The sequence below is a fragment of the Equus caballus genome, chromosome 20 (genome assembly GCF_041296265.1).
Source record: "Equus caballus isolate H_3958 breed thoroughbred chromosome 20, TB-T2T, whole genome shotgun sequence".
NCBI lineage: Eukaryota > Metazoa > Chordata > Mammalia > Perissodactyla > Equidae > Equus > Equus caballus.
The window spans coordinates 40,151,709-40,276,772 of NC_091703.1; the positions used below are offsets into that span (position 1 = coordinate 40,151,709).

The 125,064-nt window shown below is 50.0% G+C and overlaps 4 protein-coding genes across 16 annotated transcripts; 3 read left to right on the forward strand and 1 right to left on the reverse strand.

Annotated features, from left to right (window-relative positions):
• Positions 1-226: 226 nt before the first annotated feature.
• On the forward strand, positions 227-36,138 carry C20H6orf89 (chromosome 20 C6orf89 homolog). Of its 4 annotated transcripts, none has more exons than XM_005603856.4 (9): positions 323-507; positions 6,692-6,801; positions 9,999-10,206; positions 10,649-10,862; positions 23,462-23,616; positions 23,739-23,878; positions 25,015-25,144; positions 27,982-28,105; positions 30,837-36,138. In XM_005603856.4, the coding sequence occupies exons 3-9, from the start codon at positions 10,018-10,020 to the stop codon at positions 30,929-30,931; spliced, it is 1,047 nt and encodes a 348-aa protein (XP_005603913.1). In that variant the 5' UTR covers positions 323-507; positions 6,692-6,801; positions 9,999-10,017; the 3' UTR covers positions 30,932-36,138.
• Positions 36,139-52,534: 16,396 nt separating this feature from the next.
• On the forward strand, positions 52,535-61,719 carry PI16 (peptidase inhibitor 16). 3 transcript variants are annotated; one of them, XM_005603857.4, is made up of 7 exons: positions 52,535-52,963; positions 57,127-57,348; positions 58,872-58,981; positions 59,278-59,366; positions 60,004-60,489; positions 60,705-60,844; positions 61,275-61,719. In XM_005603857.4, the coding sequence occupies exons 1-6, from the start codon at positions 52,628-52,630 to the stop codon at positions 60,824-60,826; spliced, it is 1,365 nt and encodes a 454-aa protein (XP_005603914.1). In that variant the 5' UTR covers positions 52,535-52,627; the 3' UTR covers positions 60,827-60,844; positions 61,275-61,719. The 3 variants fall into 3 exon arrangements, with proteins under 3 accessions (XP_005603914.1, XP_005603915.1, XP_070100592.1); XM_005603858.4 differs by having other exon boundaries at positions 61,324-61,719; XM_070244491.1 differs by having other exon boundaries at positions 60,705-61,719.
• Positions 61,720-66,932: 5,213 nt separating this feature from the next.
• Positions 66,933-85,084, reverse strand: MTCH1 (mitochondrial carrier 1). 2 transcript variants are annotated; one of them, XM_023624859.2, is made up of 12 exons: positions 84,733-85,084; positions 80,762-80,846; positions 77,193-77,299; positions 76,713-76,790; positions 76,271-76,328; positions 75,866-75,917; positions 74,175-74,234; positions 71,548-71,692; positions 69,397-69,444; positions 69,148-69,215; positions 68,838-68,913; positions 66,933-67,762 (listed from the first exon to the last, which is right to left on the reverse strand). In XM_023624859.2, the coding sequence occupies exons 1-12, from the start codon at positions 85,051-85,053 to the stop codon at positions 67,691-67,693; spliced, it is 1,170 nt and encodes a 389-aa protein (XP_023480627.1). In that variant the 5' UTR covers positions 85,054-85,084; the 3' UTR covers positions 66,933-67,690. The 2 variants fall into 2 exon arrangements, with proteins under 2 accessions (XP_023480627.1, XP_023480628.1); XM_023624860.2 differs by having other exon boundaries at positions 71,599-71,692; positions 84,733-85,068.
• A 15,303-nt stretch (positions 85,085-100,387) lies between these two features.
• Positions 100,388-122,486, forward strand: FGD2 (FYVE, RhoGEF and PH domain containing 2). Of its 7 annotated transcripts, XR_011429705.1 has the most exons (17): positions 100,406-100,646; positions 103,674-103,905; positions 105,481-105,561; positions 106,259-106,407; positions 107,629-107,785; positions 108,001-108,139; positions 108,680-108,738; positions 108,961-109,107; positions 109,830-109,922; positions 115,804-115,883; positions 115,977-116,007; positions 116,450-116,542; positions 117,122-117,253; positions 120,078-120,224; positions 120,543-120,674; positions 121,388-121,534; positions 121,897-122,486. XR_011429705.1 is itself a non-coding variant. In XM_070244488.1 (16 exons), the coding sequence occupies exons 1-16, from the start codon at positions 100,579-100,581 to the stop codon at positions 122,110-122,112; spliced, it is 1,920 nt and encodes a 639-aa protein (XP_070100589.1). In that variant the 5' UTR covers positions 100,388-100,578; the 3' UTR covers positions 122,113-122,486. The 7 variants fall into 7 exon arrangements, 6 of the variants coding, with proteins under 6 accessions (XP_070100589.1, XP_023480623.1, XP_001495203.2 ...); XM_070244488.1 differs by lacking the exon at positions 120,543-120,674 and having other exon boundaries at positions 100,388-100,646; positions 121,439-121,534; XM_023624855.2 differs by lacking the exon at positions 120,543-120,674 and having other exon boundaries at positions 100,394-100,646; positions 109,830-109,889.
• Positions 122,487-125,064: the final 2,578 nt, after the last annotated feature.

Sequence of the window (125,064 nt, forward strand, 5' to 3'; positions counted from 1 at the left end):
ATGGGCCGTGTATAAATTGGAGCGACTTGTTTGTCTTTCTCTTTCAGACTAGGAACTCCCAAAGGTAAGGGCCTGCCCTCCACATACGTATCCCTCCCACACCCACCCCTCAATGCCTAACACGCTGCCTGGCTCGTGGTAGGGGGCTCAGTAAGTGCTTGTTGAATGAATCAGCTCAGCTACGCAGTCTGTTTGCGCAGAAACAGGACAGCCCCTGACCATCACTGAAAAGGACTAAGGACTAAGAACCCGACGCCGGGGGAACGAAAAGCGGCGCGCTCCATATCGCGCGAGACTTCCCCCACGCGCCGCGTCGCCGCGCGGTCTGTTTTTGGCGGAAGTGCGGGGCGGGGAAGAAGGAGCTGCCCTACGGCGCGCTGCGTCGCCTGGGGGCGGGAGTTGCTTCCGGGTACACCCCCGGAAGCAGGAAGTTGTCGGCTCATCCTCCTCGCTCGGCGGCTGCTGTCCCCGAGGCGGGAGGAGCCCGAGGGGGCGCGGGCCCCGCATGTGAGTGATTGGGGCCCGAGGCCGGGAGGGGGGAGGCCGGTCTGTGACAGCCTCGCCGCCGCGCCCGTCTATGACATCCTCGCGCAGCCCCTCCCTCGCCACCGCTGCCATCTCTTGCCCCTGCGCTGACCGCTTTTCTGAGCCTCTGGCGTTTTGCAGACTGACAGCATCCTCTGGCAACTCCCCCGGGTCGACTCCTTGAGACACCTCCATTTCTTTCCTCGGCTTTGCCTGGGAGAGCAAAGCGAGGCCGACCCTGCTTGGAGTTGTTTTGCAGGCGTCACAGCAGTGTCCGAAACAGGAGCGATGCTAGCCAAGTCCAGATTCACTGCCCTCTTGACAGATTAGAAGTTTTTTTTGTATATTGAGAGTAGATTTCCCTCCCCGCTCCGAAACATCTTTTTCTAATCATTGTTAAAGAGGGGAATATTTTTTTTTCTAAGTGTGTATTTGATATGTGGTAAACATGGCATCTCGGATTTCAGAAAGGAATATGACTTGGTTTATTGACCTGAGTAAATGAGTTGTTTGTAATCGCCTTTTAGTACAGGGAAATTCGCCTGCCTTGTGTTTTATGCTATTTTGAGACCATTAACCCTTCTGGCTACACTTTTTCTCCTCTCAGAGGGCACATAGCCTTGATATTTGCAATATATTTCTTTTAAAGCACTTAGCATAACCTTATAATAGAAACTATTCCCAGATACTTATTATTTTGAGTTTTTCTGGTTGCTTACTTGGTTGTTCCCATGGTGCAATCTTCTCTGGGCATCTCTCCCTTAATAAGTTTGTTTGAGTTCTGTTTCCTTGTAAGGAACAACCTGCCTTAACCTAAATTCAACTTAGTTACATTGAAGATTTGGCTGAAGTTTACATCGCCCAATTTGCATCCTAGGAGGAGGCCCTGTAGGCCCTGCCTTGGACCAAAACAATTTTCAAGACCGGGTTTGAATCCCTGTTCCTCCACAGCTACCCTACAATACCACAGAAAATGTCCATGAGTGAGGTTCCTAAGCTGCTCATCTAAATACTCATTAGGCTGATGTATTTAAAAAAAAAAAAAAAAAAAAAAACAGAATAAAAAGTAAAATGAATGGACCATTAATTACATTAGATTAGTTTGGGAACAGAATGATCACTTTAGGTCCTTTCTATAAATTTGTTCAACAGACGCTGATCAGGTTCCATGTCTCTGAGGTGAATTTCCATGTCTGTTCTTAGTTTCTTGTGTTATTTTCTGCACTTTTCTCTGCTTTCGAGAAACAATTTAGTGTGAGAGGGAGAGAAGGGAATGTAATACTAAGTGATAAAGAGTTGTGTTTAAGGTTTAGAGGACAAAAATCAAGGTTGGAATAGAGGTCACTCACTGGAGAAAGCACTGGGGGCTGGGCTTTGTAGGGAGAGGAAATTATGTGTACAAAAGCAAAAAGGTATGAAACGGTTTGGCAGTGAAGAATGTAAGGAAGGAAGAAATGAGACTGAACAGGAGGGCAATGACCAGATCATAAAGGGCCATGCTAAGTAATTTGGACTTGGTCTTCTAACAGTTATTGAGTATTTGGGTATTGAGACAAATGTTTTACATACTCATCTTATAATCCCTTAATAACAGTGTTGGAAAGACACAATTATCCCCATTTTGTAAATGAAAACTGAGGCTTAGAGAGGTTAAGTAGTGTCTCGTGGGCACACAGGAGATGGAGAATCTAGTATTTGCGTCCAGCTTTTTCCAGCTCTAGTGCCTGTGTTCTTAACCACCATGCTGAATTGTTCCCCAGTAGGGCATGGGAGTCAAGGAAGGCGCTTTAAATAGATGAGTAATTTGAGCCGATATGTGTTTCAGAGAAATAACTTGTGAAGAGGGTAGAGGATGAATCAGAGAGGAGAAGGAAGACTGAAAGTATAGAGATTAAATATATCTTTATGCTGGTCCATGAGAAATGTGGACAGCCTTGACTGCCATTAATGTGGAGCTAAAGAGGAAGTGATGACTGAGAACTCTACAGGAGGAAGGAGGAGGAGAGGTTTTACATTTGGAGAGTCCATTAATTAAGAAAGGGAATGTAGTAGGAAAAATGGGTTGTAGGGGGAAATAATGTCAGGGACATTACATATAGGGGACTAGAGGAAATTTGAGCCACGGCATCTGGTTGGTAATTGGACAGATGGGTCTTGAGTTCTGGAGAGGCGGTTTGGGAATCCCTAATAGCTGGTGGTTAAAGCTGTGAAGGGAATAAGAAAGTCAAGGACCACTGTGATGCATACCAACACGCAGGGACATAGACTCTGAGAAGAGAACAAGAGAATTATACCAAGGTTTGAGAGCACTTGAGGGAGGTAATGGGTAGCAACGGCAGCTGCTGCCGAGAGGTTGGATAAGGTGATAGATAACTGAGAAAACATCCTTTGGACCTGGCATGTAGAAAGCCATTGGCGACCTTAGTGACAGCAGTATCAGTGAGTAAGGGGGACAGAAATATGATTTCAACAGGTTAATAAATGAATGGACACCTGAGAAACAAGAAGGTGAAGTGCTGGCCCATCCCTTTTTTTTTTTCTTCTAAAGAGCTTGTCTCTGAAGGGAGGGAGAGCACAAGCCCTGGAAATCTAGAGGAAGAATTCTTTTTTTAATAGTAGAACCTGGAAAAGGTGAGGATAGGAGCAGGTAGAGATAAGTTTAAAAATTTGGGGGCTCCTGCTTCAAATATGTCAATGTCATAAAAGACAAAAGAAAAAAAAAAAAGCTAAGATCTGTTCTAGATTTAAGTAGACCAGAGAGACGTGACAGCTAACTGCGCTGTTTGATCATTGGTTGGATCTTGGATTTCTAAAAACCTATATGGCCTTTTTTTGGACAGTTAGATTTGACAGGGACTGGATATTAGGTACTGTTAAAGAATTATTAACTTTAGTAGGTATGATAATGATGCTTGTGGTTATATAGAATAATGTCCTTATTCTTAGGAGATAGATGCTGAAACATTTCGAAGTGATTTCGTGATGTGTAGCGACTAACTTTCAAATGGTTCTGGTAAAAACAGACAGAAAGCATTCATTTCAGTTTTTCTGAAATTTTTCAAAATAGAAAGTTGGGAAAAAAATGGAAGAGGCATATTTTCAGAGAGCAAAGAAACTACCAGACTCATGTCTCACTGGGGTAGAGATGTCCAGAAAGAGGACTGTTAGATTCAAGTGATGATAAAAGTGCAAAAAAGTAGCATTCTCTCAATTGTAAATTTTAAGCCCTTATAGTTTTAAACTGCTCTTTTAAATCATAGTGTTTTAATGTTTTATCAGTTTTTTTCCTTTAAATATGATTTGTTTTTTGTAGTGATTTTAATTACAATCCCCAAACCATATTTTTTTCCCTTTACTTGGACTTATCTTCAGTTAATGGAAATCATTGGATAAAATAGAATGAATATATTCATAACACTAAAGAATGGATTATGATACTGCATAGCTAGTGTAATACTAAAAACATAGTAGGGGAATAAGAAAATTCAGTATTACTCTGAACATTACTCCCGCTATTGAAGATTGGAACGTGTTTAGATGGACTTTAACAGCTTTCTTTCTTAACTGTAGTGTTCCTCGTTTTGTGTTTTAACTAGATGGATCAGTATTACAGCTTAGAGTTGCCAAGCGGACATAGCTATTTAGTTTGGAAAACTGAGAACCTCCAGGGTGATGTCACATCGGTGTTTAGGACATATTTATATCAATAGAGGAATCAATTCTATATTAAACAGGGCAAAGGAGAGGTTTACATTTAGTCTGACCTTTTAACCTGTTTTCTGCTTTATGTAAACACTTTTATTAAGTTCTGTCGGAGTCCTTCTATCAGCTATGCTGCTGTCCTGTTTTCTTCTAGGCCGAGACAGAAGGAACTGTGGAGGACACCTCCTCAGAGCTGCCTGTTGCTTCCTCCTATTCTTGAAGGGCTCCTTCAGGAGTGAACAGCCACTGGCTTACCTCCCCCAGGCCTCTCTTGAAAGCAGGAGTTCTTAATCTCTGCACTCTTAACATTTTCAGTGAGATGGTTCTTTGTTGTGCGGGGCTGTCCTGTGCATTGTAGAACCTTTAGTCTTTACCCACTAGATGCCAGTAGTACCTCTCCACTTTTGACAATCAGAAATGTCTCCAGGGGCCAGCCCTGTGGCCGAGTGGTTAAGTTTGTGCACTCTGCTTCAGTGGCCCAGGGTTTTACCGTTTCAGATCCTGGGCACCAACATGGCACCGCTCATCAAGCCATGCTGAGGTGGTGTCCCGCATGCCACAACTAGAAGGACTCACAACTAAAATATACAACTATGTACTGGGGGGCTTTGGGAAGAAGAAGGAAAAACAAAAAAAAAAATCTTAAAAAAAGAAAAAATGTCTCCAGACATCATGAAATGTCCCCTGGGGAGCAGAGTCACCCCTAGTTGAGAACTCCTTTTCTAAAGCATTGTCTCCTAATTGGGGGTGTGCCCCTACTTAGTAGGGAAGAGGTTTGAAAACTTCTGCACCTGGGGCTCACTCCCAGAGGTTCTGGCAATTCAATATGTCCAGGGTGGTGCATGATACTTTGATTTTTGTAACTCTGTTAGTGATCCTGCCTGTGCTCTTGCAGGTAAAAGCCACTGTTAAGAGTCAAGCTCACTCTTTGAAACTTTCTTCTGTGGCAAAGCTCCTTACTGCCGGAGTTGTACCTTCTTTCTGGAGGTAAAGGGGGGGTTGTTGTCAAGCCACAGCTGATTTCACTCAGTCCCCTCATACTTAGCGCTTAGCCATGACTTGTGTTTGATTTTTTTTTTAAGGGACAAGGTTTTTTTTTTAATACAAACCCTTGTGTTGAGGGCTGACTTTCATTAGATCACAGCGAGGGAGCTCTGCTAGTTTGAAACCTCGACCTAAGGGGACAAAATTTTTTTGTTATTGTTTAATTAACGTCATATCCACTAGATACCAGTAGTACCCCTCAAGTGTGACAATCAGAAATGTCTCCAGACTTTCCGAATGTTCATGGGGGGCAGAATTGCCCCCAGTTGAGAGCCACTGATCTAACCAAAAGCAAAAGGAAGACTTATTATCAAGATTCCCATGTACTCTTAGAAACTTCACTGAATTATTAGTAACTACTCTCCTGATAACTTGAGAAATATGTCAGAATCTCAGGGAAAAAGCAGATACAGCTTGTAAAAATGTATTCAATATTGTAAGATCATTGTATACTTGAATTACAAAAAAAATGTTTTGCAATACAAACTGGGAGTTTGAGTTTTTTTTTCTTTTTTCCTAAGAAAGATTCACCCTGAGCTAATATCTGTGCCAGTCTTCCTCTGTTTTGTATGTGGGTTGCCGCCACAGCATGGCTGCCAAAAGTGGTGTAAGTCCACTCCCGGGAATTGAACCTGGACCACCAAAGAGGAATGCACCAAACTTAACCACTAGGCCACCGGGCCAGCCCCTAATGAGTTGTTTTTGGTTTTTGGGTTTTTTTGGTGATGAAGATTGGCCCTGAGCTAACATCTGTTGCCAACCTTCCTCTTTTTGCTTGAGGAAGATTGTCCCTGAGCTAACACCTTACCAGTCTTCCTCTATTTCATGTGGGATGCTGCCACAGCATGGCTTGACAGGCAGTACTAGGTCCATCCTCAGGATCCAAAACTGCGAAAGCCTGGGCCACTGAAGCGGAGCATGCAAACTCAACTACTGTGCCACCAGGCCATCCTGAGCCTAATGACATTTTTATGTGTATCAAAAGTGGGCAGAAATTACAAAGGTTACAAAGACTGTGAAACAGTCATCAAAGATGATGATAGGTGGTCCTCCTTTTGTCTTCGCCTGCACTTCTGTCCTGTTCATGGTTCTCCTAAGGGCACACTAATGGGACCTTCTCTTCTGCCTGAGGGATACCTACATGTGCCCCACCTCCCAGCACTTTAAAAGTTTTTACTGGGATTTTTTTCTAGAATTCCCACTGCTCTCCTTTCTGGTCCTCTGCTGAGTTTTAATGGATTTCAACTGGGTATTGTTGGATAATTTGTTGCAGTTTGCTTAAACGAACATCTCTGCTTGCTTGCTTGCTTAGAATGTCTTTGTTAATTTAAATAGGAAAATGCTGTCTGCGGAATCACTAGTCACAAAAACCAAGATGTAAAAAATATTGTAATAAGTTATCACTTTATTCTTTTTCCAGGAATCATTGTAGTCGATCACTTTCCAGTTCTCAGCCTCTCAGTTGTGATACTCGAGGGACACGGTGTTGTGGTTTCGGAAAACTGCCAGCTCAGAATAGAAAAATACTTGGTAAGGGAGGCAGCATGCTTAAAGTTGAAAGCACCAGCCCTAAAGTCAGGCACACTTGGGTTCACATCCTGGCAGGTTATGAAACCTTTCTGAGCCCCCGTTTCACCATCTGTGAAAGGAGATTAATTACCTGTCTTATGGGATCGCTGTGATGATGCACTGAGATAATGTTTCCAGAGTGCTTAGCACAGTGCCTGGCCTGTAGGAAGGCATAACAGGAAATGATAATATAGGAATGCAGTTGGACGGAAGTCTTTAGTTTCAAATGAATTGAATTTTTTATACTTCTTGAAGTGTTCATTCTCTTAAAATTTTAGAGCTAGAGGGGGCTTTAAAGACCTTCTGGTTCAATCCTCTTACTTTTGGATGAAGAAATAGACCAAGTGACTTAACCAAAATCATAACAGTGTAGTGTAATAAATGCCATAATAGGGGTAAGTTCAAATTTTGTAAAATACATTTTAAAAACATCTTTACTGAGATGTAGTTTATATACCATGAAATTCATCCATTTAAAATGTACAGTTCAACGGTTTTCTGTATATTCACAAAGTTGTGCAACGATCACCACAATTTAAGTTTAGAACATTCTTGTCACTCCAGAAAGAAACCCCGTATCTATTAACAGTCACTTCTCTTCCCTCCCACCCCCTCCCTTAGATAACCACTGATTAATCTACTTTCTGTCTCTACAGATTTGCCTATTCTTGACTTTTCATATAAATAGAGTCATATAGTATGTGGTCTTTTGTGACTTTTTTCACTTAGCGTAGTGTTTTCAAGGTTCACCTGCATTGTAGCATGCATCAGTACTTCATTCCTGTTTATTGTCCAGTAATATTCCATTTTGTGGATATATCACATTTCATCCATCCATTTAGCAGTTCCTGCTCAGTTGGATTGCTTCTATTTTTTGAGCTGTTATAAATAATGCTGCGTGAACATTCGTGTATAAGTTTTTGTATGGATATGTGTTTTAAATTCTCTTCGCTTCATACTTACAAGTGAAATTGCTGGGTCACATGGTAACTCTATGTTTAAATTTTTGAGGAACTGCCAAACTGTTTTCCAAAGCAGCTACACCATTTCACATTCCCATTGGCAGTGTACGAGGGTTCCCATTGCTCAACATCTTTGCTGACACTTGTTATTATCTGCCTTTTTGATTATAGCCATCCCAGTGGGTATGAAGTGGTATCTCATGATTTGTATTTCCCTAATGGCTAACAATATTGAACATCTTTTCATGAGTTTATGTGCCATTGGTATATCTTCTTTGGAGAAATGTCAATTGAAATCCTTTGTCCATTTTCTAATTGGGTTGTCTTTTTATTATTGAGTTGTAAGAATCCCTTATGCACTCTGAAACCAGTCCCTTATCAGATATATGATTTACAAATATTTTCCCCCATTCTGTGGGTTGTCATTTCACTTTCTTGATGGGATCATTTGCAGCACAAAAATAGCTAATTTTTAATGTCCAATTTATTTTTTATTTAGCTACTCATGCTTTTGGTGCCATATCTAGGAAACCATTGCCTAATCCAGTGTCATGGAGATTTTTCCCTTTGTATTTTTGTAAGAAAAGAAGTGATTTTATAGTTTCAGCTCTTAAGTTTAGGTCTTTGATCCATTTTTAGTTGATTTTTGTAAATGATCGAAGAAAGGGTCCAACTTCATTCTTTTGCATGTGGATATCCAGTTGTACCAGCACCATTTGTTGAAAATACACATTTTTAAAGAGTTTACACCCTTCTTGCATCTGAACCTTAAAATGAAGGCCTGTATGGCCTTTAAAAAAAACCCTTTGAGGAAGACCAGAGTTTGAGGAAAGAATGTATCCCCTTTAGCATGTGAGATTCCTCCCTCCCTTGCCCAATTCCTCAAAGTCTGGATTCCCTTTCTGGTAATCCACCATTAGAAGTCTGATTCTGGTTTAATGGGTCTGGGTTGGAGCCCTAGTATGAGCATTCTTTAAAAGCTCTCTAGGTGACTCTCATGTGTCGGCACACTTAACAACTAGTGAAGTAAAAGGTTAACAGTCCTAAAGAGGACCAAACAGAAGGAGTCATTTGGAGGCGCTGCTGGAAAAGGAGATATGCTGTGGTATGTGCTGGCGTGTGGCATCTCAGGCCTCCCTTTTCTCTGTGGGAGCTCCATGACTGTTGTCCTCTGCTCTACAGGTGGCAGCATCTCCCTACTGAAATAGAGCTGTGCCGTGCCAGTGCTTTTTGAGGTTAGAAGCCTGTGGAGATGAACTATGTGAAATAAAAGGACCTTCTGCCTTAAAAACCCAATATAAGAGGAAAACATAAATCCCAAGCACTGTTGTTCCTCCTGTAAAGGAAGAAAAATATTATTGTTCCGTAACACAAGCACTTTTTAAAAAATGATAGAATTTCATTTTACAAATAATACAGAGAGAATTCTACTTTGCCACTTTAGTTTTTACCTTTTATTCTGTGAAACAATTTGGCTTTAAAATAACTATGAGAAAAAATTGAATTTTGAAATTAGTTATAGATTTTAGGTCTTTTAAGTATATAAAATACAAATAAAATGCCCTTTATTGCCTATAATTGAATTTGTGAAAAAGCATAAGGACTGCGACCCGCAAGGTGTGAAGAGCTCCCACGTCGTGGTTTTGTGTTGCCTGAAATCCGTGCCCTGCCAGGAGCAAAGCGTGTCAGCACGTTCCTCACGGCACCTCTTGCCTTCAGTGATCAGTTCCTCCTCTTGTGTTGCTAAAAGGCCTAATGTAAATGGAAAGAAAGACTTGATCGACAACACTCTCTGTGTTTCCTTTCTTTTTATTTTAGTAAATTACCAGTAAGCAGATCTCCGGTGGTTGGTTTCACACGTCATTTTGGCTGGCCACTAGTGTTTCAGAGTCCCATTAAGGATTTATTATATTCTAGACCAGTGCTTCTTAAAGTGTTTGGGAACCAGTCCTGGTCTGTAAACTGTTACTAGCCCACAATTAAGTAACATTTAAAAAACTTGCGTAGCAACTTGACCTTGTCTAGCCGTATTCATTGTGTTTTACAAAAGTATCGGCCTGCAGTGGACTGGGAAAAACATGAAACTGGTACTTCCCCGCAGATGGTCAAGAAGCGCTGTTCTAAAGGAAGTAGCTTTGAGGAGGAAGTGCTTTAAAGAAACCATCATTCTTTTTACGTTTATTTTCTCTCTCTCAGGGATTTTGTGTTGGAAGACATGGATCTTGCTGCCAATGAGCTCAGCATTTATGACAAACTTTCAGAGACTGTGGATTTGGTGAGACAGACAGGCCATCAATGTGGCATGTCAGAGAAGGCAATTGAAAAATTTATCAGACAGCTGCTGGAAAAGAGTGAACCTCAGCGGGGGCCACCCCAGTATCCTCTCCTCATAGCTGCGTATAAGGTAAAAATGTGTTCTGACTTGGAAATAGCTTAGATGGAGCACAGATTCGTCAGTTTTCTCCCCAAGTACTGCTGTTGACCAAGTCTACCATTGAACCTTGGTTTTTCTATGAATAAATTGGCCTTTGCTCTTGTTACCAGGAAATTTGTCTGTTTTGTTAAATGTTCTAGATGAAAATGTGTATTTATAATTAAACTATATTTGTAATTTTTAATGGTGGGCATAACCCCTGGTCACATGACAGAAGCTTGGTGAGCCTTGTAACCCTCATAGTTTTTAAAGTGTAAATGCTTTCAAAAGTGATTGTAAGTGGCTTGTTTATGAAAATGGATTAGTTCTCAAGGTACATTGGACATAGTAGAAGAGGCCTGTTTTTTTCTTGGCATTAAAGTATCTTGTTTGATGGGAAAATTATTAATTCTTTTCCTGTCTTTCCTTGTAGGTCCTCGTAACCCTGGGATTAATCTTGCTCACTGCCTACTTTGTGATTCAACCTTTCAGCCCATTACCACCTGAACCGGTACTTTCTGGAGCTCACACCTGGCGCTCACTCATCCATCACATCCGGCTGATGTCCTTGCCCATTACCAAGAAGTATATGCCAGAAAATAAGGGAGTTCCTCTGCATGGGGCTGATGAAGACAGACCCTTTCCAGGTAGAATGCTGCCTTTACTCCTTATGAGATACAGCTTTCTCAACAATGTATAATGGGAAAGGCAATAACGTTTATTAACATCTGATGAGAGACTCTTTCCCTACACTTTCTCATTTAATTCAGTCCCCACTAAAACTCTTATGGGATGGGTTTTATTATCCCCATTTTGCAGATTGAGAAACTGAGACTCAGAGAGATTAAGAAACATGCCAGAGAAACATGTAGTGGAGCCAAATTCAAACCCCTGATTCCAAAACACAAATGGTAGGAGTGAGTGTTTTTGTTTACAGGAAGGATTGGAATGTATCCTGTTCTGCCCTCTTCTCTCCTGTGATCCCTATCCGTAAAAGATATTTTGATAAGTAGCTGTTGATTTATTAAAAGCATCTGAGTCTCGCTTACTTTTAACCAGATCCTCTAGTAGTCCTTAGCCTATTGGGCTAGGTTTTTGTCTGGGTTTATCCCACCCTTCTATTTAGTCTTTTCTCTCTGTCTCACAGTGCGTTTATTTAGTGCTCCTAAGTGTATAATTTTGCCAGTAAGTTAAATTTAAGAAACATTTAAATTTGGTAACAGTGCATCAGTGGCAGTTTAGGAATTCCTAGTCTGACAGACCATTTGAGAAGTTTCCTTTTGAGAATAGTGTAACATGTCATAAGACTTGAAATTTACTTTTTTATGAAGAAATATGTAAATTAATGTCACAAATGGATTGTAGAACGTTTTGTATAACCGTGTTCTGAAACCATTAGGATCCAGCATAGTTGTCTAGGAAGTTTGTTTTCTCTTCAGTGTTGTTTTCAGAAAAAATTTACTTGTTGAAGCTAAGCTTTATAATCACAATGTCATTCTTTAAGTCAAGACCTAATCAGTTATAAAAATCACCACTTGGATTGGGTCTCCTTTGAAAACTATTTTTGTACACTTGAGGAAATCATGGAAAGGTTTCCAAAATTATATCAAAATCAAAGGAAGGGAACATTGTAAAACAAAAACTTAGCTTTGTGAGTTTTTTTAAAAATTAGTTCATGCATTTGGAGTTTTTAGTTCCACATATAACTTCCTTGTATTCATTGGGAAGCTTGTTTTTGAATTGTCATCAGCAAAGCTCAAAAAAATGGTTTCCACCTCCTATCAGGAAGGTCCAGAGCATGTGGGGGAAAGTGTCAGTCAGGCCAGCCAGTGCTGCTTCCTCAGATGCATTGGTCTCCTTTCCGGTCCTCCCCTCACTGCCTCCCTAACGGCATCTTCTGCTCTTTGGCACATGAGATGAAGTCAGCAGTTTTTAGGACCAGGTTGATGGCAGTTACTTTGTTTCTCCCCATCCTATAAAGTAAATCTCCATAAACTATTGAGTTAAGAAATGATAGTCAATGGACAATGATTGCTCATTCTCTAAATCAGAGTTTAAAAATTCAAGAAATGTTAGCATCTTGTCAACAAGCCAGGCTGTTTGGTCCACTCCAAGTGAATATTTTGCCTTGCAGATAGAAATAAAATGAGTCCTTGGAGCTCAGTTGTAAAGAGAGAGCATTGGAAGGGTGTGGTTTTAACTTTTTAATGTTGTTTATTCTATTAAAGTGCTGCTCTAACTTATAAAAGTGGATATGGATGCACTATATTTTCCTACGTGTGATAATGCTGGGAAACTGTAAATGTAAAAGTAACAATGTTTTGCATAGCATTTGGAAGGAAATTTGAGAATGCATAATGATATGGGGGGTAAATAGAAACATATTGGGGGGAGTAGGTACAAGAAGTGGGAACTGCTGGGCTTACAAGAGGCCCAGAAAAGTAAAAAAAAAAAAACGTTATCATTCCTAATGTTGTGGTACCAAAAATAACTGCCTTTCAGTTAGGGTTACTTAACAATACCTTTAAAGTAAATGTAGAGGGAGAGCGATGTGGCACATTCAGCTCCTGAAAGGAAAGCCCTGGAGCCTATTGTTTCCTTAAGGGCTGGCCTGTCTAACGTTCCCTGGGCTCCTCTGACACTCCTTGTGGTGGTGCCTTGGGAGTGATGGAGGGAACAGGAGCAGTGGTGATGCACCAGAGGCACCATCGCCCTTGCTGGTAAGTTTCCTCCTGACCACTGGTAGTTTTTCCTCTTGACTCCACCCAGGGAACAGAAGGCAACAGAAGTGGGGTTCTTTTTCCAGGTTTCAGCCTTGGGTAGGAAATCCGGCCCCTAAATCCTCTTGATGAGGAGAATGAAGTGACTCTGTAGTGAGTCATGTAAACATCCCACTCTGCAACAGAAGAGAAAAAGAAGATAAAACTTAGCAGATGCCAGGCCCTGTTCAAAGGGCTTTCCATATATTGGTTCATTTAATCTTTACAATATCCCTATGAGGTAGGTTCTGGTCTTATGCCTATTTTACAGATGAAGACACTGAGGTACAGTGAGATTAGGTCATTTGCCCAAGGTCACATGGCTAGTCAGTCACAGAGCCATGATCTGACCCCAGGCAGCCCATCTTCAGAGTCTGAGTTCTTCACCTCTGCTGTGAATAGTTTGTAGGCATGCAGTATACCTGAAGAGGCCAGCTCTAAGCTTGATTTTGGAGTTCTACATTCTCTCTCTCAGGTCACCAGGTGCTTTCTCTCTCAGCTCCCTAGACCTTAGGGAAACAAGGTTCTTTCCCCTGGTACTGCACATCCAAAGATAACGGCCCTCCAAGCTATTGGTCCTTTAGAATTTTCCTGAACTAGTCTTTTCCTAGGCATTCAGCCCAGCTCATCCTCCCACTCTGCACCCTTATAGATAATGTTTGACCTATTGTTTGACTTAATCTTTTCTCTTATTAAACCACAGTTTTCCCTTCACATTCACATTCTTAGTTCTTCCCCCTGCCCCTGCCTAGTATCTTTATATTCACTTTGACCCTGCCAATCACCCTCTTGGCTTTCATCCTTCCACGGAATCATTGAGTCTTAGAGCTAAAAGGGAACTTTAGAGTTGATCTAGTACATACCCCCATTTTAGAAAGAGGAAATTGAGGTCGGAAGAGGTGAAGTAATTTGCTTACCCAGCTAGAAGTGGGAAACTTGCACTTGAACCGTGGTTTCTTAACTCTAGTCTGTGTTCTTTCCATCACGCCACACTCACTGCCTGCTGTCTCTGCCCTCAGCCAAGCCGGGTTCCAACATGTTAGGCTCAATTACTTTGTTTGCTTTGGGCATTTATAATTTTTGATTATCACGCCCATTTACACTGAGGAGGCCTGGGTAGTTCTCACAGACTGTGAGAAGGTGCATCTCTGTATCTGCACTGCATAGCTGCGACTTCTTGTGCCCATCAACTGTCAAGGGAAGGTTGAAGTGGATCTAGCAACATCAAGGAGTTTGGGAACAGCAGATGGTTCCTTGACTTAGAACTGAGGACCTAGTCAAACCTAGAGTCTGTGCCAGTGCCCAATGATGAAAGGCTCAGATCTCAGGGAATGCCTTACTCTTTTATTTGCAAATAAAAGGTGATAATGGTAGCTCTCTCAAGCACTTACTGTATACCAGCCACTGTGCCATGTGTTTTCTCAGCCTTCACGGCAATCACATAAGGTCGTTACTGTTTTTATCTCCATTTGAAAGATGAGGAAACCGATGTGCAAGGGGATTGACTAACTTACCTAAGGTCTCACACTTAGAGACAAATTTTTATACAAGGAGAACTCAAAAATAGCTGGACTCTGTGGTTTAGAATGGTTCGAATGCGTTGCTTACTAAAGACCAGGCTATTGGTGAAATAATTTCTTGGGTTCCTTCCCTCCCTGTGGAGTATGAAAATGGCTCTGGGCATGCTGCCACCCCTGCGAGGGACCTGGCCAAGGGCGCCTTCACCCTCAAGACTTCACCCCTGCCTCAGGCCCAGGATACTAGAAGAGGTGCTAAACAAAATGAGCTACTGGAGAGTGACCTGATTAAGTACTGAGCATGCCCCAATGCAAGTCGCAGAGACTGTCGTGGGCTTTGCAGGCTTTTTGTGGGTGTATTTCTAATAGAAGAAATCTAATATAAGAAACTGTGAGGTTGTATTTATTTAATCTTTATTTTGAGGTTTCTCCAAATTCAGACTGCTGGTTTGATTTTTCTCCCCATGGACTTAATCCTGTTGTTAAAGTTTCTGAAACGTCAAAGTTTCATTCATTTCATTCAGTGAATGTGTGCTGAGACCCTACTGTATGCCAGGCACTGTCCTCAACAGAACAGTGAACAAAACAGTCCCCTGCTCTTGTGGAGTGATGCTTGGCTTTGTGCCTTTCTTCGGCCCTATCATTTTTACCCAGGGGAGTCTTGTCCTGGAAAGAAATGTTTTTTTTTTTTTTTTTTTGCCTTTTGCCAGGTTAATAATCTGCATAAAAGGACTCTCTCCCCTCAGAATTCAGGGCGTGTTACGGTTGTCCACAGGGAGTGAGCCTAAGTGCATTCTTTTGGTAAACAACTCTCAGACACAGGAAGCCTCCTGACAGGCCTTGGCCTCTGCTCTTCTGCAGAGTGCCCAACTTGCAGAGAAGGCTGGGAGGTTATAGTTTCTGCCTTTCTTAACTTCAAGGCCATGCTTTATCTGAGAGACTGTGTTTGACATCTCAAACAGCGAAATGAATCCGTATCATGGTGAGAATTTGGAATACAGGTCATGAGTTTTACTGAACTCTTATATGTGGAATTTTACTTCTGTCACACTTTTTTTGGTATATGTAAAATAGCTAGCATGAGGACGATATCTGGAGTAAAGAAGCCTTGGAAATTAAAAGAAAGTTGGGAAGTTGCTATCCAACTTCCACTGGCCTTTTCTGTCTGGTGCTGTAGAAAGAGTGGACAGAAACAGAGGAGGCCTGGAAAGAAGTGAGATGCAGCGAGTGAGGTAGCTGAAGAAAAGCTCTGGACTGGCTGGCATGGGAGGGTCTACTGTGTGCCATTGGCTATTTTCCAGAGTGGGATTTGCTCACTCTGTGCTGTGATGGCTCCAGCCAGTTGTACAGAGAGCACATCAGGTAAAACCTTTTCAGATAGATGGAGGCCAGGTTGGAGTCTGGACACTTGTCCTTCTGTTGTTGGGGATTCTGTGGGAAGGAGAGGAAGAGCCCCAACTGTACACCACCCCTACACCCAGACACTTCACTGCCTGGCTGTTTCTCGTGCCTTCCCACCAAATACAAGCACATTCTTTATCCACTGTGGTGATCTCAAGGCTGCAGGGAAGTCAAAAGTCGTTCTTCCTCTTGGATGTGGGCTCGCCTAATTCAGATGGATGGCCTGAGCTACCCCATTCCAGTGATTCTCCTTCCTTGTCACGTCCCCCCTTCCTTTGCTGGCTGCCAGTCTGTCCACAGTACCTCTGCTCCTGTCAGGCCCCTCTCTAGGGACTTGCTCTCTGAGATGACTGAACTCCACATTTCAAAGTTGATATTCTCAGCTTAAGTTTTCATGTTCTCCAAAGACATTTTTATTTGGTAAATACATAAAGCACTTACATACAAAGACAATAAAGAAGTGTAAGATTTTGATTTTTAAAAATATGCTTTTATTATTTTCTCTGAGGAAGACTTGCCCTGAGCTAACACTGTTGCCAGTCTTCCTCTATTTTGTATATGGGCCACAACCATAGCATGGCCACTGACAGGTGGTGTGGGTCCACGCCCAGGAACCAAACCCAGGCCACTGATATGGATTATGCTGAACTCTGCCACTAGGCCACTGGGGCTGGCCCCCCCAAAAGTATATACTTTTAATAAAGTAAAATTTCTTACCTCTGTCTCTCTATCTCCGCCACCCAAAACAATCACTGGTAATAATTTGCTACACATCATTCTGAATTTTTCCATGACTATACAGATAGATATATACTTGTATATGTAAACATAAAATGCTTTTCAGTTCACACACAGAAGAAAGGGCTTGTGTACATATTTTTGACTAGTCATATTGTATTAGTTTCTGAGGCTGCTGTAACAAAGTACCACAGGCTGAGTGGCTTAAAACAACAGAAATTCATTCTCTCACAGTTCTGGAGACTAGAAATCCAAAATCAAGGTGTCTGTAGGGCTGTATTCTCTCTTGAAGGCTCCAGGGAACAATCCTTCTTTGCCTCTTCCAGCTTCTGGTGGTTGCCAGCAATCCTTGGCATTCCTTAGCTGTGGTAGCATAGCTCCAATCCCTGCCTCCATCTTTACATGGCTGTCTTCCCTATGTGTGTCCTGGTGTGTCCTCTCCTCTTCTTATAGGGACACCGTTTAGATTGGATTTAGGGCCTATTCTACTTCAGTATGACCTCATCTTAATTACCTAGTTCCTAATATGGTTACATTCTGAGGTTCCAGAAGGACTTGAATTTGGCAAGGACGCTGTTCAACCCAATATATTAGGTTGAACATATATATATATATTGAGTATGTACATATACCTGAGTTGAGTGTGTGTGTATATGTATATAACTCACTGGGTATATATAAATAACCCAGTACATTTTTCAAGATTTTATATTATCCCATAATTTGACAGTTTCTGGTTTTTTTGCTATTACAAAAAATGCACCTGGGATATTCATATATACATACATATACTATTCTTTCTGTAAGATAGATTCTCGGAAGCAGAATAGCTGGGTCAAAGGCCATAGGCATATTAAATTTTAGTAAGTACTACCAAATTGTCTTCATAAACTTAACTCCAATGTATACTTTCATTAACAGCACATATTGATCATCAAAACTGGATATTGTTGTTGTTTTGCCAGTTAAAAAACTAAAGAGTGATATCTCATTTTAAGTTGCATTTCTTTGATTATTAGCAGAGTTGGATGTCTTTTCATATGTTTTGGAGGCCATTTATGTTTATTTTTCTGTGAATTACTTTTTCATATTCTTTGCCCATTTGAAATTTTTTATCTAAGAGGAGTTCATTATTATATATTAGATTGATTCTTTGCATCTTATATGCAAATATTGGATTAATCTGTCCATTTTTTCTTTGTGGCATCTTGCTTAGGAAGACTTTCTTGCTCCCACAATTATAAAAATCATCTCATATTGTCCTCTAGTTATTTTTTAAATTTTGTTTTATCCATTTATATGTTTAATTTATCTAGAATTAATTTCAGCATATAGTGAAAGGGATCAGACTTCATTTTCTTCCCAAATAGATGGCCACTTGTCTTAATATCATTTACCAAGTCCGTCCTTTCTTCCCTGAGTTAACACTGACCTTTATCACAAATTAAATATTCTCATATGTATATACTGGATTTGTTGCCACATTCTTTATTCTGTTTTATTGAGCTTTCTGTCGGTTCCTTTATGAGTACATGCCATCGAGTCTCGTTATGTGTTGTAGCTAAGTTCCACGAAGTCCCTGCAAACACTGAATTAGCGAATGCTGACCCATTGCTCCTGGGGGAATACCGAGTTAGGTTCCCAGGAGCTTCTGCCACATTTTCATCAACTGATCAATGCATGACCTTGTTTTATGTGTGTTTCTGTTTAAAGACACCTTATTTAATATATATTGTTGATTCATTAACGTTGAGCTCACGGTCAACAGCACTGTCACCCATGCCTGAACAAAGTTGATCTAACACACGTGTTTTCTCTGTAAGGCACGTCACAGCCTTCTTGCACTTAGGAACACTAGATAGGACTTTAACACTATGCTTGGGGGCCTTTTTTTTAAGTTAATAAACTATTTTTAGCACAGTTCTAGGTTCACAGCAAAATTGAGCAGAAAGTACAAAGTTCCCATATACCCCCTGTCCCCACAAACGTACAGCCTTCCTTGGGGGCCAGTTTAAACAGCAAAATTACCAACAAAAAATGTAGCACTAATTAGCAAAAAGGACACTGGTTTACAGTCTGAGAGGTGAAACAGAAAGGCAGACTCGCCTTGTTCCCCGTTAGCTGGGGTTTGCTGCTCTGCAGTCTGTGGATGACTGCCAAAGCACTGCAAATACTGATTTGGGGGTTACAAGTAAATTTCAGGGAGTAGGCGAATTCATAGATAGGAATCTGTGAACAAGAGGATTGACTGTACTATCTTAATTATAGTAGCTTTATAAAATGCTACTATGTTTTTACACCTGGTAAGTCAGTCCCTCGTTATTTTTTCTTTTTGAAGAATTTATTTTCTACAACTCATACAATTCAAGAATAGAAAGACAAATAACCCAATTAAAAATGGGCAAAAGCGGGGCCGGCCCGGTGGCGCAACGGTTAAGTGCGCACGTTCCGCTTTGGCGGCCCGGGGTTTGCCAGTTCGGATCCCTAGTGCAGACATGGCACTGCTTGGCAAGCCATGCTGTGGTGGGCATCCCACATGTAAAATACAGGAAGATGGGCACGGATGTTAGCTCAGGGCCAGTCTTCCTCAGTGAAAGCAGGAGGATTGGCAGCAGTTAGCTCAGGGCTAATCTTCCTCAAAACAAAAAAAGGGCAAAAGATTTGAATAGACATTTTTCCAAAAAAAAATACAGATAACCAATATGCACATGAAAAGATGCTCAGCATCATTAGCCATGAAGGAAATGCAAATCAGAAGCACAGTGAGAAGCCACTTCATATCCACGAGGATGGCTGTAATAAAAAAGATAGACAATAAGAAGCACTGGCAAGGATGTGGGGAAATTGCCACCTTCATCCATTGCTGATGGCAATGTAAAATAGTGCAGCTGCTTTGGGAAACAGTTTGGCACTTCCTGAAAAATTGTAAACAGAGTTACCAAATGACCTAGTGATTTCACTCCTAGGTATGTATACAAGAAAACTGAGAACGTATGCCCACACAAAAGTTTACATGCAGATGGTTGTGGGAGCATTATTCATAATAGCCCCAAAGTGGAAACAACCCAAATGTCCAACAACTTATGAATGAGTAAACAAAATGTGGTATATCCACATAGTGGAATATTACTTGGCAAGAGAGGGGAATGAGGAACTGATAGTGGTGTAATATGGATGAACCTTGAAAACTATGCTGTTAAAGAAGCCAGACACAAAAGACCATGTGTTGTATGATTCCATTTATATGAAACATCAGAATAGGCAAATCCGTAGAGACTGAAAGATGAGTGATTGCATAGGGCTAGTGGGAACAGGGTTGAAATGGGAAGTGACTGCTAAGTGACTGGTATGGAGTTTCTTTTAGGGTGATGAAACGTTTTAAAATTAGATAATGGTAATGGTTACACAAGTCTGTGAATATACTAAAAAACACTGAATTGTATACTTAAATGGATGAATTTTATGGTATGTGAATTAAATAAAGCTTTAAAAAAATGTATTATCTACACAGAGAAAGCAAAATAATGCCCTTTCTCTCCGGTCCTGCCCTCCTCGTGCCCAGCGTGGAGAGAGGCCCACGCCCTCCCGTGACCCATAAGCAGTCAGAGGTGAGGGTCCTCAGGTCTACCATCTGCCAAGTGTCCATCACATAAGCCTCTTAATATGTCCTCTAATTGTATCCGTGCCTGAGGGGAGTGTCCTCCATAGATTTTAAGCAGTGACCGTACTTCATAATTCATTTGTATTACCCAGGATGCCTTCTGGCTCTTAAATATTTCCAGAGTTAATTTGGGCAGTGGGTGGGTTATTGCCTGTTGCTGTTCTCACACGTTTAGTGTTCTAGTTGAACTTTAGTATGCAGTTGTCACAGCCCCACACCCCTCCCGCCATCATCAGTAAGCAGCTCTGATGGGATTCTATCCATGTTGTATTAAATTTATGTATGTTTTTTTGGGTAGACTTGACACCTTTATGATATTTGGTCTTCCCATCCAGGATCATGGTATGATATGTTTATTTATTCAGGTCTTATTTTATATCCTTCAGTAAAATTTTAAAGTTTTACCTTTCTTGTTAAATTTATTGCTAGTTATGAATAAGGTCATTTTACATTTCAGTTTTTAAATGATTATGATTAGTAAAGTAAGAACACTATTGATGTTTATATGTCTAGATATCTTTATCTTGTATTCTGCCACTGTATTAAATTCTCTTTTTAGTACTCTATTCTTGCTTTCTTTTTCTTTCTTGATTTCCCTTCACTGGATATTTTTCCTCCACCTGTTTTTCAAGGCGTCTCTATCTGGAAATCCCAAGAATATCTAAATTCTTTATAAAGCTCAGAATAAAACTTAAATACGTTACAGTTAAAATAATTTCTCCTTTCTCTCAGGTTCAGAACGCTTGCTGCCAGCCCATGAAGCACCTTTGTATAAATAAGGTGCCTCTTTCTCCTGACACTTTACTCTTATCTCCTGGGAAGATTGTCCTAACTAACTGGTTCAATTGGAATATGACACCTCACTGCACAGAGATATCATAATAAACTCAGGTCTCCGATGTCTCCTGTGTTGGTGCTCCCTTAGAGGAGGGGCTCTTGGGTGGTCTCAGCCTGCACCAACGTTCTTGAAGTGTTGCTGAGCTCTGTGGATTGTGTCACCACTGCCTCTGAAATCACTGTTTTCTTCCCAAGCCCACCACCTCAGTTTAGACTCTCATTATGTTTCATCTCTCATCGCAGGACACCTCCCTGCCCCAAAAAACAAAAACAAAGTACTCCCGGCTCTTCCTCTTCCCGGCCTCTCTCTTCTTGGACACCCTGGTCACCACCCAGAGTAACCGTCCTCAAGCACCAGGAAACCCCTGCTCAGAGGCCTTTGACCGTTCCTTGTTTTGCTCCCAGTACAATCACAAGTGCTTCAAGCCCTCGTCGCCGTCTTCCTCGGCAGCCACTATTCTATGCCACCCCCCCCCACCACTTGTCTCTTCCCACCGCACTCTGGTGCCCTGGTCCTTCCTGCTGCTTCTCACTCTGTTTGCTCATCTGTGAAATGAGAATAGCAGTGCCTCCTCAATAATTACCTGGTGACAAGGGAACGATACAGCTTGCAGAGATGACTAGCACACAGCCTGGCACCGAGCACGTTAGTCTCCTTCTGCCTTCCTTCCCTCTTCCTCACGAGTACTTTGGAAACTGAAATGCTGTGTAACTGTAACGTGTTGTTATGATTCGTTATGCCTCATTGTATGTCCCTCACCCAGAGTGCTTGTATTTTGGCAAGAATTCATCATATTTGACCTTTAATAAGAAACATTTGGAAATATTCCAGAAGAAGAAAAAAATGTAACTTCGCAGCCTCAGTGTGCCACTGAAACAGGTGCCCCTGAAGGGTTTTAGCTGCCCCTGGAGGCTCATGGTGAGCATTGTGGAAGGAGAGCCCCGCTCTCAGGGTAGGGGTGCAGCCGGAGTCCTCTGGGGGAAAGTCTGTCCGCGGGCCCAGACAGGTGAGAAGGGCAGGTGGCAGCTGCCTCAAGGAAACACGGGTTCTATGTGCACAAGATAGAGGGTGTTTGGAGGGTGCCCAGGAGCCGTGCTGAGAACAAACACAGCTGTCCCCTGATGAGGCTTTCCTATGCTGCACTACTGCTGCCTTAAAAAACAAGGAGAAGGTGCTTCCTGCCGACCACAGAGAGTGTGTTGTGGTTAAGAGTCAGTTTCCAAGTGTGTTTACTGGTTAAAGAACTGACTTCAGTGCAGCCACATTCGGTTGTCTGTTGTCTTTTGTTCTAGACTAACTCTCCCGATTTGGTTTCCATTGGGTTTTAATCAGAAGCCATCTGGGGAAGCATTTTGGATTCAAATTAGAGTTCATCACAAATACATATCTCAGAGAACACAGATGAGCCCAGAATGGAGCAGAGAGCAAACAAGAAATAATGCAATAATGTCTTAAACAGGATAGTGTTAGAGAAACTGAGAAAGGCTGTGTAGAAACAGAGCTCACCCCTCAGAGAAGGACCACCCAGGGAAAGGTTGTACTAAAGGTTGATAGTATGTAAAGGTTATACTAAAATTGGAAGGACACAGAGAGGATTAGCATCCAGCTGGGTGGGACGTTCCATTTCTGACCAACCTGCAGTCCTTGGGGGTGGAAACTGTGGTTAGTAGCCCCTGCGTCTTTGTGAGCTGGGACAGAGTGCTGTCTAATGAGCAGATGCAATTCCCTTTATTCCAAAGATGGGCCCCTGAAAAGTCCCGTCTCTCCTCTCCAACCCTTCTCTCTGCACCCTTTCCTCACTTCCTCCCCAGAGTTAGCCTGGCCTCCTCCTGTACTTGTGAACTAGGGTCTAGGCACACATCCAGGTGTTGGAGAAGACCCACAGTGGCCCGTCACTGATGGTGGGACCTCCCTTTTTGCCTGCCCCTCCCCACTGTGCTGTAGCCATTCTGCCATTTGAGACGTGGGGTCCCAGGTTAGAAAACAGTGGAAGAACTACATCTCCACACCCACGTCGCTGAACATCTTCTCCAATGTTCAATTTGATTTGTTGATTTGACTTAGGAGATACATCTACATGTTAAAAAATATTTTCCATAAAGTACAGAGAGAGAAAAGGACCTCTCCTCCTACCCCTGTCCCCTAGGGCCTCTGCTCCCTCCTCAGAGCTTGCTTATTTCATGTGTACCTTTTCGGAGGGCGCCAGTGCTTGTTGTTGTTTGCTTTTAAAAGGTCTTATACTGTCTTTCCTTTCACTTTCATGCTGGGGCTCCGGGCTTTACCCGCCGTGTTCCTCCTGCACCTGTTCTCTCCGTATCCCTTCCTCTCGCAGACTTTGACCTCTGGGGAACAAACGACTGTGAGCAGAACGAGTCGGACCCCATCCCTGCCAACTGCACTGGCTGTGCCCAGAAATTACCCCTCAAGGTCATGCTCCTGGAAGATACCCCGAAGAAGTTTGAGAGACTCCATCCTCTGGTGATTAAGGTAAGCAAGGAGCCTGATTCCTCACTGAGGGATTACTTGTGTAATGGCTGGAAAACATCGAGCTCTGACGTTTCTGCTAAGTAACTGTGTTTTGCTTTGCTTTTGTTTTCTGCCGTATGAAGACGGAACAACCCCTGTTGTCTGAGGAGCTTCAGCATTTTCTGTGCCAGTATCCTGAGGCGACAGAAGGCTTCACCGAAGGCTTTTTCGCCAAGTGGTGGCGCTGCTTTCCTGAGCGATGGTTCCCATTTCCTTACCCGTGGTGAGTGTGAAAAGGGGTGTTTAGCCTGTGTGTAGAAAGTGGGCCGACCAAATGTCAAAACAGTAGGAGCACTGCTGAGACCCTACCGTGAGCCTGGCACCATGCGAGCACTTTTCGGTACACGCTTCCAGTCAGATGATTCTCAGGAGCTCACTGTTGAAAACCAGTGAGGAGAGAAAGGGGGTGAGTGGGAGAGGTGTGTCAAAAGGAACGCCACCAGGAGCGGACACCAACATTACCTAAGAAAATCATAATCTATTTCTAAGTGTGGGTTTGTATTTGTGTTTATGCAGAATGAGTCGTTAGCACTGAGGGCTAAAGAGAGCATGAAGAATAGAAAGGAAACTTCATTTCTCTTGATCCCTTGGTGCTTAGTGTCTGTTGTTCGTTGCTGATGCTTGTAATAGCTCTGGGAGGTAGGAATTATCATTGTCATTTTTCAGATCAGAAAAGTGGGAATCAGAGAGATTAAGTACCTTGCTTCAGGTCACCCAGGCAGGACTGAAACCCAGGTCTGTCTCCCTGTCCTTCCTTTATATTATAGAAGACTTGGTCCATTTCTTGAGGTGAAGGTTGCTCTCTAGAAAGAAAAGGAAAGCCAGTTTCCATCTAGAACCATTCCAAAAGAGAAAGTTGGTTTTGATGGATAATTTCTTGATGCTTCCACCTTTCTTTAAATTTGCCGTTCACTTGCATGGTTGAATACTCAGTTTAACAAGCTGGTCAGGCTTCGTACCGCATGCTGCTCCACCTCAGAGGAAAGTTCACGGTTTTTGCCCCCCCCCCCCCCCCTTCTTCCCGTCTCCTGCCTGGCCTGCTATTATTTCAGCCTCTTTTCCAAGATAGAATGAATGGATTGTTTCTTTCCTTCTTCTGTGTTGTTTTAGCTGGATTTTATAAACATCCCACCCACGTGTACAAATCATGGCTGTAGAGTGTGTGTGTGTGTGCGTACATGATACATTAACTGATTTGTCATGTGTTCTTTATGGACCGCAGACTTAAGGCATTGTCCTGATATTTCTCCCTCTCCACCCCCGCCCACAGTTTTCCCCCCCTGCTCAGCTCTCTGGTAGTGGTGGAGGTAGGCTGGCTTGCCCAGTTTAATTACTTTTTTCTCTTTCGTATTTTTACAGGAGAAGACCTCTGAACAGATCCCACATTTTACGTGAGCTTTTTCCTGTTTTCACCTCCCTGCCATTTCCAAAAGATGCCTCCTTGAAAAAGTGCTTTCTTCTTCAACCAGAACCTATCATGGGGAGTAAGGTAGGGAATTTTGAGAGGACTTGGGTCTCGAATTTTGAGACCTCATTTGGGTCCTGGGCTGATGTCGTATCAAGGCCTTCCCTGCATGTCAACTTAGAGGGTGAATTGAGGGAACACCCATGTAATCTAAAATCTCCCCTCCTGTAGCCAGCCGGGAGACCTGCAGTGGCCTGCCCTTCTATGAAGGCATGCTTCCAGAAAGTCTAGTTACCTTGCAGATCTGTTTCCTGCTGATAACACCTGGGGGCAAGCTACTTTTCTCCATTAAAGGAAGTAGAATCCTGAAATTTGAAGGGAGGTGAGCCTGCAGTTCACCTGACTTTCCTCCCTCAGAGTAGAAAGAATGCAGTTTAAACGAATAGTATGTAAAGGAGTAGTCTGGTTCACTCATTTTGTAGATAAGGAACCTGAGCCCCAGAGAGGTTAAATGATTTGCCCACAGGCACAGCAGGTTAATAGGGCTCTCTCCACACCCTCCTCCCAGATTGGCTTTCCCCAGAAATAAACAAATGAGAGACTTCAGGTAAAGAACTGGAAATGCAAAAAGCTTGGCAGCCTGGAGAGGATTTGGGACAAAAAGGTTGATATGCATGTGCCAAAGGCAGGCAGCTCAGTTTGGACGGAAACCCTTCTACCACCGACTTCTGACCTCGGTCCATAGCCACGTCCCCAGAGCCTGCGTTTACTTCTGTTTATGTCTGTTTACTTTTCTCTGAATTGCTCTTTTGTTGAGCCTCATTCCTGAGGAAGGTTTTTAAGCCTGGATTGGTTTGGAGGAATTAAAAGGATGAATTTTCCTTTGTAAAAAAATTAAATTTCCCAAACAGTGATCCCTACCAACTCTGGGCTTTGTCTTCAACCTCCTGATACTATTGTTTGGCTCCAAATTTGCTGAATTGTGTTAAAGGAATTTCAAAGCCTATAAAAACAATAATTTTGTCTAGGAGTAAGAACTTCTGTCTGCCAGCAGTAGGGTGGAGGTGCTGGGCTCTTGCCTCAGATTTTAAACACGTTTATCCTGCTGTCGCTGGCTAAAACTCGGGGCCCTCATGTGATTTCATCTTCATAATTGTGATATAATTCTGGGTGAAGGCCATTATCTTTATTTTGGTTTTTGCACTTGAATCTGAAGTTAATTTCACCAGCCTGTTTAGCAGGGACACCAAGGAGCACAGCCAAAGGGTAAACACAAAGTTACTCAGACACCGATCAAAGTCATCTTGTGGTTCTCGAGGATGTTTTGGAAAGGGGAGTGGTGCAAATAGGCAAAAATCCTGAGAGTCTGGTTTCTTGGAGCATCTGTTCCCCACCCTGGCCCAAGCTCTCCTTTCTTCACAGCCTTGTTACTCCACCCTGTTGTCCACATCCCTAGGCCCTAGACCCTGGTACAGTCACAAATCTCTGGGCCCAGAATCCAAGAGGCAGCCCTGGGATAGAAGATAAGAAGTGGGGATCTGATTGTTAAGAGGCCCTGGGGGAAGAGGTGAGGGGCTCCAGGCCCACTTCACCCCCTCCACAGTATTGCCAGCTGTAGCTGGCCCGCTCCATCCTGTTGTCTGTTTCTTCCCATCCTGGGTGTAGAGGAACATGGTCCTGCCCCCTTTCAGACCTATATGAAAGAGAGAGACGTTGTTTTTGGTATTCTGGGTTTCTTTTCAAGACTGCAGGTGTCAGTGCCAATGTTAGTACCAGTCCATTGCATGCCAGCTTAAGACACCAGTCCTCCTCCTGTTACTACAGCAGCAGTTGAAATGGCTCTGGTGTTGCTGTGGAAACAGAGTCATGGCCAAGGCCTATGGGAACAACAGAGAGACCACGGTTTGGGACAGGAGACAATGGGGCCAAAACCCAAGGCTCTGGAGGCCCTGAGTAGTGAAGAGAAAACCAGGACGTGGCCCAGGGTATCAGACTTCTGACCCCTGCTTTATATGGGCATATAAAGCATTTCTCTCAAGGGCAGGGGCTGGGAGAAGAGAGGAGGGGAGGCCCTAGGGCCTTCTCTTACCATGTAGGTGGGAAGAGAAACCTGAGCAAGACCAGCTTCTCCCTTTATCCCACCCCAACCCCAGGGTTTACAGCTCTGCCTGGCACAAAGGATGTTGCACTTAATGCCTGGTGGTGGCAGTAGTGTGCCCTCTGAAGTGCACTAGTTACCCGTGCGGTGCATATCCTGGTTGTCTCTAGTTTTCAAAATCAGAGGCCACTCTTACTGTCATTAGTTTAGTCAGTAGCATGACATATCTGCTTACCTGGGTCCTGCCATAAAGTGTAAACTTGAACTTGCTGCTGTTCAATTCTTATCAAAATCCTGATAGTAAGAAATCATATTCCATAGAACATTTCCCAAAGCATATGCAAGCCATCTATTTCTCTAAAATGTCTGGATCTAATCAGACCCTCAGAAGATTGCACACTTAGACCACCATGTGTTGGCCTCTGCTAGGCTTTTGTTAAGTTGCAGCTAGATATTTTGCCTTCGGCCTACTTTGAAGCTGTAGCTAGAAATAGTTGTGAATTATGACGCTCATGCCATATGTGTGATAGGGCTGTTGTTGAGGCTGTTGCCCACTAAATCACACAGTGTCTCTTTAGGGGGACCCATAGAAGAGATTTTACCCTGATCTCAGTACTGGGAGATGTCATGCTTGGGAGAGACTAGTTTGTTTTTTTCTTTTGGACATAATTGTGAATGGTGTTATTGGTCCCATTTTCCTCTTTGCTTAGGCTGCTGGGAAACTCAGAGCCATATGTGTATAGACTTTTTTGTACTCCTCTCCCCCCTGAGTCTTACTTTGTTTTCTTTTCCTTCCTTTCTTCTCACTCGCTTTCTCCTCCAGATGCATAGGATGCATGACCTGTTTACCATCGGCAGTGGCGAGGCCATGCTGCAGCTCATCCCTCCCTTCCAATGCCGAAGACACTGCCAGTCTGTGGCGATGCCACTAGAGCCAGGGGATGTTGGTAAGTGGGGCCACTGGGGGGCAAGGTCAGCCACAGGATCTTTTTAGTTTTTAACTCAAAAAATATTCTAAGAATTGAATATTGCCTTCACAAAGTTTCAATTAAGGAGAGTCAAAAATAGCATTATTTTATTAGCAGAATCAATGTTCATGCTTAGATGGAACACTAATTGAGAAAATGTGGCAGAGAGAAATGTCTTGTTGTATATAAATTTAGAATACATCTGTCCATTGGTCTTAGAAATTTCAAGTTAGAAGGATTCTGGAAAATATTTAGCGCAATCCCTTATCTTCCAGATGAGGAGATTGAGACCCAGAGAGGAGAGGTGACCATCCCAAGGCCCCACCATCAGTTAGGCAGAGCATCCAGTCTTAAGCATCTCCTTTAACAGAGTCAAGTCAGGGGAGGTACAATTCCTGATTCGAGGAAACCCTTTCTGTGCCCATTTTGCTATTAAAACAGTGCAAGCAGTATGTAAGAGCACCAGCCACATAAGGAAATATAACCTTCCGTGTGGGTCCCACAGCGAAGTCACAGCCGCACGGTCCTGACTCACCCTTGGCTCAGTGATTTCCCAGCTGTGACTTGTTTTGTGCCGTATATTCTAAAAGTCCATTCCAGAGAAACAAATTTGAATCAATTGCTGTCACTAGCAATCAGTTTCATAGTAGAGTTTTCATGACAGAAGCAAATAAATCAGCAAGTGTCACCATCGTCCTCCTTGTTTTTCCTGCCTCACGAAACCTAGGGGAGGCCTGGAGTCTCTGGCCGAGCCTAGATTGGTTGTCCAATTGATTTCTTTTAATTTTACCCATTTGGAAGACCTTAGTCCCTAGAAACCTCTCACCTCATCTGGATGTATCGTGCAGACTGTAAACTACGCCAAGCTTTAATCCAAGTTACATAACTTTTATTTCATTTTAAAAATGGAAAAATAAAAGTCACGCTCAAAGGAAATATTAACTGATAATGGAGCACAGCTGGCCTGGCGTTTGGGGATTACTGAGAAAAAGAGGTTCTTGAGTAGATATTGTTCTGAACCTGTGTTCCTGTAGTAGTGTGAGCCTTCCATCAAGGCTGACTACTGCGCAAGTCTCTGTGGCATTTTGGATCGGCACTGTGCAGTTGTGCTTGAAAAAGTTTCTGTTTATGTTCGACAAATGCCTGACAATTCAAACAACTGCAGAAACACCTTAGTTATCTAGATTCCAGGTTTACAGCTCCTACAAGCATCCAGAATGCCAATTAGAGAATAAGAGAAAAAGGAAAAAATGAGTGACCGTCAGTGATCAAGGAAGCTTTGAGCATCAGAAGCTGGTGGGGATAGTCCAGAATCACCTAAAATCCAGATCATGATACGTGCCATGCTGTGACTGTCCAGTTTGCTGACCAGAAGGAAAGGAGCCCTGTGGTTGTTAGTGTCCGTGGAAGGCCAGCCACATGACAGGAATGTGGGGAAGGGCTGGGAGACTGGATGGAAGAGGAGGAGGGCAGGTCAGGGGGAAGAACCGGGGTGGGGAGGACGGTGAGCGCCTGGAGCAGAGGCAGAATAGGAGCAACGGCTGCAGCCACAACAGTTAAAGTGAGGACAGGAAAGCAGACCCTGACAGTGGAGGAGAATAATGCAGTGGTCGTAGGACAAACAGCAGCTCCAGCACCTCAGGGACCCTTAAGAATGGCCCTGTGACAAGTAAGTTCTATGGTTTTTGACAAAATAAGCATTGTCCTATGAAGGTTGAGGGAAAGAGGACAGGGTTACAGATCACCAGAAATCCAGTCATGGGAGGTGTTTTCACGAAATGATGTCGGGGTCAGGCATCAGAGGCTGACGCTGGTGAGCCCACACACCTGCTCACAGTGACCTTTCCTGAGTTGCCAGGTAGAGGTTAAATTCAATTCAGTGCTCTTGGTTTAAAGATGGGTAGGGTACATCATACTCTAGAACATTTTCCGTCAGGAGATTATTGAAGTGTTAGAGTTTTTAAGTTTACCTTCCTGCTCACTCATATCATATAGGCCAATGTTCCCTAAACAATGCTTCATGACCCCAGGGGTGGGAACAGGAGCCCCTTGGAAAGGGCCCTTGGCAGATAGGGCTCCTTGGGTCACTTGACTTTGGGAAATGCTTGTCTTGTCGACACATAGTGCACATTCGTGTACAAAGGCTCCAAAAAGCCTTGGAGCAACCTCATGTTTCTCTAACTTACTTGACCATGGAACCCATTTTCCTTGAAATGTCTTATGGGATGATACCGTTTGCAGAATACAGTTAGGAAATGCTGGTTTCAGTTAATCTGGATGTTCTGTGATGAGACCATGTTATAGATAACCTCAGGAGAATTAGATAGGCAGTCCTGCTCCCCTCAGAACTCATTCTGTCTTCTTGCTGATAAAGATGAGATAGCTCTGAGAATTGATGCCCAACGCCAGCCTTATCCAGAGCAGCCTGCCTTGGTAAACCTGCTGAATTGTGATTCAGTTACCCAGATGAGGGGTGGACATGAAGTGCCCCGGTTCAGAGTGGCTCCCGTTGGATGTCAGGTTACAGAGAGGAGTGATAATAACTGCGAGTATTTATGCCAGGAGAGCTAAAAGACCCTCAGAGCAAGATTTGCCTCTGACTCTGTGGGTGTGCCCTGAGTACAGCTCCGCCCGACCTCCCTTGCTCGTGCCCAAAAGTATGCCCAGTACCTGACATTCATGTGCTTTCCTGTTGCTGTTTCCCTTCAAGGCTATGCCGGTGCCACCCACTGGAAGGTCTACATTGTGGCCAGAGGGGCCCAGCCTTTGGTCATCTGCGATGGAACCACTCTGTCAGAACTATAGGAAACAGAACTATATAGAGGAACAGCTTTGAGAGCTGAAGACTACTTGAAAGGGGGGAAATAAAAACAAAAACGATGAAACCACTTTCCAGGGGTTGGTTACTTAGTCACCTGCCCGTGCATGTGTGTGAGCCAGAGGCAGTGGCCAGAGCCCAGCCCTCCCGACTCTTCGAGCCCAACTGCGTGGCCAGGGCTTGGCCAATACCCATCTATAAGACACCAAGCTCTTCCAGGCCTTTTGGCGCCTCAGCCTTGAGGCTGCCCTTCAGGCAGGGAGCAAGGTTGGTGCCTGCCCTCACTTGCATGACATGATCCCCTCTGCTGGCCCCTTTGCCACGGAGAGGGCAGTCATCAGGTCCTGACTTCAGAGCCATCCTTTACGAGGTCAGCCTGCTTGTCCTGTCTTCCTGGCCACACTATGCTATAATTTTTGGAAAGTAATGGCTGATTAAAGAAGTCTTTGCAGTTTCCCAAGCAGGACAGAATCTAGAACCCGTAAAAAGAGATCAAATAACCTCAAATTGCACTCAAGAAGTGCACTTCTTTCCCAGAGTCCAGGCTTTTGGAGTCTCAGCGATGCCAGACTGGAGTCTGATTAGAACTGAAATCGTGATTCCAGAGGTCACTCTGCTCCATTTGATCAGATTCTTATGCCTCCCTGACTCCCTTTCCCTTCTCCCTGGCCTGTCTGGATGGTTTCTCAGAAGTCGGGCTCCTGCCCGCTCCCTTGGCTGGGCCAGAGCCCTTTCCTGCTGAGGCAGCACTGCTCCTGTCAACTGTGTTGCTTTTCCCAAGTGTCCTCAGAGGGGATGAGTTAGAGTGCTGGCTGGGCAGAGGGTGCCTCCCTGGGTTTGATCTTTAGGCTCCGACTTTGTGCAGGAAAGATGTTTTACAGATGTGTCAAGCTGATGTAATGTGGTTGTGGAAGGAATTCCAGCCCTGAAGTGTTTGCCAGCTGGGTGTGCGGCTATGTGATCCTCTGTCTTAGAATGAGTTCTCTCTTCTCTCTTTGTACCGGGAAACAAGGTGAGGTATTTTTATTGTTTGTAATAATATAAAACTATGTTGTTTTGATTGGATGATTCAGTATGTTCATTGTTTTCCCCAAGTGCTTCTAGTATGTATTAATCAAAAGGTGTAAATATGGACACTCTTTTCTTGTTCCCTTTTTTTCCTTTATTACTCTTTTATCGACACTGTTAAATATCTGGCCCCTGGTCATGCCATCGCCAAGATGAAGAAAAAACAAATGCCGCTGTGGTTCTGAACTGTGGAAATCAAATGGATACAGGAAGTGTCTGTGTCAGAGTTACGGCCCAGAGGCAGACGGTGGTGAGGGAGGGGTGCAACTCCTCTGGGGTCCTCTTCATCCCTGAGGCGCCCCTGCACCTTGTCCCAGGCCCCTTCTCTCCACATCGCGTGAGCAGCAGTGGGGTCCTCGGGCGCTTGAACTGCCTGTTTGTGGGCTCGTAAAAGCCGGGGCGGGTTCACAGAGCTCTGGGCAGAAACAGCCTCCTCCGCCGGCTCGAGTGAAGCTGAGATGAACTGTACCTGAGGGAATTTCTCCTTGAAAGAATCAGCGCCTTGTGTGGATGAATACAGAAAAAACAAAACTTTTTGTACATATAAAAGTCAGGCTTGCTAAGCAGTTAGGATTTAAGAGCTTTTAAATCAGAGGGATCATTTCAAGGCCAGCTTTGTGCAAGCTTTTAGAGCCCTTGCAGTGTCCTTATGGGCGCTGCACACGCGGAAGGATTCTGTGTAAACAAGTTCTTGAGAGGCTTCTCGAAGTTTTCTCCAGTGAGGCCCTTTGGGTGAAGAAGAGAGAGAGTTCCTTAGAAGCAAAGTGACTGTTTTGCTGATTGAGATTTCTGTTTTGTTTTTGTGAATTACTTTGTGTTCTTTACCCATTTCGCTCCTGCCCTTCACACCTTAAATGTTCATAAATACCCATTTCACCTCAAAAACTCGCCGACTAAGAACCCCTTGCACGCAGTGGTGTTCTGAGGCATCCCCTAGGACGTCCTTTACGCCCCCGAGCTGTCTGCAGTTCAACAAAGAATGGTACGGCAGCAGACAAGCAGAGCCTGCTGTGCCATGCTGCTTATTTTATTTACAGTCTCTCCAGTTCACAACTGAGTGCAGATCTATGCCGAGGGGGAAATTCTCCACAGGGCTTTGTGCTCTTAGTTGTTGGTTACTTAGAAGTAATTTGCCTTCTTCTCAAGGTAATTCTGATGAGCAGAGTCTACCACTGCCCAGCCCCACAGGAATGGCTTGGGGCTGCCAGCCAGTCCCCTTCTAGGCACCCAAGGCTTTGTGTGCGGGTGCTGCTCCCTTACCTCTCGGCTCCTCCGTGGAAGCAGCAGAAGTCCCTCCGTATGACCCAGTGAGGAAAAGAGTCATCAAGATGAGGGAGCAGGGCTGGGGCGCATGCAGGGACCACCTAACCAACTCCCAACCTCCACCACCGCGATAAGAACAAAACCACAGGGCTCTAAGAAGGGAATTTGCTCGTAAATTTGCTAAGAGGTGACATGGCAGTGACTTCCGCACATGGGTTAGGTTCACTTTCTTGCAGGTTCCCAGAGCAGAGACGCCTTTCTCCAGAAATCGTCTCTCAGGGGAGAAAGGATGCTTTGCACCAGTTTGAAGCGTTTATGTCCAGATGTCCTGAGGTCTCCAGGAGTCAAGTGTTGAACAGACACCACCCCTGTTCTGGCTTGTAAAAAGAGGCAGAGCCTATCCTCTCCCACTCTCAATCTTTTTAGGGAGGGGAGGGAATAAAATAACAGTGGCTTATGAAAACAAAATCTACCCATTTGATGAAATACAAAACAATTTATGAAATGGGCAGATTTGGGCTCATTTTCTGAGAGAAAGGAAGAATGACATTTGTCCAGTCCATCCCAACTTAGAGTGCCTCAATATACATGATCTCCTTTAATCCTTACTCAGTCCTGTAAAGGAGGTATTGGATCCTTATTTTAAAGTAAGGACACTTGGGCTCGCAACAGTTAACTGTTGCTAGGTTGATAGTGGGTTCCGCAGCATATACTTTCCTGCTGCTGCACAGGCTGCTGCCTAAGAGTGAAGATGTGGGTTTAAGTGACTCGAGTCACCTCCATGGCGTAGGAGAACCGAGGGACAGAATGCTTCAGGTTTGTTTTCAAAACTGTCTTGGACAGAAGTGAAGGAGGGATCTAACCAGATGATTTTTATAAAAATCCTTTCACTTTTTCCCTCTGCATTTGAAAACTGTTTAAGAGTGAGTGTGGCTGGAATACAGCTGTGTCCAGCCATTTTCCTGTCACCACATGTTTCCAGCTGTGTGACCAAAAGAGGTACTTTGCCCAATTCCAGTTGTGGGTCCCCTTGGAGTTTACATCACTTGTTTTTCAGTTCTCAGTTTTCTGTTCCCTTCTTCCAAAATTCAGCCTAGACCTCTGAGTAGGAACAGTTATTTTAAAATAAAATCTCAAGTTTCTTAGCTGGAAGCGATGGCCTCAGTCATTTTCGTGTAGTCTAGAATGAGAGTTTGGTTATGAACCAGTGGCTTCCATGGTGAACATTCAGAACCTCAAAGCAGATGTTCGCTGCTTATCTTCTCCTTGCCCAGCAGGCGAGGCCAAGTTGAGGGAAAGACAGCGAAAGCGCATGTCTCGTTGCTTGGAGAGAGGTGATCTTGGCTACCTTTTACAGGGTTTTTTAGGCTTTTGAGCTCTCCTAGCGATGGAAGAGAAACTCTCCTGTGTTCACAAGGCCTATACTCATTGACTTCCAGTGGTGACCCAGCACCCTCAATTGAAATCGGTTGAAGGAAGGGAGTTCCAGAGATGTGCTTAAAGTAGTACTTTAGGTTGATACTCTCTGTGTATTTGGACCTGCGCACATTGTATACAGAGCCGATGCACGTCAGGGCCAGGAGGCTAGAAGGTGCAGGTGCTTGTAGCAAGATAAAGCTAACTTCTCACAGGGAGGTAGCCCTGTAGCCGATGAAAAGCGGGAGGCTCTGGGAATGTGCTGCATCACCATCAGCGTGCATACCCCTGGCCTCCTCACCCCCAGCCTCCCGATATCCAGCAGCTTCTTCCACAGAAGCATCTCAGAGGAGATGGACAGGTGTTCTCCCTCTCATGCGCCACATCTGAGTCCACCCCCCTGGACAAAGGATGACTTTAAGTGCTGGCCTTGGTGAGAAACTCTCCAGCCAGTTTGTCTGTTGTCCAGGTCCCTTAGTGTCTGGTTTCCCAGCCCTGCATAATTTAAGCATTAGAGCTAAATACATCAGTCATTTTTTCTCCCTAGAGACCATGACATGTCTACAGCTTTTCAGAATAGTGGAGAGAAGAAACGTTATGTAACTCCAGGTGGAGACCTGGAACTGTCCAGACGTGGTAGGGCTGGCCCAGAGACCATTCCTCCTGCGCTTAGTGTGTCTGTCAGTCAGCTGGCGTCCATCCAAGAGTGAGCCACAGCTGCAAACACCCGAGCAGAGGAGGGAAGCCAGTGTAGTTTTGAGCTTCAAACAGAAACTAGGGAGTCGGGACATCTGCTTTGTGCCAGCCTCAGTTTACCTCGTGACTCCTCACGACAGCTCTGTGGGGTAGGGGAAGTCATCTTGTGAAGCCACCTTCACTCACAGATCAGCAGCGTCCCAGCCTTCGGACTTCAGGCCCTCAGAGCACTTTCAGCCCTTTCAGGAACAAACTGTCACTTATCTATGAGAATTGGTGACAGGAGCGGACAGACACGTGGCATGCCCGGAGAATTTCCAGTCTCATCATGGGCAACTTGCTCTCCAAGCTTCTTTCCATAGTTTCACCCTCAGAAAAATGCCAGCTGTGGTCTCTTGCCCCTCCCTCCCTCCTGTGGAAAGGTCATTAATGCCTGGGTTGGGGGAGAAGATGGAGAGGCAGAGGTAAGCCAGGAACTCAGTGCTGGGCCTCTTCCCTGCTCCCGGGACAGCTGCAGGTCGTCTTCAGGGAACCAGGTGTGACGGGCCTGTGGCAACACCTGTCCCAACCACGCATGCTCCGAATGGGCTAAGCTGTTAAAATGTGTTCCGTGTCGAGTGCTGACGGTCACTTCATGTGCTGCAAACTTGTAAAAACTTCCACCATGTAAAGAATGTATGTAAATTAAAGTTTTATGTAATGAAAGTTTTTACTTTTTGCAATTAAAAGTGTGTATGTTGGTTGATAAGAACTTTTCTATGCTTGGTGTCATTCTTTAATTTCCAGTTTTCATACCTCAGGAGACTTCTAACCACATCCTACTCATGAGGCAGGCCTATGGGGCTCTTCTGTGTTCCTCATGGTCACCTGTCCCTGCCTGGGCTTGGTCATCTCGAACGTTCTTACCCAGCTTTGTGCTCGCTTGTGCTCAGGCTCTTTTATCTGCATTCCAGCCCTTTGCCCACAATGGCTTCTGATCTCCTGTTCCCATGAATTCTCAAGTCTCAGGCCTCTTGTTAATACCCTCCCCAGTCCCTGTACTTTGTGCAGAGTTCAAACGAGACCCTGGACGTCTTTTTCCTTCTCACTGGCTGCACATGATCCAGATACCCTCTGTGTTGCCTCACCTGTGAATGTCCTCAGTTCTCACAGGAGGACAGCCAGGCCCCCTTGTTGGCTCACCCCAGCTGCCAACAGGGCCACTCTCGGCACTCAACTCAATGCAGATTTGATTTAAGTCATTTTTATGTGTTCATATTTTTTGTGTAATTTCTTTTTTATATACACAGTTTTATACAGTGTGTTCTCTCTTCTGTTCCATTGACCTATTTGTCACTTCTTTCGCCAACACCACGCTGTCTTGTTTGCTGTAGCTTTATAGTCAGTCTTGAAGTCGAGTAGCGTCAGTCCTGTGACTTAGTTCTTCTTCAGCATTGAGTTGGCTGTTCCGGGTCCTTTCTCTTTCCATATATACTTTGGAGTCGTTGTCGATAGCCACAACATAACTGGCTGGAATTTTGAATGGGACTGTGTTGAATCTATAGCCCAAGTGGCGTCCAGGTTGTTTTTAATTAGAAGTTAGACCTCCTGTCCCATGATGATATTTTTGAACTTCAGTCTGTCCTTTTTTGCTCAGTTTGAATTCCAGTTTATTACTGCACATTCCTCCAAAATGACACATATCCTTTAAGCTTTCTTAGTAAGTCAAACTGACGGGCCTCCAGACACCAGGTTGAAGACAGATATTTCACCAATCTTATTTCTTCAGAATAATGACTTTATTATTTTTGTAAAAATGATACTTTCTTCTTATAAAGAATTGAAGACAGTTTGGATAATCTCAGGAAAAGCTCCACCCAGAGTAACTACTAACATTAGGTGAACAGCATTCTAGGTGTCTCAAGGGTATTTCTAGCTAGAAGGCTGGACAGAAATGCTTTTATTAAAAATGGGACCAGTCATGCTATTTAAAAAATCAAAGTACTAAATCAATTTTCTGTGAATCTACAGAAGAAAAAGAAACTGAAGTAGACATTTGTTCTCCACAAAAGTTCCTAAAAGATCTCCCTGAAGTTAATTTTATGAGAAACATTAAGAAACTAGAATTGTTCCTAATAAAGTTTCCTTTTCAGATGATATGGTTCAAGGCTCTGAAGATGAGGAAGTGGCTCGCTCTTTCTCCCACCTCATCTCTCCCTCTTCCCAATTTCTATTAATTATACCTCTATTGATATTGTCAAAGTCTGTGCATTTCTTTCTGCTCTGAAACCATAATTCTCACAGTTATGCAGCCTTCATTTTATATGTAATCTAATTTGTGACTCAACTACCAGTACTTTTACCATCACTTCTTCGTTCCTGAGTTGTTTTTAAACTCTTGATTGGCTGAATTTCATCATTTTTTCAAGGATGGCTAATGAATGCTGTATTTTCTGTGTTTAAGAATGTTTCTCTGGTCTTAATATACTTGAATACAACTTGGCTGAGTAAAATATTCTTGCACTACACTTTCTTTTACTCAGAACTCTGGAGATATTTCTCCATTGTCATTTGGCAGCATTGACTATTGGTAAGAACAAAACTGAGGCCAGTCTAAGAATCCCTTTTAAAATGAACGTGACCTTCTTTCTTTCTGTTTTTGTGAGGAAGATTGGCCCTGAGCTAACACCTGTTGCCAATCTTCATCTTTTTGCTTGAGGAAGATTGCCGCTGAGCTGACATCTGTGCCAGTCTTCCTCTGTTTTGTATGTGGGATGCCACCACAGCATGGCTTGATGAGCAGTGTGTAGGTCCGTGCTCAGGATCCAAACCTGTGAACCCCAGGCTGCCGAAGCAGAGTGCGCGAACTTAACTGCTAAGCCAGTGGGCCAGCCCCTTCTTCCTCTTTTTTATTTTTTTAATCTGTATGCCTGAAGAATTCTATCTTTCTTGTTCTTTATCAGTTTTTCCTGGAACAGAGTGTGCTCTTTTGAGGTGCAAGTCCGTTCTTCACTCCAGGGAAAATGTCTTGTATTTTCTTCCTGACTACTTTCTTTTCCATTTGTTAGGTTCTGTTTCAGATTCTATATTTATTTGTTTCATTGTCTTGATGTTTTGTAAATTTTCTCTCTTTTTAGTACTTGTCTTTCTTACCATGATTCTCTCAAGCCTTCTTTCTAAATCAAAGTACTTTTTAGCTCTATCTATTCAGTTTCTTGTTATTTCTGATGTGTTAGATTTATAAAAGTGCTCTCAGTTCCCTTTTGATCTCATTCTGTCATTTCATCTTTTCTTACTTTCTTGATTTCATGTTGTTATTAAATTTTTCTATAGCTCAAAATGCTAAGGGAATTTTTTTTTAGTTCCTTGGATTAAATTTTCTTCTAGACTAGTTTCCATCCATCATATGTTCCTTTCTTTTATCATTCGTTTTTCCGTGTATCTGTGTAGCTATCGTGCTATTTCTTTTCAGTGTCTCATGCTTAATGTGGCAGCTCTGACCAGACCTTTGCTTCTGTATAATCTGGGTAGATTCTCAATTCTAACAGTATCCGTACCCACCACTAGGATCTAACAAAGGTTAACATTCTACCATATTAACAAACTATTGATTCACACAATCCGGTTAGTGCTTGCCACAAAAGCCCCATTCTTGCTCTTTCGTAACTGAGGGTCTCCTCCCCAGGTGGACAGCTGAGACTCTCTCCTTCCCTTCCTGACCTTGAGTCGACTTTCTCCTTCTTCACTCTGTCCTCATCGGGAAGTCACATTTTCTTAACTGTCAACCATATTCCATCTTCTCTTGTCTAAAAAAAATCCTTATTTTCCACCCCTACCAAGAGAAAGTACTGAAAACTAAGTTAACGAAAACCTGGTAAATGTAAGAAAATACAGCATTAATGGAAAAACCAGTAGACTAACAGCCCTTCTTTTCCAACTGCTCGGGCACACACCCGCACACAGGGCCCCCTGCCCCTCAGGAGCCATCCGGCGGTGGAAGGGCTGGGGAGTTGGAGCCGGAGGCCTAGGAGTGGCGGGAAGCCCAGTCCTGGCTCCCAGGGAGGTCCACTCACCTCTCTGGTTTTGGTTTTCCTAATCGCTAAATGCAGCCAATCCTGTCTTCAGAGGTCAGTATGAAGAGGCACCCCTGAGACCGTGTGTGTGAAGGACCAGCTCTCCCTGCGCAGCAGGTACTCTACGCGCACTCTCCATTTTCCTCCCGTCCTCAGCCTGTTTCCTCTCTGCCCTCCACTGTGGACATCCTCGAAGTCACCAAGGCCAGAGCTGGACCAGACCCAAAGGATTCTCAGACTGCCCCGCTCCTTTTTTATGAGTAGGTGACGAAGCTGAGGCCCGTAGTTGGTGGCTGAATTGGGAGGAGAGAACCCATCCAGTGCTCCTGACCACCAGTCCTCTTAAGTTGCTGGGAATACTGTCTATTTCTCCTCCCCGCCCCCCTCCGTAGTTCTCTCCCTGGCTCCCCTTAGCCCAGTTCCATCCTGAACCTTCTGTAAAAACCTCCTGAAGGGTATCACCTCTCAGCCCGCACTGGACTCTACCTTCATCCCCTTTGCTCACTCCCAGCATTTAATGCTTTCCTTCACCCTCTCTGGCCTGGGTTCGCAGGACAGTTTTCAATTGAGCCCATCCCCTGCTCTTCTAGAGGCCACACCCCTCAATATTCTGCGGTCGCCCTCTACTCTCTCCTGCCCTCTGCTTCCCTAAGGTGGCTCGGATGGACAGAGGCACCCACCTTCTCCTTCCCCCCGCACAGATCCCTTCCTCGCTGAAGAGCAAACTCTACACAGGTGTGCAGCCCGACTGCATACTCAGGAGGCCTCGGAGAGAACTGTCCTGTCCCAGAAGATTCTCTTGGCCCCCAGGCACCCCCACCCCTGCCTGGACCCTCAGTGCCAGGCAGCTCTGGCCCTGCCAGTCTCCAGGCATCTCCGGTCCGGAGCTGGACAAAGCACCGAGGGCTGCCTGTGTTAGGCTTCCTCCAGATGTCCAGCTTTGGGCCCTGGGGGTTACAGAAAAGAATATGGGCCTGGCCCCTTGAGGGTTTATGATCTTGTTAGGAGGCACAGGGAATAAAGGTAAGGTGCTTTTTAAGAATTAAACATTGGGAAGTTAGATGCTGTCTGAGAATTAAACCATAAATCAATACAAAATCAGAACAGAAACGTAAAGTCATCTGAAGAAATGGTTCCCAGACTTGACTGAAATCAGAAGGGAGATACAACACAGAGAAACATTAATGTCAAGATTGTGCCCATCAGACAGGGAGAGTGGCCATTAATGGAAGCCCAGAGAAAGGAGAGCCTTAGAGGCAGATGCTGTATGGCCTGACTGGGGAGACAGAGCCCCCCAGGTGGTTGGCATAAGCGTCCTGGCCCCTGTCAGGCCTACCCCTGTTGCATCAATGGTGCTCCAGGCCACTGATGCCTGATTCCTGTCAACAAGCCTCAGATTCTATAGCAAGCATCTCTTTTCTCTGCCTGCCTGCTCACCGAGCAACCTTCTAATAAATTGGCTTCCCATGTGGTGTACCTCCAGGAGAGAAGTGTAATTCTATGAATGGACATTCCTGTCTATGTGTGTCAGTCTCTTGTGAGGTGTTCAGATGAGCACGTACTCCGGGGCCTCTAGGGCGGTGATCTTGTGAGATGAGGGCCAGACCTGCACTGAGGTTGGTCCTCCCACCTCCAGGTCCCCTTTCCAGGCCTCCAGGAAGCCAGCCACACCTGCCCCCTCACTCCTGGTGAACCCCAACCTTGCCTGCACCTCTCTTGATTCCAGAGCTCCATCCATACTGAGCTGCAAGAGGAAGGCAGAGAGCTGGAAAGTGGGGTAGATGAAGTCGCCAGCGAAAGCCAGGCTGTGAGCTCCAGGAGGGCAGTTCTTCGTGAGTGTTTCCTGAATGGATGAAACACTAGCCCCCCAAAAATGAGGCCTGAGCTGGACCCTCCAATATATTAGTGGACTAAGCATGGAGGGGCAGGGAGACAGACATGCCAGAATGAGACGATGCTTGCTTTACATGGAAAATGAGGCACAGAGGTGAGAACAGCATGATGATGCAGAAGACTGCAAGGAGGTTGGCAAACACAGGGAGTCATGGGGCAGGCCAGGTTGTGGGGGCCTGGGTCCAAGCAGAGGAGTTGAGATCAGATGCGACAGGCAATGAGAGCCATCAGGTTCCTGAGAAGGAAACACCCAGGTGAAAGTGGTGTTGGAGAACATGAGCCTGGCTGGGTGGGCTGACGGATGCCAGGAGAAGAATGAGTGTGCTCAGGGGCAGAGACCAGGCGGGGCAGGCAGCCAGGAGGCAACGGAATAACCTGGGCTCAGGGTCATGGGACTGTCCACCGCTGAAACTGAAGGAGTCAGGGAAGACATACAGACATTGTACAAAGAGGATACTGCAGCATCGTGTGTATTAGAAGACAAAAAGGAAAACAGCCCAAAGGTCCATCAGTAGGAAAATGGGTCAATTGACGGCTGTGTATTTACACAATAGACTATTATACGGCAGGGAAAATGAGCAGGGTACCTCTACGTGCCTCGACTTCAAGAAATCTCGAAAAAGAGAGAAAAAGAAAGAGAAAAATTTTAGAAGGATCTATCCAACACAGTAGCCACTAGCCACATGTGGCTATTTAAACTTAAATTTATTAAAGTAACAAATACAGTTCCTTAATCACTAGTCACATTTCAGCTGCTTGATAACCACATGCAGTTAGTGGCTACAGTGTTGGACAGTGTGGATAAAGAACATTTCCACCCTCACAGAGAGTTCCTTTGGACAGCACTGATGTTTTACAACATACAAAATAATATTTACATATCGGGTGTGGATAGAGACTGTATAGTTGAAATACAATGGAAATCATGCAAATGTCAAACAGATTCAGACAGAGGTTACCATCTGGGAAGGCAAGAGTGTTCAGGGTCAGAGAAGGGATGCTGGGGGCCTCTACGTTCTAGCTCTGAAGCCAGGTGGTAGCTGTGTGGGTGCTTGTGATATTATCATCTATATAGAGATTTTTTTTTTGAGGAAGATTAGCCCTGAGCTAACATCTGCCAATCCTCTTCTTTTTGCTGAGGAAGACTGGCCCTGAGCTAACATCCGTGCCCATCTTCCTCTACTTTATATGTAGGATGCCTGCCACAGCACGGCTTGATGAGCGGTACATAGGTCCACGCCCTGGATCTGAACGGGCAAACCCAGGGCCACTGAAGTGGAACATGCAAACTTAACCACTGCACCACCGGGCCGACCCCTTATTATCTATATTTTTATCTGCCTGAAGCATTCCGTAGGAAAAGCATTTTTAAAGAAGATGGACTGGATGAGGGACGCTGTGATGGAGACGGAGTACAAGACGGGCAGGAAACCAAAACGGCTTGAATTTCTTGTCTGGGAAACTGAGGGAAGGGGACTGGCTGTGGGACATCTGGCCTTCCTCATCCTGGTATCCACACCGTCCCACGTGTGCCATTCTGATCTCTTGCTGCTACCACCATCCTACGTCCTCATAGACACTCTTCTCTAGTTCTCATTGCCGTGGTTTCCTGGCCTCCAGACAGCTGTGACGGGGTCAAGCACAAACATCCGCACAGACTGGCCTCCTGCTGGTGGCACACACCTCTTGGGTGTCCCTCCTGCTTGCCTAGCCACAGCCCCCAGCATTCTGACCCCTTCCCACAGGCTCCTGACTCCAGCTTCAGAGCCAAGCTGGCCCCACACGCCTAAAGAGGGCTGCTTTTGTCCCATGAGAGTCCCAGCGAGGCCTGGGACAGCTGTGCTCTGTCAGGAATTTGTCTGCTCCAGGAAGCCAGTGGCCCAGGGGAGGTCTGGGCCAGGTGCCCAGCCCTGCTGAGGCCAAGGGCTCCCAGCCACAGGCTTTGGGCATTGGCTGAGCTTGGCATTTTAGCGGGGAGAGGGAGCCTCCATCCCCACTGGGCGATGAAGAGCCAGGGCCTGGTTAAAATTTGGAGTCGGCTGGGCAGCCAGGCCCTCCTCTTTGGGGCGATACGTTACAGTCCCTGCTGTGAGGATGATGTCCTCTTCTCAGAGGCCCTCAGGCCCTATTGGAACCATGAGACCCCAGACCAGGAGATTAGCAGATCCCATTCAGCCCCGGCCGAGGCGGAGCCTTCTGCTCTTTCCACCTATTTGAAACAGCTAAGTGTTTGACCTTCATTTCACTGAATCACCCCAGTGAATCTCTGAGGCAGGTGTTATCATCCATCTTACATATGAACAAAGTGAGCTGTGAGGGTGTAGATCATTTGTCCAGCTAGCGAATGAGTCAGGATTAGAGCCTAGAAGGGTCTGATCTGCTTCCGCCCCTCAGCTCTCTTGGCCTTTTTCTCTCCCTTCCTCTGGTGCTCGTCCAGCCTCCCTGTCCTTCTGTCTGTCTCTGCGCCATTCTGTGTGACTGTCCTCTGCTCCCCTCTCCTGGCCCCATCTCCCACCTCCTCTTCCCCCCTCCTTCCCCGTCACGGAGAAAAGGAAGGATTATTTTTAACAGACTAGTCTCATCTATTGAGTCAAGTTTGAAGCCCACCATTCTTATTTTTAAATGTGTTCAATCATTCAAATTTCTTTTTTTTTTAATTAAAAAATACCTAAACCAAATCAGATTGCCTCTCCTTGCCTGTTCAGAAAAGGGTTCTCACGCCAGGTTTATATCCTGGCCCATCTTAGCTGGGCTTCGAGAGTCCAAGGAGGACAAAGACCTGGCCCTGTCCCGGAAGCTTTCCTTCTCTCTGGGAGGACAGGACCCAGAAACACAAAGACAATTCACCATACAGAGAAGGTGGGCTTCCCAGAGCGTCCCTGAGGGGCAGACACTGTGGGTTCCAGGCAAGTAAGGCACGTGCCCTCAGGAACTCAGGCCTACCTGGCTCACAGGAGCCAGGTGCCCCCTCCATGTGGGCTCCCTTCCCCGGGGACACCCCCAACACCCCACCATCTTAGGGGGAAGACTGTGTGGAGAGGAGTCCTTGAAATTGCTCCAGGGAGAAAGAATTCAGAAGGGGTTTACAGGGTTTCCATGAACAGGTGTCACCTTCAGTTTGATGCAGGAGTGACAAGAAGGAGGTGTTGGGGGTGAGGGTAAGGGGGTGCAAAGGCAAGGAGCAGCTCCATAAACCGGGAAAGCGTGAGGCACTGAGGGGAACGAGAGACACTTCTAGTCTCCTGAGACCCCCCACATATAAGCCCCATAAAGCCAGCAATGACGAGCTTTTGGGTGGGACCATTCCCATATCAGTCCCCTCATCTTTCCTGCCCAGCCACGCCAGACAGAAGGAGGCCTGGCGAGGTTCAGACCTCCCCAGGTGGTCCACGACAAGCTGCAGCTCTTGCATCTCTTGCTTAGGGCTGAAGGGAGTGCGAGGGATGAGGTAAACCAGATGAGGGGCAAAACTTTGATTCAGAAGGAGAAAGGGGAAAAGGAAAGGAGACTGTGGTTGCCCCTGCCTGAAATGCGGTTCTGAAAAAGCAGGAGGGCAGTTTCCAGGTGAGGGGGCGGAGCAAGAGGCGTGAATCCAATGGGTGAGAGGAAAGGAGGCCTGGCATTTTCTTCTCTATGACCCCCTGATTCAGAACCGTCTATTTTCAGCATTTTGAATAGACTGGTCCTCTGATGCTATCTGAGGCACTTGTCTGTCCTTTAAAATGATCTCCCCGTTTTTCTCACTGCCTGCTACCCCTGGTTTGCAGTTCACCGGGGTGGATCTAAAGTAAAATTTCAGAGCAGCTCCACTATCATTGTACCATCAAGGGGCTGGGACTGCGAAAGCCAGGCTTCTGGGCGGTTTGGATTCAGTGCTGGTGACCTTTTGTTTCCATGAGAACATAGAACATGGCAACCAGCAATCTGGCCTGAGCCTGACGTTTAAATTCTAATAAAGGAGCAAGCTGAGATACAGCGGTGAGAATGGAAACAAAGAAAATAACATCCACATTATAAGAAAAAGCCTTGTGGCCCAAAGGCGAGTGACTCAGAGTTATTTATAAGACCCCACAAAGGTCGATCACCTGATGTCTAACCTTGGGAATTGGCTGAGTCAATGTCAGCACAGCTACTCTAGGGAATATCTTGCAAACATTGAAAGTGGTAGTTATAAAGATACAAAGGAAGTTGGAGAAGTTATTTATGATAAGTTATCTGGGGAAAAATCAGGACCCAACGTTTTACATGTGCTGTTGTTTCATCAAGGGAAGAAAAAGAAAAGATCCTAGGTCTGTGCTTCTCAAACCATCTGTGGTGAAGGACCAGTTTATTTTCGTAAAATTTCCAGTCCATCACAAACCAATAGTTTTATAAAACACCATATAAATAAATGACAAACACATATCCATCAAAGGACTATATCTAAAATATATACTAAAAAAACTCTTAAAGCTCAACAGGAAAAAAACAAACAAAGCAATCCAATTAGAAACAGACAGATGAACAGACACTGCATCAAAGAGGATGGCAAATCAGCACATGAAAAGACGTTCACGTCATTATCCGCTAAGAAATGCAAATTAAACCCACAGTGAGATCTCCCTACACTCCTATTAGAATGGTGAGTCAGTTTCCTAGGGCTGCACAACAAATTACCACAAACCGCGTGGCTTAAAACAGCAGAAATTTATTCTCTCACAGTTCCGGAGGCCAGAAGTCTGAAGTCAAGGTGTCCTCAGGCCCATGCCCCCTCCAAAAGCTCTAGCAAAGAATTCTTCCTGGCCTCTTTCAGCTTTGAGGCTGCTGGCAATCCTTGTGTTCCTCGGCTTGTAGCTGCATCGCTCCAATCTCTGCCTCCATCATCCTATGGCCTTCTTATAAGGTCGCCAGTCATCAGATTTAGGGCCCAGTATGAATCCAGTACGACTTCACTTTAACTGGATTATGTCTGTAAAGACGCTATTTCCAAATAAGGTCGTATTCCTCGGTACTGGGGGTTAGAACTTGAAGATATCTTTTAGGGGGACATAATTCAACCCATGATAACAGCTAAAATAGAAAACAGAGATAACCACAAGCGTTGACAAGGATGTGGAGGAACTAGACCTCTCATCCAGTGCAGCTGGAAAACATCTTGGCAGTTTTTATAAAACTAAATATGTATTTACCATATGACCTAGTGATTGTCTTCTTGGACATTTATCTCAAAGAAATGAAAACACATGTTTACTCAAAACTCTGCACACAATGTTCACAGCAGCTTTATTCATAATAACCAAAAAACTGGAAACAACCCAAATGTCTTTCAACCAGTGAATGGTTAAACAAACTGTGGTACATCTATACCATAGAATACTACTCAGCCATGTAAAGGAAAGAGCTATTGATACATACAACACCCTGCATGGATCTCAAAGGCATTTATGCTTAGTGAAAAGCCAATCTCAAAAGATTGTACACTATATGATTCCATTTATATAATACTCTTGAAATGACCAAACTATAGCTATGGAGAACAAAGTAGTGGTTGTCAGGGGACAGGGTTAGGGGTGGGGGTGAGACTATGAAGGGTTAGCAGGAGGGAGTTGTTTTCAGTTCTGTATCTTGGCTGCATCAGGATGCCTACATGAATCTGAGATCAAATTGCATGGAACCACACACACCTACACGTATATGCACGCACACGTACATGGGTGAGTGAAATATGAACAAGGTCTGTGATTCAGTCAACAGTATTGTACCAATGTCAATTTCCTTGTTTTAATATCGTACCACAGTTATCTAAGATAGCACCATTGAGGGAAGTTAGGTAATGAGTTCATGGGACTCTCTGTGTTATTTTTGTGGCTTTCCGTGAGTCTATAATTATTTCAAAATAAAAAGTTAAAAAAATTAATTAGAAAAACAAAGTGAAAAGCAGATATATAAAATATAAGCCCCATTTGCTTCAACCACAGATTCAGTAGACATAAAACAACTGTGTCAAATTGCTGTGAGACTTTCTCAATGCCCACTCTAGTTTTCTGCACCTGTTGTGCTGAGGAACAGTAATGAACATCTGGCAGAAGGGCGCCAGGCCATGGACCACACTTGGAGTAGCACCTGCTCAAGGACTAGAAGCCAATACTAGAGGCGGAATTTTTCTCCCTCTTCGGATTAATTTTTTGGGGTGGAGTTATACTGCTATTCAAAATGAAACGATTTAAAATACGTATAGATAATAATGCAAAAGAAAATATACATTTCCTCTCAGTCCTGGTTTACAGATAAAAACGCAGTCCGTGGAAACCACAGCCAATCCTCCATGTATCTGATTCTGTCATTTCTCCCTCCCTCTCCCTCTCGCCTCACTTCACCTCCTGTCCTCCACTCCTCTCTCTCCCCATCTGCTTCCCTCAACCTCCCTCTCTCCCTAGCGGCAGGTCCAGGCTCTTGTCCCAGCCCCACCGCCCCCCAACATTGGGGAAATCACTTTATCTCTCTGGGCATCAGTTTCCTTGTGTGCGGTGATTCTGAGACCCACCTCAGAGCGGTCATATGAGAAGTAAATGAGGTCACCCACATGGCGAGGGCTCTGAGAGCTGCGTGGGACGGTGCACGCGCAGAGCAGGGCTCTCTGGCTGCATGCCCCTGGTCCCCAAACCCTCTGGCTGGCTCCAGTCAGCCTCCCAGTCTCCGTTCCCATCTCACTCTCCCCTCTCAGGCTCCCCAGTCTGTACCCCCTGCACTACTCACACCAGCGACCCTGCCCCTCAGAGGTGTGTGTGTCCTCCCCTTACAGCTGCGAGCTCACCCAGGCCACGGGTGCTCCTCTCCCAGAGGAAAAGCCAGGCTAGGCTGCTGTATTTTTTCTCTGTTACAACTTGAGGCCCTGTAAGTTCTCCCATCTGTAATAATAATACTAATAATGACGAACGCATTCACAATGGCTAACTTGATGAGCACAGGACTACCCCAAGTCCTATCCATGTACTAACTCATTTAATGCTCACAGCCATCCTATGAGGGAGGTTCTGTTCTAAACCCAATTTACAGATGAGGAAGCTGAGGCCAGCAAGCAGGGAAATAGCCTGCCCAAGGCCACCCAGCTGGCAAGCCCCACACTCTCATCCTCAATGCTATACGTTCTTTCTGGTGGGCCTCCTGCTTCATGACGGTGGGGACCAGCTCTGTCTTATTCATCCGGCTCAGAGCCTGGCACAATGGAGAAGCTCTGTAAAATTTTTGTTGAATGAATGAACGAATGAGTGAATGCTGTCCATTGTGCTGAGCCTACATAGCTATTTTTCCCTGCTGTAGAGGAGCCAGGCAGAGGCCATGGAGGCAAGCACACCAGGGCAGCCTGTAGGACCCGTGCCTGCTTCTGCCCAGGAGGCGTCTGAGAACTGTGTCCTCCCCAGTCCTGAGCCCAGCATCTCCCAGGCCAGGTCTGCAGCACTTTGACTCCCTGGGAAGTCTCTGTTTTCTTCTAAGTCTCCTTATTTCTGTCTCAAGCCCAAGCCGTCGGGCATTCGCCAAGTTCTCCTGTCCACAGAGGAAAGACACCTGTCTCACAGCTTCGTCAGCTAAACATGCTGGGAGAGCTGCCCGGGGGCTGGGCTGTAGGTCTGATCTGGTCTCCCTGTCTTCTCTCCTCCACTCTGATTTTCCCCCAATAGTCTCTCCGCCCGGCCCACAGACTAGCCCATTTTCCTGGACTCCCTAATTCTCTCCCGCACCATGCTCTACTCCGCCGCCTGTCTTTCTTCTTCCTTTTTCAGCTACCCACTTATTTCCTTAGTTATTTTAAATACAGTTATTTGAAAATCTTCCAGATTGTTCTATCATCTCAATTTTGGGGGAAAGAAATCCTCCCGTTTGTGTTGTATGCCGCTGCTCACGGTAGCTCAGTTCCACACGTGTTTCATAACTTTTGATTGTGAGAGAAGCTGGGCATTCTTTTCCCCCTCATGGACGGCCCAAGTGGCCTGGGTTGTGAGAGCTCCCTCCAGACCCGATTTTACCTTTGTGTCTGCCCCCCACCACTACTCAGCTCACCTCACTCTGGACCAATTTAAGAATTCCCAAGGTTTTAAAAAATATGTTATTATTGTGGTAAAATATACATAACAAATTTTACTATCTTAACTGTTTCTGTGTGTACAGGTCAGTGGCATTAAGCAGATTCACATTGTTGTGCGACCATCACCACCATCCATTTCCAGGACTTCTTCATCTTCCCAAACTGAAACTCTGTACTCATTAAAAAAAAATAGCTCCTCATTTCCATCTTCTCCAGTCCCTGGAAACTACCATTTTACCTTCTGTCTCCATGAGTTTGACTACTCTAGATCCCTCACATCAGTGGAATCATGCAGTATTTGTGCTTTTGTATCTGACTTATTTCACTTGGCATAATGTCTTCAAGGTTCATCCATGTGGTAGCATGCATCAGAATTTCGTACCTTTTTAAGGCTGAATAATATCCCATTGTATGTATAGAACACATTTTGTTTATCCGTTCATTAATTGATAGGTGTTTGAGTTGTTTCCACCTTTTGGCTATATGAACATTGGTAGACAAATATCTATTCGAATCTCTGCTTTAAAGTCTTTTGGACATATACGCAGAAGTGGAATTGCTGGATCATAAGGTAATTCTGTTTCATTTTTTGAGGAACCACCGCACTGCCTTCCACAGTGGCTGCACCATTTTTACATTCCCAGCAGCAATGCACAAGGGTTCCAATTTCAGTACATCCTTGCCAACCCTGACTATTTTCTGGGGTTTGTTTCCTGTTTTTTATAATAGTCATCCTAACAGGTGTGAAGTGCTATCTCATCGTGGTTTTGATTTGCATTTCCCTAATGACTAGTGACATTGAGCATCTTTTCATGTGCTTTTTAGCCCCTTGTGTATCTTATTTAGAGAAAAGTCTATTCAAGTCCTTTGCCCATTTTTTAATCAGGTTGTTTGGGATTTTTTGTTGCTGAATTGCAGGAGTTGTTCATACATTCTAGAGACGAATGCCTTATCAGATATATGATTTGAAAATCTTTTCTCCCATTCTCTGAGTTACCTTTTCACTCTGTTGATTATGTCTTTTGAGACAAAATTTTTAAATTTTAAATCCAATTTATCTATGTTTTCTTTTGTTGCCTATGCTTTTGGTATCATACTCAAGAAATCCTTGCCAAATCCAGGGTCATAAAGTTTTTCCCCTATGTTTTCTTCTAAGAGTTTTGTCGTTCTGGCTCTTATGTAGGTTTTTGATCCATTTTGAGTTCATTTTTATATATGGTATAAAGTAAGGGTCAACTTCATTCTTTTGCATGTGCATATCCGGTTTTCCCAACACAATTTGTTAAGAAGACTGTCCTTTCTCCACTAAATAGTCTTGGCACCCTTGTCAAAAGTCATTTGATCATATGCACGAGGGTTTATTTCTGGGCTCTCTAGTCTATTCCATTGGTCTATAGGTCTGTCTTTATGCCAATACCACACTGTTTTGATTACTGTAGCTTTGTAGTAAGTCTTGATACTTTAAGTATGAGACCTCCAACTTTGTTTTTCAAGATTGTTTTGGCTATTTGGGGTCCCTTGAGATTCCATATAATTTCTGGGGATGGATTTTTTTATTTCTGCAAAAAATTATCATTCAGATTTTGATAGGCATTGCATTGAATCCGTAAATTGCTTTGGGTAGTATTAAGACTTCTAATCTATGAACATGGGATGTCTTTCCATTTATTTGTGTCTTCTTTAATTTCTTTTTTTTTTTTTTTAAAGATTTTATCTTTTTCCTTTTTCTCCCCAAAGCCCCCCAGGACATAGTTGTGTATTCTTCATTGTGGGTGCTTCTAGTTGTGGCATGTGGGACGCTGCCTCAGCGTGGTTTGATGAGCAGTGCCATGTCCACGCCCAGGACTCGAACCAACGAAACACTGGGCCGCCTGCAGCGGAGCACGCGAACTTAACCACTCAGCCACGGGGCCAGCCCTTCTTTAATTTCTTTCAGCAACCTTTTGTAGTTTTCAGTGTATAAGTCTTTTGCCTCTTTGGTTGAGTTACCTTCTAAGTAATATACGCTTTTTATTGCTATTGTAAATTGAACTTTCTTAATTTCCTTTTTGGATTGTCCATTGTTAGTGTATGGAAACACAGCTTGGTTTTGTGTGTTGATTTTGTATCCTGCAACTTTGCTGAATTTTTTAATTAGTTCTAATGGTTTTTGGGGTTTTTTGGGTAGAATCCAAGTTGTTTTCACTTTTGCTTTTGTTTTTGTACCCAGGGCCTAAGCAGGGACAGTTTACTTGCCATCTTCCAAAGCCAGTGAGTAGGCTTTTTCTAGGTCTAAATTCACTGAGAATGGGGACCTCAAGGATCCCAGCTAAACTCAAGAGTACTTGTTCCAGCCTCCTGCTTCGTGAAGACCAAGACCTTGGTCCTGGCCCCTGGGTGGTCATTACAATGCAAGCGCTTGGCCACTGGGCCTATTTCTCTTCCAATGCCCTCCCTCAGAACTCCTGCTAGCAGCACCAGCTCACTCACCCCTCTGCTTTTCTGCTCTCCCTTGATTTCAAAACCACATTCTAACTTCCTACATATTCAGAACAGGAGGGGTCCCAGCATCCCACTTCCAAATGGGCACCTCAAGCACATGCATTCACATGTATTCAAAGGGCATAGGGAAGCAAAAAGTGAAAAGCCCTATTTCTGGATACGGCTAGAGTGGGAAACACTGGATCCCTCCCCCCATTCACAGAAGTCCTGCCTCCCCATCAGGCTGGGAACTGGCCAAGGCCACGCCATGTGGGTGGCCGTTGTCTGCTGTTACTGAGGGCCTACTATGTGCCAGATACTGTACTGGGTTCTTCACATGCATTTGACCTTATTTAATCCTCCTTCCAGCCCTATGAGGTAGGTACTTTTACTGTCACTGATTCAGCTGAGAGAACTGCCAAAAACACAGCCTAGCGAAGGAGCAGAACCAGGAATTGGACTTAGGTTGGCCCAACATTTACCAAATACATCCTGTCTTCCTCTGTCCTTCCACAAGCCTCCTGTAGTTTCCTCCTCTTGCCCAATCCTCTCTGGGTAGGGTCCGTTTGGTTTCCTTCCTATTGCTTGTCCTCAGCACCCAGTGGGTGTGACCTGGGTGCTACCAGTCATAGATCTGCAGAGGTTACTGTGATTTTGACCTTGGAGAACTTGTCCACAACTGGGGAGGGACTGCGAAACTCACACAGCTCTTGGCCTGAGCCCCTGTTACCGAGAGAAAGGGAGCTTTTGCCAAGGACTCCGAGGGGAGATAAATGCTGGGAGTGGACTCAGCCCTCCCCGAGACATTGTGTGAGCTGGGCCAGGCCTCCAGACACAGCCTCTCCCACCCACCCCAGCCAGGGTGGTGCTTGTGTGGGAAGGACTTTAAATCCAGCTGCCAGACCCCTGAATGGGAGAGGCAGAGAGTTCTGGCCACCATGCACAGCTCTCACAGTCTCTTGGCGCTCCTGCTGCCGCTGCTGCTACTGCTGGTGGCCATCACAGGCCCCGCTGGAGCCCTCAGTGATGATGAGAAACACGTGATGGTGAAGCTGCACAACCTCTACCGTGCCCAGGTGTCTCCACCGGCTGCCGACATGCTGCAAATGGTGAGTGTAGCCAGGGACGCTTGCCTGCCAGAATTGAAGGGATGCTGGGCAGGGGCCCCCACCAATGCCTTCCGCCACCAAGCTGAAGCTATCTCAGAGACTCATCTCTCTAGCATTATATAATTCACAGGTCCCCATAAACAGCCCCATTATAGAGATGAGGAAACTGAGGCTCAGAGAGACTTGCTGGTCCCTCAGGGGCTTACAGGTCACACAGGAGGTGGAGCCAGGCCTGGAAATCCCAGCTTCCTACTCCAATGGCCCCTTCCCAGCACTTTTGAAAATGCACGTGCCCCTGGGAGGGGGAACGTGGGAAGTTCCTAACCTTGGTGAAATTGGCCTTTCAGATGTCTTCCAAGGAGATGAGAAGAGGAAACAGGGCCAGCAGCATGGGTCCCGGCCCCTGGGGTAGGAGGGCTGTCCCGGGAGATGGGTGAGAACAGGAACGAGCAGCAGAGAGGGGTCTGCATCACACAGTCCAAATTCTGTCTCAGCCCCTACAAGACCTGTGATTTGGGGCTAATCCCTTAACCTGGTAATGACCCTCAGTTTCTCATCTGTAAAATGGGGTCATCATTAGAGACACATATATATCAACATGGACTGAATCTCACAGATATAGCATTGGGTGGGGGAGGAAAATGAAATCTCAAAAAATATATATACAGTCGAATATATTTACATGAAGCCTAAAAACACGTAAAAAATACTATTGCACACTGGTGGGGCACACATGCAGATGTAGCAAATGTCCACGGACATGCCTACAGACAACAGAAGCCAGATGACACACAGGCAGTGGTTACTTTTGTCAGAGGAGAGTGATTTGATGGCAGGGGTAGGGGCAGGATGTTTATGCTCAGGAGTGAAAGAGAAAAAGTCAGAAATTCACCCCCTTCCTGCCCTCCCTCAGGGCTGGCCTGGCCCATCCCCTCCAGCCGTCCTCAGGTGCCCTGGAGTGTGATGGGCAGTGTCCAGGGGCCCAGAGCTGGCGCCCGAGAGCAAGGTCGCATCTGGAGAACTCAGCAGTGAGCCTGGGGCTCCAATCTGGCAAAGGGACTCTGGGTGGGCCCCTTTACCTTCAAAGGCCTCCATTTCCTGATCAATCACATGAGGCTGGCAATCCCTGCCCTGAGCATCAGACAGGATGAGAAGTGAGAAAGATCTAGGAAGGTCTCTACCAACACACACAGCATCGCCATTCACAGCCCTGTCAGCCTCCGCAACAAGGAGCTGCCGGCAATGTGTCAGTAGCCCCGGAGGCTGGACCAGCTCTGCCAACAGCTCCCTGATAGAGGCCCGAAACTCGTTGTTGAGCCTCAGTTTCCCCATCTGTGGATCCCTGGTGCCCTACATCAGTCTTACAGTCTTGCTGGCTGAGGCTGGGGCTACACAGGCTGGGAGCTGCTTTGCAGACAGAAGTGGACCTGGGGGGTGGGGCGACATTCTGGGAAGCAGTTAGGGTATTGAGGGCACAGGCTGATGCCTGGTGGTAAGTGATCGGAGGAGGGGGTGGAGATAAGGCTGGACTGGGACACCAGGATAAATCTGGGATGAGACTCAGGCTCAACCTCAGCAGGGAGGGAAGCAGAGACTCTGGAGCCAGATGGCCTGGGTTCAAATCTTGACTTTGCCATTTATGAGCTGGACCACCTTGGCCAAGGTATTTAATCTCTCTGTGCCTCAGCTTCTTCATGTGTCAATCGGGGATGATAACAACATAACAACTCCCTTGTAGGGTGGTTGTAAGGATTAAATGAGTGAATATGTGAACAGTGCCTGGCGCATAGTAAGTGCTCAATGAGCGTTCAATTAATAAAAGGAGGTATGGATCCAGGGTGAGGCAGGAGGGGGTTATCACGACTCTTCTCCCTCCCTCAGCCTCCACATCTAACCATCACCATCGTTACCTCCCAGAAAGTTCACTTTCCCTTGAATCCTACCTCCTCCCATCCCTTTGGCACAACCCTGGTTCGATCTTTCTTTTCTTCTCCCGAGAACTAGAACAGCCTCTACCTGCTTCCCCAGCCTCTCGCCTCTGCCACCAGAATGAATGATCCAACACACCAGGCTGACCCCGCTCAAAACCCTTCAGTGGCTCCCACTGGCTCCCTACCGCCTCAGTGTGAAGCCCCAGCACCTGAGGAGGCTCTCTGTGTCTGGTCCCTGCCCACCTCTCCAGCCCCTGGCCTGCCGACTCCTCCTACTGAAGTAACCTGAAGGAGGAGTCTCTCCCCCAGCCATAACACTGTCTCTCCCCTCCACACCTTTGCTCACGTTGTGCCTTCTGCTCAGGACGCTTTCCCCTGTCCACCTGGCCAAACCTTGCCTTTTAACGCTCAGCTTAGTGCCTCCTTCTCCACCTCAGGTTGGGCTAAATGGCCCTCTCTGGTGCCTCTATACTACCTATGGCATATCTGTCAGTCACCACATTGTGGCCCAATTAATGGTTTATGACAATGTAACCTTGGGCTTCTTGGTCTTTGCTGTTGCCCCAGGGCTGGCACGGTGCGCAGGTGTTGAATGAATGAACGAGTGAGTGAATGAATGAATGAGTGGATTTGCTTTCAGATGGTGATTATGTGGCCAATGTGGGTGGGTACCATGACTCTTTAAACTCCACAGGGTCTCCAGACAACTGAGAAGCCTTAAGACCCAAAGGAATGACTCTCTAATGGTGGGACTCTGGGCACGTAGTCAGAATGGAAATGATAATGGGCTCTGTAGGGGAGACCGTGGTAAGCAGGGCCTTGTCTCAGTTGTCAACAGCTGACAAACAGCTCTTGAGCATCTGCCATGTGCCAGCACCGAGCCAGACACTGGGATACGTCAGCGCCCTGTCCCGAAGGAGCTTACAGTCTGGTCTGGAGCCCTGCAGGTCATTCCAGACACCCTGATCCTGGTCCCTAGCACCCTGCCCCTTTCCCACTCCCTATCTTCCACTGCTGCCAGAGTCTGAGAGAACTTCAAGGACCAGTGACTAGGGACAAAATGCCCAGAGAGGGAGAGGAATTCACCTGAAGTCACGGCAGTGGGGCTGTCCTAGCCCAGTGCTCCCATCCGCACCCCAGGCAACTGCTCCTGAGAACCCTGGATGGGGGGGAGTGGGTGTGGCCACACAGCCCCCTCCCCTCAGGGTCACCCAAGCTCTTGGCGCCTTATGGGGTGTCTGGCTCCCGCAGCTGGCTGGGCCTCCGGAGGGTGGAGCAAGAGTTGCCGCCAGGCCACCCTTTTCCAGGAGAGGCCAAGGACAAAACTTAATGGGATCCAGGCCTCCCTCCCCAATCTCTTGGTCAGATGCCTTGTTAATCCATCCTCCCACCCACACTGGGCCTGTCCTCCCAGCCAGGGACACAGAACCTCAGAGGCCCCCTAACCTAAAATGCCCCCTCCCACTGTTTCACCTGGGGTCCCCAACTGGAGACGACTACCTTTGGGATCTGACACCTCTTTTGGCCACCAAGGCTCTGAAAATAGGCCTCTCGATCAGGGTCACACAGAGACAATTTTCTTGGGGAAAAGGATTATCAGTTGACAAGAGTCGAGAGCACTTGGGAACAGCACTGGAGAGGGAAGCCTGGAGCTGGTAAACCCATGGAGAGTGGGCTGTCCCAAGAGGAGAGTGGGAGCTGAGAGGGGAGTGCTGGCCACTCAAGTCAGATTTACGATGGGTGGGCCAGGGAGGAGGACAGCTGAATAAACACCCCAGCCCTTGAACATTGCTGGACATCCTGGGGGCTTCACAGCGGTTCAGGCAGCCCTGGGAGGTAGGAGGGGCATCGCTGCCACCCACCTTTCACATAGAAGGATATTAATATTAATTACTAATAGCATTGTCACAAACATCATCTCCTTTGTTTTTCCCAAAGTCCTGTGAAAGTTCAGAAAGGCTAGGCAATCTGTCCAAAGTTGCAAAGCTGGTGAACGGTCCTGACCTTGCTAATTTCACCGCCTGGGGTGGCACCCTCCCACCTCCCCACAGGAGCCCACCAGGAGCAGAGACTTCTTCCAGATCACAGCCAAGAGTCACTCTGCTAAGGAGGGGAGGGTCTCTGGCCTCCAGAGGTCCCCAGGACACCCTCAACCTTCTTTTCTCCCACCCCCCACTCCTGCCTCCACCGAGCCCTAAGCGTCCTCACCTCCCTCCCTGACCTGCCCCGCAGAGGTGGGACGAGGAGCTGGCCGCCTTCGCCAAGGCCTACGCGCAGCAGTGCATTTGGGGCCACAACAAGGAGCGTGGGCGGCGCGGCGAGAACCTGTTCGCCATCACGGACGAGGCCATGGACGTGCCGCTGGCCGTGGAGCAGTGGTACCAAGAGCACGACCACTACAACCTCAGCGCTGGCACCTGCGACCCGGGCCAGATGTGCGGGCACTACACGCAGGTGCGAGGCGGGCCGGGGGGCGGGACCACCTCTCCCTCCGCGGCCGGGAGTCCCTTAGTCCACACGCTAAGCCCCCTTAGATCCCTCATAAAAGTTGTCCTTCCACAGCCATTCATGTGGAGTCCAGGCCCCCGACAGAGTCTGCTGCTCAAACTGTCTGACCCGTTTTCGGTTGATTCTTTAGAAAGCACAGGCTTTTGAAAACCTAGGGGCCCCTCTCCACCTCGGGGGTGCCAAGTGATCTGAGTTAGTTTCCTGGACAGTAGTTAGTGTACTAGGCGAGCCGACAGCTCTAAGCAGTCCTGTCCTCTGACCTAAGACGCAGGGCTGTTCCCCCAGCCGTGAATGCCCCCTGACTTCTCTCTTTGCTTTCCCTCTCCCTCTTTTGTCATTTCTCACGATGTCTAAGTTGCTGCTTCTAGTCTGCCAGGGAGCAAAAGGACAAATCAACAATTTTGTTTGTCTGATTTTTCTTTAGCTTTTAAAAACTATGTGTAAGATAAGAGCAAATGGTCACGGAGTGAAGGTTTCAGGAGCCTGTGAGAGCATTTCCTGCCTCTGAGGCACTTTGTGCTTGTGTCAGGGTTCTTGCTGCATTTTGAAAGTTTGAGTTTGCAGATGAGAGTGTAGGGGCGTGTGTGTGCTCACATAGGGGAGTTAACAGTGTTACTGAATTCTTCCTTTTCTCCTCCCAATACCTATTTTTTTCAAACAATAAGATGACAATTTTTTAAAAAAGGAAAACACACTCACCATCTTCCCACCCATATCCACTAATTCCATTTTCCAGTGCCCCTTTTGGGTGGTATTTTTAGCGCTAATCTTTAAGGAAGGAAATCCCAACATCACCCACCCAGATCAGGAAGTTGTGAGGGTCCAGCAGCCCTCCCTGCCCCCTTCCTTCTGTCTTCTGTCACAGCTCACATCCCCCATACCCACACATCCTTCTGTAGGGATTGCTATCGGTGCCCAGCAGGAGCAGCTCTGCCCCACCTCCACCCCAACCTTCTCTAGGGCTGAGTGCACACGCTCTCTGGGGTCATTTCTGCCTGGGAGACGCCAAGCAGCTCCCTGCTTACTTGTGATATGGGGAAAGTTCCATTTCCACAACGGCTCCTCCCCTTCCATTCCTTGGACTTTGGTTGTTGCTGATTGCTGATATCTAAGATTCTCCCGTTTGAGATTTATTCCTTTGGATATACCCCTTATTTAAAATGCAAGTGCGTTTAGGGAGAGCGGGCAAGAACAATTTATGACAGTATTTCCAAAGGGAAGGTTTTCAGAGGGAGAGAGGCCTGGTGAAACTGTGTGTGTGGTTGGCAGGGGAGAGGATGTTCAGGACAAATACCACCCCTGCCCCGCCCCCCCACGGCCCTCTGTCCAGAGTTTTGTCCTGAAGCTGTGTCCTCAGAGACTCGGATCTGACAGGCCATAGGGTTCCTCCTCTCCCACCCATAGAAGCTGGTGTAGAGAGCCAGGGCCCGACCTACCCAGGCCAAACTGTTGGGTTTGCCCTCCTTCAGGTGGTCTGGGCCAAGACCGAGCGGATTGGCTGTGGCTCCCACTTCTGCGAGAAGCTCCAGGGAGTTGAGGAGACCAACATCCAATTGCTGGTTTGCAACTACGAGCCCCCGTGAGTGCCTCCCGAGGGAGCCCTGGGGGGAGGAGGTGGGCCGAGCCCAGGGGAGGGCTGAGTGGGACACAGTCTAAGGAAGAGGTGGCGCGGCAGTCTAGGGCCTACACTCTACAGTCTTGCGGGACCTGTGAGGAGGGCACGGATGGGAGTCTGCTCTCATTGGCCCAGCAAATTAGTCGGGAACAAGTAAGCCGCGGGGGTACTTCTGGACTAGGGGTGTGTACAAGGGATAATAGCGTCAGGAGTTGGCAGGGACCTCCCCTCCCCGCCAGCATCCTCCTCGGCTCCTGCAGGGGGAACGTGAAGAGGCAGAGGCCCTACCAGGAGGGGACTCCGTGCTCCCAGTGTCCCTCTGGCTACCACTGTGAGATCTCCCTCTGTGGTGAGTCGGGGATGGGGTGGGGAGAAAGAGGAAAGGGAGGGAAGGGACGGTGACCTGATGGTCTAGGGTCCCCCTGGCTCCCCGAGCGGTGCGTGGGCAGTGAGGGGCCCGGCGGGATGCGACCTCCAGGAGCCCTCGACGGCCCCACCCCATCCGAGTTGCCAAGCCCGCTCTGCCCTCCTTGCGCAGCCACTTTGGCTCCCTGTCATTCCAAGTGACCGGATTTCAACCCTCCAAGCCAAAGCTAGAGCAGAGTCCGGCAGTTTCCGAGCGCGGGCGAGGTGGGCGTGGCCAGGTGGAGAGGGCCTGGGGTGGGAGGGGCCTCTTGGTGGGCGTTGCCAGAGGGACTCGCACCACTGGGCCTGCCACGCGGTAGGCGTGTTAGGAACGGGACTCCAGCTGGAGAAATCCCCGAAAAGTGGAGGTGAGAGTGCAGAGAGAGGAAGACTTGGATGGAGGAGTAACTGTGTCAATCACAAGAAATAACATTTATTAGCAATGAGGGACATATTCGCTGGAGAGGTGTGCGTATGTGTGTCTTCGTAGGACATTTGGTGGCCTCACCTTGATGCCTGTGGGCTGAGGGATGTGAGGTCCTGCTTGCAGCACTAATGAGAGGCCTTATCTCTCTTATCAGAACCCATTAGAGGCCCTGAAGAGGCTGAGGATTTGCCTTACCTGGTAACTGAGGCCCCATCTTCCCTGGCAACTGAGGTCCCTTCCGTTTTGGCAACTCACAGCCAGCTCTCCTTGGATGAGGGGCCAGCCACCTTCCCCAAATCAACCCATGATCCCACCCCCAAGTCAGCAGACAGAGAGGCCAGCAGGACAAGAATGCCCTCCAGAAGCCCAGAGAGTTCTCTGCACCCTAAGGTGTCCCTAACAGGGACACAGGAGCCACTACCCTACTCCCCGGAGGAGGGCGAGGCTGAGGCCGAGTTACCTCCTTCCACTGAGGTCTCGGCCTCAGTTATTCCAGTCCAGGATGAGCCAGGTGAGCTGCAGGCCACACTGGACCACATGGGGCACACCTCCTCCAAGTCCCTGCCCAACTCCCCCAATACCTCTGCCACCGCTAATGCCACAGGTGGGCGTACCCTGGTCCTGCAGTCGTCCTTGCCAGGTAAGGCCTGTAGCGTCTGCCCTACCTTCCCTCCTGACTCCAGAATGTCAGCTCCCTGCCCCTGGCATAGATGGTATGGGCATGGCGGGGCATGCACCTTCTGAGTAGGAGCTTCCTCCCTGGCTGCTGGGCTGCCACCTGCATGCCTGGTGGGGTGGGTGGGAGGTCAGGCAGAGCTGTCTCCAGGCTAAGGCAAAGCCTCTCCTTTCCCACAGGTGCAGAGGGCCCTGGAAAGCCTGGCATCAAGTCAGGGCTGAACTCGGGCGGTGGTCGTGTCTGGGTCCCTCTCCTGGGACTGCTACTACTGCCTCCCCTGGTGTTGGCTGGAATCTTCTGAAGGGGTCACCACTCGAAGGCAAGGCCTGGTGGGGGCACCCTGGCCTCGCCCCCTCTGGAGTGTGTTTCTCTGAGTAAGAGGCCACAGCTTACTGGGCAGGTCCTGCTCTGTGGCCCAGCAGCCCCCCTTCACCCCACCTTCTGGCCGGACTCGAGGCCAGTGTGCTTGTGCCCTGAGGAGGCCTCTACAGGGCCACACCCTGGCAGTGCCCCAGGAGTGCCTCTGCCTCCAGGGAGTCCGCTCCTCAGCTAGCTGCACATTGCTCTGAGTGGTGTTCCTGTGGCCTCAAGTGCCCGTTCTCCAGTTGTCCTGCGGCCATGGCCTGCTCTTCTAGGGACAGAAGATCTCAGGATGTCCCAGGAGCCCCTTGGCCCCTCCAGTCCCCTGGCCTCTTCCTGGAGCCATCTGAGTCCTGGGCTGTTCCCAGGAGTGCCTCCTGCTTTCCCAGGGTGAAGAGGTCAGCTGTCCTCCTGCCATCTCTCTCACCCTGTCCCCAGCCCCCCAAACAAGACACATCTTGGCTGAAGGCCCTCTGGAGGCTGCAGGGCATGTGACTCACCCACAGACATCTTGGGGCATGAGGCCTGGCCGGCTGCGAGCTCAGGTTGCTGCCCGACGACTGCACACCTGGCCTGGACTCCTCCTGCCTCTCCTCTCTCAGTCCGGGGCGGGTGGGTGGGGGTTCTGGGGAGAGCCCTGCCTGCCTGGCCGAGGGCTGCCTGCCTGTGCAGGGTAGGGGTTCTCCCTGAGTGCCTTCCTCCCCTACTTGCCTGTGTAACTTGGGGGGCGGTGTAAGGGGACTAGCCTCACCCGAGCAGAGTTCTCTGGGTGGGGCAGGCAGGGGCCAGGGAAGGGAAGCAGCCCCTGACTCCTGAATAAAGCCTGTGCTCGAGTTCCTGAGTCTCTGTGCTTGTGAGGGGCGGGGGCCAAACCAGAAGACGTTCCATGCTTCCCCACCAGTCTGTGGCACTATTCCTTCTCCTGTACACTCTCCTCCCCCAAACACTCCATTTAGTTCTTTGGGGCATCCTTCCTTTCCTTCCTGTAACTCCCACCCACTCATCCAACTTCAGGTAGCTGGCAGGAAGGGGAAAAGGCCAAGGGCAGGCCAAGGGCAGTGGGCTGACTCTCCTATTCCAGGAGTCACCAGTGGAGCTGAGCTGGTTCAGGACCCAGGATCGAAGAGTGGCATATGACCTCTTCACAGTGGGGCTGCTGCGCAGGCCCGTCTGGGGATGCAAGGTCAGGAATGCACCTCAAGCATGGCTTTGCCAACCCTCTCTGCATGGAGGAGTCTGAGAAAGGGTTTGGGAGTCCCAGACCCTCACCCAGGGGAGCATGGCAGGATTGTCCAGAGCGCTGTGGGGAGGGAAAGCACAAGTGTGTATGGGGGAGTGTAGCAAGAGTTGGTGACCGAGGGCAGCTTGGGACTGAGCCGGGCCTGGTAGGGAGGGACAGAGCGACTGTCTCCAGACCAAAGCCGGAAGGTGCAGTTAAACAGGAAGCATTCAAGTCAGGCCAGGGCTGTACGCCGACCATATATATATGTGATATAACATATCTCTATTAAGATATGACTCATATAACAAAAAATTCACCCATTTAAAGTGTATCGCTCAACGGTTTTTAGTATATTCACAGGGTTGTGCAACCATCAACACAATTTTAGAACACTTTCATCACCCCAAAAAGAAACCCCACACCCATTAGCAGTCACTCCTCATTTTTCGCTCCACCACCCACCCCCAGCCCTAAGCAACCTCTATTTATTGTCTCTATGGATTTGTCTATTCTGACATTTTATATAAATGGAATCATACAATATGTGACCTTTTCGTGACTGGCTTCTTTCACTTAGCATAATATTCCCAAGGTTCATCCATGTTGTAGCGTGGGGCAGTTCTTCATTCCTCTTCATTACAAGTAATATCCCTTTGTACGGAACACATTTATTTATCCATTCATCAACTGCTGGACTTTTGGGTTGTTTCCACTTACTGGCTATTATGAATAATGCTGCTATACACATTCATGTAAGTTTTTGTGTGGACATATGTTTTCATTTCTCTTGGGTGTATCCCTAGGAGTGGCATTGTATGGTAACTCTGGATCATGTGTAACTCTACGTTTAACTTTTTTTAGGAACTGCCACACTACTTTCCAAAGTGGCTGCACCATTTTACATTTGCATCAGCAACATACAAGGGTTTCAGTTTCTCCACATCCTCACCAACATTGTTATGATCTGTCTTTTTTATTATAGCTGTCCTAGTGAGTGTGAAATAGTATCTCATTGGGGTTTGGATTTTCATTTGCTTGATGACTAATGATGTCAAGCATCGTTCCATGTGCTTATTGGCCACTTGTATGTCTTTTTTGGACAAACATCGCTTCAAGTCATTTGCCCATTTTCCTATTGGGGCATTCGTCTTTTTATTATGGAGTTGTAGGAATTCTTTATATATTCTAGCTACAAGTCCCTTATCAGATATGTGATTTGCAAACATTTTCTCTCATTCTGTGGATTGCGTTTTCAATTTTTCTTGATGATATCCTTTGAACACAACAGTTTTTAATTCTGATGACATCCAATTTATCTTTTTTGTTGTTGTTGCTTATGCTTTCGGTGTTATATCCAAGAAACCATTGCTTAATCCAAGGTCATAAAAATTTATGGTTATGTTTTCTTCTAAGAGTTTTCTAGTTTTAATTCTTGTAAGTCTTTGATCCATTTTTAATTTTTGTATGTGATGTGAGGTGGGAGTCCAACTTCGTCCTAAACACGTGAATATCCAATTGCCCCAGCACCTTCTGTTGAAGATGATTCTTCCTCCATTTAGTTGTCATTACCCTTGTTGAAAATCAGTTGACCATAAATGTGACTGTTTCTGGACTCTCAATCCTATTCTATTGATCTATGTGTTTATCTTTATGCCAGTACCACACTGTCTTGATTACTGTAGCTTTGCAGTAAGTTTTGGAATTGGGAAGCATGAGTCCTCCAACGGTGCTCTTCTTTTTCAGGATTGTTTAGGCTATTCTGGATCCCTTGAATTTCCATATGAATTTTAGGATCAGCTTGCCAAATTTCTGCAAAGAAGTCCCCTGAGATTTTTGACAGGGATTATGTAATCTGCCATCCTAACAATGTTAAGTCTTCCAATCCATGAACATGGGATGTCTTTCTATTTATTTAGGTCTTCTTTGCCTTCTTTCAACAACATTTTATGATTTTCAAAGTATAAGTTTTGCAATTCTTTTGTTAAGTTCATAAGTATTTTATTATTTTTGATGCTACTGTAAATGAAATTGTTTCATTAATTTCATTTTACCTTGTTCCACTGCAAATGTATAGAAATACAATTTTTATATATCAATTTTTTTATCATGCAACCTTACTGAATTCATTTATTAGTTATAACAGTATTTTTAGTGGATTCCTTAGGATTTTCTCTTTACAAGATCATGTCATCTGCACAGACAATTTTACTTCTTCCTTTCCAACACATAACTTTTATTTCATTTTCTTGCCTAATTGCCCTGGCTAGACCCTCCAGTACAATGTTGAGTAGTGGCAAGAGCAGAACTCCTTATCTTCTTCCTGATCTTAGAGGGAAAACGGTAGTAGTTTTTCACCATTCAGTATAATGTTAATTATGGATTTTTCACAGATGCCATTTATCAGGTTAAGGAAGTTCTCTTCTATTCTTAGGCTTTTGATGTTTTTTCATGAAGGGATATTGAATTTTGTCAAATAACTTTTCCAAGTCTATTGAGATAATCATATGGTTTTGTTCCTTATTCTGGGGATAGAGTGTATTACATTGATTTTCAGATGCTCATCTAACTTGTGTTTCTGCGTGGGGGCGGGGGGGGGGTCCCCTCCTTCTTGGGCCTGTTTTCTCAGGTTAGCCCCAGGTCCTATGAGGGTCAGGTGAGGTAGCCTCCGGGCAGAGCAGGACCATGGAGGTCCAAACCCATTTTTCCTAGTTTTGGGTGGGCTCCGCCTGCCTCCTGCAAAGCAAGAGCACCTGTCGCCAGCCCTCAGGAACACTGTCACATGAGAGAACTTACCCAAGACGAGGAGCAGAGATCTCTTTGGAAGTTTATTTTGGTGGAAACAACAGAAGGCAAGACATGATGTCCCAAACTAGTCAGGCAGGGCTGTGACAAATGGGCAGGGAGGGGATGTGTCAGCACGAGCCCACGAGGATGGGAGGGCATGTTCAAACAGGGCAGGGGGGCTGGCACTCTGAGGCCTTGAGGACCTGAGTTGGGAGAGGAGTGCTCCAGCATTATGCTGCATGGCTCCCAGGCATATGGAGACTGGCACCGGAACAAGGACTACTGTAGGGGCCAGCACAGGCCACCACTGCCACCTCAGGCTTCATCACAGGGACTCTCAAAAGGCCTGCCTGGGGACATTCCAGCTTTGTCCATCACAATGGCTTTCCAGGAGGGGAGGAAGATGATTGGTCCCCAAAAGGACATTCCCACTCTCGTCACCCCTCCTTCTGCTGGCAGCTCAGCTCCCCTCCTGCCCCAACCCCGCCCTCTTCTTTCTCACATAAGGACCTCAACATTCCAGTTTCCAGGACTGATGGGGAACATGCCAGGTGCTCGGGGGCAGTGAGGCCTCAGCCCTCAAAGACTGAAGGGTCTGGGAAACAATGGGAGCATTGAACATACACAATACATGCATCTGAATACTGACCTGAAAACTGTTAGGAGTAAAACCTGTAGTTCGCTCAACTAAGAACTGAAAGTATCAAAGGGGTTTTCTCGCCGTTTCTGGGTGTGGAAGATAGCCTGGGAAACGTAGTCAAGACCCCAATTCAGAAATCCCAAGGTATTACTTGGGAGCAGCACTGGCTCTCCTCGAGGTGACTCGCCAAGCCCCCCATGGCCCGCTCTTTACCCCCAGGCAGCCTCTCCAAACCTGTGGGAGGAGGTGGGTCAGACGAAAGGGCTCCTCGTGGCCAGGTCAGCTCAGGCTCCTGAGATGCAAGTGCCCCCAACTTTGGGGGACCACAGGAAGTAATCAGTGCAAAAAGGATCTGAGCGTGGAGCAATGGGAAGAAAAGTTACCCCAGGACAGTGGGCAGCACGGTGGGAACAATGCAGGGCTGGAGAAAGGAAATGTGCCATGAGGCAGGCACGCCGCCCAAGGGCCTTCCTTCTCTGAAGAAATGGTGCCGCAAGGCCTGGCCCGCTCACCTTGCCACCTGCTCGCCTTCCCTGCCACTTGAGCTGTCTGCAGTGAGAACGAGACCTTAGCAGCTTCAACCAGCGTACGTTTACAGGACACCCACTCACACATTCTGCGTTCTTGGGGAACAAGGATCCATAATGTAAACTGCCCCTGAGTCAACTGTTACTAGGCCACTGGGGAAAACCAGTTCTGCAAAAGCACCGCAGGGGCCTTCCCTGGGAGACCTGGCCCAGACCTGTGAGGATGACCAAAGTTACCAGACCCCAACTCTCAGAAGCCAGCTCCCCTAAAGCAAGGGCAGAGAAACACTCAAGAGCTCAGCTGGACCTCAACTGGTGTCCAAACCCTACCAGATACAAGCCCAGTCTCCAAGGGCCAGCATGGTCCATTTGTTAAGTTTTGTCTGTTTACAGACCCTGGGGTTGGGCAGAAACGCATGGAAGGGAGGTCCGCCTTTTCCAGAGAAGGCAGGGGGCCTTGGTGCTTCAGCTGGGCCCATGTCTCCCCCTTCTGCTGTAACCATGTGACCTCTACACCGACTCTCAGTAAAACCTGAGAATGTCATCCACAAACAGTGCTGAGATGACAGTTAGGGGTTTGGGTGGAACATTTTCTGAAGCTGGGAGGGCCCTTCAAGGGACGTCTCCCTGGTAACAGGCCTGAGGCCTGTGCATGAGCGGGTGCTCTGTGAACAGGCGTCTGGGCCTTGTCTAATTCAGAAAATTGTCCAGCGTCTCCCCGAGGCTGACCTGCAGCAAGCCCGGCACTGCTCATCTCCAGGCCAGGCTGCCCCAGCCCTGTCGCTTTACAGCTCCTTCCCACAAACACAAAGGACTGAGAAAGACTTTGCACATGGTTTTTAAGCTCATAAAAATGAGAGACTCCCCACAAAACTCCAAATCACCACCAATACATTTATTTGAGGGAGAAACGGTCAAATCTTATCACAAATTGTTAAACTGGGTAGACAAGAGACGGTGATCTGCCTAATTCCTGGGTGTTCACAAATGCACAGGTGACCAGATCCTGCACAGGAGGCGTCACCATTAAACCAATGAGCACTTGATGAGAGGGACACATTCTGAGCAGTACATGATTTCACATTCCGAAGGTGCTGCCTTCGTATCAGAAAGGTAGTGTTGAGAAAAACAAAGGTAGAACTGAGCAATGGCTTCCTGGCACAGGCCTGGACATGGTGGTGGCCTGGTGAAAGGGGATCACGCCCTATGTACAAAGCAGGAGGGCAGTGCTCCCAGCTGAGCTGCAGGAGAGCTGGGCCCACTTGGGTGTGAGCAGGGGGTGGGACCTGACCCCGCGAGCCTTTCCCATCCAACCTAGGCCTCCACAAGTCATTCTCTGGCCCCTGATACAAAGCGGATTCAGCAAATCTGCTTAGTAAGGGGATTCTGCCCCAATTCCATAGCCCTGCCCACCTCCCGCAGGTCTAGCAGGTGACCAATCCACTGGGCGCAGCCTCACCCCCACCTAACCCCCACTTCCGGACAGACACATGGCAAATATGGAAACCAAAGCCCAGCTGGGCTGGAGCACATCTAGGTGTTGCTGGGTTGGAGTCGTAACAGGTGCCTCAAGATGCTCAGGCCTCCTCCACAGCGCCCAGGCCGAGACAGCGGGGTTTTAGGTGATTCATGTTACTCCAGGGCAAAGCATGATCCTGATGACACCCGGCGGAAAAGCAGGCTGGAGCCGCGGAAGAGCTGGCCCTGGATTGGAAGAACAGACAGGTCAATGAAAGGGGAGGGCATGCTTCTCACCCTGCCCCAGAGCAAAGCCAGCGTAGGCAAAGATGGGTCCAGCAGCTCTGAGACCCCCGGGGTGGGGGTGGAGGGCTAGGCCTGCTTTCCCGGAGGCCAAGGTCAGAAGGTGCCTTGTGCTGAAGCGCAAGGGAGCGGTTCACTTCAGGCTACAGGGTGTTTGGTGTCGATGGGGCTACTCAGAGGGAGATGCCCCAAGACGAGACTCGGTGCCATTCTCGCTTCAGAGCCCAAGTGGTCGGGACTCCTCCAATGCCCAGGGCATGTGACACACGCAGAACTGACCAGAGTCGCTGGCAAGAACTGTGTCCATCTCTGGCTTCCCTGCTTCCCTCTCATCTGTCCTCTTCTCAACCTTGAGGCTAGTCTGTGCGCTCGCTCCTCCCCAAGCCACTGCACCATTTTACTTTGAGGCAAACCAAGGCCAGGAAAAGGCGAGGATGTGCCCTGGGCCAGAAACTTGGATCCTTGACCTCTGGGCCCAAGAGCTCCAGCCAGTGGGAGGGTGCTTGGGCACAGACACAAAACCCCCAAGTGGCCCCTTCGCCAGGCTCACCACATGGCCCAGCTCAACCCTCAGGCTGGCCTGAGCCCCGGGGACATCCTGCACGAGGGAGCCGGCGGTCTCCACTCGCCAGCTGCGTGTCAGGAACCGCTCTTAGTCCTTGTGTTTGCAGCCCGGGCTGCTCCAGGGATAAGGAGCTCTCCAGCTTCACCACCCACCCCGTGGGCTCCTTCTACTCATTTTAAGAGTCTTTAAGAGGCGAAGAAGAAAAGGAGACCTCGTCTGATGTATACTTTGTTTGTAAATTCAGATCTAACTACTTCAAATCCTTTCTAAAATAAAGTGAAAATTTAATTTAAATGCCTTAAACCAAGAATCTACATTTGTTTTATCCTCCCTACTCACAAGACTGGATTCCATGACAACCTTACCTTTCCATGCAATGAAGAGGCCACAAAACCATTTCATCTGATCACGGGGCAGAAGCATGGGAAAAATCTCCCTTGGGAGCCTGCTTACCTGCACACTCAGGTACTTCCAGCAGTGGATCCAGGATTTGAACACTGGGGAGTAAGGGGGGAGCCCGGCCTGCAGCCTGCCCAGGAAGGAGAGCATGTTAGACAGAGAACAGTGGGAGATGGATCAGCCAAGAAAAAGGAAACTTCCAGAAGGAATGGCTTGGAGCTGCCACCACCCACATCCGGAACCAGAGATTCAGCCCAAAGGGGCATGGTGAATCCTAGAGGAAGCCAGGATGCCTGGTGGGCTGAGCCCCTACACAGACCAGGAAGGAGGGGGCCGAGTGCCAGGTGGAGGGGCCCACACCTACCCACAGTTGTTCACAGCCATGAGATCACCGACCAGCAGGAAGGGGTAGGTCAGCATGCTCACTGCGATCTGAAACCCGAGAGAGCAGAGTGTCCGTGACCCACCCTCCACCAGTGCCGCCCAGGCTCAGGGAGCAGGGCCACACTGTGCCAACCCCTGAAACTGAGGATGCTGCCAGCCCTCCAGTGCTGGCCTCCTAAGCCCCACCCAGGCCCAGAGGGCAGTGGGAAGGGCAGCTGACTCAACTTACCCCCATCACAAACTTGGTGTAGCTCCGGATGGCCAGGGCCTGGCTGAACTGAAGAGACAGAAAGGAAGACAGGTTTGCCACAGGCACCTCAGGACGCAGGCTTCAGATACGTGGGCCCTCGTCCCATGCTGCTTCATCTGGGCCCCCTTTGCCCTGCCCTCCACACTGGCCTCACACACCCGCTGCACACACTGCATCCCTTGCAGGGCCTGCCAGCGGCTTCCGTGGCCTTGTGGTCAGAGCCAAGAGAAGATCTGGGAGGCAGAAGTGGGATAACCAGACTGAAGGGACTTCTGTGACCCAGCTGGGGACGGTGAGGAGAAGTGAAGGCCAGATAACTGGGATTACTGGCTGCTGGCCTGCATAACCCCGAGCTGCGAGCTTCAAGGGCTCGGCCTGTGTCTGCCTTGATCAATGTCCAGGGCTTTGCCGACAGTCGGTGCTCAGTAAGTGCTTACTGAATGAAAAGACAGCTACCCACCCAAACTACCCACACAATCCTGGACCTGCAGCAGAAGGCGAGGGGAAACTCTGGGCTTACAGCCACCCCCCCCACCTCACCAAGCTCTCACCTTCAGGCGCCCAACTTCTGAATTCTGCTTTGCCCAGGAAGCAGCTCCTAACAAGGAAGGGTGACTACCTACCCTTCAGCTTCCTGTGGTGTGGCCATCCCACCAGATGGATGCCTGCAACCTGGGGGTGTGGTGGGGGGTGTTGCTCAGCCCTGTGCCTGAGCTGCAGCCTCATGTTAGCGGTTACACCACATCAGAAAAGCACTTGAACAATCCTTTTCCTGAAGCTGCTGACTGCGTTGTGGTGACCTGAGGCAGCAGCCCCTGGTCGAACACCTGCCCACCTAGACTGGAGGAAGCCAGGCAGCTGTGGGACACCCCTCCCCCTGCCCGGATGCCCCAGCTGTCCCGGCCTTGCTCTGTATGTGACAGCAGCAGCTCACCCACCCATAAGGCCCCTGAGAAAGGGCAGGGCCACAGCACGTGCTCCTGTCACTGTAGGTGGGCGCTGGTCTCTATGGAGCACTTGAATGTGCTTACACTGAAAGGCCCATGAGACTCACCCAGCCAAGCCACACGGCAGACGCAACCCACCTCGGGCAGAGGCTCAGCTGGGGCGGGCACTCCAGGCCGCACAGACCATGCCCACACCTCGCCGCCCTGTCCCCCCCCACCCCCCGCCAACGCCATTCTGGGGCCCAGACACAGACACAGACACAGAACCCGAACCCAAACTCCCCCCAAGTGGTTCTGGCAGACATGTCCCCTGCCTATCCTCCTGGGGTTGGCAATCCCCGCTGGCAGAATGTCTGGCTGCCAGGAATCTCCCACCCGTCACTGTTCCCCAACTCTTTCTGGGTTCAGGCAGAACCAGTCAGTCATCAGGTCCCTGGACACTTTTCTTCAACAAGCGCCTTTTCAAAGGACCAAGGCCCTCCCACACCTGAGCCAACCAGCTGAGAGGTCTGTGCACAGCAGGCTGTGTAGACCACTGCTAACCAAACACTGGGCTGCGCCTGCACCGCACACTTCCTAGCTGATGTGAAAAACTTCAAGGCGGCAGGCACCCTCAGCCCGGCACAGGGAAGGCCCAGGCCCAGCCCCGTCAGTGCCCAGCTGAATGCCTCTGGAGAGCCCTTCAACCTCTGGGTCTCAGTTTCTCTATCCGTAAAAGGGGACATTATATGCACCCTGTTCCCTTAACAACTGGGGTGCTGTCAGAATGAAATGTTATAATGTTCACAAAAGGGTTTTTGAAAGCATAAAACATTAAGCAAAAATTAAAGGGTTATTATTAGCTGGTCTATCTCCTGATTTCCTGAGTCCTCCTTGGGTCACTGACTCAAACCAGCCTTAGAGAAGCTGGGGTCTGTTTTATTCCTAAAGCTGCCCAGAGATGGGCATTCCATGAACTCCTCCAAGTCTGGTTACTGATCTCCAATCTCATCTCTCGAGGCCATTCTGCCTGGAGTCAAAGATGACCCACGGACAACCAGAGGGCCTCTGCTCAGACCACTCCCGAGAGGTCCTCTCTAGTCCTCAGGGCCTGGTACTCAGAATCCCAGAGTCCTCGAGTCTGCCCCAGACCCTGGGCATCAGCAGTACATGGAAAGATGGACAAGTCCTTGTTCCAACCAACCTGGGAACCTGGATTCTGGTCGTTTCCCAGCCCCCCTGGGGTGTCACTCACGCTGTCATCCACCAGGTAGGCATTGATGAAGTGGGCCAGCAGGTTACAGCCCCACAAGAAAACCACATCTCCCAGGAGGTGAGGAATTAAGCCACTAAAAGACAAGGTGAGCAAAGATGAGCAGGGGAGGGAGGGGAACATTTCCTGGGGCTCCACACCCAGGAAGCAGGCAGGATGCTCAAAACTTCAGCATATCCAACGGCACCACCTCAGGAAGGAGGTCTGCAGGGGCGGCGTGGGCCAGCAGCCATCCACACCAGGAAGCTGGTGTTCCTTTCTCCACGGAGGGTGTGATATGCCACATCTGATGCCACAAACTAGTTGATGGTCTCACAAGTGGTTCTCCAACCACAGAAGCTGGGCCTCAAGATGTAAATGTTGCTAAATCTGGATTTTTCAAATGCAGATTATGAAAGAGTGCCTACATGTTGGTAGATTTCTCCTGGTCTCTTTACCTACTCAACTCTCACAAAACACTTTGCTCAATGCATCTGTCGTCTTCACCCCTGGAATGTTCCCCTGAAGACATTCCATGCAAGCTTTCGCAAAGAGGGCTTTTATTAAAGTGACAGCCTTTAGGATCAACAGCTCTACAAGCTGACATGAAGGTTCCCCAAGACACAGTGCTGAGGGCAAAAAGCCAGACTGAGATCAGTGGGTCCTACGTGCTACTAGTACTTTTTTTAAATGTGTTTATATGCCTATTTAGATAAGGAATGACTTGGGAAGATCTCCAAGGGAAAAATGACTATGTCTTGAGAGAGGAAGCAGAATTATGACTTCTGAATTTTAAAAAATCTTACTGCAAAATATTTGAAAAGTTCAAAAGAATATATGCAATTTTATTAATATGCCTATGTTATGAGGCATATTAATAAAATGAACCTTCGTGAGTGCAACTTCCAATCCCGTTGCCTCTGCCTGTGCGCAGACTGACTTTCCATGTACACCCTTGGGTGCTTTCCGAGTACCATAACATGTATCACCTGTTCCAAAATCATGTGAGGGAAAAAAGAACCCAATGGGTAAGCGTCTACCATGTGGGAATCCTAATCACACCCCAGAACAGAACTATATAAGGCATGTGAAATATGCCCGGGGTGGTGACGTGTAGTGTTTTAAGGTCTGATGCCACAGTCACATGAGGAAGTGTTTATTCACACATATATATGTGTATATATATATATATTTTTTTAAAGATTGGCACCTGAGATAACAACTGTTGCCAATCTTTTTTTTTTTCCTGCTTTTTCTCCCCAAATACCCCCAGTTCATAGTTGTATATTTCAGTTGTGAGTCCTAGGTGAGGCATGCGGGACGCCGCCTCAGCGTGGGCTGACGAGCGGTGCCATGTCGGTGCCCAGGATCCGAACCAGCGAAATCCTGAGCCCCCAAAGCACAGCGCGTGAACTTAACCACTTGGCCAGGGGTATTCACATGTATTTTTATACATATAGACATATGAGAATATGTGTGTCTGTATAAACCAAGATTGTCAATATTGGCACTGTCGACACTTAGGGATGAATAATTCCTTGCTGTGGAAGCTGTCCTCTGCATTGCAAGGTGTTTAGCAGCACCCCTGGCCTCTACCCACTAGATGCCAGTTGTGACAACCAAAACATGTCTCCAGACATTGCCAGTGTCCCCTGGGGGCAAAATCACCTCCTGATGAGAACCATACACACACACACCCCTATACATAGTTGTTTTTTGGCTAAATGAGAGATCATAAACAAAAACACCTGGCCAACTATAAAATCACAATGTGAGTTAATAAACGGCCCCAGATCTGGTATACTGTGTACATACCGGCATGTATGTCACTGCACAGACCTTAAAAAGGCAAAACAAAGGACACACTTGTCAGGCCCAGCTCTTGGGTTCCATTTGTGGGTTAGTTTTCTCGGCATGAGCTTTCCTCAAAGGTGAAGGAAGGTGGGTGTGAGACACCAAGGAGGGCAGGGTCCGTGGCCCCCCGGAGACCATGTGCCCTGCTGACACTGCTCTGCAGAAACACACGACCAGGAGGGCTAGGTTTTCTGACTTTTCAAGAGATGCCAGAAATACTGATCATTGTATGAAATATCCTAAACGTAAAATGTGAAGATGTAATTTGTCAGAAACGCTCTGTCAAAGAGTCCATTGGCTGCAGTCAGCCCATGAGCTGCCAGTGCTCAACGCTCAATCCAAGTCACAGATTTCCAGTCATTTTTCAGCAGTGAAACTGTGAACCACGGAGTGCCCCGGCTCGTGAAGACCAGCCCCATGCCCACCCCCAGCCCAGGGCAAACAGACGGGCCTGGGGAGGCCAGTCAGCCCACCTCCCCTGCATTTTTGATGAACAGTACCCTTTTTGTGTGAGCCGTGATCTGCAAGGGGCTGGGCAGCTTCAGTCCGGGTGATCCGTAGCTCGCACGTGCTATGGCGCTCTCAGGAGATGAGCGCAGCTACTCGGGCTGGGGCAGAGCCCTGTGGTTAGTCTGAGGCCAGCAGCTGCGGCCTGAGAGGTTGAGAATGAGCCTGTTAGTAGAGCCATGCCCATGGCCAGGAATGGGGCGTATAAACTCACGTACACAAAGAATCCCAGCAGCCCCTCCTCTTTGAAAATCTTCCCAATGGAACTCAGCACGCCGCTGTGAAGAAAGTAAGACAGGAATACAGAGTCACTCAGTCACCTTCCAGGAGCCCACCCCCTGGTGCGGAGCAAAGCCCACCACCCCTGCTCAGAGCCATCCAGCCCTGGCTGGGGTGGGGAGGGAAGCCTCCGTTACCAGCCAGAACCCAAGTGGGGAATATTCGAGAGCTCTAGTTTGGGGGTGAGGGAACATTTACACAGTCCATGGAGACTGGGGAAATCCAACAACCCACAGGGGCAGAAGTCTAGCAGTTCTCTACTGCCGTTTTCCATGGACCTGGAATTCAGGAGTGAACCTTCCAGCCTGGGCTGCTACAGAGGAGACAGGCCCTTCTGCCTGCCTGGCCCGAGTGCTTATCTCCAGCCGAACCACCTTCTGGCAGAGAAGCCTGTGTGCCCCACAGAGTAAGAGCAGGAGGGGTGGCGAGTGGAAAGAATCACCTTCCCAGAAGCAGAGAAGAAACACAGGGCCCTGCAACAAGTGGCCCTTGGACCAGCCCACCCAGATACAGCCTAGGAAAAGGCATCTGGCCCTCCCCAGCAGGGAGCTGGGGACTTGTGCCCTGGCCACTGCAGCCCATCAGAGACCAGAGGACAGGCTGTGGCGTCCTTGGTGTGAAAAGTGAGGCAAGCTCAAGAGCAATCTCTGAGACCTGTGGCTAGCAACGCCAAGTGGCCTGTGCTGCATGGAGGCTCTGCAAAGCTGAGGTGACAGGGGCCAGCCGAGGAGAAAGACAGTGGGAGCCAAAGTCCTGGCGAGCGCTATTCCTGGGGCAACCCAGCCCTGCCAGGCTCCACCACCCTTCTTCTCAGAACAGTGGCCCGGCCCACTGGGGCTCTGAACCAGACCATCCCCTCCTGTCCCATCCACCACCCCACATTTCAGTCTGGGAGAACGGACCAATTTCCCAGTAGTGAACCCCAAATGAGGCACATGAGAGCAAAGCCTCCTGGGGCAGTGGTCCCACAGGACAGCTACAGAAAACATCTGAACCCAGGAAACGAGAATCTTAAGGGAAGAAGGGTAACTGAGGCATGTCTTCCTGCCACATGCCTCCAGGATCCGCCTCCTGTGCTGCCCTGAGCCTCAGAGGGGCAGGAAGGGCCTACCCGCCATGGGGAGGGGCTGTGTCAACACACCCATGCCCCCACAGCAGCCGGCTCAGTGCCAGGCACAGCAGAGGCCAGGGAAGTATCTGGCAAACACCTGAGGGGACAAGCCTCAAGCTCACAGGGCAAAGAGCCTCTGAGCAGAGGATGAAATGAGCTAGAAGCTGGGTTCTGTGATGGCTGGAGAAATCATTACAGCATAACCTAGGGCTCCAGGAGGGAACTCCAGGTCAGTTCTAGGTGGTGGAATCAGCTCTGGTGCCACAACTCCTAATCCGAGGTCACTCCAACCCCACTCACCCTCTCTGCACAGCTCGTCAGGGCAGCGCCAGAAAAGAGACGGAGAAAAGAAAAATGCCCCTGGACACAGACTACAGAGCCAATACCACGTTGCTCTAAGGCCAGCGTATTAGAACTGGGGCAGAGAAGGGGCAGCGACTGACCCAGCATGGCCTGGCCTGTCCTGGCAGACACTGAATGGTAACATGGCCACTCCTGCCAGTCCCAAGAATTACCCACCTGTACTTGGCCTCCCGTCCCACAAACTGGACCATGCAGCGCATTGAGATGACTGAGGAAAAAGAAAACACACACAAGTGACATGGTGGGCCAAAGCCCACGTCAACCCAGCCGTGGAGTGCCCGGTGTAGAGCGGCCACTGCACAACATGGCCTGTGTAAGAGCGCAGGAGGGGAGGAGGGCCTCTGAGAAGCCCCGTCGTACCCCCTGACCACGGCATCCCATTTCCTCTGCCTGGGAAGAGCCCAGCTCCCTGTGCACAGGACCCCAGCCAACCTCCCCTCTTTGGGGTCCCAATGGAATACCCCCACCCACCCTCACTCCCCAGTAATTCTACGGCTCCCCATCTTCAGTCCGGGGGGGTCATCCCACAGCAGTGATACAGTCTCCAATGGGACAGCTCACCATGCAGGGGGTGCGCCAGCATGCGGGACACGCACTGCATCATCATCTCGTAGGAGGTCTGGAAGAGAGCAGAGGGCAGGGACTCAGTCCGGTCTGTCTCTGCAACTGGCACTCATGGGGAGCCACGAGCTCTTATGGGGGAAAAACGGGAATCCCGCAGCCCCACGTAGGGTCAGTCAACCTCGGACAGCACCACTTGTCGCCCACCCCCAATCCCCACCACCCAGGAGTGCCGCTGGGTCCAGGGCCATGCCCCACAGCGGCTGACAGGCTTTCTGGGATTCTCTGCAGTGTCCACCCTGGGGCTCCTTCCATGTCCCACTCCATCCACGCACACACGAGGACCCAGCTCTGTGACTCTCAATGACCTGGCCAACTCCAGGGTGAGAAGTGATCAGAGTCCCCTCTGAGGGCCTCTCCTTCTCTGATTTCAGATACCCACCTCCTTCACCACTTTCTTCAGAGACGTCTTCATATCATCCTTGTTGGAAACCTGCTCGATCTCATCTGGAGGGAAAACCTGAGATACAAAAAACAAAGGAGGGCCAAAAGCCCCTACAGCTGTGTCTCTTAAATGTAACTCTCAAGGGCAGAGATGGCAGGAACCAGCTCCTGCTATTTTCTCTGCAGTGTCCATTAGCTGGGCCCGTCTCAGGTAACCCCCAGGGCTGGAGCTTGGGGGAAAAAAGCCCGTCTGTTGTGACAGTTGTGGGAAAGCAGGAGCACTATGGGGCAGGAGCCCTCCCATTAAGGAGACTCAGTGTTAGACCATCAGGCTTTGGAGCCCAGCTTTGGTGCTGGGGGGGAACCCTGACCAGTCTGGGAACAGAGAAGCAGGCCCAGGGCACACGGCAGCCTCTGGGGGTAGCAGGGAGCTTGGGGGAACCTGAGGCAACCGCTCCTGGCTTCGCCCCAGGCTCACCTTCTTCATGCTGCCCCGGGTCACAGTGGAGAGGGCGTTGGACATCAGCCGGGGGCTCAGGCCTCGGAACAGCCCTATCTTCCCATCCACTTGCACGATGTACTTTGCTATAAGAAAGCAGAGGCGGCAGCGTCACACCCAGTCCAGACACACCCACTCCTGGGTCACATTCACACCCAGACCAGACACACCCTGTCCCTCAATACAGATGATCCCCAATTTACAATGGTTCGACTTACAATATTTTGACTTTATGATGATGCAACAGCAATATGCATTCAGTAGAAACTGCACTTCGAATTTTGATCTTTTCGTGCTAGCAACATGCAGCACTATACTCTTGTGATGCTGGGCAGCGGCAGCAAGCCGCAACGCCCTGTCAGCCACACGGTGAACCATCGGTATACTCACAACCATTCTGGACCCAGACAACCATTCTCTTTTTCACTTTCAGCACAGTATTCAATAAATTACATGAGACACGTAAAACTTTATTATAAAATAGGCTTTGTGCTGGTTGATTTTGCCCAACCGCACACTAATGTAAGTGTTCTAAGCACGTTTCATGCAGACCAGGCTAAGCTATGATGTTTGCTGGCTAGCTGCATTTTCGACTCATTTTTTCAACTTAACGATGGGTTTATCCTGACGTAACCCCAGTGTAAGTCGAAGAAGATCTGTACATGCTGACTTTAGTCACAGAAAGGGGCATCTGCCCAGGACCCCATGCCCAAAGGTCTTCTCTAGCCCCTGTGTTTTTTTGGTAAAACCTTCAAAACATATTTTTGACAAACAAGTTCACTTCTTTTTTCCTTTTTCTTTTTAGCTTTGAAAAATCTACTTGGCAAACTGACCTATAGTTTTCCAACTCATTAACTTAAGTGCTGGAACCCAGAAACCAACGGTGTTGCTTATAAAAAATGTTTTTCTCAGGGAAAAGAAAAAAAGGAACAAGAGACAGTGCCCACAGCAATGACAAAGTTTGTAACCTAAGGGAGGAGAAAAGGAAAAGCAAGGGCTCCCAGAAGAGAGCCTCAAGGGTGTCCCCAGGGCACGCCAGGGAGAGGGCTGTCCCCACCCTGTTATTGTGCTGTGCCCAGAACACCACCTGGCACCTGCTGGCATTTATTAATCACAGGGAGGGAAATGTCAGTGGAGAAGTAACTAAAAAAGAAGCGCCAATGAACTATTCTATAGAAAAGACTTCAGCAGTCAGGGAGCCAGCCCCTGCCTGGGTGAGTCAGTGGTTTTGCATTAGGGTCTCTAAGAGGACACCTTTCTTAATAATGTTTTATTGTTTTATTTACTATCACCTTTTAAACTGTGTTCAAATAGGTGATGTACTTTTAGAAACTTGCATTCCTGGAAGCTAGCAGAACATTCTCTCAGACAATGTGCCCCCTTTTCAGCCCCATGACTTGAGCTCTCTAGTACCGCACAGTGGCAGGAACCAGCAAATGTGCCTTCCTTCCTTCCTCTGCAACATGTCTGCTGACCCAGCAGTTCAACGTCACTGCCAGCACAGGCTTTGACAGCCAAGAGCACCTGTTACCTGCATATTTGGCTTCCTGAGATGGGGGTGGGGCTGGAAGGAGAGGAGCAGGAGGGGAGAGGACGCTGGGCGATGTGGCCAGGAGCCCTGCTTCACAGAGCAGAGCGAACAGGCAGAAGGAAGGTTTGCTTTGGGGGAGGGGCGCTCCAGCCAGCAACAGGGAGCGGCTCCGCAGGATAAAGCTGGAGCGTGATCTCCAGGGAGAAACTTAACCTCTTTCTAGCCGATCTGCCACCAGTAAATACAGAGAAAGGACCCCTATTCTTGCCATCTCAGAGCAGAATTACAAACGAGTGAGAGCAGAGAAAGGTGCAGCAATGCCTTCAGAGGCCTTTGTGGGCCCAAAGGGCTCCATCATGCTGCAGTTTCTCTGCAGTCCCTGGAAAATGCTCCAGAAAGTTCTTTCCGTTACACCAAAGACTGTCAGGACAGCTGGGGAGCTTTTCACCAGGACATGGGGAGTAGATGCTGTCCAGACAGCACCCAGCCAGCCAGACAGCTGAGCTGAGCCCCCTCCCCAACTTGAGAGCAGGGACAGCATCTGGAAATGCCCAACGGGCATCTGCTTACAACACTGGGGCTGAAACAACATTTACATAAACAGGGGTGTCGGGGAACACACCTCAGAACTCTGCTCCTCTTTGCAAGAGGCAAAGATGAGGGTCAAGACCTCTCTACCCTGAGTCCTTTCAGGAATGACTGTGTGACATGAAGAGAGACGGGCTGGGTTCTAACCTCGAGTCCCTCACACAGCTGGAGCAGGGGAAACCATGGACAAACACAAGGGAGGGGCCGGCAGCCCACCACGCCGGCTTCCCGCAAATCCTGCGCTAACTCTGTATACTGGCTTCACTGTACTACGGTGGGGGTGTCTTCCTCATTCTGTGATTCCTTCTCCCCTACACTGACAATTTTTAAATAAAAACAAAGAAGAAAGATTTCCCAAGAAAACGACATGTTCTGGCTGCCCCTCGTCTGTACTCAACAACATGGTGGCAAAATTGGAAGAGAAACCTGACGTGAGATTCTGCCAAGAGTGTGTGAAGTGAAAAAAAGGCGACAGGAGGCAAAGCCTCAAGTTACTTTGTAGAAAGGAAGTTTTTCAGAGGACATTCTGAACTGACCAAACAGGTGAGAAGAGAAAAGGTGGAGGAAGCATGAGAGGATAGGCCTGGCTGTGAACTTGGAAAGCGAGGGCACATTTAAAGAAGTCCGGTGAGGGCGGGGCCTGGGGAGAAGGACAGTGATGGTGGACTTGAAATGGCCTTGACCAGCTGGCACCTGTGGGCCAGGGGATGAGCAGCAGAGGCAGCCAGGTGAGCTTCGCTGGCATCAGGCAAGCCCCACTGTGGCGGGCTTCTTGGTGGAGCGGCTGGGGCGGGGAGGAGGTGTTTGTGTGAAGGGCCTGGGCACCAAGAAGCTGATGCTGCTTTGCAGACGAGGAGCGCGGGGCCAGAGCAGTTCGGCAGCCTGCCCAAGCTCGTGCAGCTGGTCAGGGCACATCGGAGGCGAGGCCTCAACTCACTGCGAACTGGTCTATACCCAGTGGATGGAGATGCCAGAGTGAGTAGGCACCACTGCCTGGGGAATGCAGGGGAAAGAGGACGAAGGAAAAGAACCCAAGAGATCCCAACGGGCCTCCTGCCAGAGTAGCAGGAAAGAGAAAAGCTGGTAACAGGGCAGGACAGCTCAGAAGGCAAAAGGAAAACCACCCCCACCCCTGCTTCCAGGCCCAACCTGGGGCAGCAGGGATGACAGGGACCAGCGTCCTGGACTGCCCTCTCTCAGGCACCTGTCTGCCCCTCCTGCTGCCTAGGCTGACAGCTGGCAGCTGCAGGCAGAGGAGCTGGACCAAAGCTGTATTGTTTACCTGCTCCCACCCCGACACCCTGCTGCCTCTGGCCGCACTCTCTGATCCCCTCCTCCACGCCAGCTCTGACTCTGGGTACCATGGTGCCCAGCTGGGCCTGCTCCCCGTTTGACGGTGTGGGCTTTCCTGTCTGGGAAGCACACTCACCGTAGGTGAAGAAGCTCGGCAGATAGAGGACCTTTCTCCCCAGCACATTGGTCCCAATGGTGGGGGGCATCGGCTCATGACCCACCTTCAGAATCAACAAATACAAAAGGAAGGTCAGATGCTACTGTTGACTCAGTCTCACTGCTTCTCATCCTTCCCAGGCCACCAACTCTCCTCCCACAAATTCTAATGCTGCTCCTGTTGATGTTTTCCCATCAAAACATACCAGAAATTTCACTGGTGTCTACAACCATCAGCATCGTGTACATGAACAGAATTGTCTAGTTCCAGATACCACCGCTACCACAATCCAAGTCACCCCAGGCCCCCAACATTCTTACCTTCAAATTCCAGATATTTCCAATGCAGAACCCCCCATTTTTATGTGCTTCGAACCCCACACTCAACACAGAATAAATCTCAGTTGCCTATCTCCAGGTCAAAAACTTCAGTCCAGTCTCAATCCCAAATGTAGCAACACCAAAACACGTTCAAGCCCGAACCTTGGGCCCCAAATTCAGACAGCCCAGCTCCGAGTAACCCATTCCAAGCTTCACCCCACCCTCAAATTTCTTATTGCACCCACTGCACACGCCCACAAATCTGTCCCTCTCACTCCCCAGCAGAGCACACTGTGACCTCGACTCCCAGATGCTGCTCAAACAATCCCTCAACTGTGTTCTAATTCCCGTCACCCCCATATGCCTGTGACAGAATGACCCCCATTTCTGTAGGGCTATCATAATTCTCGCTGTGTAGATGCTGGTTATAATTAAGGTATCTCTTAAACTCACGGGTGGGTGAAGCACCAGGCCACTCCTATGGAGGTGGGGTCTCTCCCAAGGGGTGATGCCATTGGCTATGCTGCCAATCAACGAGGAGACAGACTCTCTGTGGCCAGGCAGGAGGCAAGGTGTCTGGGAGACCAGCACCTAAGTGGGGTGTGAGAAGGCCCCTTCTTTGGCAGGGGGCCAGGACACCAGCTGTGTCCCTCAAAGCAGGCCAGCCGAGCCCACGAACCAGGGCAGCTCCCCTTGGATGTGGAAGGGAGGAGAAACAGCAGGGTTGGGAAGCTCAGCTTAAAAACAGGACAACGTACGCTTCTAGCATTTTCCCGGCTCAATTTCCTTTCTTTGCCTAGTCACCCGAGTGTTTTTGAAAGTTCAGGTTTTCTCTTGTGGATGTGATTCTGAACTACACGACAGATTACTGACTGTAAATTAAAACACCCCCTCCGTGATGGGGACCTTCTGGAAAAACAACTCTAGCCCAGGGGAGTTGAAGGAAAGGGATGAACCAGTTGACTCAAGCAGGTAGCCTCCCGTTCTAGAGGTTTCCCCTTCTGGGTTGAAAGCTCGAAGGTCTGGAGTTAAGCTTTGTTTTGATTTGATTTTGTTCTTACCCTTTATACCCCGAACTCCAAGTCTGAGCTACTGCTCTTCTGCTGTCTTACCAGTCAAGTCACAACACTTCGGGCGTCCCAGCAATTCCATTTCCACCATTAAATCTGCTGTGTCCCTTCACCCAGTATCTCCACAGCTCCCAAATCATTCGAGTCTATTTTCTTAACTTCTACCTTGGTTATCAAAGGCACACCGGCCGTGTCTCATCCCTGGTCCCCTCACCCTCAAATTGTCATTACTTGTTCCCAAGTCATACCCACCTAATTTCACCTCCACATCTACTACCCCAGTCCTAACCACAGCCAAAGCTGGCAGAGCCAGTCCAGCACCCTCACATCTCCAGCTCCTGAAACCTAACAGCACAGGCCCTGATCTGAGGCACTGTGTTCTCATTCACCTAATCTAGATAACCCCCAATCCTGCCACCCGCCCCCAAACGGGGATCTGCCCTTTTGCAAAATGTTACTCTGATTCTCAAGCTATACCCACTACGATTTCACCCTCAAATATGTTACACTCAGCGCCAGCTGGGTTCAAATCGGATAGGCGACCTCTGTCACCCCAACTGGGCCTACCCAGCCTTACCCACCCACCATCCAGTTCTTCTCACCCTTTAGATTCCCTCATTCCCAATTCTTTCGCATGGCCCAATGCCCTTTCCAAGTCACCTTTATTTCAATTTTCTCCCCAAACTTGTAAACCAAATCTACTGTGGTGCAAACGATGAAGCCACTTTCCATTTCCTTCACAGGAAGCCCCCTATTCCTTGTACTCCAGCATCCTCCACTCTTATTGGCCACCCTAAAGTCCTAGCCCTCACCCAGTTTCACTCCATCAGCTAAAAAACTCAGCTTCCAGTATCCTTACTTCTCATGTCTGGTACTACGAGTTCCAAAGCCCTAATTTCTCACTCAAACCTGTCACCTGTATTGCTGTAAATACAATCCTAATCCTGTAAGTAAAGCAGCCCTCACTCCCAAATCACAACCAAAAGTCAGTCTCGATGTTCCCTCAGCAGCCATTTCCAAATCTCGGTCACAATTAGATTCTAGTCAAGCACCCTGATGTCCCTGACTGAAATCTCCTCATTCCTTGTCATTTTCCTGGTCACACCCAAAAATCCGCCCCATTCCTCAGATCCCAGACTTCCATCGTGTCCACTCAGGTCCCTCTCATTCCCACTGTATCTCCACCTCTCTCTCAGCACAATTATAAAGACACAAACACCCACTCCCCTCAACTCCAATCAAACCTCAAATCTTGGTTGGGTCTCCATCTCAACTTCTACCCCCCCACCTCCCACTCTTCTTAACTGGAAAATTCTAGGCTAAATCTTCAGGTATCAGTCCAGGTCTGAACCACCCCCATCTAAACAGTGCCCAGCTCAGTCACACACCCACCTAATTTTGCCGGATGCTCTTCCTCCATCCCACACCCCTTTCAGCTCAATCTCTCCCTTTCTCAAGCAGCCCACTTAGTCTTTAAGGCAATGCGGGGCCGCCACCAAATATGCACCCCTTGACCCCAGAGCCATTCCTGCCTGGGTTGCAGTTTCTGCAGCCCCTACCTATCCAGTTGTGTTCCAACTGTCCTTCTGCCCAATTTCAATACTCCCATACCCCTTCAGCCCATCCCCCCAGATACAAGGACTGCGATTCCCACGTCCCAACCCCGATGACTTCCATTTTTTCCTCCAAATGCGTCATCCCTTTCCCCCTAAAAGTCTCTTCCTCGCTCCCCTCTCAAGACAAATCGCCACCACTCCCCTCCCCCATTGCGTCGCCTGATGTTTCCCTCCCCCCAAACACGTCACCATATCCCCTCCTCCCACCAAATCCGTCGTCGCCATCAAATCCAGAGCCCCCATCTCCTGTAAACCGACAGCTCTTCGTTGTTAAATCCTTTGCCCTCACCTTTTCTCACCAAATTCCGTCATCATTCAATCCAATGCCCTCCGCCCTCCACCCTCCTCCCTGGGAGTCTGATGCCCTTTCTTCTCGTCTAGGTTTTTGGCCCTAACCCGCAGTCTTTTGTCCCTCCAAACCACTTTAAATTCATCTCTATCAAATGCAGAGCGTTTGCTCTCCTTTACCCTAAATATGTGCTCCTCATCTTCTAAATACTTGGCCTTGGCCCCCAAACCTCCTCCCCACCCACTCGCCAAAACTTCTCACCCCTCCTCCAATTCTGCTGCGTCTTCCCTCACCCTTCCCTCCTATTCCAAGTTAATCGCCTCCATTCCTTCATCTCCCAAACCTGTCTCCCCATCCCATTGCCCCTCTCCTGCACCCCCAAAATCCCTTGTTCCTTCTACCTTCTCCCAAATCTGTCGATCCAACTCCCTCGCTCTCACTCCTGTACCCCAAAACTCGTCCCCACTGCACCCCCAAACCCCTCACCCACCCCTCCTCTCCCTCCTCTCCCACCCCTTCGGCCCACCAAACCTGCAGTTCCTGCCACTCTCCCCCAGTTCGTCGCCATCGGCTCCCCCGCCCCCATCCTCCTCCAGATCCCGGCCTGTCACCTTCACATCACCCCCACCTCCCTCCGGCGCCCCTGGCCCCCCACCTGGATGAGCAGCTTCACGTAGAGAAGCGGGTGGCTAAGCGCCGTCACGCCCGCTCCCAGCGCCACGAAAAGAGCCTCGGTAGTCGGGGCGTTGTCCCCGGAGCCCAGGCCCCCGGACCCGGGGTCCATCCTGCGGGCCGAGGGCTGCGCCGCAGGCCGCGGGTGGCGCGGATGTGCGCGGTGCGCGGGCGGCGGATCGCGAGCCCGGGCCTCGACCCCCGCCGCCGCTCCGCCGCGAGCCCCCGCTCCCGCTCCGGCTCCCGCCATCCCCGCGGCCCCGCCGCGAGCCCAGGGCGCCACTTCCGGGTCCAAAGCCCCCATGGCGCCGGACGGCGAGGTCACTCCCCGTCACGTGGCGGCGTGCCCCGCCCCTCGTGGCGTCAGGGGGCGGGGCGGGCCGCACCACTCGCGGCGCGGGGGTGCGCGGGTGTGGGGCGCGCAGGCGTGGGGCGCGCCGGCGGGGCCCCTGGGCTGGCCTGGGGTCTGGCCCAACGCAGGGGCGCGGGCCGGGCTCAGCGGCCGCGGGCGGCTCGGGCCGCGGGTTCGGGGCCTGTGAAGGCCGCCGCAGGCCAGGGAGCTCCCCCGGAGCCCCAAAGCGCGACGGGGGCGGGGCTGGGCGGCTCTGGAAGCCAGACGCCCCCAATATGGTCTTCGGCGCTTGCAAGCCCCCGCCGCAGCTTCGGGAATTTTTTCCGCAGTTCTGGGCCCGCCCCTCTGCGGCCCGGATCCCGGCCCTGCGGGCGGGTGGCGCGGCCTCCTGCTGCAGCCGGGCCCTCCGCCGCTGCCAGTCTCCGTGTCTTGGCCCTCCGTCCTCCTCGCCAGACCGGATCCAGTTGCCCCGCGGCGATTGTGGTCCCTCCCCAGCAGCTGATCCCTGGAGAACCTTCCTTAGAACCCAGGGTTAGAAATTGCGTTATCTGCCTCACTAGATGGTGAGCGTTTTAATCAGTCGATGCGAGCAGACGCAGGCAATGTGCTAGGCGCCGATAGTCTAATTTTCAGTTAATAAGAACGAGTAATAATAACGGGCCCTTAAATCGCACTTACTGTGTGCCGGACGCTTTCTAAAGTGCTTTGCAACGTGTTGGCTCAAGTATGATCCTCACAACGACTCTGCGGGGAAGGGATTTGCTACAGCAAGTGCCCCGTACCTGTTGTAAACGTGCCCACCCCGTGCTTCACCTAGAGCGCCCGCTAGTTATGGAGGGGCGAGCATCCTAGAGGCTGCAGGGAGACGGCAATGGGGGAACACTTATCCTGTGTTCATTGTGAGAAAGTTCTTCAGAATAGACATCTACCTTCTGAGCACTTAGTCCGGGTTTCCTGCAATCTGCCCTTCCTGCCTGCCTTCCTGCCCTGCCCTGTAAAAAGACACCTCCCCCCTTGCCACTCCTGACCACAAATACTCCACACACTTTCCACATCCAAACCCTGGCGGTCTACCTCCTTCCCTTCCTCTCTTCCCCTCGCTGGCCTCCCTAACCCGGGTTTGTTCTTGTCTGAATCACTGCAAAGCCTCCTACCATTTTCCAGTTACTGTGTTTTCTCCTTCAAACACAGCTTCCATCAAACTTACCTCCTGCCCGTGGGTGCCCTTTAAATGATTTCCTTTTGCCTGCATTCTGATTTAGCATTCTCAACAGGGGCCATAAATTCGAGTTCATCCACAGCCTCATCGGGTGTTACAGTAGCACACAATTCTCTACTCAGAAGTCAGGTTTCCAGCTTGGGGGTGGGGTTACCTCTCTTTCCTTCAGAAACTCCTTCACATAACCCTTCTCCTCCTCTGGGCTTTTCCTCCCCATTTTTCTCCGCCTGTCTGTTTTTCCTTCCAAACTCGATTGCATGTTCACTATTAGGCCTTTTGCTCTGCTTTCTGTGGTCACCTACCTTTTTCTGTGTATTTGGACCTTTCTGACTGTGGTTTCAGGTGAGGCAGCCACATTGTGTTGTCTTGCATTATTTTGTATCTTCCACAGCACCCAATATGGAGGATATACATATAGCAGATGTTCAGTAAATTGTTTCTAAGGGATTGAACAATTTCCCTAAGCAAAGAATAAAAGTGAAAAGGGGTCAGTTAAAGCAGTTAGACCCCTAGGGAACCGAGCAGAAGCACAGAGAAAACAGCACTCTAGCCATATTTCCACAACCCAGGGCTCACAGGAACGCCAAGAGGAAGAAAAAAAATCCTCACCATAAAAAAATCACAAAGCACTCAAAAACACATTCCATCCTGAGAGTGAATGGACAAAACAGGAGGATTAATACTCCCAGGAACTTGATGTAATAGGGCAATCGGGAAGAAACTTTAAGAGGGAAAATATAGTTTTCAGTTGAAGCCAAAGATAAAGGATAGAAAGTACTAGAAAAAAGAAAAGGATGTTGAGAAAAAAGAACAGGTATATTTGCAAAGGAATCAAACAGATCATCTAGAAATGGAAAATGTATTCACTAAAGTGATTGAATGAAAGAAGATCTTGCTCAGCATTCACTCTATGGAGCAACCTAGTGCTCTGTTCTTGGAGCTATAAAGCGGGGAGCCCTGAGCTGGTTAGTGGCCCAGGATCCCATTACCCTCTGCAATTACCACCCACAGCGCTTGCCACATGGCACATTCTTGTCAGTCTCCCTTGTTAGGCTGTAAGTTCCTTGAGAGCAGGGACTGTCCTATTTATGGCTGGCACAATGTCTGGCACATGGTAGGAACTCACTAAATAATTTCTAGAAAATGAATGAAAAAAGCAAAAGTACTTTAAAAAATTGCACAAAGTTATTTATGGTAGCACCATTTTACAGGATGAAAACTTTAGGGAGACCCATGTGCCCCAAAGCAGGATCAAACAAACAGTGGAAAATTGGCAAGAAATAAGACTCCTATAGATCTTGAGAATTGCCAAGTATATGAACCACCAGCGCGTGGAATCCTGCGGTGAGCTAATGTTACAATGAAAAAAGAAGACAAAATAGTAAGTACCCACTATTGCAACTAAGTTGGCATCACACTAACCAGATCAGCAGTGATCTTGAGGCCATGCCAAGGTCAGCGAGTTCAGGCCTCACCTGGGGAGGGACAATGTGTGCCAAGTGTCGGGAGAATTTACCCGGGTGTAAAGAAGATGGGCTTGTCTGGATGTAGGCTCTTTGTTTACTAGTTCTGGGTGAGAATGTTCTGGCTGCTGCCTCTGTTTTCCTGCGGTGGGAGGGAAGAGCACTGACCTTCCTTCCATCCTGGATCCTCGGGGTCCCACATCCAGACATCAACCCTACCCAGAGGCCAGACATCAAAAGGTTCGGGCACCACTGCCCCCGCCCTCCCCCAAAACACATAAGATTCTCTTGAGCAGTTTTACGACCTAAATTCAACCATATATTCCTATATTCAGGGACTCCTCTGCTAAGTGAAGTGAGGCACGCCTACACGGGTACCCAGGTCCTGCCAGACTGTTGCCACTGGCTTTGAAAATATTAACTTCCTTTATTGTTACGATGTGAGGCCGGGGTTATGATGATGATCCTCATTGCACAGGTGAGGAAACAAAAAGTTAAGTAACTTGCACAGGGTCACACAGCGAATACAGTTACATGTCAACTTAAAAACTGCACGTGCCAACCTAAAACGTCACACACAGGACTGCCTCGCAGCAGTTATTCCAAATGTCTGTTTTAGGTTAGAGCACTCATTAAAAAAATTAATACCTAAGGCCTTCAAATACAATTCTACTACCAACTTTGTAAACCTGAGATTTTAAGAATTACTATTTAGAAAACCTGGTTTACTTAAGAGTATCTGTTGCAGAAGAGACAAGGAGACTGAGTATAAACTATATCAACACTAAAATGAATGGCACTATGCCCTTGTGGCCAGAAAATTGCTTTTTCGTCTACGAGGAAGGCAGTCTTTATTTTTTGGATTTCCAAAGCTTGATTTATAGTAACTACAAACATCACTACTTTTGGAAGTCTGTAGAAAAATTCTTAGAAAAAATAATAATTTCGAACATCAGTCACACTGTTGAAATGCTCATCCCGTATTAATAATTTCTTATACAGGAAGAGACAGAGCCAGGCTTCAGATCCAGATCTGCCGGAGCCTGACACCCCACACTCTTAAATGGAGGGTAATGACAGAAAAGGGGCTGGTGTACAGAGTGACGACCCAGGGCTTCCTAGGGCTGCTGCTGGCAGGCCAGTCACTTCAAGGTTGTTGCTGGCACAAAGGCCTTCTGGATCTGTGGTCTGTAAAGAGAACATGGTCGCAGCAGCCATGACACATGCTAGTGGCCCACATCTACTAGTGACACCCAGAGTGGGCACCATGCACGTGAGAGCCAGAGGGGCAGCCGGATGCCAGCCTCCCTCCAGTCTTCCTCCTCCATTTCTTCACACCTTGTGTAGAGACAGTTCCTCCCCCTGAGAGGACACTCTGCAGGCCACATCAAGCCTTGGGAGCTCCACAGTTGCTGACTTCTCTGGAAACAGCCAACCTGGTGAAGGAAACGCACGATCTGGAGTCACAGGTGTCTAGCTCTGAATCCTGGCATTGCTGCTCACAGCTGTGTGGCCCGGAGAGCCTCTCTGAACCTTAGTTTCCCCAGGGGTACGATAAGAACTGGAGACAAGGAATGTAACAGAGTGGCAGAGCCACCACTCAATAAATGCTGGCTGTTTTTAGTCCCAAAACATCCAGGGGGAAAGCCTCATCTTTGGATTTGGGAATTTCCTCCATGGACTGCTGTGAAGATTTTCCCAGCCTGCCATCACTCCCTTCCTTGTGAGTAGTTCTTCATTTGTACATTCCGACCCGTTTCTGCACAAAACCGGTTGGTTACCCTGCTGGCATGGGTCCGCTTCCACCCAAGAAATAATAGGGGCTTCTCACTAGCTAGTGACAGCCCAGCAGTTCCTGCAAGGGGACTCTCTGAATTAAGGGAGCAGAGAACTGTGCTAAGATAGAACCACTCAATTTAGGAAACACCTCCTCTCCAAATTATGCTAAAAGAAGGTACATTATAACTGTGGTCATCTCTGGTGTGGGGATTCTGGAGTATCGTCACCAGAAGGTTGTTGGCGTGAGGAATCACTAAGCCTTCAGAGAGAAACATGGACGACAATTTGGGGACTAATAGGCTCTGAGACCTTGGGGTGAAACTTCCAAGAGTACAGAAGGGAATGGGGCCTCCACACTCTGGGGAGATGTGGCGTGTCGCTGAGAGCAAGTACTCACCCTAGTGACAGAAGGATCAAACCTAGTTCGCGTCGTGCTCTGTCATGCTCCTCTTGGTGGAGAAAGGTAAGTCCCTTCACGTCTCGTGCCCAGTGTCTTTTTGTCCTCAGAGGTAGAGAGACGTTTTCTGCTCCTGCAGCGGTCAGTACAAACCGGACATTAATGGGCCCTTGAGCTGAGTTTGGGTGAGCGTGGGGATGGAGATGGTATCGTTCAGTGGGAAACCATTCAGCACTGTAGAGGAATGAACTGTTGACATGGGCCGCAACGTGGATGAGTCTCAAAAACATGATTCTGAGTGAAATCATCCAGACGGAAAAGAACTCCCGCTGTATGGTTCCATTTAGGTAAAGTTCTGAAACAGGCAAAATTAATCTGTGGGGATAAAAGTCCGAACCAGGGGTTGCCCATGGTGGAGGAATGACTGGAAAGAAGCATGAGGAAGCTTCTGGGGGATGAAGCCATTCTTCCTCTTGAGAGGGGTGGTGGTGACACAAGAGGGTACGCTAGTAACAGCTCACCAAACTGTACTCTTAAAATCTGGGCATTTTATTGTACAGCCATTATTCCGTAATTAAGGAAAAATATTCCAGGACTCAGATTGTTGTCTTTCTCAGTGGGTAGCCAGGGGTCTTCAAAGGAAGGTGCTGTCAAAGTGCCCACTGCACACATTCATGTGAATCCTTATGTAACTAGAAGAACCAAGCTCCTCCCTTTGCCGCCGCTTCTGTGCCAGCCCTTGGCAGAGCCTGAATCCTTACATGCTGTGGTGTGCCAGTGAGTGTGTAACCGGCTCTCTAGGAAAAGAAAAGTTCTCGTTTGTAGCACTTGCTGATTCATGTGGTGTAAATAATCTCGCCGTGGCTGATTTCAGGCTGCTGAAGTGATGTCACGAAGCGCGGACTCGGGAAGAAGTGGGCACGGTTGACTCTCTCAGGCAGCGGGAGCCAGCTCCAGCACACCGCTGCGGCTCGCCGCTGTTTCAGAGCTTCAGGGGAGTCTCGGCAGAGCTGCGGGGGCAGCCATTAAGCCGTGTGTGGCTCTGGAGCTGGCAGCCGTTTCCTGTCAGCTCGGACGTGAAGGGCGGCGGGAAGGAAGGGACGCTGCCCTAATGTGATCTCGAGAAAGACCCACCCATGGTCAGAGGGGTCAGCCTTGCGAGAGGTGGAAGTTTGGCGGCTGTAAAACTGGGGTTAGCAACCCGTTGGCCGCATCAGTATTTTTAAGTGAAAATATGGGTTATTTTCATTTAAAATTCCTGAATTCTGATTTCTCTTGGGGAGAACAAAGAAGAAAATCTGGCACCACATGGCCTGCGTTCCATCTTGACGAGAACAGGTCATCGCGGAGTAGAAGTTGCCCTGTGAGAAGGGCATCAGTTCCCCACCCACCTCCACGTCTGACAACACACCTGCTGCAGCCAGTCGTGTTACCTGCCTGGTTCTAGTCGGCATTTGAGTTTGTAAATCCCGGTTTAGACTTTGCCATCTCTGAGGATTAGTTGTTTTGTGGTAGAACAGTGTGTGTTTGTGTGAGTGTGTGAATGTGTGAGTGAACAGTTACCTGATGGGTGAGCTGAAGACTCTCCATGCACACGCACGATTCCCCGAGCAGGAGAGCCAGACTTGACACCTTAGGGTGCACACGCTCCCTCTTGGTGCTATTGGGACTCCAGCGGACAACAGAACCGCCCGAGGCATTGCCGGAACCTCTCATTCCCAATCCTGGCTGAGCATCAGGATCACTAAAGGAGTTAAAAAAAAAAAAAAAAAAGCCCAGGCCTCAGCCCAGACCGTTCACTAAGAATCTCTGGGGCAGAGTCTGGAAATTAAAACGTTTTAGAGAAGCCCCTCAGAGGATGATTCCAGTGTGCACCATTTTTTTTTATTTTTTAAGGAAAGTACCACCGAAGGTGCTTTCTCCATGGACTGGGGGAAAAGTCACATGCAGCCTCCAGTTTAAGTTCTCTCTTCTCCCCAGGCCTGTAGCTCCCATTCTTGCCTCTAATAAAGGGGCAGGACAGTAAGGGAGGTGTGGCTCGCTCCCCCCACCTCTGCTGGGGACCAGGTGGAAGAGACGTCTTGTCAGGAGACTGGGGCCCGTGTTCCAGCAGGGTCCGGAGCAGAATGAACATTAACTCACGGTGAAGCTGCCGCCCTGGAGCTCCTGCCCAGGGAGAGCTCGAGAGGGACAGAAAGTAGAATCCCCTTGATGCCTTCAGCCAGTATTTATTGAGCACCCACTTCATGCCAAGCACTGTTGGAGATGCTGGGGATTTAGCAGTAAGCAAAACAGATGAAAATGCCTCCCTCCATATCGCTGACATTCTAGCGAGGGAGACAGACAATGCACATGATAAAGAAAGCAGTATATTGGAAAGCGATAAGTGAGAAAGATAAAGCAGGGGAGGAGGACTGGGAATGTGTGGTGACATTGCAATTTGGGAAGTATGTGGGGGTGAGGAAAGGCCTTGGTGAGAAAGCGACGTTTAAGCAAAGATTTGAAGGAGACGAGGGTGTAAGCCATGCAGATATATGGCAGAAGAGAGTTCTCCATAGGAGAAATGGCAAGTGCAAAGGCCCTGAGGTGAGAGTTTGTCTGGCAGGTTGGAGGGCAGAGAGGCAGTCAGATGCCCAGAGCAGTGTGAGAGAGGGGAGAATGGTGGAAATGAGGTCAGGGAGTTGGGTCTTGTGGGCCATTGGCTACAGACTCGGCTGTGACACCCAGTGAGTCACAAACTAGATAGATCCCTAATGTAAACCAGAGGAAGGTGGCTCTGAAAAAGAGTGGGGAAACTGAGGCTAGAGTAGTGGACGCGCAGCCAGCTTCTTTCTGATTTGCCCTGCGGGGGACTGTGACTAGGGAGGGTGGTAGCTCACAGACATTGGAGCACTGAGCCCCGAGATGGGTGGAAAACTGAAGGGTGTGTGCAAGTCCCAAGGGGTCAGGCCCTGGGCGACAAGAAGGGACAAAGCTGCGGCTTGATGGAACCGGTCAACGTGGAGAATGGGGTTGGGGGAGACCAAAGCCAAACTGAGAGAGGACGAAGGTAGAGGGAAGACAGCCCGACGCTCTCGCACAGCTCCTGCTCCTCTGTGCTCGGGACTCAGGAAGGCTGTGAGGGGAGCCTGTGTGCAGGCACTGTGCTAACTCCTGGGGACACAGAGGCAGATAAGCCGGGCCAGCTCCCTCAGGGTCTTGTAAGGACTAAGACCCAGGTGAGATTCAAGAGTGTCATTTGTCATATTTCCCCAAGTTCCTGGCACAGGGGCTATTTGTTGAAAGGAAAGAAGGAAGGGAGAAGCCTGGTGGGAAGAGAGGAAGGGATTGTGCCGCTCTTGGTGGGAGAAATGGATTTTTGTGGGCTTGTGTGTGGCGGGTTACATCACAGCTGTCCCGGAACTGTTTAAAAGAGGAGCTTAGGAACGGAGAAGGTGGCGAATGGTGGACTCGCCCGCAGAGAACAGCTCCTCGTGTTGTGTGGGAAGATGGGAAGAAATAGCTCAGGCTGGGAAACGGGTCGTGGGAGAAAGGTTGCCAGAGTGCAGGGCGGCCGGCTGGGCAGGAACGGTTTGTTCTCTTTCTCTGCTTGGAAACCTGTCGATTCTCTCCAAACGGCTCATGTTTCTCCACGAGCTGCAGTGGAGGCCCCAGCAGTTGAGAAAGGCCCACAGCATTTGGAGATCAAAGGAGCCGGCCCTGGGCGGTAAGGCCTCGCAGGCTGGCCTCGAGCGAGCTTGCACGCTGGGCGCCTTCTCAGGCACCGCCTGGCACCGTTCCTGGACTCTGGCCAGTCTTGCTGGCTCCCATCTGGCGCCTCCCTGCCCAGACCCGGCCTCTGGCTCTGCTGGGCCCCCTCGCCTCCCCCAGAAACATGATGCCTCCCTCTGGCGCCCTCCCAGCCTCCCGGGGGCGTATCTCCTGCCTCCTGCCCAGCCCTGCTCCTGTTTCACACACGCTGCCCCTCCCTCTTCACTCCCCGTTTCCCAGGACGCCTCTCTCTCTGGGCCCCACCTGATGTCTGCCCGTGGTGACCTTGAGTCCCTTCCAAAGAGTGGGATGGGTGCCAGGGCCTGGCACCAGCCTCACCTAATCCCTGCAAATGCCAACTTTGAAACGAGAGAGTTCACACGCCGAGGAAGAAAGAGCTGTTTATGTTCTCCACTGACGTCCTCCCGGCCACCCACGTCAGGACTGACACACATTTGCTGGCTCGTCTTTCAGCCGTCTTTGCACCCTTGGAGCAGACCCCTGCCTGGGCAGCCAGCCCTCGGGAGCGTGTACTGAGGAGGTGGGGTCTGCCTCCCCGTGGTCCTCACAGAGCGAAACTGGCTCTGAATAATTACATCACTCAGACTGACGGTAACATTTAGGGACACCCAGACCACAAAGGGGCAGAGGTACACAGCAGTCAACATACGGGAAGCTTCCCAGAAAAGGTAAAGGGCAGGAGGCCTGGCACCCATGCCCGCTGACAGGGGCGGGCAGCAGCACTAAGCCCTCCCAGGAAACAGCCTCAGCAAATGGTGGGATCGCCCACAGAGGGACAGAGTGGGACAGCTCTGGCTTTTGGGGGAGGGGACAGGCAGGACTAGTCTTGGAGGGAGGCTAGCTTTTTTCAGCTTCCTCCCTCCAAGTCAGGGACTGGCCATGCAGGGCCACGCCTCCCATTGGCACTGGTGGTGTGGCCTCTGCCCACCACGTGACCATCCAGACAGCCCCCAACCAGGGCCTCTGGAAGACTATTAGGGGAAGGGAGGGGACTGAGGGGAAGGGGGGGCTGTGAGGTGGGCATGGGGAGGGTGGCAAGGGCTACACCAGCCACAGGAACAGGTTTCAGCCGGCTGCCTGCATCTTCCCTGGAGCCACGTCATCCCTCCCTCACTGGCTTGTCTGTCATAGGCCGTTAAGTTCTTGGCAGGTACTGCGCTTGGCTGAGGCTGGGGGTGGGGTTGCGTGCAAGGGGAAGCCTCAGGAAAACACCAGCCTGTCCCGTCCTGGGCCTTGGCTTGGTGGGGATAAATGTGGGGAGTCCTCACTCTCCTCTGAAAAAGCTACACCTCATGAACCCCTGGAGATTCCCTGCACACACACACACACACATGCACACGTACACATAATACACACCACACACGTACCACATATACACACCACACATACACACACCCCACACATATGTACCCATACATGCTGCACACACCCCGCACACACATCAGCATCCACACACACACCACATACACACATATACACACCATACACCCCACATACAGACATATACACCCACAAACCACACATATTCACGCACATACTTGCAGCATCCAGGTCTCAAATTCTGAAGGACCCCAAAGGCCCCCCGCTGCCCCCAAGCTGCCAGTGAGAGGCCCTTTGGTGCCCCCCGTCTGCGCACAAGGCCCCCTTTGCATCTCAGGGCAGAGATTTCTCACCAGCCAGCCACACGACTGCCCAGCCCTGTAGGTCCTGCTTGGGTGTCCCTCCCTCGCTCCCTCTCTTCCTTCCTCCCCCTCTCACTTCCTCCCTCTCTCCCTCCCTCTTTCTCCCGTCTGGGCTGCAGGGAACTGAGCTTTCCCATCCTCCTTAGGGCTTCAAAGCAGAGAAGAGAGAAAACATGAGGCTTATTAATGCCAAGGACCCCAAGGGCCTTCAAATGAAGAAGATACCCCTATTCAGAGGGAGACATGTTTGCACCCTTTGGATCATGGGCTTCTCAGCTTAAAACTCTGTACCCACTCCCCTTAGCTTGCAAGCAACTCTGCTCAGCAGACAAAGCCTACCAGGGCCAGGATCCTGGGGCCCCTCAGCCCACATCCTACCATTCCCCGGCCCTGGACCCCCAGACGTGCTGGACTCCCTGCTATTCTTTCCTAGTCTTGCCCTGGTCTCACGAGCCCACACCCTTTGCATATGCTGTTCCTACCTTATCCACCTTGAGAGTTAACTCATCCTTCATCACTCAGGCTGCCTCTGTCTAGGGAGCCCGTCCTCTGCAGGCTTCAGCGCCCCTTGTTTGAGGGTTCATAACTCCCCTGCACAAACCATTTCCCACGTTTTATTTTAGTGGTGAACAGGCCCATCTTCCTCATTAGACCACGAGCTAAGGGGCAATAGACTGTGTTTCATCCACAGTGCTGACACATAGTAGGTGCTCAAGAAATACTTGTCAACTGAATGCATGACTTAATGAATGGCGCAAAAGAGATCAGAGTAAACAGAGAGGAACACCAGGTCTCTGAGGAGGGAAAGGAATTTCCAGCCGTGGATATCAAGGCAGGCTTCCTGTAGGAAATGGACAGGCTGTTGACAGGGTGGAGACATTCCAGGCAAAAGGAACTGATTGGTCAAGGCAGCAGGGAGCCATGGAAAAGATCTGTCAGGAATAAGAATGTTTGTAGCCGACAGTCACTGAGCACCTGCTCTGTACCAGGCCTTGCTCTAAGCCTTACGCATGCTATTATCCGGCTTAACCTTCACAGCAGCCACAGGAGGTCGGCACTATCATCATCCCCATCTCGCAGATGAAGAAGTCGAAGTTCTGTTACTGGCCCAAGGCCCTTGGGTCAGATTTGACGAGGGAAACAGAACAACCAAGGGTGACACAGAATACGGGATCTGCCCTCATACGATGGGGACGCTCCTTAAAGAATGATGCTTCTGAGTCTAAATCATCAGAGCAGGCAGTGGGCAGGGAAGATGGATGTGGGGGGGGGGGCAAGAATGAGCTGAACCAGTAAGGGAGAGCAGGGACTCTGGAGGATGAACCCCTCCAAGCCACCAACGTCGATGACACAGGTGACCCGCAGAAGAATCCCACACCCTTTGTCCTGGAGCTGACCACACACCTGGCCCAGGAGCCAGACCAGGTGAAGAAGGAGATGGGCAGAGAGTCCACAGACCTGCTTCGACATGTGTGAGCTGCAACAGCGCTGCAGCCCTGCACCGACCTCAGGAGCAAACACGGCTGCTGCGTCCCCTCCTGCCACCATGGTCAACGGTGCAGGGAAGGGAATGCTGGAACTGTGGTTCAGCTGAGCTCAGCTGACACAGCGCAGAGCCACCACCTGAGGTCATAACCCACACCGGATGTGTGTCAGAAAGAAGTGGTTGGGAAGGTAGGTCAGAGCGAGACCAGGAAGGTCTTGGTGGCACATCGAGGAATTGGGATTCCTTCTGTGGGATAATGGTGCTGGTTGTAGAGACTGTGTATTGAGTGGGAAGCGAAGGTGGGACATGCCCCTAATGATGTCCTGCAGGTGCTGGGCATACTTAGGCTGGGGTAGGAGGACAGGAAGTGGTGCCTGTGGGACCTCTGGGCTGGGTTCTTCTTAGGTGGTGGAGGGTGTGTGTAAATGAGGAGACCAGAAGGCCTGGGCTGAGCCTCAGGTGATGCCTGCAGGTGAGAAGCAAGTTAGGCAGAAAGGCTGGCAGAACTGAGAGGGGCTTAGGTCAGGGAGGTGGGGGCACTGGGGAGGCAGAGCTGTGGAAGACGGTTTCAGGGTGCGGGCATCCTGGCCCTCCCTCCTGGGCAGATGCAGCTCTGATGACGCCCGTGCCACGTTGGGAGTTGGGCTATTAGGGGGCCTCCTGCAGGTTTCCCTACCCACTCTCACACCCCCATGTGAGGGGCAGGCCCCCCTACTGGGGCCCAGACTCTGTTCTAGAAGCCCAAGTCACTGGCAGCCAAGTGGTGAGATAAGCCTCTGGGCTCAGGGCGTGACATCTGTCCATTCCACGTGCCTTCTGAGGTCCCACTGTGTGTGGACACTGGGCTGGGGACCAGGCAGGCAGTGTGCGTGCCCAAGCCCTGCCCGCAAGGAGCCAGCACACAGTCTGGCGGGAGGCAGAAGAGGAAACTGGCACAGCCGTTGAGGGGAGAGCAGCATCAAGGAGGGAGGCCTCCCCAGACCTGGGAGGACGGCCAGGAAGAAGTGGCATTTAGGGATGAATTCGCTCAAGCCCCTAGGTCTAACCACACGGACAGGGAACCCAGGGGCCGGGGCTGAAATTGGCGGTCTCGACTGTGGGACCTGTAGAAGCAGCGGCCCAGCATCCTCGGAGCTGCCTTGTGTGGGGAAATGAAAAGGATGAGGGGAACCTGCGGATGAAAAGGGAGTTCACAGACAGGACCGCTCATTGGAACGTGTGGACTTTATTTGGATCCTGATTTTTTTTCAAGTGTTGGTGAATTCACCTGCTCAGGCTGCCATAGCAAAATGCCACACACTGGGGGGCTTCAGCGACAGAAATTCATTCCTCACAGTTCTGGCTGCTGGAAGTCCCAAATCGAGGTCTGGCAGGGTTCCATTTCTGGTTAGGCCTCTCCTCCTGGCTTGCAGACGGCCACTTATCCTCACACGGCCTTTCCTCAGAGCGTGCAGGGGTGGGGTGGAGCAGGGTATGGAGAGAGATCTCTTCCTCCTCTGAGAAGGCCACCAATCCTATCAGATTAGGATCCCACTCTTCTAACCTCGTCTAATCTTGATTACCACCTAAAGACCCTGTTTCCAAATACAGCCACATTGGGGGTTGAGGTTTCAACATACGAATTTTGGGAGGGGCAGAATTCAGTCCATAGCAGATGACAGTTATGAGAAATTGGCACTTTGAATGCTGACTGGATATTTCATTATATTGAGGAAGTATTGCTAAATATGTCGGGGTATCGTAATGGTAATATTGTTTCATATATATAGAGAGATACATGTATATAATTTATATAAAACATGTATAGGTATACACGCATATATAGAAAAATATTACCATTATATGTACGTGCTTGTGAATATATATACATATACACACACATATATATATATAAGTCCTTATCTTTTAAATACACATTGAAATATCTGTGGGTAAAATCATCTGATGTCTGGGATTTGCCTCAAAATGGTGTGAGAATGGGAGTGAATGTGGCTGTAGATGGAGTGGAACTAGCCATGAGTTGATGGTAGTTGGATCTGAGTTATGAGTTCACGAGATTGCACTATATTATTCTGTTTACTTTTGCCAAATTTGCTAAATGTGTTCTAATTTCTCCATAATAAAAAGTAAAAACAAAGGCCGCCCAGTGGCGCAGCGGTTAAGTTCGCACGTTCTGCTTCGGTGGCCCAGGGTTCACCGGTTCGGATCCTGGGTGTGGACATGGCACCGCTTGGCAAGCCATGCTGTGGCAGGCATCCCACATAGAAAGTGGAGGAAGATAGGCATGGCTGTTAGCTCAGGGTCAGTCTTCCTCAGCGAAAAAAGGAGGATTGGCGGCAGATGTTAGCTCAGGGCTAATCTTCCTCACACACAAAAAAAGCAAAAGCAAAATAAAAAGTAAGGAGAACTAGTGAGATTTAGGGTTGCAGAGAGGGGCCAGGCATGTGGTGGAAGAAATTATTCAGGGGAAGTTCTGAGAGAGTGAGGCTGTGTGAGGCCCCAGTGGGTCACAGGTGCTGGAGCGTGAAGCTGTGACAGGCACTTTGGGGACCAAGATCACTAAGGCTCGGTCTCTACTCTCCAGGACAAAGACCAGTGTCAGTGGAGGGCCCTGGCTCGGGATGAGTGCCACCGGAAGCCAGTGGGCCATGAGGCCTGGATGAGGGAGACAGAGGCAGTGGCTATTGGTTCTGGAAGGGCTGGGAGAGCAGGTGGCAGAGGAGGCATCAGGCATGGACCACTCAGCGTGCCAGGAGCAGGGAAGCCTGAGGGTGGAGCAGCAAGAGTGTGGTCATCCGGGCTCCTGACCAAATCTTTTCTGGAGATGTAGGACACTTACCTTTGCTTTGGAAATCTGACATCCCCTGTGTCCTTACTGGGTGACTTTGGGCAAGTAACTTAACCTCCCTGATCCTCAGTTTTTTCTTCTGTAGAATGGGCATAGTAAGAGGATCCCCCTCATCTGGCTGTTGTAGGATTAAATGAGAAAATACTTGCAAAGCGCCTTGAAAAAGTAAGTGTTGGCTCTTATTCTCATTAGAGTTTCAGGGAGGAAAGCTCCCTCCCTTGCGACAATGAGGTGGAGACACAGCCATTCAAATGAGAACCCCAGTGGGGAGGTGGGAGCTCCACAGGACTCCTCCCTGCCATCTCTTCACAGGTTGGTGATTTATTTTTAATAAAAGAAGTTGTTTCCTTGAAGCAGTGAGCAGGGTCAGGTGCGGAGAAGTTGTTGAGAAAGGACCAAGTAAAATCCACTGGACCTTGTGAGAGAGAAAGAATAGTCAGCCAGAGACACTCAGGCCGAGAGGCGGGCCAAGGGCCCAGCCCCAGAAACTGCCTCTGGGCTCGTTGCCCCCTCAGGGTGGCTTCTGGGACTGGGGTTCCACCGAAGAAAAAGATCAGCCCCCATGACGGACGGGTGGGGCCCACGCAGGCTCCTCCCTCTGTGGGGAGCACTGGGACTTTCCCCTTTAGGGTTGTGGCCCTGGGACCACTTCCTCCTTCCTCACTCTGAAGCCGGGACCCAGCCTGCTGAGCCCTTGGGAAAGACAGGAGCAGATTCTGGGATGTCCTAACCCATCTGTGACCCCCGGGGGGGGGGGGTGGCTGAGTGTGCTGGCTGGAGGCCTCCCTTCCTGTTTCAGGAGTAGCTGGGGGCCGCCCTGGAGGCCTGCAGGATGGAGGGGGCGAGTGAGGAGAAGCCAGCCTCTGTGTCCAATCTGGTGACTGTGTTTGAGAACAGCAGGTATGTGGCTGTGGGGGTGGGAAGGGTCACCACGGCCGACTGGCAGGTTCCCTCTGGCTCCTCTGCCCGTCCCCAGGCCCTTGGGCAGCACGGGTTCCCCAGTCTCCAGGCTGAGGGATAGGGCCAGGGCCAGCTTGGGCTCACAGTCAGCAGTTCTGTCTCTGGGCCCAGTCCTGGACACCACCTCCTGTCTGGGCAGTGCCCACGTCCCTCGGTCATGGGTCCCTCGGAGCACAGGAAAGTGTCGTTGGGGCACCAGGAGCTGGGCTGAGATGAGAGTGCGTGTGTTGATGTGTTGGGGAGAGTCCGGACGTGTGCAATTACGAGCGAGTGTGGGTGCACTGAACACAGTGTTCAGCCTGCAGAACTCCACCCATGGCCCCTCCAGCAGAAATAATAGCTAATACTTATCAAACACTTACTCCTTATGCGTAGGATAGCCATATAATTTCTCATTCAAACCAGGACACAATTGAAAGTGAAAGTGGATGCTATTAAATTTTGGGGGGGAGGGTGGGAGAAAAATAGGAAAAACTGAGACTGTCTCAGACAAACCCGGACCTATGGTCAGCCTACCTATGAGGCACTGTTCTAAGTGCATTTTGTTACTTATTTCATTTAATCACCTAACAGCCTAATGGGGGCAGGTACTATTTATATTACTATCTTACAGACAAGAAAATGGGGGCGCAGAGAAGGGGGGAGGCTTTAAGTGCTTTAAGTTCATGGGCATGGGGCTACGCAGGGGCTTCTGTCTGAACGGAAAAGGCTGGACCAGGTGTGTAGAGGTCATTGGTGGCCCCGGCAGGAGCCGTGTTGGGTGCATGTGTGCATGACATTAATCCACTCCGCAGGCATTTCTTAAGCCCAGGACTGTGTTAGGGGCTGTTGTAGCCGGGGTCCTCTGGAAATAGGTTCTGAGGCAGAGATTTGCTTCAGGCGATTTACTGGGGAGGGTTTTGGGAACACCGCCTGTGGGGGGAAGGACGCAGCATTGGGCAGAGGGAGAGGATGAGGTGCTGTGCACTTGCAACAGAGGTCTCAGCCTGTCTTGGGGAGGCTCTGGGGCTGGGATGCCCCTCAGGTCGTTCCAACTGAGGCAAAGAGCTGGGTCTTGATACCTCACGTGGACTAGTCATTGGATGTGGGCTTGACCTTAAGTGAGGCAGCTCTCTTCCAGGGAGGGAGTCAGTCAATATACCATCAGCAGCTGGGGGGAACGGTGCTTCAGTCTTGAAGGGGGTGTGGGCGGCACAGCACAGCATCACACAGGAACTGTAGCAGATGCAGGAGCCTAAAGAATGATCTCTGCCCTGAGGATTTCTATCTTTGGATGCTAAGCTCCTGGAATTACCATGATGCCGGGTTATGAACAATAGACATCTTGGGAGGGGCGGGATGCTATGCTGAGGGCACTCAGAGCAGACAAAGCCTGCTGTGGGCTTCCTGGCAGAGGTGACATAGATGTGGACCTAGAAGGGCGGTTCAACTTCTTGAACCTGGTGAGCTCACCCTGCCTCTCCCAGGGTCCTTTGTTAAGCACGTTCTGTTCAGCACCGAGGACAGCTCTAGGCACCACCTCCCTGGCCCACCACCCACTTGGGTGTGGGGAGACGGCACTGCCACACCCAACAGGCAGTGCATGCCCAGTGGAGACCCTCGGCATGTGTTCTCTGCCCCGGCAGCACCCCTAGCAGGAGGAGGCAGCCCTCAGACCAGAATGGGGTCAGAGGAGACCTTGTTGGGAGGGTACTAGACACCCCTTATTGTGTGAGGGGCCCCATGCCAGCTGCCTTGCCTGGGCTTTCTTGTGAGGTCTTCTAGCTCTTTAGCTGATCTGAAACTGAGGGGTGAAGAGGAAACAGAAGCTGGCCTGGGGCACTTGGAGAGAAATGCAGAAGCTGAAACCAAATATAGAACAGAAAGCCTGCAGCCCAGCAACTTCCATGAGCTGCAGACCCATGGATTGAGGAACTGAGCTTTGGGACACCAGAGAGGGGTGGGAGAGCCCATGAAGAGCCATCGCGGACTGGGTCCCCATCCTCCCTCTACCATGAACCAGCTGTGTGACTTGGGGCAGGTCATGTTGACTCTCTGGATCTGTTTTGCCTTGACTCAAATGAAGAAGGGCAGTTTAGGGCGAAGGCTTGGGACATCTGATCTGAATCTCACCTCTGCCACCCTCTAGCTGCAAGCTACTTGTCCTCTCTGTACCTCAGTTTCCTAAGCTGCAAAATGGGCGGTAACGAAATCCTTTCTCACAGAGTTTTGGAGATTTTGTACCCTTTTGGTCCTCCATTTCCCAGCCTGTCTCTCTCACAAGGATGCCTACCCTACCCTGTCATGGCAAGCCTTTCCACATCGAAGGGAATGGGGCACAGCCCAAATCGTTGGATATATTCAGTGAGGATGGCCTCTGATACCTCAAGAATTTGACTGACCTGCAGACCCTGTAGGCAGGATGATAAAGCTGCCCTACAATGGCCCATCCCCAGCAGAACAGAAAAACTGCTCCCAGACTGGCTTTTTCCCTGCCTAGAGGTGTGGAGGGCAGAGCTCCCACTGAAAAGCCCCAGCTTTAGCAGCTCTGCCCTCCCTTTAGAGTGTTCCATGACTCCCACTTTCCCTCCATGTATCAGTTACTAAGGTTTTAAGGCCCTTCCTGCTGCAGAGACTAAAAATAGGCATGAAGTCTACAGGTAAGGGTGATCTGGGAGGAGTCCTTAAAAACCTCTGTGTGGAGAAGGGAGAGTTCTTTGCTAAGTTTTAAACAGGGAAATATATTGTGCCCCAGAGAACAAAGGACAGTGTCTGCTGACTCATTTTGGAGACTGGAGTTCCCTGCAAGACGATGTTGGGGAGGGAAGTGGATGTTTTCCTGAGCAAACTCCTCCTGAGTGCCAGGCACTCAGGGGCCCCTGCACACCTGTGATTTGCCTTAATTGCCCAAAATTCCTGCCAGGGAGGTGCTCTTCTTCTTCCTGCTCTACAGACAGGAAAGCCTCATGTCTGCTCTGTTCTCCTCAGGAGTCTGGGAGCAGCGCCCAGAGCCCACGGACTGGAATCTGAGCATCACCGCCTTGAGTGCAGGCCTCCCTCGCCCGCAGAGCCAGGGGAGGAGCCCGACATGGGGGAGGCCCTGGGGTCAGGGCCCAGGACGGTCAGCAGGAGGTACCTGAGCTCCCTGAAGAACAAGCTGTCCAGCGGGGCCTGGAGGAAATCTTGCCAGCCAGAGACCAGCCCCGGGCCAGGGATGCAGGTGCCTGGAAGCTTGGGTAGAAGTAGGGAGCTGGGGGCGGGGAGCTTCACTGACCTTGTCCCCACCAATTCTCTCCCAACCAGAGCCAGCACTTCCCCAGGTGGGGGTCTTGTGTGACCAGAGATCAGCTGGAAGCTAGATTCTGCCCCTGTACTGGCCTTTGATTATGTGTCTACTATGCCCCTCACTGCAGGCCTTATTTCACATACCCGTCACTGTAGGAGTCTTTGAGGCAAGGAAATCAAAACTCAGAGAGGTTAAGGAACTTGTCCAAGCCCACACAGCTTGGAACAGTCTCCATCTTGTGAACCTGGTACCCTTCCCAGGTGTGGCCTGGGTTTACCCACTGAAGGAGGCAACAATCCCAACTAGAAATAGCAGTCAGTGCTAATTCCTGCCCTTAGACTGATCCTGAGTAGGTCAGCTCCCTCCTCTGGATTTCAGTGTCCTCGTCTGTGGAGTTCAAGGGCTCGGCTGCCTGATACGGTGCACCCTGGAGCCAGACGGCCAGGGTTCCCATCCCAACCCTTCTGTGTGACAAGTCTTAGGCAAGTCACCTCTTCGTGCCTGTTTCCTGATTTATAAAATGAGGATGGTGATCATAGTCGTATGTTCTGGTTATCTTGATATCTGCATAACAAACCACCCCCAAATGTAGGGGCCGAATACGATTTACTGTTTCTCACAGTTTTGTGGGTTGACTGGAATGCTCTGGGATGGTTTTTCTCTTGGTCTCAGCTGGGGCTTGTCTGAGTCAGCTTGGGCTGCTGTAACAAAATCCCCCAGACTGGGTGACTGAAACAACAGAAATCTGTTTTCTCACAGTTCTAGAGGCTGGCAGTCCAAGATGAAGGTGCTGGCAGGATTGGTTTCTGGCGAGGCCTCTCTTCCCAGCTTGTAGACGGCCGTTTTCTCACTGTGTGACCATGACCTTTCTTCTGTGCACCTGCTCTGCCGGTCTCTCCCTCTTCTTAGAGGGACACCAGTCCTAGGGGGTTAGGACCTCATCCTTATGACCTCAGTTAACTTAATTACCTATTTAAAGGCCCTCTATCCAAATACAGCTACACTGGAGGTGAGGGCTTCAGCATACGGATTTGGGAAGCACACAATTCAGTCCATAACAGGGTCTCTCACATGGCTGCGGTCAGATGGTAGCCAGGGCTGGAATGCCCAGGATAGCCCAACTCTCAAGCCAGTTGCCCGGGCAGGGGTAGTCGGAAGGCTGGGCTCAGCTGGGATGCTGGCACGGCTGGGCCCTGGCTCCCGCTCCATGTGGCCTCTCCATCAGGGCAGCCAGACCTCCGGATGTGGTGGTTCATGGTTCCCAGAGAGCACAAGCGGAAGCTTCCGTGCCTCTTAAGGCTTAGGCCCAGAACTGGCACAGCCTCACGGCTGCCCCATTCTCTCAGTTACGGAGGCCCCGGTGCCAGCCCAGGCGCGCTGCGGGAGGGTGTGCATGCTGGGAGGTGCCTCTCACTGGAACATCTTTGGAGACTGCACCCAAGGGCCCCATCAGAGGAGACCAAAGCTGTCCCTCTCCTTCTTCTCCTCCTCCCTCAACCCCGCCTGCAGGAGCCTGAGGAGAAGAGGATCGTCCAGGAGCTGCTGGAAACCGAGAAGGCCTATGTGGCACGCCTCCACCTGCTAGACCAGGCCAGTGGCCAGGGTGCCCCGACCCGAGCCCCAGCACCTGGGTCTCCTCATCCCACTCCTGCCCTCCCTTCCGACCCACCGCACCAAAGCTGAGCGTTAGGACTCCGAGATTTGATTCTGGGAAGCTTCAGTCCTTTGACCCTGTTAGCTGGAGTTGGAGTAGGAATCAGCATGTAGCCCATTAATACCACTCCCCGTTCCTCCCTTGGTGCCTGGGCCGGCCTCACGTGTAGCACAGCGCACCCCAGCCAGTCCTTCCAGGCCTCACGCGGCACCCTCATCTGTCATCCCGACACCTGACGTCCTCACCATTGTTACGCCTTTGCACTTTCCTAGGGAGCCCCAAGGCCAGAGGGTTAAATCACTGACCATCAGCAGAGGGATCTTGAGTCTGGTGAAGTCCAGGACCTTGACAGACACAAGATGGGCCCATTTCTGACTTTCGTTAGCTGCCAGCATCTGGCCAAGTCCCTAAGCCTCTAGGTCTGTCCATCTGTAGAGCGGCAGGAATACAGTCTTCCCTGCCGCTCTCTTCCTGGGGTTGTTGCGAGGGTGACGGGAGATTAAGGAGGTGGAAGCATTCAGGAAGGGGAAGAGGGCCCCCGAAGCCCCCCCGGAGCTGTCTTGTCCCCCCTGGGGCTGGTGTGCGGGTGGCTCCCTCTCTGCCACAGGCCTGGTGACCCAGCGGGGGCTGCAGGTGTTCTTCCAGGAGCTGCTGAAGGAGGCCCGCAGCGGCAAGGCCTTCCCTGAGGACGTGGTCAGGCTCATCTTCTCCAACATCTCCTCCATCTACCAGTTCCACTCACAGTTCTTCCTCCCGGAGCTGCAGCGGCGGCTGGACGACTGGTGAGGTCAACCGGGAGCCCCTGAGGCCCCTGACTGCAGCCCTGGGCAGGTCGGGGTGCAGCCCCGGGGCACTGGGCATGGCTGGCTGAGCCCCTGCTCTTGCTCTGTGGCCACGAGAGTCTCTTCCTCTGGGTTCAGTCTGTCCACATGGCAAGGGGCTTGAATGACTGAGCCCTGGAGTCTCGGGGGGTGTGTGTATGTGTATGTGCCCGCATGTGTGTGTGTGTGTCCTGGGAAAGGGGATGGATCAGGTCCTCACTAGGCTGAGTGGCGTAGGAGGCAGTGGAAATAGCCAGTGCTAACTGAAGGCTTCCTGCATGCCTGGCTAATCTCACACCAGCCCACTGTGTGATGACGGCATCGTGATTATGCAAGAAACCCTCTTTATTTTCAGAGATGGCCACCAAAGTATTTAGTGGTGAAATTACTTGCTTTATGTATTTTGACAAAGAAACGCCATGGTCTCTGGGATGTCGTTTAAAATCCTTCAGCAAAGCAGACTGTTAGTAACTGTTAAATCCAGTGATGGATGTATAGGGATTCATTACTATATTCTTTTTACTTTATGATTGCTTAAAAGTTTTCAGAATAAAAGGTATTTTTTAATAAAAAAGACAACCCTATGAGGTCGCCTGCTGCCATTCCCATTTTTTTCAGCTGGGAAAATGGAGGTACAGAGAGGCTGAGTGACTTCCCCAAGAACATACAGCTAGAGTAAGTGGTGCAGTTGGGAATCAGACTCAGGCAGGCCAGCTCCAGAGTGTGGCTTCTTATTGCTCTGCTGTAACAGTCCCTGGGTTGAACCCCTACCACGGGATGATCCCAGATAAGTTCTTACCCCTCTGAGCCTCGATTTCCTCATCTCTAAGATGGGCCACTCACTGTCCCCACTGCAGGATTGTGAGAATTAAATGAGATGAGACACGCAGCGTGACTTGGGCAGTGCTTAGCATGTAGCCCTCATTATTGTTACATGAGCAAGCATCTAGTGGTTGTTGAATGCCTGTTGTGGGCCCAGCACTGTGCTGGGCCTTTGTGGGGGCCCAATCTGTGGAAGAGAACAGCATCTACCCTCAGGGGGCTGACAGTCTAAGGGGGGTGAACCACATACGTGTGTGAGGATGACGTGGCCCCCATGTGTGCACCCAGAAGTGTGGCAGAAGGCGGAGTCGAGAGAGGAGGTCCCCAGGCTGAGGGCAATAACTGGTGCCCCTCCTGCAGGTCGGCCACCCCCCGCATCGGTGACGTGATCCAGAAACTGGCCCCCTTCCTGAAGATGTACAGTGAGTATGTCAAGAACTTTGAGCGAGCCGCTGAGCTGCTGGCCACCTGGACAGACAAGTCTGCACCCTTCCAGGAGGTTATCACCCGCATTCAGGTGAGCTTGGCACCGGGGGCTGAGCAGAGCCTGCACTGCCACCCCCGGGGTGCAGGGGCTCAGTTTCCCCAAGTGATTTTGGGCATCTCCCTGGCTCAACGGCTTCCGAAAGCCCCAGTACCCACCCATCCTGCCTGCTCCCCGGACCCTGGGGCAGCCTGACCCACCCCTCCCACTCTCACCCCCACCCTGTTCCTCCCCCATCCCTCCCCAAGAGCAGCGAGGCCTCGGGCAGCCTGACCCTGCAGCACCACATGCTGGAACCCGTCCAGAGAATTCCACGCTACGAGCTGCTGCTCAAGGAGTACGTCCAGAAGCTGCCAGCCCAGGCCCCAGACCGGGCTGATGCCCAGAGTAAGGACACCCCCCGGGGGCCCAGGGGGCTGGGGAGGTCTGAGCCACTCCCATATATTTGTTGAGCACCTGCTGAAATGGCTATCATGACCATCAGCCATCAACATCCATCTTCGGCGCTTCATAGATAGTAACTATACCTTTAGCCATTTTTTTACAGACAAGGACACTAAGGCCCAGAGAGGTTAGGTGACTTGCTCAAGGTCTCACAACCAGAAAGGAGCAGAGCTAGGAGTTGAAGCCATGCCTATTTGATGCCAAAACCCATGCTCTTTCCGCTGCACCCTCTGGGTCTGGCTTGGTTCAGGGAGCAGTGAGAGTCACAGAAGCCAAACCCATAAGCCCTGTTTTTCCGTGGCTTCCAGTCTCTCCAGCCTGGGAGGGAAATGGTCCCATTATCCAGACACCCCATGTGCCAGGCTGCTCATGGGGCCGCTCATGGCAGGCCCTGAGGCCACTTTGTTAAGCCTCAAAGGACCTCCTGCCCCAGCCTCCGGTCCCAGATTTTCAGGGGATGACTCTGGCCCTGCCCCTCTTCAGAAGCCCTGGACATGATCTTCTCGGCTGCCCAGCACTCCAACGCAGCCATCACTGAGATGGTGAGCAGCCCCGCCCTCGGGGGTGGAAGCAGCGGGCATCCCCAGGGACCCCGTCCCTCCTCCCTGCAGCTCTCAGCTTCCCCAACCTACCCAGGTCTCCGTATCCACTCGTCCCCTGATCCTGCCCCATGACACCGGGCCCCGCTGCTGCCCTCACCTCACACCCCTCGGAATCAGGTGGGCTCTGCCCGGCCTCGGCTGAGCGTGCGCCCCTGTCCCCAGGAGCGGCTGCAGGACCTGTGGGAGGTGTACCAGCGCCTGGGCCTCGAGGATGACATCGTAGACCCCTCCAACGCTCTGCTCCGCGAGGGGCCAGTTCTCAAGATCTCCTTCCGCCGCAGCGACCCCATGGAGCGCTACCTTTTCTTGGTAGGGGGATGCCGGGGGATGCCGGGGGATGCCGGGGGATGCCGGGGGATGCCGGGGGATGCCGGGGGCCCACCCACCCTGGGGAGGGAAGTCCGCGGCCACTCTGCTCCGGGCCCTGCCTGCCTGAGGTCACTGCAGGAGGAACAGAGAGGGCCTGCTGCTCCGCTTTGGCACCCGGGTGACTTGGAACAAGTCCCGTGCTGCCTGCAGGCCTCAGGGATTTCCGTCTGAGGGGCTTCCCAGACGTGCCCTAGGAAGCGACAGCCTTGGAATCTGAACCCAGTCCGTTTGGCTCCAAAGCCTGTGGTGTTAATCTGGGCTCTAGAGAGTGCACAGCAGGAGGGGTTAGGTTAGCTTCGAGGAAGAACCCCTGGGGTTTGTGCTGAAGAAGCCCGTGGTCTCCTGGAGATCTGGAAACTGGTCCTTGGGGTCTGGAGTTCTCGGGGAGGGAGCTACAACCTCTCTTAAGCCCCCCGTGAGAAAGCCTCATAGATTTCTGAGGGCTGCTGTGGATCCTTGATGCCCACACGTAGGGTGACCCTTCAGTGACCATCCCAGTTGGATTAGGGGCTCATCACACTTGTAACGTCCCATGAGCTGGCCCAGGGTGGCGAGAGGGGAGGGAGATCCGGGGGTACTCAGTCCACCCTGGGGGAAGCCCCGCCTGACCCCCCTTCCTGCCTCTGCCGCAGCGCACACGCTCATCCTTGTATCTCCCGCAGTTCAACAACATGCTGCTCTACTGTGTGCCCAGGGTCATCCAGGTGGGCGCTCAGTTCCAGGTGAGAACCCGCATCGACGTGGCCGGGATGAAGGTGAGAGGCACCCCAACCACCGCTGGGCTCCACCCCGAGGGCGGGACAGAGTGTGGGAGCAGCAGGAGGGGCCAACCGGGTTCTTAATCCAGGAACCCAAGTCTCGCAGGTCCTGGGCAAACAGGGGGCTGGAAGAGTCTGGGGTCAGAGCTCTCCCATCGGGCCTCCCAGCCTTCCTGGCCAGCACCCTTCCCAGCTCCCACGGGCCTGGCCCACTCTGAGTCAGTGCCTGCCCCAGCCTGGCCTCGCCCGGCTTTCCCTACCGTCTACATCAGTACTTTGCAAACTTTAACGCCTGCCTGAATCCCCCGGGAGTCTTGTTAAAATGCAGGTTCTGATTCAGGTGTGTGAGGGGGAAGGGGCTGAGACTGTGCATCTCTGCCAGCTCCTGGTGATGCTGATGCTGCCGGTCCAGGGGCCACACGGAGTCGGAAGGGTCTACACTGTCAGCTCAGCTGCTGGCTTGTGTGTGTCCCCATCCAGAGACGGCCACAAATGAGTGGGGACAGCAGTCCTTAGTAGTGCCCATTAACTGGGCGGTCACCGTGAACCGGGCCCTGCACCACCCCATCAGATCCTCAAAACAGCTCCGTGATGTGGGGGCATTATTGTCCCCTGTACTTTTTTGGGTTTTTAGCTTTTAAAAAATAAATTTAATTTTAAAATAATATTTTATTATAAAATATTATAATTTTAAAATATTTTAATTTTAAAATAATAATTTTATTACTTAAAAAATATAGATGATACACATTCTAAAATCAGACAATATAAAAAACATAGACAATGGAAAGTCGGTCCCCAGCCCGTCCCCTGTTCCCCTCCTGCAGGCAGCCTTCGCCTCCTGTGAGGCCTTCCAGGTAGTCTCTGCATACGCAGACTGATGATTTACTTATTACCGCTTCCTCACTTTTGTGTCACATAAACAGTGGCATGCTCCAGAAACTATTCCGCACTTTGCTTTTTTAACTAATCACTGATTCTGGAGAGCGTTGCACGTCAGGACGTCTCGAGCTCCTCCATCCTTTTGCAGCTGCCTGGTATCCAGTGTGAGGATGTACCGTAATTCTCTCAGCCGGGCCTCTACTGAGGACCTTGAGATTGTTTCCAGTTGTCGGTCACTGCCAACGAGACTGCAGTGAATAAGCGGGTACAGTCTGCCCGTGTGTGAGTGTATTTGCAGTTAATCCCATTTTAAAAATATGGGAGTAAACTGTGGTACGTCCAGACAATGGAATATTATTCAGCGCTAAAGAGAAGTGAGCTAACCAGCTGTGAAAAGACACAGAGGAACCTTAAATGCACGTTCCTAAGTGAAAGGAGCCCATCTGAAAAGGCCACAGTCACGCATCACATAACATTTCGGTCAATGACAGACCGCCTATCCGACGGCGGTCCTGTAAGATTAGTCCCATACAGCCTAGTGTGTAGCAGCCTGTGCCATCTAGGTTTGTGTCAGTACACTCTGTGAAGTTCCAAACATGACAAAATTGCCTGATGACGCATTTCTCAGAACGTATGCCTGTCGTTAAGCAACATGACTGTATATGACGTTCTGGAACAGCTGTAAATGATGCAGACAGTAAAAACGTCAGTGGTTCCGGGGTTGGGAGGAGGGAGGGATGAACAGGTGGAGCACAGAGGATTTTTAGGGCAGTGAAACTACTCTGTATGATGCTATAATGGTGGACACATGTCTTTAAACTTTTGTCCAAACCCACAGAACGTACAACACCAAGAGTGAACCCTAATGGAAACTATGGACTCTGGTGACAATGATGCGTCAATACAGGCTCATCATTATAACAAATGTACCCCTCTGGTGGGGGATGTTGATAATGGGGGAGGCTACGCATGTGTAGTGGCAGGGGGTGTATGGGAAATCTCTGTACCTTCCTCTCAATTTAGCTGTGAACCTAAAATTGCTCTAAAAAAAATAGTTTAAAAAAAAAAGAAAAGGAAACCAAGGCCCAGAAAGGTTAAGTAACGTACTTGGGGTCACCAGCAAATCCTGGTTTGAAAACTCAGCTATAACAGAGTCTCGAGTCCCTATACCTATCTCTGTGCTCTCTGTCTCCTATTAAGGCTTCACCCTGGAGGGATAAAGCTTATGGTGGAATTGCAGGCAGAGTGGAGGAAATGGTGGGGGAACCTTCTTGACCATCCCTCTCTGGTCACTCCAGACTCCTGGCGTGTCCTGAGGGCCGGGACGAGAAGGAGCAGAGGTCAGGTCTGGCTGGTCCTCGTACCCTGCCATCCCCCTATTCCCTGTCCCTATCAGCCCCACCCCCCACCCCCCAGGGTCTGCCCCAGGAGGGAGCTGCAGGCAGGAGCTGGGCCTGGATGCTCCCTCCTCTGGGCCTCTGAGAGCCCCCAGCAGGAGGGCCTTGCCCTGTCCTCACTGAGCTTGCTTGGCAATTGGGGCCGAATTAAGGGCCTGGAGGCGGGGCGCAGCCTGAGAATGATGAAGGCCGATGGGGTCATGGGCACCTCTGGGGATTCACAGCCCATCCCCCATGCCTGAGCCCCCTGAGGTCTTCTAGGAATGCAGCCCCTGCCCCGGAGGCATCCAGCTTTCCCTCCCGAGGTGGCCAGAATGTCCCAGGGGCCAGGACCTGTGCAGGCTTGTAGGTCTGGGAGCTTTGGTGAGTGAGACTGAGAAGACAGGTTTATGGAGAGTTACAGACAGACAGAGGAATGGAGACAGGCAGCCCTGGTTTAGGACCGGCAGAGATTAATAGAAAAAACAAGAAACGTAGAGATCAAAACAGTCATAAAGAGAAAATACAGAGAGACGGGGCTGAGAGGGTCACTGGCTTAGGGTGTGTGCTCAGGGCTCAGGGGCCCAGTGTGCTGGGTCCTGGCGTCTGCCTGTCCCACTGGGCGCGTCCCCCCAGCGTGCCTGCTGCTCTGGTGGCCGCACAGCTCCCTCTCCTGGATGGCACGGGCCTGGCAGGTGCAGAGCTGTCCACTGGTGTGCGTCTGCACAGGAAGGATTTTCTGAGTCTGAGGTTTGGAGGCTGGTCTGGCCTTCACTCACCGTGATGGTTCCCACCGGCCTGTGACTCCATGGCTTCCTCCTCCCCAGGTGTCAGGGAGGCCTAATTCTCAGCAGTTGATTCTCCCCAGGGTCTGAGTTGGTCCTAGTGTTGTGCCATCCTGCACAGGGCCAAAACCTGCAAAGATGTGAACACACATTGCCAGGGCCTCCATGTACAACTGTGCAGGTTGTGCACTGCACGAGTGCACCTCATCTAAGATGAGCACGCTTCACCACAGCAGACATCATAGATTGAATATTTACAATTCTTATTGTCCGGCAGATGGCAGTCAAGCATCTTGTTCCAACAAAATCTGAATATTATGCCTGTTTGCCAACAGATGTCAGTAAAGTGTTTTGTAATTAGCACGAAGGCACTGCATGGGCTAGCGGGGGCCTGAATCGGCCCAGACGCGGGCAGTGGTTGAGACTGGGCATGGCAGAGCTCAGGGACCCCCATCCTGCCCTGCTGCAGAGGGGCCCTGGACCCTCAGGCCAGGAGCTTCCCCCAGTTCCCCTTTTGCTCTTAAAAACATCATATTTCTTCCTACCTCTGGACTCCAAACCTTAGATTTCTCCCTTCTTTTCCCTCTCCCCTCTCCTTCACCCAATTGGTCAGGGAGTCTCGCCAGATTTGCTGACATCGTCCCCCAGGTAGAAACCTCTTCTTTCTCCCCAGTTGGGCCCAGACTGTCTAGGGTGTGACTTCCTAACTGGCCTCTGGGCCACCGTGTTGTCCCGTTTTGCCCAGAGCCAGCCTCTGTCCCTCACACACAGCTCTGCACTGGCTTTCCCAAACACCTCTTTCCACATGACCTTCTCCACAGATGAACGCTCAGGGCCTTCCCTCTGCCCAGGGTGCCGAGTCCGTCACATCAGGCCCTTTCTAGAGGGAGCAGACTGGTCCCTGGGCCTGACGTGAGGGGAGGTGTGCCCGTAGTCAGTGCCCTCTAGGAGCTGGCGGGTCACCCTGAATGTGTGCAAAGGCCTGGTCCCCACGTGGCGGGGAGCCAGCAGAGGGCCTCAGGTGTCAGCTGGATTCAGTGACAACAATGATCCCCCCATGCTAAGGCTATTGGGCTCTAGTCTCTGTTTTAGCTCCCCTTTGTGACTCTCTCTCCACACTGCCTAGGAGAAGTCTGTGCTTACAGGACTCTGGGACTGGGGTGGAAATAGATTTTCTTCCACTCTACGCTTGGGGGGCCAAAAACCTGAGTTTGAATCCTCATTCTGCCCTTTAGATGCTGTGTGACCTCAGGCAGTTCTCTTGTCCTCTCTGAGTCTCCATTTCCTCATCTCCCAAAGGAGGGTGATATTATCTGCCTCCTGAGATTGCTGTGACGATTTTCTTTAACTTTTTATTATGAAATTTTTAAAGCTGAGAAAACGGTATAATGAACCCCCATACATCATCACCTGGCTTCCACAACTGTCAACTCAAAGCCAGTCCTGTTTTAGCAGCATCCCACCTGCCATTCTCCTTTTCCAGTAGATTATTTAAGAGCAAATCCCAGGGGCCGGCCAGGTGGCGCAGCAGTTAAGTGCACGCGTTCCACTTCGGCAGTCTGGGATTTGCTGGTTCGGATCCCAGGTGCAGACATGGCACCACTTGTCAAGCCATGCTGTGGCAGGCATCCCACATATAAAGTAGAGGAAGATGGGCACGGATGTTAGCTCAGGGCCAGTCTTCCTCAGCAAAAAGAGGAGGATTGGCGGCAGATGTTAGCTCAGGGCTAATCTTCCTCAAAAAAAAAAAAAGAGCAAATCCCAGACGCATAATCATCATTTCACCTAAAAATACTTCAGTCTATCTCTGTAACGGATAAGAACTCTTTTCTTGTTTTTTTGCCCTAAAAGATGACAACAGTTCTATTATCACATGTAATGAATTAATAACAATGATTTAATAACCTGAAGACCCTTTGGTTTTCCTTGACTGGCTCATCCATGTCTTCTCACAGCTGATCTGTTTGAATCATCTGTGATACGCTTCTCATTTCTCCTTTAATCCATGACGCTTCCCTCTCCCACTTTTTTTGAATTAATTGAAGAACTCAGATCATTTCTCTGGTAGAGATTCTTACGGTCTGGGCTTTGCTGACTGCACCCCTGTGGTGTCATTTAACATGTCCCACGGTGCCCTGTCTTTCTTGTAACGGGTCGATAATCTAGAGGCCTGGCCGGCTTCGGCCCAGCAGGGAGACTGCCGCTGGGGGAGGCACTGCCCTTGGGGGCCACGCGTGAGGGCCGTGAAGCATTAGGATTGATGGGTGGGTTCAGGAGCTGTGCTGATGAAATGACAACATGCACAGAGACCCTGAGCTCCGCAGCCGGCACACAGTAAGCTCCCTCTGACCGGCAGCTTTCACGCTGGCCTCAGGACCCCTGGCGTTCTGGGCAAGAGGACCGTGCAAGACAAGAAGTGGGGGATCTATCGATCGGTGAATGGGGCCAGCAGTTCCTTCCCTCACCGTGTGGGATAGAGGGTCCTATTCTAGGCACGAGGTCTGCTCTTGAAAAAGCTGTGTCCCAAAACTCATTTGTGACCCAGTTTCCATTTTTGGTGACTCCTTTGTCGGAAACTGTCACCCCTGCCTCACCCTGGGCCAGCTTAGCTTCTGCTGAAATTCCAGGAGCGCTCTCGTTTGCTGAGAGCGAGGCCCAGGGTCAGGGGCACTTGCTTGGCTCAGTGGGATTAGGGAGGCCTCGAGCAGGCTCCCTATCCCTGTTCCTCGAATTTGAATTGTCCCTGGGGCACCATCCATTCCCTCCACCCCCAAGGCCTGGGGGGCGGGGTGTGACAAGCCTGAGCACCCTCTCCCTCCTGTTTCCTCCGCGCAGGTGCGGGAGGTGACGAATGCCGAGTTCCCCCACTCTTTCCTGGTGTCCGGGAAGCAGCGCACCCTGGAGCTGCAAGCCCGGTAGGCGGCAACCATGCTGGGGGCCTGGGGGCCGGGCGAGGCGGGCACGCCGGGAGCGGCTGCTCTCAACACCTGGGTTCACTTTCCGAGCAGGTCCCAGGAGGAAATGATTTCCTGGATGCAGGTATCAGAACGCTCCCAGCCCCAGGAGGATGACCCTGGCCTACCCAGGCCGACGGGGAGGGAGGGGTGCGTGGGCGCGAGTGTGTGCGTGTGTGCACATGTGTGCATGCGTGTGCCCATCTGCTCCCTGCGCTTCCTCAGGAGTTGCTCTGTGGCAGTCTGGAGTCAGCCCTGGGCTCAAATCTTGCGGCCTCTCACTGCCCAGCTCGGGGGGGGGGGGGGGGGGGGGGGCTGGGGCAAGTCGCTTAACGCCCCTGAGCCTCAGTTTTCACGTCTGTAATCTGGGGCTAATAGTCGCTCCTCCCTTGAGTCAGCCACCGTGTGCTTAGAGTCCAGTGCCTGCACCCAGTGGGCTTTCCAGCAATGTCTGTTGAATGTGTGCAGGGATGGACAGATGAGCAAGCCCTCCCTGCCACCCCTCTACCCTCCCCTCTACCCCCCAGGCCTGCCAAGCAGCCATTCACCAGATTGAGAAGCGGAACGAAACCTTCAAGGCTGCTGCCCAGGGCCCTGAGGGAGACACCCAGGAGCGGGAGGTAAATGGAGCCTTGTGTCCTGGCCAGAGCCGCCAGCCTCCCACAGGGCTGGCTCCCTCTTTGCTCTACCCAAACCAGCTTAGAGGGCAGGCGAGTGTCACACACCAGGAGTGATTTGAAGGGACCTGGGAAGCCCACCCACCCCAACATCACCCAACTCAGAAACTCAGAGCCGCAGGGTCCCCCATTAGCAAAAACTCCCTTTGGGAGCCTCTAGCTGCAACCGTTCCTGGGGGGACCTCACATCTGTACAGCAGGCGGTGGGGCGGAGTGCTGCAGGTTTGGGTCTGAAAGTAGGGAGAGTGCCTGTGACTTGATTTCCAATCTGAGCTCTGAACTCTGCCTTGCTGGGTGTCTTTGCTGAGTCTCTTGACCTCTCTGGGCCTCCGTTTCCTCACGTGTAAAATAAGAACAATAGTGACCGACCCACCATACAGTCTTCACCTGTCCAGGCAGCTTCCCACAGAAGCCACCGGGAAGCCCATCACACATAATCCCGGCCACAGCGGGTGGGCAGGCCCCAGGGTCTCAGGGAACGTGCAGAAGAGGTCACGAAGTGCCCGCCCTGCTGCCCAACAGCTGCAGTCGGAGGAGCTGGGCCTCCGGGCACCACAGTGGATCCGGGACAAGATGGTGACCATGTGCATGCGCTGCCAGGAGCCCTTCAACGCCCTGACGCGCCGTCGGCACCACTGCCGGGCCTGCGGCTACGTGAGTAGAGCTGCCAGCACCCCTGCCTCCACCGGCCCCACCTCAGCCTCCGCCTTCCCAGCTCAGGCCCTGCTCTGCCCTCCCTGCCAACTCTGCTGGCGTTGACCCATGCACCCAGTAGCGCTGGGTACTCACTCTGTGCCAGGCGCGGGGTTTCCCCATCTGGACCGCACAGGGCCCACCTGTGAGCAGGGCTTCCGTTATCCCCGCTCTCCAGATGGGCAGTGAGGCGCAGAGAGGCCAACGGCTCGCTCAGACACTCCCCAGAGCAGAGCCTACTCATTCACCTGCTTTCTTACGGCCACGTCCCAAGGCCCCCAGACCCAGCGCCAGGAAATGGTCTCCAGTTCCATGGTCGAGGGCATCCAAACTCCTCAGCCCCGCTCAGGCCGGGGCACCCGCCGCCTCGTCAGCCCCCTGCCTGTCACACGCCCACCCCTGGTCGTCCTCGCTTCACGACCGCCCTCAGCTTGCTGTCTTCTCTTCTGTGCAAGCCCTCAGCACTCCAGCGGCTGGTCGGTTCTGTGGCTGACTCTGCCCGCCAGGCTCAGGCCTCACTTTCCTCATCTGTACGCAGGGGACTGTAATACCTACTTCCAAGGTGGTGGTGAGGATTCACCCAGACAAGCTTCCCTCCCTTCCTTCTCCTCCTATCCTTCCCGCTCCTCAACGGCTCAGGCCGGGCTCACTCGCAGGAGTTCGAGCCGCCAGCTGACTGAGGACGAATGGCGTCCGCTCCACTGCCTCTTATCGGCTCAGGCCCGGTTATCGGAAGCGGATCTTGCTTTGCTTTTTAAGCACCTGCTGCACTTGAGCTGTTCTCTGTTGACATCATAACCCCCTCCATTTACTCTGCAAACAGGGAAACAACCTCAGCCTTCAGTGACCTCTGGGGAACAGGAGGAGACCAGCTGGGCAGGTTGGGGCCAGTGAGGGAGGTGTCCCCAAATGTGTTACACTGCAATCAGGACACAAAGTAAATTTCTAGGACTGGGGCACACCCAGGTTCAGATGGAACTGACAAGTTATATCCCAGAGCCAAAGAGAAAGAATCTTGGGATTAGCTACTGTTCCAGGTGACTCACATCTGTAAATAAGAGTCGAGTTGATTCACACTTTCGACTTTGTAAGTAGTTCCTGAAAAATTATTTAAAATAGTCAAGAAATACAGGAGGCACAAAGAACAATATGCCTCCTTTCAGGTACATGGAGGAAAGAAAATATTCTGACAACTAAATGAAGTGTGTTATCTTTGATTGGATCCTGGATGGGGGAAAAAAGAAGGAAACCTAGCTAGAGAGGTCGTTGTTGGGACCACTGGGGGAAATTTGATTATGAGGCATATATAGATAATAAGATTGTATCGATGTTAAATTTCCCAAGTGTGGTCATGACATTGTGGACAGTCAGGGAAAGGCCTTGCTCTTAGGAGAGACCAGCTACATATTTAAGGGTGAGCTGTCATGACGACTGTAATTTATACTCAAACCGTCCAGAAAAAAATAAAATATACATATATAGAGAGAAAGCAAATATGGCAAAAATGTTAAAACAGCTGGTGAGTTGGGTGAGGGGGGATCACTGTATTATTCTTTCAACTTATCTGCAGGTTTGAAATTTTTCAAAATAAAAAATAGTTGGAGGAAAATATAAATACACACTGATAATATTTTAAAGTTTTAAATCTCAATAAAAAATAAAATACAATACAATACTGCCGAGGTAGTTGAAGCCCCCTGTGTGAGGCCGTGTGAGGGACCTTTGCCCGATCTGGGGCTTTCTCATGCCCGCACATACCTTTGTGCTCTGTGAGTCATCCTTTCGGTGGCTCGGGCGCCCAGTTTCTGTCTCCACGCCTGCCAGACGGGAATCCTGGTGAGGGTGGGGCAGGCCCAGGCCTCCTCCTGCAGGTCCCTCCCAGGCCACACGCTGTGCTGGGCACAGATGAGCTCCCAGGTGACGAGCCCTCCTCCCTCATGTCTATTTCTTGCCCCCATTTCCAAGCCCACATCCTGGACTCTCTGAGACACCCCAGTCTCCCTGGAAGGCACATCCTGCAGCACCCTGAGTTTCTCTCTGAGTCTCGTCGCGCCTCCTTCACCCCGTCTGCCCAGCATGACCCACGTCAGCCTTCTTGGGGGCTTCTCCATGGTGGGCTGGGGGTGGGCTCCGCTCCACCGCAGTACACATGGTGGGTCTTCCTGGCAGAAACAACCAGCCCATCATGCTAGCATTAGGGCACCCGTGACTCTCTGATGGAGTGGGAGGCAAAGTTTGCACAAATCTTAAAGCTGAACTGTGGAATTTCAAAGACATGTCCTGTTTGTGGAGGACCAGTTGCTGCCAGTCGGCTGTGCGGCCCTCTCTGGGCTGCCCTGCCCTCAGCAGCAGGTGAGGATAAAGCCCCAGCATTGTTCACCTGGTGGGGGGTCTGGGAGCATCAGGTGAGATGGCAGAGGGGAGAGAGAGGGCACTTGGAGAAGTGAATCAGATGCAAGGGGCGCAAGGGGCGTGCAGGGCAAGCCCCTGGGACAACAGCTGCCTTAACGAAAGAGGGATCTGGAGGGGAGAGAAGTCGAGACCTGCAGTGGGGGCCAGGTCGAGCCCCCCTGTGAGGAGCCTGGAGCCCCGCTTTCCCCCTCCAGGCAGCTGGGCCTCTGTCAGCATGTGGGATGCCCTCTCTGCCTCCATTCCTCTCCTGAATCTTGCTTTTTCTTCCTCCTGTCTCTGGTTGCTCTCACGCCCCCAGCTCCCCAGTCAAGGTACGAACATGGCCTCCCCTGCCTCAGTTCAGCCCCACCCCCCTCCTGCCTGTCCTCCCCAGGTGGTGTGTGCCAGGTGCTCTGACTACCGGGCCGAGCTCAAATATGACGGCAACAGGCCCAACCGAGTCTGCTTCGACTGCTACACGTTCCTCACGGGAAACGTGCTCCCCGAGGACAAGGAGGACAAGAAGCGGGGCATCCTGGTGGTGAGGCCCCCCCGTTCCTCCACTGAGCAAACGTGTGCGGCACTGTCCTAGGTGCTGAGGAATAAGCCAGCCGTGGTCACGCTCCCCATCCTTCTCTCTCTGCCCACAGCCACCCCTCCCCCTCCAGCAGAGCTGGGCCTGTCACCAAACGGAAGCAACTTTTGGCTCCAGGCTGTCATCCAGCTCTTCCGCCTCTCCTCTGTGTCCCCATCCAACAATCCCACTGCCTCTCTGGACCATTCCTGTTCATGTCCCCATGCCCAGCCCTAACAGTCCCAGGAGGTGAAGAGAGCTGGTGTTGCTGATTCCACTTTACAGATGGGGAAACTGAGGCTCCAGGTCAGGGTCCCACTGCTGGAAAGAGTCAGACTGGAGTCTTCATTCTAACCGGAAGGGACTTCAGGGACCTATCCCGTGGAGACCCAGGCCCAGAGAAGCGACTTGCCCAAGGTCACACAGCGAGTTAGGAGCCAGCTCTCTGATCTCTGCCATGCATGTTCCCTGTGCTGCCCCTGGGGCCTCGCTGAGCCACGCCCCACCCCACAGGTGCTCCCCAGGCTGCCCCCCTGCTGCCAGTCAGCCCCTGCGGGGCACTGGTGTGTTCAGCTTCAGGCTGTAAATGCAATTTTATCTAGTGCTGACACTGGTTTCCACAGCCCTTCCGTCATTAGAGGCCAGGTCAACGTCCCACTGTCCCTGGGAGGTGGGAGGAGACCCCAGCCTGTTCCAGCTGAAAACAGCTCCCAGGCTCCAAATTCCTCCTTTCCATCAATGTCTACCTGCTTTCCAATCCTCCCTGTTCTTCTAGGTCCAGCCCCTGCTCACACTCTCCCTGACCAGTAGGCCACACAGCCTGCACCTGAAGAGAGGGGATGGCCAGCCCCTTCTCAGGCCCCAGTTCTGTCCCCTGGGGCAACTCACAAGTGATAAGCACCCCGCCGCACCTGCCCTGAGTTCAGCCTGGCTGGGGTTTGACTGCAGCTCTGCCACCGGCCCGCCATGTGACCACAGGCCCATAATTGGGACCTCTCTGAGCCTCAGGGAGAAATAACTCCTTGCGGGACTGATGCAAGGATTAGACAGAGTGATTCTCAGGCCCTCAGACCCATGTCTGTCACATAGTGGGTGCTCTGTTCCCTGACAGTCCCTCTCTCTGATTTTAGAAAGCGTCCATGGCAGGGTCCGAGCAGAGCCTAATGTGCAGCTTCTTGCAGCTTGTTGGGGACAAGTGGGGCAAGGCTGGCCCCCGGGGCTGGTGTGTGATCCCTCAGGACGACCCCCTCGTGCTCTATGTGTACGCTGCCCCTCAGGTAACGCCACCACCTGCTCCCCAAGCCTTGGCCTTCTCATGGTGTGTGTGGGGGGAAGGGGAGGGGGGTATTGTTGGCCCCATATGTCAGATGAGGAAACCGAGGCCCAGTGAGGATGTGGTTCCCTTGAGTCACAGGGCTAGTGGCTTTCGGAGCTGGGCCCAGATTCTGGGTCATGACCGCGTTGCCCTCGGGGTGGCCAGTTTTCCTCCTCCTCCTTGATGCCCTCCGGCCAGCCCACCCTGCTTCCTGGTGTTTGGGATGTGAGAGGCGAGTGTGTGGCTGGTGCCTTCAAAATGGCTGTCTGAGGTGGTGGGGCTACTGGGAGGGCAGCGGCCCACAGCTCTCTCCTCCCCTCCCAGGACATGCGGGCTCACACCTCCATCCCCCTGCTGGGCTACCAGGTGACCTCTGGGCCCCAGGCGGACCCTCGGGTCTTCCAGCTGCAACAGTCAGGCCAGCTCTACACCTTCAAGGCCGAAACCGAGGAGCTGAGGGGCCGTTGGGTGAAGGCCATGGAGCGTGCGGCCAGCGGCGGGGTCCCCCAGGGGCCCAACAACGGGGACCTCTCTGACTGAGCCACAGCCGGCCACCATCCTGCTCAGAGCCCGGCTCCTGCCAGGGGCTGCCCCTGTGGCCTCTGTGACCCGCCACCCCAAGCTGAGCTTTCAAATAATCGATTTCCAGTCACCTGTGCCCAGACTGTGTGTCCTGGCTTGGGATTCATTCCTTTGGCAAAGGGGGCGGTGAAGCGTCCTGGTTTGCCCAGGGCTGAGGGGGCTCCTGGGACGTGGGGCTTTCAGTGCTAAAACTGGGAAAGTCCCAGGTAACGCAGGACTGTTGGTCACCCCCGCGCAGTTCTCAGCCTGGGCTACGCATTAGTATGTCCTGGGGAGTCTAAAAAACTCCCATGAAAAAATAAATATAAAAATAAACTAAAATTAAAAAAAAATACCCATGCCTGAATCCATCTCCAAAGGTTTCTGATTTAACTGGTCTGGGTTGGGGGAGGCCTGGCTATCTTGTAGGAGTTGCCCACACAAGTCTCAAGTGCGGCCCGGGTTACCTGGGATGAAGAAGGCAAGCAAACTGCCACCGGCGGGGCACCTGTCAGTGCAGGCGTGAGAGTAATAATAATAACAAATAACAAACCTCTATGGAGCCAGGCTTGTGCTGGGTGTTTTACACGGACTGTCTCATTTTACCCACAGGAGTTAATAATCCCCATTGTCCAGGTGAGGACACTGAGTCTCAGAGAGGTTTGGTCATCAGCTCAAGGTCACACAGCTGGTGGATGCCAGAGCCAGGTTTTAAGCTGGTGCGCTAAGATCAGAGCTCCTCCCATCAAGCAGCAGAGCCATAGGGCGAGCAGAGAGGGGAGGCGCGTGGGAGACGAAAGGAGGGAAAGAGCGAAGGGAGGGGAAGACCAGAAGGAAAGGACGGAGGAGGGAGGGAGGGCAGGGGCACCTGTCTGGCCCCTGGCTGGTGGGTGAGGCTCCTTTTTCATAAGGGACCACCAGGGGGTGGCAGTGGCCAGCAGGCCACATCCAGTGGCCCCAGCCTGGGCCCTGACACCCTAAGCTTCTGTGGTATTTGAGTTTTTGTTTCAATATCATGTATGCTTCTATCATCACAAGAACCAGAGTGCCTTTCCCGTGTTAAGGGGAAAATAAAAGAAGGAACAAGGGAAGACTCACCTGCCCTCCTCTCCTTCCCTGGGGGTCTGACCTGCCACCCCACGGGGTCACAAGGCGTCAGTGCCAGAACCCAGAGGCTGTGTGCCCCAGCGGCCGCCGGGAACTGCTACCTGGAAGCATCCAGTGGGAATGTGTTCGCTTGTTCCACGAACGAGTGTGGGGATGTGGGAACGTGCAGTGACCAGGGAGTAGGCAGAGCCTAGACCTGGCAGAACTCAAGGTCCCACCGGAAAGCCAGGGACACTGAGAGGATGCCATTCTCTAGACTCTTCTCCTGGGAGCTCAAAAGGGCCTGTGTGACCTAGGGAGCCCCTGAGCTTTCCTGGCAGCACCTCACCCTGGATTCGCTCCCCTGGGGACACTGCGTTCCAGGCTCGGGCTGCATTAGGTGGTGGAGACTGTAAGGGCTTTGAAGTTTTACTGCGAAAGGTCCTTACTTCTAAAAGGCTGGAGGCTCCCCTCGCAGCCTGGTGGCTCTGGGGCCCACGTGCCCTGACCCTGGAGAGGGAGCTCCGGGGGAGGAGGGAAGGCTGGCAGATGCCAGGGTGGGGGCATCTCTGGAGGGCCTGGCGAACCCCTGGCAGGGGAAGACCTTGCCTCTCCTTGCCTTCCCTCCTGGAAAATTCCCTTCCGCAGGAGCTGGCCCTGCTGCCGGCACCCTGGGGCCCTGTGAACCACAGTCATTCATTCATCCATTTCTCCCCACATCCATCATCACCAGCATTAGTGAGTATTTTACTATGCCGTGAGCACTCAGCACACATCATCTCATTTCATTCTGGAGCGACCTTTGACGTCAGTTCAAGTGTCCACGTCTTACAGAGCAGGAAGGTAGAACCAAGCAAGGCTGAAGAACCTGTCATAGTCACCCAGCCTGCAAGTAATGAGCCCAGATTCCAACCGAGGCTGGTCTGATTCCAAGTCTGGCTCCAGTCGGTGCTGGGGGCAGCATCTCCCGGTCGTTAGTGGGTCCAGGCCATCACACAGCTCTGCCACCTACTGGCTATGTTGTCTTGGGCAAGACCACCACCCTGTGCCAGGGTTTCCTCACCTGTCAAAGGAGGATAACCATGGTCCTACCTCCCTGGGGATTGGGGGGCCGACTAAATGCCTATGTGTCCAGCACTCAGAACAGTGGTGGCCACACGTGATTGTTACAGGCGTTCACAGTTCCCAGCTCTTTCCCATGGTGCCGCCTGCCTCCATGTGCTGCAATGCACATATTTATGGAGTATCTGGGGGCACAAAGTTGAATAAATCATAATTCCTGCTCTCCGGGAGCTCAGCGTCTGGGTCATTAGAATTGCCTGGGAAGTGTTTGAAAAGCTCGCAATGCCCAGGCTGCACCCCAAGCCCATTAAACCAGAGCCCCTGATTTAGGCTGGGGCCATGGCATCAGCATTTTCAAGCTCACTGGTGATTCTGAGTGACAGGCCCCTCAGAAAAGGCAGGACCAGTTCCTGAGCCAGGAGTCCCGGCTGGTTCCCAGGGAGGGGTGTACTGGGGGTGTGGGAAGTGGCCTTACTACGGCGATAAATGAGTTAGATTCATTGAGGTATAATTTACATACAGCAAAATCCACCCTGATAATGTTGTTCTATGGGTTTTGGCAAAAGGGTACAGTCATGTACCCACCACCCCAATCAAGACATAGAACAGCTCCAACCTCCCAGAAGTTTCCCCAGGCTGCCCCTTTGTGGTCACCCTCTCTCCTCACCCCCGGCCCTGGCAGCCATTGATCTGTTCTCTGACTTACGGCTTTGTCTTTTCCAGAATGTCGTCTATATGGAATCATGCATCACGTAGCCTTTTGAGTCTGCCTTCTTTTACTCA

Excerpts from the sequence above, each read along its gene's own strand:
- FGD2 (XM_001495153.6), top strand. The coding sequence starts at position 100,579 with ATGGAGGGGGCGAGTGAGGAGAAGCCAGCCTCTGTGTCCAATCTGGTG. Across the intron at positions 109,108-109,829 it reads TGGAGCGCTACCTTTTCTTG|TTCAACAACATGCTGCTCTA; the intron begins GTAGGGGGATGC and ends TATCTCCCGCAG. Across the intron at positions 121,535-121,896 it reads ATGTGTACGCTGCCCCTCAG|GACATGCGGGCTCACACCTC; the intron begins GTAACGCCACCA and ends CTCCCCTCCCAG.
- MTCH1 (XM_023624859.2), bottom strand. The coding sequence starts at position 85,053 with ATGGGGGCTTTGGACCCGGAAGTGGCGCCCTGGGCTCGCGGCGGGGCC. Across the intron at positions 74,235-75,865 it reads GGACGGGAGGCCAAGTACAG|CGGCGTGCTGAGTTCCATTG; the intron begins GTGGGTAATTCT and ends CTTTCTTCACAG. Across the intron at positions 69,216-69,396 it reads ACACCAAGTTTGTGATGGGG|ATCGCAGTGAGCATGCTGAC; the intron begins GTAAGTTGAGTC and ends CTCGGGTTTCAG.
- C20H6orf89 (XM_005603856.4), top strand. The coding sequence starts at position 10,018 with ATGGATCTTGCTGCCAATGAGCTCAGCATTTATGACAAACTTTCAGAG. Across the intron at positions 10,207-10,648 it reads TCCTCATAGCTGCGTATAAG|GTCCTCGTAACCCTGGGATT; the intron begins GTAAAAATGTGT and ends CTTTCCTTGTAG. Across the intron at positions 25,145-27,981 it reads AACCTATCATGGGGAGTAAG|ATGCATAGGATGCATGACCT; the intron begins GTAGGGAATTTT and ends TTTCTCCTCCAG.
- PI16 (XM_070244491.1), top strand. The coding sequence starts at position 52,628 with ATGCTGGGAGTGGACTCAGCCCTCCCCGAGACATTGTGTGAGCTGGGC. Across the intron at positions 52,964-57,126 it reads CTGCCGACATGCTGCAAATG|AGGTGGGACGAGGAGCTGGC; the intron begins GTGAGTGTAGCC and ends CCTGCCCCGCAG. Across the intron at positions 60,490-60,704 it reads CCTGCAGTCGTCCTTGCCAG|GTGCAGAGGGCCCTGGAAAG; the intron begins GTAAGGCCTGTA and ends CCTTTCCCACAG.